Here is a 144,179-nt window from a genome sequence, read left to right as displayed (position 1 = left end):
TCTTTCTGCCTAATCTTATAGATCTGTCTGTTTGTGTGGTGTGACTCAGTCACTGTTCTTATATTAAACCTCACTGTCTGATGATCACTGGATCCTAAACTTTCACCTACAGTAATATCTGATTCCAAATCTCCATTTGTTAACACTAAATCTAGTATGGCCTCTTTACGAGTTGGCTCCTCCCCAGTGTAAATACATCCTATCAAAACCTCTGAACTGCTCACTGAGAACATTTCTTCCCTTTTGAGAAAGATAAAAAACATCTTTTTTGTACAGTTTATTTCCATTCCAAACAGAGCTACCATGAGAAATAAAGCCAAATCCTTGCTCCCGACACCATTCACCAAGCAATAAGTTAAAGTCCCTAATACGCATCCGCCTGTCGTTCTGAGTGTTATGCACAGGCAGAACTTCAGAGAATGACAATGTGGAAGCAACCTGCCGTATATCATTGGCAAAAACACAAAAGCCTTCCTCTGAAACCTCATTGATTCCCTTTCCTGCTTTGCTCGCTTAACAATATTACAAATACGTCTCCTGTCTCTGTGAGCAGTAGCTCTGGAAAGACACCTCACAAGACCACCATTGACCAGCTCCACACCTCTTATGATAGAATCCCCCAACAACAACTGCTTTCTACTAGGCCTCGCCATAATCTCCAAGCTTGTCTTCATAATACCACTACACTCGGTACCTGAGAATGTCTCCACAACAGCACTATACTCGGTGCCTGAGCCTGTCTCCAGGCACCAAATTTAATGTACTTGTCCATCTAGGTACAAATGATTTGGCTTGCAATGAGGTTTCAGAGGTAAAGGAAGCTTTATTGTCATTATTGCCACAAGTTCATTGTTTACATGCTTATCTATTTCTTATTTCTGTATCTCTAATTACTCTTGGAAAAAACGAACCAATAAAGATTGACAAAAAAAAAAGTAGAATTGGTATTTAGGAGGGAAAGTCTCATTATAATATCAAAATAAATAACACAGTAAGTGTGTTATTCATTCTTCTGCAGCACACCTACCTTGGTAAACACTTCACATGTACTTACTGGATGAGGCAAACAGAGAATCTTACCACCTCGAAAGTAGTTTAGCTCCCATACCACCATGTCATACCACCATACCACCATGTCAATAAGACAGATTTATATAATGTATCTTTAATCACTGATGTGATTCCCATGGGGTCTATAGCTCTAACTCTGTCTATGAGGGGGCCCTCCCTGTGTATCCTCACTTTATAGAGGGAGCTTTGTAGTCTGCACCTCTATCAGGCACTTTAAGAGTTTCTCCGGAAACTGTATGGGAGCTTTTAAAATGATCATCTCCCAATAGAGACTATTAATATTTTTAACATTTAAAGCTTTATGGGATACATTACTACAACTTTCTGTTTGACACAGGTTATCTTGTGTCCTACCTTTTGGCTGGGGGTGGGGTGGGGTGGGGTGGAGGAGAGCATAAAGAAAAAAATACACTTCCCCACACTTAGCCTCCTTAACCCACAACATTCTGACCCTCCTTGTCCATAACACACTCAACACTCAGCCACCACATACAACACTCAGCCACACTCACAGGCATACTCAGCCTACACCCCACACACAACACTTATTCTCCCACAAACACATACAACACTCAGCCACCACATAGCCCTTTGGCATCCTGCTTAGGGCAATTTTAATCCGGCTCAGTTTGTATGAAAGATTGTCCTACCAAGATTTTCTTTGGTTCCTCCGCCAATGACTGGCAGTGTAGAGGAGTCATGGTAAGATTGGGAACTCTCTGCCTACCGCCATATGCAATGTCAGTTCATAAATTAATGAACAAGGGATTCACTATTATTTGTTTTTCTAAGTTGTTTTACCCTTGCCAACCCTACTGTTAAACCTCTAAAACAGCAACATAGCAGGCAAGAATGACATGTTCTGCGTGAAGCAGACCTCACCAAATGTCACTGAGCAGAAATAAACTTTGTAAATCATTCCTGTCTTCTATCTCAGGCTTACCCGTGTCTGAATGTACAATGTCAATGCAGGATGCGGATGAAATGTGTTGCTCAGAAATCCGCTACAGTCACCAATCACCACTTGCTACAAAGTAAAACTAAGATGAAGAGGATTCTACATAATCCAAACTGCATCATTTGTACGTAACAGAAAGTAATTAAACAGTCAGGATCAAACACTGATATGAAAATCTATTATGACCAACTAAAAAACTTTTTAGATTCATTTGCCACAGACTATTTGAGGAACTAAGCAGTCTCATTGTTAAAGAATTCGTGAATGTATAAAATAAACACGGTACAAACCTGATAATTTAAAAATATGCTCGAATTGTGTAAATATATATAGAGAAATAAGAGCTGATTCTTTTATAACAACACGACACAGAGTCTTTTGGTGCCTTAGAATCTTGTAGTCGAGACTTTCCCGCATTTCAAACTCATTCCTTAACCCCTTAAGGACCAACCTTCTGGAATAAAAGGGAATCATGACATGTCACACATGTCATGTGTCCTTAAGGGGTTAAAGGCTACAAGCATTCCAAACACAGATATCAAGGTATAACGGCACTCCCAACCTAGTACAAAAAGAATACCAGCAGTACAAACCCAGTCCTCAAGGCACTCCAGCATTCCTCACCAAGTCCTCAATACACCTCAGCTTTACCAAGCCCTTAAGGCATTCCTGTGTTAGTGATCAAAAGCACTCCAGTATTGTGGGACTGGTCCTTAAAGGAGTACTATAGTGTCAGGAATACAAATATATATTCCTGACACTATAGTGCTGGTGTGGCTATTTAGATCCCCGTCCCCCTGTCTGTGGAGTGAAAAGGTGATTTTATTCACCTTTTCTTCCACACCGTGCCATTCTAGCCGTAACTGGCCCTGTCTAGCTCTGCCTCCATTGCTGATATAATCAATCTTCATGATCTCAACCAATCTAATGTTTTTTCCATAAGAAAATGCCGTGTTGCACCTGTTATCATCTCCTCAAAGAGATGCATTGAATCAATGGATCTCTACAGGGAGCGTTCAGGGTCTCCATGCAGAGTGTATAGAGACACTGAATGCCAGTGCTGCACATTGTGCATCACTGACACAAGAAGCACCTCTAGCGGCCATCAGAGTGACTGCGACTAGAGGTGTAATAAGGCACCTCTCTGAAAAGGCAGCACTTACATCGAAAAATCTGCAGGGACAGGCTATAGACACCAGAACCACTACATTAAGCAGTTGTTGCTCTGATGACTATAGTGTCCCACTGTCCAGATTTTGTCCAAATTCCCAGTGGAAGAGAGATTGAGAGATGCCTTAATTCACGACTGTTGGTGTAACTTGAAAACTGAGTGGTACTGGTACATGGACCCCATGGGGTACTTCTAAAATGGACAGTTGGAATCTAATTTAGTGTATATTAAATGTATGAGTGCATGTAAGAAATATCATTAGGGAGAGGAGGTTTTCACTGTTAATGATCACTTTGATTCGGTTGTGTGAAAGTATCAGTCCGTAGAATATTACCAGTGGTTATAAAGACAAACATAGGATATTTGCACAAAATCCCACCGTATGACATTATTCAGCAATTAGAGCTGGGGACATTTTAAAATATTGCTGTTAGATTGAACAAATAAACAAAAATGTGAATACAATTGTGTACATTTATATTATTTGTGTTATGTTTTGTTTCTATTTGGCTTATTATATCCTAAGAGTTACAAATAAAAATTGAAATTCCGTGCTTAGCAGATACGACTCATTGCAAAGAGACACAGAACGTGGAAGATAATCCCTGTTTATGGTATCTTCAGCACCACATCGGAATGTTTAGTACTGGATTGTTAGAAACAGAAACCGTTTCCTAGATCCATAACATATATACAACGCCAAGTGTACATTGTGTCATTATTAAGCGTCTCAGACACCATGTGAATGTGTAAAAAATGTAAACACATTTAAAAAAAAAAAAAAAAATCAAAATGCTTGGCAAAGGCATCCCTTTACCTTACTGAAATATGTAGACTTGCATTCCAAAACGGAGAGATATGCCACCCTGTGACATCACTTTTCCGCTTTATGTTTATGTCTGGTCACACATTGACAGGAAATTATTGTTCAGGGTAGCTTAACCCAACATTAATCCCCTTAACAATCAAATGCTCCTATCATTTATCTAAAGCATGGAAATTATAACTAATATAAAGATATATGATGAAACAGCAATGCTATGTACAGATTCAAAAAAAATGTAGTAAGTATGTGAGGGTAGTGGATGCATGGAATAACCTTCCAGCTGAAGTGGTAGAGGTTAACACAGTATTTAGAAAACTGGGCAGACTAGATGGGCCGAATGGTTCTTATCTGCCGTCACATTCTGTTTCTATGTTTCTATGTCATTTTATGAAACTTGAATTTTTCACCAACGTATTTGTTCATTGTAGAAATATTCAGGAGAGGAAAAGTACTGCAAAGCATATGGTATTGCAATTGTTTTGACAATTCTAAAATATTACCTTTCATGGAGAATTGCAACTTGTTACATAGTAAGTGTAAAAAAAAAAAAAACCAGACAAAAAGATTAAACCGGTTTATCTATATTTATCTGAAGCACATGGCAATTACAGGAATTCAGATTCTTAAAAACGCCACCAGGTAATTCGCACATAATTGTAACCTACAGAGTCCTACAAGGACAGTCAGATCATTAATCATTTGGATTTGGTGTCTATCTGCTGCATGAAGGAGTTGTTGACTTTCGAAAGATCAAGATAGCTTGTCCACATATCTCACATTCTGTGTCTTTGGAATCTAAACCTTAGTAGTAGTTTTTGTCCTGGATCAAGGCATAGCAAAGTTTATGGATTAAGGCATAGCGTACTAGACCAAACTGGAAATGGGCCTGCTACAATTTACATTTTTTATTTTTTATTTTTAAACCAAGTCTTATAATGTTTTAGTCATATTACACAATTACAACACTCAAAAACTGTGTTTTGAACAGCATATGTAGTGTAGCTAGCACAGCAACCATTAATTTATAAAACCAATAAAAACACAACACTATTCATTCAATCAGCATATCTGAGTAAGAGTAAAGAGGGGGTGGAAGCGGAGGGTGAAGGGAAAATAAGTCAAAGGGGAAGATGGTAGACAATTCCTTTGTACTACTATAAGATAACATAACATAATATGGTTGTGCAGTCTACCAGACTGGATGGTTTCAGGAGTTAATATGATAAATATAAAAAAAGTGTGCAAATACTTTACATCTAATTATCAAGAGACAAAAAAGTATCATATTCAAGAAAGTGGTCCCAATGGACCCATGTGCATTGCTATCTTTATAATTCAAAGAGAAAGCCATGAGTTCCATGGTCCAGTACTCTTCTATGCAATGTATCCACTCTCAGAAGCTATGAGTTCCGGATCTTTCCAATGCTGGGCGTGATCATTAACTTTTGAATCCCTTTTTAATTACAAGTCCAGTAGGAGTAGAATTTCAGGAAACAGAGTGGAGTACATTCCCAAGCCCTCTCCATATTGCCAACACTACCCTAGGAGTTCAGGGGAAATTTGGTGCAAGTGAGCTAAGGCCCTGTACCAATTGCTTAGTAATTTCTAGACATTTGGTACTTGGTGTTTATGGAGCTACCATGAACTTTTAGGAAGACATGATGGATCAACAAGATTCCCAGGCCCTTCTCCAACTGCTCCATAAAGAGGTGAAGTGTTGGCAGTGAAGTCAAGAATAGGGAGTAGAGTGTATTTTGGTAGGTTAGTACTCTATAGTGTCAGAATTCAGTATCTCCAACCCACAGAAAATAAGACAGAACTTCATAACAGCAGCAGGGACAAGAGACCCATGAGGACTATAACACACCTGAATGTAGGTGAAGCAAAGTCAGAAACTGTGGCATGTGATTACCTCCTGCCGCACGGCATAGTGAAGGGTACTCACCTCATTCAAGCCGCGCAGCCCTCCTCCTGCCTGCACTCACCTCCTCCTGATGCTCAGTCCAACCAATCCACACTGCTGTGCAGCATGACTAGTTCACGTCATCTTTGCGATTCTAATCTATTTTGAGTCGCAATGATGATGTGGACCAATCAGTACACAGGTAAGGCTTGATGTGGCCCATATTCTTTGCCCTATCATGGTTTCTGTATAGATCCTCGCTTTGTGCTCCTAGTGATTTTCTGTGTTTGACCTCGGCTTCGTATTACACCTTGTGATCTCGGGTTTCCTGACCCGGCTTTGTATTGACCTTTTGATTTCTGGTATCCTGACCTCGGCTTTGTATTTGACTTGTATTTTCTGGTATCCTGACCTCGGCTTTGTCTTGACTTTGTGTAATTCTGTATCCTTGACCTTGATTCTCGCTATATTAATACGTTAAGTCTGGCCACTGTAAGGATCGGTAATATGCCTTTTGGATCCACATTTTGTGGGTTTCCTTTTTCCTACGTGTTGGGGTACAGCTCCTGTAACAGAAACAGGTCGAGGTCTAAGAGTATAGAAGACAGATATAACAGTAAGGCAAGCAGAGGTCAAAGGGTACAGTAATTATAGTAGTCGAACAGAGCTGGGTCAGAACCAATATAAGCAACACAAGGATTACAACACACTCTCATGTAACAAGAACCATGACATGGCAGAAGTAAAATAGAACCACCAGAATATATAGTTGGACCTAAAACACTACTGGCCTGTGTCACTTCCACAACACCAAAATGTATGTATGGGGTATCACTAAAAAGGTGTAAGGGTATATTAATGTAAGATGACCTTAAAATTGATGCCAGAATGATGCATTGTGTTAATATGAGATGGGACAGTGCCAAAATGGTTCTAGGCATCAGAAGAACACACAGTATCCACAGGTAACCTGACATATAGTACACAAAGTTTCAAACAGTGTAAGAAAGTGCATAAGATAGTGGGGTTTAGCAAGGCTCTTTATGTAATGTTTCAGTTCGTGACATCACAGAATGTCAGACCACACTGGGAGGTTCCCTATGGTCTACTACAAATTTAATTTGGGAATTAACTTCAAGTGTGTGGTACAGATATGACTAATATGGACATTTTATAGATTTGTGGCCACAGAAGACAAAGTTTTTATGAAAATCCTTGGAGCTGATAATAGACTGGGTTACACAAAATGTAGTTCACTAGATTTGTAAAAATAATGTAATATGGAGGAAACATTGGGGGCACTAAGCCTCAATTCTAGGTCAGCCCAAAACATAAAATTTCAATAAATATGCTACTAGCAAGGTCTTAAGAATTACTCGCCACTGTAAGCCTGGAGGGTCCATGGCACTCCTCGGAGTCCTCGGAGGAATTTTCATTTGCCAATGGCTAGTGGTGAGTGAAAATGTTGAGCCCGGATCATATCGTGAACTAATAATTCCATGGCAGATTAGATCATCTCTATTTAGAATGGGCCTTCTATTACAAACTTGAAAAATGAGTCAAAACCTTTCATTGGTCTTTGTCATCAATCTGAATATTATGAGCCTCCTGCCTCTTCTGTATCATGATTTTATATGTGTGTATATATATATATATATATATATATGTGTGTGTGTATATACACACACACAGTGTTATATTATGATGTCCATTTACTTAAAATACCAGACATATGTTAGGATGGATTTAGTAAAAATTATACCATAATCTTGTTCAATATCTGCCACAATCCTTTTTTATGATGGCATTAATGCAAATTGTTAAGTACAATTTGGAGTCTGCTTCATAGACCTGGCTTTACAAATGGGCAAACGGGGCTCTCAGCACCAACCCTTATAATAACATATTTTGTATTGTTTTTTAATCTTAGCTTTGTGTCTTCAGAACTTTCTTGTTGATGATCAGATGCCTTTAATGACCTTGAATATATTTAACTCATTATATCAGGCCAGTGGGGGAGGGTGGCAAAGATGCATTAGGGACATGGTGAGGGTGGCAGAGACACATTTAGACTAATAAGGAGCATATGTTAAACCATGTAATTTTGTATAGGTAAAATGTTACACTGGGAAGGCTATTATTAGAATGGAGTATAGATCTGTGTAAGCTGCCAGACTTTACAGTTTAATATTTATAAATATACAATTTCTCACAAAAAACAAACAAAAAAATTATTCAATAAGTGTCTTTCCAATTATATTTGTGCATATAGTTAAAATATAATTGTTCTAAAAGCTATGTGGACTAAAAGATAACCAACTCCATTGTTTATTCTTGATTTTTTTTTAAACAGTAAAACATCTCACTAGATTTTCTGGGGCAATATTCGCCCTGTAAACTAAATAAGTAAAGTTTAGAGGGGCTCCATAGCAAACTAACTAAAAGTTGACCTCTCCAAGCCAAACAGCGGCACCACCTGCGACAGACCTAGGCTTCTGTTTTCAAGCATTCCAACAAGTGGTTGTAGGGGGCAGAGCGATCCTGCACTGGAGAGGAGACTTTGGGGTTAAACCCATTTGTGAACTCTTTAACCTCTAAAGGAAAGCCAGAGTCATAGACCTCCTGGCACCAAACAAAACTTCATTTAGAAAACTGTTGTTATGGTGCCCAGAGTGTCCCTAACAAATCTGCAAAATAAAATTGCTGATTAAAGGGGAGCTCTCTTTTTTTTAATTCTTTTTTTTGCAAATTATTGCTGAGATACAACATGGCATGAGAGCCATACAGGAACGGGCATGATACAATGGCAAAGACATTAAGATCTCCTAGCATAAATCCACTCATTTTAAGTGTTTGTGGCTAGTCTTCCCTTCCTTGTCAATGCCCGATTAAATGGTCTATATCAAAAAGGTTGCTGGTATGGGTCTGCAAGTGCAGACTTCAGGAGGGTAAAGTGGTTGTCTCACGCCCACCCCCTCTGAGTACAAATGGAGTAATTCCTGCAACAGTCCAGGATGGGCGAGCCGTGTGTAGAGTCTTCTCTGCCGGTATGCCTAGGGACTGGAGAAAAACTAGTGCTTCAGAAAGGTGTGACATGAGATGTGTCTTGTCTGCCTTATCAGCCAGGATTTAGCGTTGGCCCCATTTGTAGGGGATGGAGTGCTCCTGCAGACAATAGCTCGGTAACTTGCTTGAGGGATCTTTGCCATACCAGGGTATGTCTGGAAAAATACCAGCTGTGCCCCCTCAAACGACAGTGGGAGAGCCTGTCGGGGCCCCCAGGATTGCCCCATGGTCGGAGTCCTGAGTTAATTTCAGCAGAACATCCCTGGGTACATCTTGGGCTATGTTGGAAGCCTTCGTAATTAGGAAACAGGAGTCTACCACTAGTTGTTTTGCCTGCTTGGGCATTAGCAGTGTGCCATAAGCCTCCGACAGTATTAGGGGAGTTCGGTTCCTGCAATCGTTTCTGATACTCCCCAGAATCTCAAATTTTGTTCTGTGGCCCTGTCCTCCATGGTGGCTATCTACGCCTGTTGGTCTGTGCATTGCTTCTGTAGCGCTCCTATAGTAGCATCAGTGGCTGATTGTGCTAGCTTGGTGCCCTCCATGCCTTCCTCCACTTCGTCAGCTAGCTTAGATACTGCCTCGCGGATCGGTGCCATATCCGCTTTGAACATGATCTTGATTTCTGTCATTAGTGCCCTGATATCTGCTTTAGTAGATGGATTAGAGTCCTCCAACTCTGAAGTTGTCTGTGGTACTGAGCGTGGTCGAGATGGAGGGAAGATGTCATCATCAGACGATATTGAGGTGTAGGCCTCGGCAGGTGCCATCTTGGCTGATTAAGGCCGCTGGGTCGTGCGTAGGAAGACCCCTATATCTTGGGATCCTGAGCCCGGGTTCACTCATTGCTTCTTGTTCTTTTTCCCTATATCGCTGGGCATCTGGCTGGTGTACTCTGAGCGATATAGCGGTATCGATGACGGTTATTAGCCTGGAATATTGGGGTAAGCTCGCAGAGATGTCCATAATTACTTATTCACTTTTTTTTTCCCAGAAAAGCAAAATAGCATTGAATGTTAAAATCCAAGCCACTGTATTTAAATCTATCCTGAAATTTGGCACCTCCATCTTGGCTCCCTGTATATCATTGCTATAAATTTAAAAAAAAGTTTAACACAAGTTATAAGTGATTTCTAATGGTGCAATTTCCAGAGCAGTAACAGTTATCATTTAAGAAAATGATTTGTGGTTAAAATGTTATGCAAGAGCTCTCTTAGTGGGCATCATATTAAATACACAGCGTATGTATTTAATATATACTATTTTGACATGAAATCAGCTGAAAAAGTCTTCTGAATTAGATGGGCTGTCAGAGAAAATTGTAAAAGGACTGATTCATAATAAATGTGTAATTTTACGCTATGGAAGTCCCACAGCAGGCAGACATTATGAACTATGAATGATTATCTTTGGTTTATATTTGGATAGTTACAGCTATTTGTCTTTGAATACTTATGGCAGTGTTCCTATTCCGAAAAAAAACCATTTAAAACAATTAGGTTATAACTAACTGATCATTCTGAAATAAAAAATAAAATGAAAATATAAAAAACAAATAGAATAATTTTCTGTGTAAGATTTTACATGTTTACGTACAAACTGTATTAATAGATATCCATTAAAGGATAAAATCCCAGGCCATTTACTGTGCCCATTTACCTTATAAGGTTACAGTGATGTCATCATGCATCTTACATCATAAACAGCTGAGGGCAGGTAACAAAGGCTTGCACCTTCTGAAGCCAGTCAGTGTATAGCTGGGACTACATCGTAAACAGGTACTCATCAGATCTTATATCTATTATCAGAACAAACTGAACATTTCAGGTTAATATGGACAATGCTAATATTTCAATGTCTTTGATTTCCTAGCATGAAGTCTGCCAAGCAATATTACTGCCGCATGGACCTAAACAGGATCTGGAGGAGGATGGTAATGTATAAAAGGATGGAGTGATGATAAAGTAGTTAAATAATAGATCAATTTAATACAGATCCAGGGACAGATTTGCAGCCGATCGCCTTATTATGGGGTCAGGAAGGAATTTTTTGCTTGGACATATTTAATATTACTAATTGTATGTCCAAGTTTTTTCGCCTTCCTCTGGATCACTTATTCACTAAACTTTGAATTGTAGCAAATTAAAAATCTGACAGGGTTGTTCACTAAACATCACATTTTATCTGGAAGTCTTTTGTATTCTTGAAACTCCTCACGGTATAATTATAAAATGTAAAAATGTTTAAAATGTATGTAAGCTAAATACAAATTTATTAAAGATAAATTCACTAAATAAAATTAGAAAACTTTATTAGTTACTTTTATATTACTATGGTTTACAATAATAAAAAGACAAAGGACCTCTTACAAATATAAATCCTTAAAAATACATTTAAAACAATAATAATAATTTGCGATTTTTGTAGCACTTTTCTCCCTGAGACTCAAAGCACTTTACAAATATATAAAGCAGACATAAAAGTTAAGCGTTTCTGACAGTCAGAAGAGCTGACTGAATGCCTATCAAAAGGCCAATGTTAAAATATGTTTGCCATTTAATTGGAAGCCAATGCACGGAGTGGAGAACAGGTGTTATGTGACATGATCGAGTTTGGTTGGTTAGTAGTCTGGCTGCTGCATTTTGTACTGTCTGTAGGCAAGGCATTAAAAACTCCTTCTGTCACTTACCTAATTCCAGCGCCGATGCCCCTCCGCTTCTCCCCCGCCAAAATAAGCCGACATTAGGACCTACTGCACATGAGCAGAAATCTCGGTGCTTGCATTGGGACTTCCCCCATACAAAAGTGTTGCATAATACGTTCCTATGAGGTCTTGGGTGGCACTGGATGTCCTCATGCATAGTGTTAGGATATCCAGTGCCAGTTAGGCAACCAAAAGTCGCCTAACGACCGGAAGTTTCTCTAGTGGTTGTCTGGTGGACCGCTACTCGAGGTGGGTTTAACCCTGGCAGGTACGTATTGCAGATTTTGCAGGGTTAAGGGATCTCGGACACTGTACCCAGACCACTTAAAGGGAAAATCCAGTGCCAGGAAAACGATCCGTTTTCCTGGCACTGGAGGGTCCCTCTCCCTCCCACCCCCCAATCCCCGGTTACTGAAGGGGTGAAAACCCCTTCAGTGACTTACCTGAGGCAGCGGCGATGTCCCTCGTCGCTGTCTCCGCGACGCTCCTCCTCTTCATTGCGTCGGCCGGTGGGCGAGACTGATCTCGCCCACCGGCCGAGGGGACCTAATGCGCATGCGCGGCAATGCCGCGCATGCGCATTACGTCTCCCCATAGGAAAGCATTGAAAAATCATTTCAATGCTTTCCTATGGGGTTTTGAGCGACGCTGGAGGTCCTCACACAGCGTGAGGACGTCCAGCGACGCTCTAGCACAGGTTTCCTGTGCTAGAACCCAGGAAGTGACCTCTAGTGACTGTCTAATAGACAGCCACTAGAGGTGGAGTTAACCCTGCAATGTAATTATTGCAGTTTATGAAAAAACTGCAATAATTACAGTTGCAGGGTTAAGAGTAGTGGGAGTTGGCACCCAGACCACTCCAATGAGCAGAAGTGGTCTGGGTGCCTAGAGTGTCCCTTTAAATGAACTGAAGTGGTATGGGTACCTATAGTGTCCCTTTAAGGTAGTTGTTCCGGTGAGTATAGTCAGTGCCTACTGGCTTTTTGTGTAAACACTGTCTTTTTAGAGAAAATGCAGTGTACATCTCTAGTGGCCACTCCTCAGAGGTTCAGCTTCTACATGCTCTGCACTGCATTCGAAAGTTCACATAGAAAGTTCAATCCTTAACTTCATATGCGCCTAATGTTTCTCCACTGCTGTGGCAGATAGTGTGCAGAACTGTGTTGGAGTGGCAGGTGGACTGCAATTCTCCGCTGTTGCGGTTGATGAAGTGCAGATCTCCATCGTCTTGGCTGATGGAACATACTGATGCAGCAGTGGAGTGCCGCTCTCTGCCATCGTGGCAGATGGAGAAGGGTCAAGCTCCTGTTGTTCTGCATCTTGGGTAAGTGTGTGAGTAGAGGAGCAGGATCCTCTTGGTGCATGTCACCACGAAGTAGTCTGCCACATATTTGATATAGTCCTCGTTGGATTTGCTTTTGAGGCAGCATCGAGGCAGTCACCAAGTGCCTCTCCAATGGAGCCCAAAAGTCCTGAAATATTGCCAGTGAGGCTGTGTGCATCAACAAAGGTCTGTGTCAGGACCTGTGCCGTCGGTGAAGACTTTTCCGCCATCTTGGGAAGCTTAGGCGTTCACAAGTTAGTGGCAACAGCTGTCTGCTATGGAATGGGTAGCAGTGTAGGTCAGTCCAGCAGGACCCAGAATAACTCCCACCAGTCCAAAGAGGGGGATAGAAGTCAAGGTGGCCCGCACAACAAGCTTGAGAGCGTGGAACTCTTCTGTCTTTCCCCAGCACAGCAGCCTGTAGGCCACGGCAAGTCTCAACAGGATCGGTGGATCGGTTAGGTATCGGTGGGTTAATCACAGCTACCCCACTTCAGTTTGCGTGGAATCGCCCAGATTTTATTGCAGTGGCTAAAAATATCCCCCAAAATTCAGTAAGCAAAGCGGGAGCTCGCCCAGTACACGTCTGATCAGCACGTATCTCAGGCTCCGCTCACCCTAGTTATTTTAACACTGTAGGATCAGGAATACACGTTTGTGTTTCTGACCCTATATTGTTCCTTCAATAAAAGGCCACATATAATTGATACTCCTCATTCCCCTATAAGTATGTATTCATAAATATAATTCCAAGACCCAATTGCAGGGCAATTTAAAAATAATAATAATAATAATAATATGGAAAAGATATATGAATGAAAAAAAAAGAAAAAAATGGAAAAGAAAAGAATGAAAGAAAAACCAAAATTAACAAAAAAAATAAAAATATGAGACTAGCAAAAAAAAAAAAAGAAAAAAGTTAATGAAAAAAATCTAAAAATTCAACAACAACAAAAAAATACATATATATATATATATATATATATATATCCTGATATGGAAAAGATAGCTGAATGAAAAAAAAAGAAGAAAAGAATAATAGAAAGAAAACTTTAAAAAGAGCAAGAATAAAGATATGAGAAAATAAATAAAAAATCATTGAATAAAACTGAAAATATAAATAAAAAAGAAAAAATATATAAAACAAATATGAGAATAAAAAAGTAGAAATTGAAAATGATTTATTTAATATCTAAAAGAGCAATAATTTATTGAAAAATATATTAATGAATACATCTCAGAGGAATAATTGTTGATTAAAAAAAAAAAAAGCCTGAAGTCAATGTCTATATTTAATTCCGTGGCTGAAGGTTTTTTTTTATTATTTGTTTGTTTTTGTTTTTTAAAGGAACACTAAAACATTTGGATACAAACCTGTATTCCTAAATTGTTAGTGTTCCTGACCTTAGTTATATGGGTCAGGTCAGGTTTTTGCTCTTCTGGAACCGATTACCTCTCTTCCTCCGTAATTTTATAGCCTCCTCTGACGTAGTCCAATCCAATGCTCCTCGTAGGGGAACACTTGCACAGCGAACATCATACGCGTATCCAAGCTTCCCCATTTCCTATGGGGGCTTCCATATCACGTGACCGATCAGCGCAGTGGAGACTCCTCCAGTGGCTGTTTAACCCTTTCAGGTAAACATTGCTATTTCTGCAAAATGGCAGTGTTTTACCTTGTAGGGTTAAATTGACAGAACCACTGCACCCAGGCCACTTCACTGAGATTAAGGTTAAATACCTAATAATGTGAGAGAGATATATATACACATATATATCTTCTTATTTATTTACTTTATTTGCAAAAGGTTACAATGTAAATTAACTACATGTTTCTAATTTATTTAATTCATGCTCAAATGACCTTGTTTTTTTAATCTCCAATATGCAGGTTCCAATGCATTGTTTGCCCAAGAGCTAACAAGGTCACATCCTGTAAATTATTGGGAGAGTCTTTCACCCTCAGGAAGTGGATATTGTCCAACTCCCAAAGAGGGTGCCATCCCCCAATAACCCAAGATATCTAGGGGTACCAAGCCTATTAAATAGATATTAGATATATATAACCATCAGTGAGGGCTAGTAAATAAATTAGGGGTGGTTAACAGGTCATGGGCTTTGGGTGGGGTGTGTTAACTAAATAAAGAGCTGTAAACATGACATTGTTCACCCCCACAAATGAGAGTACAATGCCCTGCATTAACCCCAGGTGTCCTATTGTCCACACGCCCCTTGCAATGCCCTCAGTTATGAAATTTCTATCTGCCTCTTCACCCTAATAACAGTGAGGGTAGGCACAGTATATCTAATACCTGTAAATACTTACCTCATTTAGGAGAATGGACAATGGTGTGTCCACTCCATACTTCATGTATAAATACCCTGGTCATAGCCATGTGTAGGGGGTGATAAATGGCATGTCCATTTATTTATTTATTTGAACACTATGCCCAAAGGCATCTAGTGCTGCCAGCGGGCAAATAGTTGTATAGTCCCTGTTGGCTTTTTGCTGTAAACGCGGTCTTTTCAGAGAAAAGGCAGTGTTTACATTACAGCCTAGGAACACTTCTAGTGGCCACTCCTCAGACTGCCACTAGAGGTGTTTCCTGTGTCAGTGCTCTACATTGAGACACTGAAATCTCCGCACAGAGATGCATTGATTCAATGAATTTCTATGAGGAGATGCTAAATGGCCAGGGCGGTGTTTGGCTCCGCTCCCACCCCTTCTCCTTGGATGAGATCACTAAAATTGACAATCTAAGCCAATCCAATGCTTTACTATGGGAAAGCATGGTGATTGTCTGAGATAATCAATTCTGATGATGTCAGCCAAGGAGATTCAGGGTTGGAACGAGTGCCGTCGGATCTACCCGGCACTGCCATAAAGTGGCATTTTTCAATGTTTAAGGGAGTCAAGGGGGGGGGGGGGCAGGGGACCTAAATAGTTATTTTAACACTATAGTATCAGGTATACACGTTTGTGTTCCAGACCCTCTAGTGTTCCCTTAATAAACTGCAGTATATAAAATTGACACTAAAATATATACTTCTCATTCCCCTGTAAGTATGTATTCATAAATATAATGCCAAGACCCAACTGCAGAGCAATTTCTAAATAAAAAATAAAACAAAACAAAAAATAATATGGAAAAGATATCTGAATGGAAAAAAAAAGGAAAAACAAAAGAATGAAATAAAAACAAAAATTAACAAAAAAAATTAAAATATGAGGATAACAAAAAAAATGAAAAAGTTTATGAAAAAATATGAAAATACAAGAAAATAAAAAAATATATATACTGATATGGAAAAGATAGCTGGATGAAAAAAAGAAAAAAGAAAGAAAACATAAAAAAGAGCAAAAAATAAAAAAGTGAGAACTAAATATTTGAAAAATACAATAAAAAAATAAAAAAATCATTGAATAAAACTGAAAATATAAATAAAAGAAGAAATAAAAAATATAAAACAAATATGAGAATAACAAAAATAGAAATTGAAAATGATTTGTTGAATATCTAAAAGAGCAATAAATTATTGAAAAATATATTAATAGATACATCTCAGAGGAATGATTGTTGATTTAAAAAAATAAAAGCCTGAAGTCAATGTCTATATTTAATTCCATGACTGAAGGTTTTTTTTTGTTGTTGTTTTTTTAAAGGAACACTAAAACAATTGGATACAAACCTGTATCCATAAATTGTTAGTGTTTCTGACCTTAATTATGTAGGTCAGTTCGGGTTTTTGCTATTCTGGCAACGATTACTTTGAGATTAAGTGGCCTGGGTGACACTATTGATCCTTTCATTTATTAATCCAAAAGGTTTCCATTTGATCTAGTTTATTATTATTATTAGTAGTAGTAGTAGTATAATTATTATTAAGTGTTCTTGCATAGCAAGACCACTTAATGTTATCTCACATATATATTATTATTATTAAGTGTTCTTGCATAGCAAGACCACTTACTGTTATCTCACATATATATTATTAAGTGTTCTTGCATAGCAAGACCACTTACTGTTATCTCACATATATATTATTATTATTATTATTCTTATTATTCTTATTATAACCAAATTTGCCACCCTAACTCCTCCCACAGTTTTTACACAACATAGACAAAAATTTACCAAAACGTGCAGATTGTTCCCGATCGGATTGCTATTACTTTGTGGAATGTTTCGCCGAATGGTTCACGGAATATCGTCGTTCTTGTGGCGAAATTTGTCCCATAGGAATGAATGGCAAAGCTAGAGTGGGAGCTGGCAAAAGCTGAAAAATCAGGACATGATTTCTAAACTGCCACCACTCCCTCATTTTCAGGCCCACCGACACAAATCTTATATCAAAACGTTCAGCTATCCCTGCTGCCACTAAAAATGTCCACAGCTAAGCCATAGTCCTGATAGTTTTCACAATATGACCATTTGTTTGCAACTCATGCAGTCCATTGACATTCATTGAAACTCCACTCTGCAAAGCTCACATTTGAAGGGCAATTTCTAAACTGCGACTGTGCCTTCATTGTTAATATCTCAGAGACATACTATACATCAAAATGTAGGTCTGGGTCTTGTGATTCTCAGAATGTGAAGCACTTCGCTGTAGGATTTATAGTTTTTAAAATATGACCGTTTGAAGATGGCAACCGCCAAAATACTCTGACCTGTGCAAGGCTGCAGCAGCAAGTGATGTCATAGACAAAGCCTTTTGCACCTGCTAATGGTGTGTATAACTGTATGTTTTAATGTAACTGTGAAGCACTTTGGGCAACAATGTTGCAATTAAATGTGCTATATAAATAATAACAGTTACTCCGCCCACTCCAGTTGTAGACTACTGGTGGAGGCAAGAACACTTCACACAATTTCCCCAGAAATTTTAGCTTTTCTAGTTATTAAGTGTTCTTGCATAGCAAGACCACTTAATGTTATCTCACATATATATTATTATTATTATTCTTATTATAGCCAAATTTGCCACCCTAACTCCTCCCACAGTTTTTACACTACATAGACAAAAATGTACCAAAACGTGCAGATTGTTCCCGATCGCGTTGCTATTACTTTGTGGAACATTTCGCTGAATGGTTCTCGGAATATCGTCATTCTTGTGGCGAAATTTGTCCCATAGGAATGAATGGCAAAGCTAGAGTGGGAGCTGGCAAAAGCTGAAAAATCAGGACATGATTTCTAAACTGCCACTACTCCCTCATTTTCAAGCCCACCTACACAAATCTTATATCAAAACGTTCAGCTATCCCTGCTGCCACTAAAAATGTCCACAGCTAAGCCATAGTCCTTATAGTTTTCACAATATGACCATTTGTTTGCAACTCACGCCGTCCATTGACATTCATTGAAACTCCACTCTGCAAAGCTCACATTTGAAGGGCAATTTCTAAACTGCGACTGTGCCTTCCTTGTTAATATCTCAGAGACATACTATACATCAAAATGTAGGTCTGGGTCTTGTGATTCTCACAATATAAAGCTCTTCACTGTAGGGTTTATAGTTTTTAAAATACGTCCGTTTGAAGATGGCAACCGCCAAAAAACTCTGACCTGTGCAAGGCTGCAGCAGCAAGTGATGTCATAGACAAAGCCTTTTGTACACCTGCTAGAGTTTTTATAAATGTATGGTTTAATGTAACTGTGCAACAAAGTTGCAATTAAATGTGTTATATAAATGATAACAGTTACTGCGCCCACTCCAGTTGTAGACTACTGGTGGAGGCAAGAACACTTCACAATTTCCCCAGAAATTGTAGCTTTTCTAGTTATTATTATTCTTATTATAGCCAAATTTGCCACCCTAACTCCTCCCACAGTTTTTACACTACATAGACAAAAATATACCAAAACGTGCAGATTGTTCCCGATCGGATTGCTATTACTTTGTGGAACGTTTCGGCGAATGGTTCTCGGAATATCGTCGTTCTTGTGGCGAAATTTGTCCCATAGGAATGAATGGCAAAGCTAGAGTGGGAGCTGGCAAAAGCTGAAAAATCAGGACATGATTTCTAAACTGCCACCACTCCCTCATTTTCAGGCCCACCTACACAAATCTTATATCAAAACGTTCAGCTATCCCTGCTGCCACTAGAAATGTCCACGGCTAAGCCATAGTCCTGATAGTTTTCACAATATTACCATTTGTTTGCAACTCACGCCTTCCATTGACATTCATTGAAACTCCACTCTGCAAAGCTCACATTTGAAGGGCAATTTCTAAACTGCGACTGTGCCTTCATTGTTAATATCTCAGAGACATACTATACATCAAAATGTAGGTCTGGGTCTTGTGATTCTCACAATATAAAGCTCTTCACTGTAGGAATTATAGTTTTTAAAATACGACCGTTTGAAGATGGCAACCGCCAAAATACTCTGACCTGTGCAAGGCTGCAGCAGCAAGTGATGTCATAGACAAAGCCTTTTACACCTGCTAATTTTTTATAACTGTATGTTTTAATGTAACTGTGAAGCACTTTGGGCAACAACATTGCAATTAAATGTGCTATATAAATAAATACTAACAGTTACTCCGCCCACTCTAGTTGTAGACTACTGATGGAGGCAAGAACACTTCACACAATTTCCCCAGAAATTGTAGCTTTTCTAGTTCTTATTATTCTTATTATAGCCAAATTTGCCACCCTAACTCCTCCCACAGTTTTTACACTACATAGACAAAAATATACCAAAACGTGCAGATTGTTCCCGATCGGATTGCTATTACTTTGTGGAACGTTTCGCCGAATGGTTCACGGAATATCGTCGTTCTTGTGGCGAAATTTGTCCCATAGGAATGAATGGCAAAGCTAGAGTGGGAGCTGGCAAAAGCTGAAAAATCAGGACATGATTTCTAAACTGCCACCACTCCCTCATTTTCAGGCCCACCTACACAAATCTTATATCAAAACGTTCAGCTATCCCTGCTTCCACTAGAAATGTCCACGGCTAAGCCATAGTCCTGATAGTTTTCACAATATGACCATTTGTTTGCAACTCACGCCTTCCATTGACATTCATTGAAACTCCACTCTGCAAAGCTCACATTTGAAGGGCAATTTCTAAACTGCGACTGTGCCTTCATTGTTAATATCTCAGAGACATACTATACATCAAAATGTAGGTCTGGGTCTTGTGATTCTCACAATATAAAGCTCTTCACTGTAGGAATTATAGTTTTTAAAATACGACCGTTTGAAGATGGCAACCGCCAAAATACTCTGACCTGTGCAAGGCTGCAGCAGCAAGTGATGTCATAGACAAAGCCTTTTACACCTGCTAATTTTTTATAACTGTATGTTTTAATGTAACTGTGAAGCACTTTGGGCAACAACATTGCAATTAAATGTGCTATATAAATAAATACTAACAGTTACTCCGCCCACTCTAGTTGTAGACTACTGATGGAGGCAAGAACACTTCACACAATTTCCCCAGAAATTGTAGCTTTTCTAGTTATTATTATTCTTATTATAGCCAAATTTGCCACCCTAACTCCTCCCACAGTTTTTACACTACATAGACAAAAATTTACCAAAACGTGCAGATTGTTCCCGATCGCGTTGCTATTACTTTGTGGAACGTTTCGCTGAATGGTTCTCGGAATATCGTCATTCTTGTGGCGAAATTTGTCCCATAGGAATGAATGGCAAAGCTAGAGTGGGAGCTGGCAAAAGCTGAAAAATCAGGACATGATTTCTAAACTGCCACTACTCCCTCATTTTTCAAGCCCACCTACACAAATCTTATATCAAAACGTTCAGCTATCCCTGCTGCCACTAAAAATGTCCACGGCTAAGCCATAGTCCTGATTGTTCTCGCAATATGACCATTTGTTTGCAACTCACGCAGTCCATTGACATTCATTGAAACGCCACTCTGCAAAGCTCACATTTGAAGGGCAATTTCTAAACTGCGACTGTGCCTTCCTTGTTAATATCTCAGAGACATACTATACATCAAAATGTAGGTCTAGGTCTTGTGATTATCACAATATAAAGCTCTTCACTGTAGGATTTATAGTTTTTAAAATACGACCGTTTGAAGATGGCAACCGCAAAAATACTCTGACCTGTGCAAGGCTGCAGCAGCAAGTGATGTCATAGACAGGGCCATTTGCACCTGCTAATGTTTTTATAACTGTATGTTTTAATGTAACTGTGCAACAACGTTGCAATTAAATGTGCTATATAAATAAATAATAACAGTTACTCCGCCCACTCCAGTTGTATACTACTGGTGGAGGCAAGAACACTTCACAATTTCCCCAGAAATTGTAGCTTTTCTAGTTATTATTATTATTTCCTCCTCTTTATTGTGCTTGAACTTGTTAAATACCCAATAATGTGAGATATATATACACATATATATCTTCTTATTTATTTACTTTATTTGCAAAAGGTTACAATGTAAATTAACTACATGTTTCTAATTTATGCTCAAATTACCTTGTTTTTTTAATCTCCAATATGCAGGTTCCAATGCATTGTTTGCCCAAGGGCTAACAAGGTCACATCCTGTAAATTATTGGGAGAGTCTTTCACCCTCAGGAAGTGGATATTGTCCAACTCCCAAAGAGGGTGCCATCCCCCAATAACCCAAAATATCTAGGGGTTCCAAGCCTATTAAATAGATATTATATATATATATATATATATATATATATATATATATATATATATATAAATAAAACCGTCAGTGAGGGCTAGTAAATAAATCAGGGGTGGTTGACAGGTCATGGGCTTTGGGTGGGGTGTGTTAACTAAATAAAGAGATGTAAACATGACATTATTCACCCCCACAAATGAGAGTGCAATGCCCTGCATTAACCCCAGGTGTTTTACTGTCCACCCGCCCCTAGCCATCCCCTCAGTTATGAAATCCCTACCTGCCTCCTAATAACAGTAAGGGTAGGCACAATAAATCTAATACCTGTAAATACTTACCTCATTTAGGAGAATGGACAATGGTGTGTCCACTCCATATTTTATGTATAAATACCCTGGTAAAAGCCATGTGTAGGGGTGGAAAATGCAATGTCGAATTTTATTTTTTTTAAATGTATTTATTTATGTTTTATGTCTGCCTAGCGGGGAAATAGTTCACAGATTTAAAATATGAGCCTGGATTTTAAAGGAGCGCTATAGGGTTAGGAATGCAAATGTGTATTCCTGACCCTATAGTGTTAAAATCCTCATTTAGGTCACCAGCCCTCACTTGCCCCCTTAAATAAGGGGATTTCTTTTATTTTTATTTAAAAATAAAGAAATAAATAAATTTACCTTTACTCCAGTACTACAAAGGGGCTGCTGGCATTGGCTCCGTCCCCAATATGCCTCCCTGCCTGAGATCATCAGAACTGACAATCTCAGCCAATCCAATGCTTTCCTACAGGTGGGGTGAAGCCAAACGCCGTGCTGGCAAATCAGCATCTCCTCATAGAGATGCATTGAATCAAGATATCTATATGAGGAAAGTTCAGTGACTTCCTGCTGAGCATTGTGCAGCACTAATCCAGGAAACACCTCTAGTGACTGCCACTGGAGGTGTTCCCAGGCAACTGGAGGTGTTCTGAAAAGGCAGTTTTTACAGCAAAAAGCCTGAAGGTACGGACTATACTTACCAGAACAGCTACATTAAGCTGTAGTTCTTCTGGTGAATATAGTGTCCTTTTACGTGTCCGATGTCCACATTTTATGCATTTTAGCTTTCTGGCTGAAATCCAGACAAACTTCGGACTTCTTATGAAGTCTTTATTTTGCAGTCAGAATATACACAGAATATACACAGTCATATGGTATTGTAAGGGGCTAATGAGACTTTAATGAATAACCCTTTCAATAGTCAAATTCAGCCAAGTTATGACTGACATCGAATGACTATAATTACTTTTGCCTACATTTTGCCATCAGATTTTAATTTGCTACGATTTAGAGTTTAGCGAATAAACTGTTCATGAAGATTTTTTCCTTTTTGTATAAAAGGTTTTTTTTCTTCATTATAAATAAATAAATAAAAACATTTTAAAATATTTTCTTCTGTCATGCTCTTTTATTGCAACACAACTCCAGGGCTGATTTACTAAATATTTAAAGGAAGACCTCAAAACATCAGCATTCTGTAGAAGCTTTGGTGCCAGGAGTGCCGTGACTTCAACCTAACCTAAGAACGGTTTTAGAACGGGTTGACTTCCCATCTGGGGTCCTCTGGTCACTGTCCCTCACCAATAGTACAGCTGACAGAGAGGCTGGAAGTTCTCTGTCTGTTCTAATCCTGGCAGTGCAGAGCTCAGCTGATTGGCTGACAGTGATCAGCTTACTCTCTCAGCCAATGAGCTAGCCATGCAGCAGAAGTTCTGTCTCTCTGTTGAATGTAGTGATTGAATGCAGCATGCACAGGGGCGGACTGACCGGTCGGGCACTTCGGACATGGTCCGAGGGCCCGGCCGGGAGGGGGGCCCGCCATCAGGGGGCCCGGCCGTCCCTTTAAATGCTGCAGCCACCTGAGCGCTCAGGCGGCTGCAGCTTCTCACCTCCCCTCCCCGTAGCGTGGCCGAGCTGCTCTGCGTCCGCGGTGCCCGGCCGGAGTGATAGGAAGGTGTACATACACTGAGTGTGCACCTTCCTGTCAGTCCGGCCGGGTACAGGAAACAGAAACTCCTGTTCCGCGCGGAACAGGAGTTTCTGTTTCCTGTACCCGGCCGGACTGACAGGAAGGTGCACACTCAGTGTGTGTACACCTTCCTATCACTCCGGCCGGCACCGCGGACGCAGAGCAGCTCGGCCACGCTACGGGGAGGGGGTAAAAAGAGAGAGGGAGGGAGGGGGGAGTTAAAAGAGAGAGGGGGGAGGGGGGGTTAAAAGAGAGAGGGAGGGGGGGCTAAAGAGAGAGAGAGGGGGGGTTAAAAGGGAGAGGGGGGTTAAAAACATTCACACACTACACCCCCTCACACACACTGAACCTTTCACACACACACTGCACCCCTTACACATTGCACCACTGCTCCTATACCCTACTACAGCCTCATATCCCAGCAGACCCCAGGTAAGTTGTCAAACTGTTCTTAAACGGTTTGACTACTTACTCTGGGAGGGGGGCAGGCTCTCCTGGCACCATAACGACTACACAGAGTAGTAGTGGTTATTGTGCATGGATTATTTCTTTAAATAATCTACGAGTGCCCCAGTAGCCAGCAAGCCAGCCAACCCACAGGCCAGCCAGCCCACAGACTGGCCAGTAGACAGCCAGCCAGCCTACAGGCCACCAGTTAGGCTTAAAGCCAGCAAACCCACAGCCTGCCAACCGCAGCCAGCAAGCCACAGCCTGCCAGCCAGCAAGCCGCAGCCAGCAAGCCACAGCCTGCCAGCCGCAGCCAGCAAGCCCACAGCCTGCCAGCCGCAGCCAGCAAGCCCACAGCCTGCCAGCAGTAGCCAGCAAGCCCACAGCCTGCCAGCAAGCCCACAGCCTGCCAGCCGCAGCCAGTAAGCCCACAGCCTTCCAGCAAGCCCACAGCCTGCCAGCCGCAGCCAGCAAGCCCACAGCCTGCCGGCAGTAGCCAGCAAACCCACAGCCTGCCAGCAAGCCCACAGCCTGCCAGCCGCAGCCAGTAAGCCCACAGCCTTCCAGCAAGCCCACAGACTGCCAGCCAGCAACAGTAATTAAGGTAAGAGGAGCCAACTTGGCCTAGGTATCAGCTATGTCTTGTTGCTATATTGTGAATAGGAACCAGAGTGTTGGAGAGACCCCCCTCCAGGCCCCATTAGACTCCATTGTAGTCTCTAATGGGACCTGGAGGAAATTCTTTCTAACACACTCTCTAAAGGACACTGAGATAGCCTCTGCTCGAATGCTCCCCCCCTCCATGGCCCATTAGCCCTCAATTGTAGTCTCTACTGGGGCCTGGAGGCGACTGTTTCCAGCAGGGACACTGAGATGGCCTCTGTTAGAAAGACCCCCTTCCAAGCCTATTAGACTCCATTGTAGTCTCTAATAGGGCCTGGAGGGGATTCTTTCTAACACACTCTCTAAAGGACACTGAGATAGCCTCTGCTAGAAAGACCCCCCTCCATGGCCCATTAGCCCTCAATTGTAGTCTCTACTGGGGCCTTGAAGGGATTATTGCACTTTTGTTCCTTGTGTCTAAAGATTGGGTAGGGTGTGGCTGGAGGCGGTGCATGGAGGCGGGACATGGGTGGCGCTTGCTGCGGAGTATGGGTGGGGCCTGTAAGGGGGCCCTTGATTTATTTTGCCCGGGGGCCCTGAGGGTTCTCAGTCCGCCCCTGAGCATGCAGTAGTGGTTATGGTTGAACATATGAGTTTTAAACATAGCTATTAAATAGGGGGCAACTATACAAACCATGTCAGTTACACAGGACCCTTGCTAATCACAGATTTTTTATTATTATAGCTTGGCTATATGAGAACAGTATACAACTGGGAATATTGATGGAATTGTCTAATGTAAAGATGTTGAGAGGTGACAGAGTTAATTAAAGGGTTACTGAAAACATCATAACCACTTTATCCCAATGTAGTGGTTATGATGTATGGAGTTCCCTGGTCCACATACAGACTCCAGGCTCCATGGTGCTTTAAGTCCGTTGCTGGTAGTCATAAATGGACGGTCCTTTATTTAAAGGTAGAATGTGGAGGCCACAAAGTGTGCTTTATGTTTTTTAAAGTAATGTGCAGAATATGAGGCACAGGATAGGACCAGCACAGGAAGCAAATAGCAACACAGACTTGTTGGTACAGATACAAAGAGGCAAATAAAAAGTAAAAAATGCCAAAGTCTAATTCCTCCCTCAATTCCCATTTCCTTTTTCCAGTTGTAACACTTCTCTTCTCACTAATAACTTCAGTGATTAATATCCCACCTGATGACCAGCTATACCTTACTGGATATTCCATTGACTATCAGGAATAGAACGCACTCACACTCACACTCACACACACACACAAGTCTTATATTTGTGTATTATCCTATACATAGCTCTGGTGCCCAGTCCATTATCTGCAACCCATTTATGTAAATTACTTGGACAGTGCATCCTGCAAGCTTTGTACATCAATAAAGGGAAATACTAAATATATAAGGGTGACTAAATATATAAGGGCAACTCATGCAGCAACCCACAAAACTGAGCGTCTTGTATATGAAAATCAAAATATCACTGTGTGTGCGCTCCAAATATTCTCAAACTCAGCTAGAGTTAAATAATAAAAAGCTTTATACAAATAAACACAGTAAAGGTAACTGTACACGGTCTCCAGTCTAAAACTAATAAAGCCGTGAATTGATTGAAAACATGTAGAAAAACATAATATCAATGCATGGAAAAATCTACTTACAAAATAAAAAAACAGTATCAAATCCAATAAATCAGCAAATAGCAACTCAAACTGAAGTGTTATCAGAAGAATGAATGCGCAGTAGGAATCTAATTTGAATGTAGGTGGCATTCAAGTGGTGAATGTAAATATCTCTTTCAGTTTGACACCCCCATTCGCATACTATCCGCAGGCAGATAAAGGTAATTTTATACAGATCTTTTGTGATCTGGTGTTGAAAGATTTGAAAATAAGAATAAGGAATTTGTATGTAACAGCTTGGACAAAAAGGGAATTAAATGCCATAAAAGGTTTTAAGAATAATATACATATCATCATTAATGGGGGCTAATATGGGAGGTGGTATCATACTTGATAGGCTTGAATTGAGTAGCCAATAAAATCTTGGGAAATAGGGAATATTACCAGGTGCTGAGTTTTGACCCTACTACTAAATTTGTGAAAGAGCTATGTGAATTGGTAGACTATGTTTATTTTAGAAATACATTACGAAAATGGTTGTTTTTTTGTCAGCTCCTGGTGATATCCCTATATTCTATTATCTAGCCAAAATCCACAAGTCACTTCAAAACCCACCTGGGCGTCCTACAGTTTTCTCAGTTGGGTCCCTTATGGCTCCAATGTTAAGAGGGTGTATTCCCATTTACAGTGATATGTCATTCATTTACCTTCCTTTATTAGGGATATCGGACATGTGTTATATTTGATTAATGAGATTGCATGGTTAGAGAATTATGGTTTGGTGTCAATTGATGTGGCTGTCCTATATTCTAATACTGACTATCGGTTGGGATTACAGGCTCTTGAACACTACCTCTCCTCTGATCCTATATTGCCAGAAAAACAAGCTTATTCCATGTCCCCTGCATGGAGCCGCTGAACTTTCCTCATATAGATGCGCTGATTCAATACATCTCTATGAGGAGGTGCTGATTGGCCAGCACAGCATTTGGATCCACCCCATGTCCCCTCTCATGTTGTTCATTCTAGATATCTTGAGGATACTTTACAGCTATTGGTATCGTCATGAGAAGTGAATAAGAGAAAGACTTCCAAATACTATATTAGCGCACTCTTCTCTACAGTATTCAGTCCAGCTTTTGACAAGATTATTAGTGTATTTTATAAGCATTGGCCGATCTTTAAGTTGGACCCATGTCTGTAATTTTGTATTTTAGATAACCCTAGGGTTACATTTAGGAAGAATCAAAATCTGAATGCATTAGTTCCTTCCAAACTTAAGTCATTAAATCATCCTTCTAATATTGAAGAACTGACGGTAGGACATTTTTGCTGTGGTCATGTTAGGTGCACTACCTGTGGATACATGTGCCATAGATCAGCCTATTTTGGATCGAACATAGGTGGGGAGAACATCGTCTGACCATCTTGCACAAAGTAAGGAGGTCTTTGGTGGTACGGCATATTGAATCTGCGCATAGTGACCCTTCTTTTATTTCAGTAATTGGGATCGAATTAATACCCGCTAGGGGTGATACAGAAAACGAAATGAACTCTCATTGTGACCCAATCCAAATGGATATTTAAACTTAACATTCTGAGACCTAACAGTGTTAATAAAGAGTTAAATCAGACCCAAGTTTGAGTTCGGGTAGGATTATGTATGTAGGTGTATTCTTTCTTTCCCTTCACTCAAAAGGTTTACATTGGAGGAGGGTTATAGATTATGCCCACATATCGATCTATATATATTGCTAATTCTTCAGGTTAGTAATCGAATGTTGGATTAGGTCAGGTCTTAACCATTAAGTACATATTTGTTTCATCCTTATTAGTTTTTTTCCTTTTTATTTTAAGTGGCTATTGATTTATGTATTAAACTTTTTTTAAAAGCACTTCTGCGTGTTAAAGCAAATAGATATATTTGATTACCTTATATTAACTTCTTTTAATTTTAATTTATGAATTAAATGTCGGTTCAGGTCAGGTTTTATTTGTTTACTTTTTATTGTTTCTTTTCCTCATGGGGTTTGGTTTTGGATACGCCAGGTGTAATTTCTTTTTAAGATGAATTAATAAAGTTTATGATTTGTGTGTTTTATGTGAATCCATGTCGGGAATTACTAGAGCCCAAGTGTGCCCGAGGAACTGGGTATGAATAACCTTTACGAGGGCTCTTTAAACATATAGATGTTTGGATTCTCCAATATCAGGATTTGGTCAGTGTGTACTGTCCTCTTAATGGAAAACAAATACAAATATAAATGTAGGTTAGATGGTAGGATAGCGGGGGATTAGACCAGTGGCGTCTCCAGGATTCATACTTAGGGGGGGCACATAAGGGGCCAGAGCCAAAATAAGGGGGGCACATACATACACACACAGAGGGCTCGTCAAATTCCAGGCGCCAGGTCGCCATGACGACTAGACATTTCACCCTGGCACCTTGCATTTGTCAGCCCTTTGCTAAGCCGCGCAGGAAACATTAGAGCCGGCCGCCGCAGGGAGCATGGAGATGGTGCGTGAGGGAGCAGAAACCTTCCTGAAGTTCCTCTCTGCTCCCTTGTGCGCTGTTTAGTAACATGACATCACTCCGCCCCCAGCATCACTTCAGAGAGCGCGCAGAGGAGCAGAGAGAAACTGCAGGAAGACTGGGAGTAGACACACTGGACGCCAGGGAAAGATCCACTCAGCTCTCCCAAAGGCTGGGTGGATTTAAATTGAAACAAAAATATTAAATTGTGATTGTGTGAGAAAATATGTGTGTGTGTGTGTGCTGGAAGGGCCTGTAAAGTGTGTGCGTGTGTGCATTATATGTGTATTGGGGTTGCACTGTGTTCTTATTAAGGAGTTTTTGTAGTTGTTGTTATATATATATATATATATATATATATATATATTTAAAGGACCACTATAGTGCCAGGAAAACAAACTCGTGTGTTGGTGGGAGTGTACTGTATGTGGGGAGGGGGGGGGGGTCACTGTCTGTGAGGGTGTTCTGTGTTCAGGGGGTGTAGAGAGTGGGACAGTGAACAGCTTTACAATTTTTACTTTAATAATTGTTTACAAAAAAAAAAAAAAGAATACTGTATTCCCCTTTCCCTCATCTTACCTTGCAGGGAGGGGTGTCACAATCAGATCCATGGTGGTTGAGAAGGCTGCCTATCCATCGGGTACAGGGGGGGTCACGAGATGAGAGTTCTGTCTCTTGGAGCTCAAGCACTTACAGAGACTGACCCATACACATAAACAGACAGACCCATACACAGACATACCCATACGCACACACTCTGCCCCCCACACCCATACACAGACGGACCCATACACTCACAGACTGACCCATACATACACAGACTGACCCCCCCCCCCACACCCATACACTCACTGGCTGACCCATACACTCACAGACTGCCCCCCCACACACACACAGACTGACCCCCACTACACACAGACTGACCCATACATACACAGACTTACCACCCCCCCACACATACACTAACTGACTGTCAGGATCGGGACAGGGATCCAACACGCAGAGTACAAACAGGTGGTAGGTACGTATACCGGACCTTAGAATGGCCGGACTTAACGTAAGGAGTAAGTAGAGAATGGTCTAGGAACAAGCCGAGGTCGAGGGAACGAGAGGACAGGTAAGCGAGAGACAAGCCGAGTCAAAGGGTAACAGAGATAACAGGGTAGAACAAACAAGCCGGGTCAGAACCAAAGAGACAACTAGAATACAAGAGCACTGAGTGACTAGACAGGCTAGAACCACGACAGGGCAATGAGCAGATGCCGAAAGCCTTACTTTATACCTTGATTCTAGAGGGTAATCACGCCCCCGACGAGTCCTGATTAGTGCTCGGGACTTGACTGACAGGTCGACCCGGGTTGGCGTCATGACGTCGACTACTGAGCGTCGAGTCATATAAGGAAGTGGATCCCTCGCGGTCGGCTTGTAAATGGCCGAGAGAACCGCGAGGAACGGAAGAAACAACCCCTCTGGGAGGATAAACGTCTAAGTCTCTCACCTCCTCTGAGGTAGAGACTACAGGTACCCTGACACTGACCCATACACTCACAGGATGACCCCCCTACACACAGACTGACCCATACATACACAGACTGATCCATACACACACTGACCCATACATACAAAGACTGATCCATACACACTGACTGATCCATACATACACAGACTGACCCCCCTACACACAGACTGACCTATACACACACAGACTGACCCCCCCTACACACAGACTGACCCATACATACACAGACTGATCCATACACACACAGACTGACCCATACACACACAAACTGATCCATACATACACAGACTGACCCCCCTACACACAGACTGACCCATACACACACAGACTGATCCATACACACACAGACTGATCCATACACACACAGACTGATCCATACACACACAGACTGATCAAACATACACACACAGACTGATCCATACACACACAGACTGATCATCCATACACACACCGACTGATCATCCATACACACACAGACTGATCCATACACACATAGACTGATCCATACACACAGACTGATCCATACACACACAGACTGATCCATACACACACAGACTGATCCATACATACACAGACTGATCCATACACACACAGAGTGATCATCCATACACACACAGAGTGATCATCCATACACACACAGACTGATCCATACATACACAGACTGATCCATACACACACAGAGTGATCATCCATACATACACAGACTGATCCATACACACACGGAGTGATCATCCATACACACACAGACTGATCCATACATACACAGACTGATCCATACATACACAGACTGATCCATACATACACAGACTGATCCATACATAGACAGACTGATCCATACATAGACAGACTGATCCATACACACAGAGACTGATCATCCATACACACACAGAATGATCATCCATACACACACAGACTGATCCATACACACAGACTGATTCATACACACACAGACTGATCCATACATAGACAGACTGATCCATACATAGACAGACTGATCCATACACACAGAGACTGATCATCCATACACACACAGAATGATCATCCATACACACACGGAGTGATCATCCATACACACACAGACTGATCCATACATACACAGACTGATCCATACATACACAGACTGATCCATACATACACAGACTGATCCATACATAGACAGACTGATCCATACATAGACAGACTGATCCATACACACAGAGACTGATCATCCATACACACACAGAATGATCATCCATACACACACAGACTGATCCATACATACAGACTGATCCATACACACACAGACTGATCCATACATAGACAGACTGATCCATACATAGACAGACTGATCCATACACACAGAGACTGATCATCCATACACACACAGAATGATCATCCATACACACACAGACTGATCCATACACACAGACTGATTCATACACATAGACTGATCCATACACATAGACTGATCCATACACACACAGACTGATCCATACACACACAGATTGATCCATACATACACAGACTGATCCATACACGCACACAGACTGATCCATACACACACACAGACTGATCCATACACACACACAGACTGTAATACAAAAAAGGGGGCAGTAAGTGGGAAAAAAAGTGCAATAAACAGTGCAGGCTAATCACCCCGAAATAGGGATCACTCCCAATCCCAATAACAATGCAGAACAAAAGTATAGTTATACAACATATACCACCAGGGGCGCCACAATCACAAAGTGTGAACATATTTACCACATAGTAGTCATGGGTGTACATGTAAAGCAGGCCCGGACTGGCCATCGGGCACACCGGGCAAATGCCCGGTGGGCCGCGGTGGGCAGGGGCCGAGGCCGGCAGGGGAGGTCCCAGGACTTCCCCCGCCGGTCTATGCAGGGCCGGCACTATGCGAGCGCCGGCCCCGCTGTTTGCCATGATGGGCCGGTGGGAGATCAAAGATCTCCCTCACCGGCCCATTTAAATAGACCTGCGGCACATGCGGCTGGGGAGGGAGAGGACCCGGCGGAGCTCTATCTTGCAGCTCCGCCGGGTTCCTCTCGCGAGATCCGGTCGTTGCCATGGCGACCGGATCTCGCGAGAGTGAACTCTAGCCCACAGGCTAGAGTTCACTCACCCACTGGACCACCAGGGAAGGTGTCACCGTGCCGGTCCCCCCTCCCACTCACCACCGTGCCGGACCCCCCCTCCCACTCACCACCGTGCCGGACCCCCCCTCCCCTCCCAGGCTAAAGGTAAGAAGGGAGAGGGGGGGGGGATATAATGCATGCTTCTTAGATTTTTTTTTCCCTTTTAACATTCACCCTCAGCACCCTCACACACATCACACTCAGCACACTCACACACATCACACTCAGCACCCTCACACACATCACTCTCAGCACCCTCACACACATCACTCTCAGCACCCTCACGCACATCACACTCAGCACCCTCACACACATCACTCTCACACGCATCACTCGCAGCACTATCACTCGCAGCACTATCACACTCAGTACTCTCACACACAGCACTCTCACACACATCACACTCAGCACCCTCACACACATGACACTCAGCACCCTCACACACATCACACTCAGCACCCTCACACACATCACACTCAGCACCCTCACACACATCACTCTCACACACATCACTCTCACACACATCACTCTCACACACATCACTCGCAGCACTATCACACTCAGTACTCTCACACTCAGCACTCTCACACACATCACACTCAGCACCCTCACCCACATCACACTCAGCACCCTCACACACATCACTCTCACACACATCACTCACAGCACTATCACACTCAGTACTCTCACACACAGCACTCTCACACACAGCACTCTCACACACATCACACTCAGCACCCTCACCCACATCACACTCAGCACCCTCACACACATCACTCTCACACACATCACTCACAGCACTATCACACTCAGTACTCTCACACACAGCACTCTCACACACATCACACTCAGCACCGTCACACACATCACACTCAGCACCCTCACACACATCACACTCAGCACCCTCACACTCATCACTCTCAGCACTCTCATCCACATCACACTCAGCACCCTCACACACATCACTCGCAGCACTATCACACTCAGTACTCTCACACTCAGCACTCTTACACACATCACACTCAGCACCATCACACAAATCACACACAGCACCCACACACACCTCACACACAGCACACTCTCACACAGCACACTCTCACACAGCACACTCTCACACAGCACCCACACACACAAATCATCTCACTCTCACACACATCACTCGCAGCACTATCACAATCAGGAATCTCACACTCAGCACTCTCACACACATCACACTCAGCACCCTCACACACATCACATTCAACACCCTCACACACATCACACTCAGCACCCTCACACATCACACTCAGCACCCTCACACACATCACACTCAGCACCCTCACACACATCACTCTCACACACATCACTCGCAGCACTATCACACTCAGTACTCTCACACTCAGCACTCTCACACACATCACACTCAGCACCCTCACCCACATCACACTCAGCACCCTCACACACATCACTCTCACACACATCACTCACAGCACTATCACACTCAGTACTCTCACACACAGCACTCTCACACACATCACACTCAGCACCGTCACACACATCACACTCAGCACCCTCACACACATCACACTCAGCACCCTCACACACATCACACTCAGCACCCTCACACACATCACACTCAGCACCCTCAAACACATCACTCTCAGCACTCTCATCCAAATCACACTCAGCACCCTCACACACATCACTCGCAGCACTATCACACTCAGTACTCTCACACACATCACTCTTACACACATCACACTCAGCACCGTCACACAAATCACACACAGCACCCACACACACCTCACACACAGCACACTCTCACACAGCACACTCTCACACAGCACACTCTCACACAGCACCCACACACACAAATCACACACAGCACCCCCACAAATCACACAGCACCCTCACACACAGCACCCTTAAACACAACACCCTCACACACAGCACCCTTAAACACATCACACACAGCACCCCCACACACATACACGGCACCCTCACACACATACACAGCATCATCACACACAGCACCCTCAAACACAGCATCCATCACAAACACATACTGCACCCTTCACGTACACACCACACCCCTCACAGACACTCACTGCACCTCACACACATACACACAGAACCCCAACACACTGCACCAAACACACACACAATACTTTCAAACATATTTATATAATATATATATATATATATATACATACACACACTACAGCACCCCTTTCACACACTGAACCCCTCACACACATATTGCACCCCTAAACACATTACATTCCAGACACACACTAGATCCCTTACCCAACTCTGGATCATATACACACACTAGATCCCTATATACACTCTGATTCCGTTATATACACACAGATCTCCTACACATTCTGGGTCCTACAAACACACACTAGATTCCTGTATACACACACACACTGCACCACCTACACACACACTAGATTCCTAACATACACACTCTGGATCCCTTATACACACACTAGATTCCTTGTAAACAAACACATGCTACACCCCTAAACACACACTCTACAACCACTACATCACCTATATACACACACACACACACACACACACACTATAGCCTGTAGGCACACACTTAATACATCCCCTATACACACATTCTCTACAGCCCCTTAGCCACATATGCATTACATTACACCACAAACACAACACGACTAAAACCGACCTTATTACACAATACCACACCACAATCAACTCACTCTACACACACACAATCCCACAAGCAGGCTCCAAACACATGCACAATGCTCTTTCCTGGCCCTTTTATCTCCTGGTATCGATTTATAGAGACACCAGAGACAAGTTGCAAGGAAACACAGTGCAAGCATGCTATTAAGTTTGCTTGCACTGTGCAGAACAAATACAGTTTTTTTTTTTCTCGTGCTAGAGCTCTTTAGCAGAGCTCTGCCCTGGAAGATGATTGACCCAACACTCACTTTGAGAGGGGGCGTGTTTGTCATTGGTGATGACGAAAAACACCCTCTCTGCCCCACCCCCTTCTTAGTGGGCCACTGTGCTAAAAAAATGCCCGGGCCTAATTTTTCTCCCAGTCCGGCCCTGATGTAAAGAGATAAAAGCAAAAGTATATAGTGAAGTATTTAATAGCATATAAAACAAAAATAATAAAAACAATTGCACTCACAAATGTAGTTGCACAATAAAACATATGTCTTAATTGTGCTTAGAAAGCTTGTCAGCCCCTTCTTGGGCTAAATGTCCTCTCTGTATGTTAGGATCCCAGTTCCACAGACTTCAGGTTAAGTAGTAGTTCAAAGCTGGCTGGATATGATCCACAAATTGCAGGGACACTGACAGGCTCTTGGTCGCTCGACGCGTTTCGTCTCTCGGACTTTCTCAGGAGCTATGTGCACTTTTCTTCCGGCTTGTTTAAATATTGCAAGTTCGCGCGGTTTTCGTTGTTGCGCGCATGCGCACCACGGCAGACCCCTACCGCGCATGCGTGCATATCGTAGTTGCACGCATGCGTGCTACGGCAGAACTCTACCGCGCATGCGCGCATATCCAACCTGAACCGCAAACAACTTTATTAGTATTCTATGCCGGTTAACACATTTCCGTACCCGACCACCTGATCTTACGGAATATTGTGTCGGCACTTCGATCTTTCAATACACATTCGTAAATACTGGAAAAAATGTACAATTCGTCTAATACAATTCATCTAATACATATATACCAATTGTTATATTACAATAATGAAAAAATTATTATATTACAATAAGAATTAATAAAAAAGAATTAATTAAAAGAAGTTGCTTATTCCAAGCCAGCTTCCTAATACATATAAAGCATTACATATTTCAATTTGTATCAGTTTAAATTAATAGGCTAGAGTTCAAAGATTTAAAATACAGTAGAGAGAGAGAAAAACAGTACATAATGGTGTATCTCATAGATAATTCAACATACTATACAAAAGATTTAACATATTGTGTAGAAAAAAGAAAGGAAAAGGGGGAGACATAATAACACACACAGACTGACCCCCGCTACACACAGACTGATTCATACATACACAGACTGACCCACTCCCCACCCCACAGTCTGAGTAACACTTACCAGCAGCTGCCTGGATGCCTCTGTGCAGAGCTGATCTTCCTCTCCCTGTCTCTCCCCTGCGCTGCTCTCTGTGATCCTGGAGGAAGTCCTCCCAGCACACAGCGCCCCCTCCGGCCGCAGGCAGGAAAAGTCCACCAGTTACAGTGCTGCTGCAGCTGAGAAAGGAGACGCAGAGCTCCCGACTTTAATTTGAATTGGGGGGGGGGGGCACAAGGGGGGGCACTGCATAATGTAGGGGGGGCCATGGCCCCCTCTGGCCCCCCCCCCCCTAGTGACGCCACTGAATTTGTTCAATAATAACAAAGGACACAGAAAAACCAACAGTAAATAGCAGAGAGTCATACATAGGCCCACTGGTATCATTCCATACCATGTGGAAACACATTGAACTATTTTTCTCACATTATGTGCCATTACTTTGCTTCACAGAAGGTTCTGTCAAACAGATTTTACTGGGATTGATTATATGGCTGACGGAAGGTTATTAAGCAATGTTCGGAAAACCTTTTGTAGCAAAAACAAAAACACTTCTGGATGCCCAAGAGCTCTTATAGAGAGTAGGATAAGTAAGAAGAGAGATAAAAGAGCCCTGAAGAAGGAAAATCAAAGAGAAAAAAAAGAAAAAAAGAAAGTGAGTGAAGGGGAAGAATTGAGGGGGGAGGGGAACTAGAAGGATCTCCCCCTATACTCCTAGGGTAAGGACTACCCGACCACCCCGTCACTTATGTCCGAACAAACAGACAGAAAATCCAGCCAATAGAACTATCTATGTGAGTATCTTTCCTGAGTCTTGAGGTTGCTTACTCCTAAGCTGTCCATCTGCCTCTCTTCTTCAACTCTATAATGCTAGAGGTATGGAGATCACCGCTACCAAAACAATGGAATCAGTTCCTTAACTGTGTTGAGCAAACTTGGGAATATAGACTTTCTGTTCCCCTAAAGACAACCTGGAAGTGTGGTGCAACAGAAGAAACCCTGGTTTGAAGGGAAGACATTATATGCCATGTGCTTATAAATTTCTCCCCATAAACCCTGTATCCAGTCCACCAGTTGTTTAGCAGGACTCCCCCATCCTCCACAAAAGCACCACCAGCAAAGCAAATCATCTACTTAGTGTGCTTGGAGTATAGTACCAATGTGTTAAGAGTTTGTAGGATAATTTCTGCTTCTTAGCTGTAGGGGAGCATTTATGAGTGAGCTAATTCATAGAATTCCATGCTCTCTCTGTAAATGTCCCCCTCTAGAGTTTCCTCCCACTTAGCCATAAACGGGGAAAGAGGGTAACTCACCTAGATCAACATATTATATAGCAGCAAGGCAACCATTTGCAGGGGACACATCTTCACGGCACTCTGTCTCAAAATCCATCAGGGCTCTTTTCAGACAGGGCTTCTGGTAGATATAGAAAACTTAATGGGTTGTCTGGTGATATCTCAAGTCCGCTCAGATAGTAGCGCCTGTAACGTTTTTAACTATATGCTGAACTTTGGGGCCTTCATAGAGTCTACTGACCCCATTAGAAATTTTGGTTTAGCACAGAGCAGGAGGATTGAACCAGGATGTGTAGTTAAGATAAACCCGTAGGGAATAATGGGCGTCTGAATTTTGACATTTAGCAAAATATTTAGGTTAATTTTGTTTCATCTGAATGATATTTTGAAAATGAACGAATTAACAAAATGAAACAAAACAAATGTACTTATTATTTATTTTATTTTTTTAATTCTTTATTTTTCTTGTGCATGCAGTTTCCAAACAAGCTTATAGCGCCACGACAGCGAGTACAAGCTACATATTGGTTTACAATATCATGGCAGAGTTATCAGCACATTTTAAGTTTTGTAAAAGGACACGCTTAAGGTACATGAAGTGAGATAGTGGCACATTGTATACAGTTTAAAAGTCAAGAGTAATACAGATGTGTGCTTAGGTCTGCCCACCCCTCTCGATTTAGTTGCTCATAGCTATGCTGCTTTAGTGTAGTAGGCTAAATAAAGCATCACTTTAACAACGCTGGTTACTTGTGTTACATATTATGCATCATTCAGGCGGTCATCACTTAGCGGAAGATATAACTTATTCTAACAACATGACTAGTCTGGATAATACCACATCTATCTGGTCTAAGGCTGTATACCTTCATATGACTAGTTTGCATGAGTATGTCTATGGTTAAACGTCTATTCTTAAGGCTGTAACTAAGAACGTTTTTGTTTATAGTGATATCTATTGCTATAGCTTAGAATAAGTGTACAGGTAATAATAGAGTACATGCTGGAGTGAGGTATGTTGCTTCTTTAAGAATATCACCCTGGTTGATCGAGGCTTCTGGCGTTGCCATGGCAGGTAGGGGCCGGCACCATGGTAGACTCGAGGCCGCACGGGAGGGAGCTGTCTGTTGCTGAGTCGATGCCCGATCTGCTGTATTGTTGTAGCAGGGGGTTGCCTGTGAAGGCTTGTCGCTTTTCTCCACGCTGGGTTACTCCGTGAGTGTAGCTGAGTGGAAGGTGGGTATGGGGTTAACTTGGTGCAGCAGTGCCTTGTTTACCAACAGAAGCGGTGTAGTGTGATGGAAATGTCCTCCGTGTCATGCTCCTCGGTGTAGCAATTTTCGGCAGTGTGGATGGAGCACCCCCATAGTCCACTGCCGGTCAGATAGCTGTCAGGATAAGTGAGGTCGGGAGGTTGTGGGTCCACTGAGCTTAAGCCCGGGAGCTGCGCTGGTTACCGTTGCCGTGTGAGGGGAGATGGCCGTCCCTCTACCTCTTGCGCACATGGCGGCCGCCATCTTAAGTGCTGAGCTCGGCCCACCATCCACAGTAATGTTGTCGCAGGGTTTTGGTTGCGGTGTTGTGGTTGGGGCCGTCGGGTGAGGACCGGGATCACCCCCACCGGTCCATAGGGGGGGGGAACGGTGCCTGAGCCACTCAGAGCTGGGACCCTGACTGGGCTCCGTTTGGTAGGATAGGAGGGCAGCGTCCGTCTGCCCCACTCACCACCAGGGAAGGCCCCGTCTGAGCCATCCATGGTTTCTTCTCCAGGGGACTGTAGCTCGGTGAGCCAGCCTCTCCCTGGATCCAATGTGCCCCATGCGTTAAGGTCCGTCGCTGCCATTCTGTTTCCAGGCTGTAGGCCATGATTCAATGCCTTAAATTATAAAGGTTTTGCAGGAGCTCAGCCTGCATGCGACTATCCAGCTCGGCGGTTCGGCCCCGCCCCCAAATGTACTTATTATTTTGACAATTAAAAGCATATAATTGATCATGTAAATTTTGCTTTAAATCTCGAAATATAGTTATTTTTAACACTACATCAAGCTACATTTAAAATTGTGCTTGTTCATATGATGGAAGGTATATTGTATTAGGTCACTCACATGCTTTGAATTCCAGTATTCGTCCTTGAAGACATCAAGAGGTAAATATTATAGTAATTACAATGGCAGCTATAGTTTTGTCTAACCATTACAGGGGAATCCTAACATTTTGGTTCTGAATGTTTAGTCTGATACATAGAAATGCTCTGTAATACCATAATAAATTCTTTAGAACGTTTAATAACCTTCAGTTGTTTCCTAAGATATTGCCCTCAGTTGTACAATGATCTCATTTAAAGTGTTAATATTTGCAGTGTTCGTCATCTCGTTATTATGGCAACTAATGATTTACTGTTTTTAATGCTACTCCAAATGCTGCTGTGTTTGGGTTTCTCCTAAGTTCATATTTCTCTTTTTAACACATCATTTGCTGACACAATTGTAATCTTTTACTTTTCAGTTGAATGGGAAAACAGTAAATAGTTCAAACCCCTTGACTGGCAGACAGGTTGCTTGACAAAGCTTATCACACTGACGTTCTTTTTAATAAAAATAAACATTTTGGTGGAAGTTTAATAAATAAGTAAACCATACCTCCAACTCCAGCATCCTGTGAAACAGGACACCGGTGTGAGGGGGGGAATCTGTGACAAGATTGTGTGTCTGGGTAGGAGGGTCTGCCAAAGGATTGACAGGTCAGCCTGGCATTAATGAACACCAGGCTACTTATCCATCATCCAAATTGGCCCACTGAGGGCAGGCCTTGCAGGGAGCGATGTGTCAGTGCTCCCTGAATGGCCCTAGTGCCCAAGATTGAGAGCGTTTAATGATGTGCTTGCTCTATCCTTGTTGAGGACAGTTGCCTGGCGTGCCCAAAAGTGGCCAGGACAGCGGGACAAGACCTAATAACTGTGTCTGTCCACCTGGCCAGATCTTCCATTAGGCAGAGTAAGCGCCTGTCTAAAGGTGCCTGTCCACTAGGAGGCATCTGTTTCCAGCACTACATAATGTGTCTTTTTGAGCAGTGATCTTTTTAGGTATACACATAGAATATTAAAAGAAAGCCATTTCTGTCCTCTATCAAACAATATATGTATGGGTGCATTTAAAAAGAAATCCTGAACTTACAGTGGAACAAACACAGCACAAATTCTAGGCTGGCTCAGAAGTTGCACGATTCCCTCTGTCCTTAAGGATTAAATAAAATAATTTCCCGGCCAGGCCATGACAGCACTACTCTTGGGTCAGCTCGGCCCACCACTCTCACTGGACAGGAAACTAAAAGATTTTCTATAAATACCTCCCCTCTCGGCCCCAGACCCCAGTTCTTTTTCCTGTTCACACTCCCTAGATAGATTTTTCAATGTACTCTTTTGCATATTTTTTTTTCTTTATGAAAATTTTTTTTAAGCAACTGTGGATATATATGCTGCAGTGACGGCCAGGTAGCAGCGCAGAGCTTAAGGTCCAGTATGAAACCTATTTAGGTATCTGACGACCTGGAGGGAAAAGCTCTAATAATACCTTAGTTATGGGAAGCTGGTAGTGAACTTGCAACCTGGAATAATATAGAGATATCTATGTTGGCATTCAGCTAAAAATCAACTAAGTTCAGTCGGAATCCGGTCGAAATTAGAATTTATTTAGGTATGAATTTGACCCTTGCGATTCTGGTGCACTTTTTCAATTCTTGTTGCCCTGACACTCTGAACAGGTCCTTAGAGGTTTTTAAAAGTTTTCTCAACCACCTATTTCAGATCTGGCGATCATGTTTTGACCGTTTTATTTTTGTCGGTTAATCTCTTTTTTATACCTCCTATTTTTACTCATACTAAGTAACAGTTAATCCGCTTGTTTTCACAGCTGCTCTGGGATTTTCTGTTATGGCTTCCCTGACACATAAGAGAAATAGATCGCACTCTAGACAATCAAGGTAAGCCATTTTTCTATTCATTCTTTAAACAAAAAAATTGCTTTATGATTTCAAACCTTACATATGGATCATTCATATTTTCATATCTTACAGTTCCCTCCGGTCCCCAAGGAGATCCCCGGCTTTATCCGTGGATAAAAAAAACTAGTCCTGTCCGCTGTGAATCCTGCAACGATCTGCCAATACAGGGGGGAAAGCTGTGCTTGTGCTGTATCCCGCTTGTCATCTGATACTATTCCTCATGGTCTAACCATTAGGATGTGATTGCCTATTATACAGGCCGTGGCAGAGGGAGTCAAAGAGGCGACTCATAGTTCCAAGAGGGCTAGATCCAGCACCAGATATGATTCTAAATATGGTTCTTTGAAGAGGGTTAATGCAATTTGGAGAGGACTATTTCTTCTAAGAAGGTAAAGAGATTCCTCATTCAGGAGAGAAATCTCTTCATCTCATTAAGAAGAAAATATAGGCCCTCATTGACTCGGTTCGTAAAACACTCAACCTTGAAGAATCCTCTACACAGGAACCTTAATATAGCAAACATTTTGCCAGCCTAAAGAAAAAAAAAAGAGACTGCTTTAACTCTCTATGATATGATCAAGTGTTGCTACTCCCTTGTTTGTGTCTCTCCAAGTCAATGGCACTACCATCAGCTCTACCTCTAAGGCTCGTTGCCTAGGTGTTCTCTTTGACTCCGACCTCTCCTTCACCCCTCATGTCCAATCAATCACCAAATCCTGCCGCTTCCATCTCAAAAACATTGCGCGCATCCGACCCTATTTAACAACTGATACGGTAAAGGTGCTTGTCCATGCTGCTGTCCTCTCTCCCCTTGACTACTTTAATCAGCTTCTAAGTGGTCTTATGTGTTCCCAATTTGCCCTGTTACAGTCTATAATGAATGCGGCAGCGAAGCTCATCTTCCTGTCCGCCCGCACCTCCCACGCCTCCCCTCTTTGTCAGTCCTTCCATTGGCTTCCTGTAAGATATAGGGCTCAATTTAAGATCCTGACACTATCCTCACTAATACACAAATATGTCCCGTCTAACCTCTGTTCGTACTCCTACCTCTGATGCTCACCTTAAAGACTTCTCTAGGGCTGCACCGTTCCTATGGAACGCCCTTCCCCTCTGTTAGAGTCAAGATGGCATTATGCTGGTGGGGAAAGGATGCATATCTGTTTCTAGAATTTCCTCTGGGAGAAATAGACTGGAAGATGATAACATCAGGCGCCTCTCAGGTTGAGGAGCCCATTCAGGCCAATCCTTTGTACAATGCACACGGCCATCAGACATGAAGGACAGTTCCTCCAATGTTTTGGAATTGATGGCAGTCTTTAAAGCCCTTACATGTCTTCAGAAGCAGATACAGGATCACTGGGTGAAACTTCAAGTGGACAACACCTCAGTGTTAGCCTACATTAACAACCAAAGGGGAACCCCCAGTGTGATTATGATGTGATGAGTTGGTGAGCTCCTCGGCAGACAGCAGTTACAACCAGGGGAATGGTGCATGGCCCAATGGGAATTTTATATGATTGTAGAGAAGTGGGGAGTTCTGGAAATAGACATCATGGCAACCTTCAACAACAGAAAAGTCAACAGGTTCCTCTCAAGGAATCCTCATCCTCAAGCAGAGGGATGGGATGCTCTCACTTTCAATTAAAACTTGAAAAACTTTATGTCTTCACTGCTATCACCCTGATCTTCAGGCTGCTCAAGAGAATACAGAAAAAACATGTGGAAGTGATTGCGGTGATTCCATTTTGGCCGAGGAGGCCCTGGTCCCACTTCTGTGGAGTCTCTCAATGGATATATAATGGACACCTCCATTATCTCTCCCAGCCAAGCTGTACATTCTGTCCCAAGCACCTCTGTTGAATCCAGCTCCAAAGACTCAACATAGATTTGAGAGTAAACAACTAAAGGAGAAATATTTCTCGGATACAGTTGTTTTACCCTACTGCAGGCCAGAAAAAAAAAATACCTGAGCAGCTTACTAAAGCATCTGGAATGCTAAGAATAATGTCTCACCAGTGGTCTTCTTAGCAGCAGACATTACATTTTCTGCATGAAGGAATGGACAAGGGGCTTAGCTTTAATAACCTTAAGGTCCAAGCATCTACCCTGTCAGCTCTTTCGGAATTCAGATGTGCACTACATCTAGATGTAGTCATACTTAAGAAGAAATGCTTCAGATAAGACCTCCCTTGAAATCCATATTCTCTTTCATTGGTCCTGTTGGCATTTCAGTCTCTCCCATTTGAGCCTCTGTAGGACATTCCTATTTCTTTGTTAACTCTTAATACAGTAGTAACAAAGAGCCCTTTCTGCGGACAAGAGGTACACGTCCTTTTTCCAGGATAAGATCATTCTCAGAACATTTCCGGAATGCAAACCGAAAGTTTTATCATCATGTCATCTAAACTAAGAGAGAGTGCTTCTGGCCTTTTCCCCTTCCTCTTCTTTCTCACCTGGACGTGGTTAGATGCTTATCAGTCTACATCAGCAGAACTGAGAATAGGAGAAAATCACAAAGGCTCTGCATTATTCCAGAGGAAGAGAATAAAGGTGAATGGGCATTAATTAAAACTACAGAAAACGGTATAGATGCGGCGCTCAAGGGTCAAATAGGTGGATGGTGCAGCCAAAACCAAGTATATCACCACTATATATACTTAAAGAAACATGTACAACCAAAAAGAGGTAAAAGCGCACACACACACCAGCCGGGAGTGATTACCTTAAATCGGACAGATAGGTATCTCCTCCTTTCTATACAATAATTAGATTCTCTATTGGAAAATCCCTATACAAAAAATATAAACACAGAGAAGGACATAGTGCAACCTGTATATTATATATAAAACAAAGGGAAATTCTGAGATGAAATCACTCACACTTTTATGAGCCGTTTAGAAGTAGGCTCAGGACTTATGCAGCTTTCATGTCACTTAAATGGGACATGTGCATTTCCTTGAATCCTCAGGCCAGTTCCCCTTAGGTCTCAATGATCATCAAGTTTGGAGTCAGGAGTCAGGAGCCAGGAGCCAGGAGCCAGGAGTATCAGGATAAGTAGTTTATTTTAACAAATAGTTAAAAGATAAATAATAAGAAGCAATATTGCAACACACAACGCGTTTCAACCAACTGTTTGTGGTCTTCCTCAGGTGCTCTTCCAAATCACAATGGATGTATCACAGTTTATATAGGGGGTAGTATTACATACTTAATTGTTAAATTGGTAACATATGTATAGGTAATTACCCATATATGGTCCGGACCGGATGTGGTCTGCCACCTCCAATATGGCTACACATCCGGTTCGGAAGGACACACAAAATAAAATGCAATAATACATAAATAACAATAAAGCACAGTATTCATGGTAAAAACCATCTCCCATCGTAATCAACATCCATGATATAATAAAATCGTGTGTGACTACGAAGAAGGGAGGTATTTGAAGTCATGTCGGTATTCCGTTGCATCACTTCCGGTCACGTGTTCCAAAATGAAAATGGACGTGACCGGAAGTGATGCAACGGAATACCGACATGACTTCAAATACCTCCCTTCTTCGTAGTCACACACGATTTTATTATATCATGGATGTTGATTACGATGGGAGATGGTTTTTACCATGAATACTGTGCTTTATTGTTATTTATGTATTATTGCATTTTATTTTGTGTGTCCTTCCGAACCGGATGTGTAGCCATATTGGAGGTGGCAGACCACATCCGGTCCGGACCATATATGGGTAATTACCTATACATATGTTACCAATTTAACAATTAAGTATGTAATACTACCCCCTATATAAACTGTGATACATCCATTGTGATTTGGAAGAGCACCTGAGGAAGACCACAAACAGTTGGTTGAAACGCGTTGTGTGTTGCAATATTGCTTCTTATTATTTATCTTTTAACTATTTGTTAAAATAAACTACTTATCCTGATACTCCTGGCTCCTGGCTCCTGACTCCTGACTCCAAACTTGATGATCATTGAGACCTAAGGGGAACTGGCCTGAGGATTCAAGGAAATGCACATGTCCCATTTAAGTGACATGAAAGCTGCATAAGTCCTGAGCCTACTTCTAAACGGCTCATAAAAGTGTGAGTGATTTCATCTCAGAATTTCCCTTTGTTTTATATATAATATACAGGTTGCACTATGTCCTTCTCTGTGTTTATATTTTTTGTATAGGGATTTTCCAATAGAGAATCTAATTATTGTATATAAAGGAGGAGATACCTATCTGTCCGATTTAAGGTAATCACTCCCGGCTGGTGTGTGTGTGCGCTTTTACCTCTTTTTGGTTGTACATATTAATTAAAACTATCTCCAGATGGATTATCACAGTTTATGAGACTAAGGAGACTAGAGGATTGAAATGGTCCCACCCTGATTTGTGTGGCTTTATACGAACTGGGATCTGGGGCCTAGAGTGGAGGTATTTATAGAACATCTTTTATTTCCCTGTTCAATTTAAGTCTTGTACTGCTGCCATGGGCTATTACCGGGAAAGAAAAATATTGGTAAGTATGAGTAAATTTTCTCTTTTATTTAAGTTCTGCACACTAAATCTTACCAAAGCACACACAATGGGTTTTAATTCAGCAACAAAAAAGGCTCAAGATCATTATTTAGTCCTCTAATGTTGTATTCCTCCCACAAAGTAACCTCTTCTCACTGCCCCCCACTCACCCCAAAGGTCTTATAGCATCTGTTGTTTAACTGGTCTCTTCTACAACAACAACAACAAAAAAACACAGGATTAGTTGAACTTACACAATGATGAGGGAAACACTCCTCTCTTCAAACAACACATAGTGACAAAGAAAAAAAGCTTACAAAGCAAAACTATAAAAGAGGGAATGTACCTACAAAAATAATCTCGCACTTGATTCTGTGGTTCAAAAATGACCATTTTGTGGACCACTAGATGACACCCAATACAAATTAAAATGCAACACTGTTTTTTTTTTTTTTTTTTTTTTTTTTTATTGACAATTTATAAAAACAAAGGAATTACATTCTTAGTAATACAGGGTAAACAGGTACAGCCATTTTTTTCATTTCTTGGTTATAACATAATCTGCATATTGCACTGCCAATGAACATGTTCACCTTGCATGACACATGACAAATCTAAACAGATTATTACTCTCATATTCACGTGTTACAATACAGAATAACATAGTTCTTACAAGCTTTGTCAGACATTATGTTTGTGCGAACGTTTCTTATAAATGTGCTATTGTTAAATTGATCAGGAGAAACTTTGGCCCTTAAGTAGTTCCCATTGCCCTGATGCTTAATAACCTTTAACTTGGGGGGTGTGACAACTTGGGTAAGATAAAGAGGGGATCTCCAGAGGAGGAGAGAAGGGGGGGAGGATGGGGGTGGGGGGGGAGGATAGTCCCTTAATATACTTCTTTTTGTAGGCCTGCTCCACGGCCTTTGAGGAACCCTCTTGAATGTTCTCCTAATTTTTTTTTTAGGGAATGAGTGTGCACGTTATCATATATACAAGTTCAATTACAACATTAGTTGTAACTACCAGAAGATTCAGTCTTACATTGCCTTGTGCAATGGGTTGTGGTATGGTGCGATCAGGGGGGGAGATGAGCTATTTGTTGTCGCTGTTGGAACCTATCCCAGGTTTCCCATGCCTCTACCCAAAATTTTTGCGGAAGGTTATTGGATCTGGCCATCTTCTCAAATTTTTTTGTGTCTTCAATTTGTGTTATGCAGCTCTGGATATGGGGGACAGTTTGTTTTTGCCAATGTCTGCTGATGTGCATCAGAACTGCTATTATTATGTGATATATTAGATATCTTACGGATTTCTCAAGACCGGGTGGCATATACTGTAGGAGGTAATGCTCCGGGGCGTTTGTCAGAGTCACTCCTGTCGTGTCTTTAATTAGATTCTTCGTGGCTATCCACAATGAGCTCAGGGCACCGCACTCCCACCATACATGTAACATAGTACCCCTAGTTGAATTGCACCTCCAACACATCCCCGTGTGTTGGGGTTTTATACGTTGTAGACGGGACGGTACTAGGTACCAACGGTATAGAAGTTTCTTGGTCAGTTCTATATGGGCTGTGTTGAGTGTAAGTTTCTTGTTTGCGTTCATAATGTAAGACCACTGCTCGCTGGTTAGCTGTTTACCTAAGTCCAATTCCCATGCTTTCACAAAGTGTAGTGTGCGTGGATCCTGCTTCTGGTGGTGGTAACTATACAGTGTGGATATAAGCTTAGTTGGTCTGTTTGTCTGTGTGCTAAGGCGTTCCAGTGTTGTTAGATTCACCCATCTGTCGCCCGTCGGTAAGTTGGTTTTATGTTTTTGTAACCAGGAGCAGACCTGTCTGTGTGCAAACCCTGCTGCATTGGGTAAGTTAAAGACATTTTGCAGTCGTTGGAATGGGATTACTTCTCCCTGGTCAAACAATTGGTGTAAGTGTTTTAGTCCCCTACCGTTCCAGGATGATATGTTTAATGAAGGTATTAGTCCATAAAAGGTGTCTAGAGGTAAAGCGGGGGAGAGAGTCTCGCTGAGTCCCTGTTCTCTGTGAAATCTATCCCATTCCCGTAATGTTGTTTTCGTAAGTGGTGACATATCTTTGAATTTTTTTCGAAGGTATGGTGGTGTCCAGGCTAAATGCGTAATGTGTTGGCCTCCAGTGAATTCTGCTTCCACTGTTACCCAGGGAGTTGGATGGTCATGTTGTTGCATCTCAGTTAACAGTGGGGCCAGAATGGCTGATCTATAATAGGTAAGTATGTTTGGTAGGCTCATTCCCCCATGTTTATTTGCTAGGTGCATAGTTTTGGCTGCTATTCTGGGTTTCTTATTGGACCAGACAAAGGCATTAATTAATCTCTGTGCGTCTTGAAGGAATTTCCTAGATAAACTTATTTGTAAAGTGCGAAATAAATATTGCAGCCTCGGGAGCGTTTTCATTTTCACTACAGCTATTCTACCTATCCATGATATGTATTTTCCTTTCCAGCTCATTAATTGTTGTTTGATGGATGTGAGAAGTTTGCCATAGTTTTCCCGATGTAAATTCCTCTCTAACTTGGTGAATTTTATGCCTAAAAAGGTCAAATAATCCTGTCTCCATTCATATGTGTATTTCTGTTTTAAAGTTGTGTGTAGTGCCGTGGATGCGTGCAAGCACATTGCTTGTGTTTTGGCTTCATTTAATTTATAATAAGAGCACTTACTGTATTGCTGTAAGGTGGTCTGTAATGCAGGGATGGATGTGATTGGGTCCGTTAAGGAGAGCATAACATCATCCGCAAACATCGTAATTTTGTGTGTCCGACGTCCAAGTGACACCCCACAGATATGACTGTTGTCCCTTATGGCCTGGGCTAGTGGTTCTAGTGCTAAAATATAGAGGGCGGGGGATAACGGGCATCCTTGCCTCATTCCGTTCGTGATATGGAACGACTTAGATACAAAGCCTCCATTCGCTACCTGCGCTGATGGGTTGGAGTATAATGCCGAGATTAGGGATAGGAATTGATGTGGAAATTCAAATTTTTGGAGGACTGTTCTCAGAAAATTCCAGTGCAGCCTGTCGAACGCCTTCTCGGCGTCCAGAGACATAAAGACTCTGGGTTCGCCGGGAGGCGCCCGACTGTAGAGAAGGCTGTGAAGTTTCCTGGTGCCATCTGATCCTTGCCGCCCACGCACGAACCCCACTTGATCTGGATTTGTGATGAAGGGGATAAGGTTCGCTACTCGATTAGCGTAAATTTTGGCTAAAATTTTCGTATCCGTATTTAACAGCGAGATGGGTCTGAGATTTTTGGGTTGGGTGGGTGGTTTTCCCGGTTTTGGTAGCGTGGCAATATGGGCTAAGAGCATCTCTGGCGGCATCACACCTGTGTCTATAATATGGTTCAGTGTGCGTAGTAGGTGGGGGCAAAGGGCGTGCGAGAAGACTTTATAGTATTGGTTCGTGAAGCCGTCCGGTCCGGGTGATTTCCCAGTAGGGAGTGAACGGATAGTTTGTTGTAGCTCTTGCAGTGTAATTGGTGCTATCAGGGAGTCTTTCTGTTGTTGTGTTAGCTTCGACAGCTGTATCTGTGAGAGGAAATTATCGATTTCGTTTTGCGTCGGTTGATGTGTATGCGGATCCTCTGCCAGATTATATAGATTTTGGTAATAGGACGCTGTTTCAGCGTTTATGTCTAGGGGATTATATACTCTCCCTCCCGCATTAGTAATTAAGTATGGGATTTTTGAGTGTGCTGCTTGCTGCCTTAAAAGCGATGCTAGTTTTTTCCCTGCTTTATTTCCTTGAGTATAGTGTTTTAGCTTAAGTGCTTGTAGAATACGTGCTGTTTTATGGAGCAGGAGGTCATTTAATGATTTGGTAACTTGTACAATTTCCGCGTTTATTGCTTCACTAGGTTTCAAGAGCTGTGCGGAGTTTAGGTCACGTAGTTTAGTCAGTAATGTGAGATGTAACTTCTGGGAAGTTCGGTTAAGATAGGACGCTTTACTTATAAGGTGGCCTCTAAGGACTGCTTTATGGGCTTGCCAAGATGTGGTGGGTGAGATTTCGGGTTGGTTATTTAGTTTGAAATATTCTTCTATTTCGGCTTCCAGTTCTTTCTTAAAGGAATTTGTGTATAGGAGTGTATCGTTTAATCGCCATGGGGCTTTCCCCCTGTGTTTGTAAGTGTCCCGGGTCGTGAGAGTCATTGGGGCGTGGTCCGACCACACTATGTCACCTATGCTACTGTGTACTGAGGAGGACAACATATCCCTAGATACTAAGATTAGATCTATTCGAGAGTACGTTCCGTGTACTTTGGAGTGGAAAGTGTAGTTTTTTTCATTTGGGTGTGTCGTTCGCCATATGTCGTAGAGATTATGTTCTGATAGCAGCTTAGTAATGGCTTTACATTGTGTTACTAGAGATCTATACCTAGGGGTGTTAGGGGATACTGTTGTGTCCATAGTCGGCTGGAGGATGTGATTCATATCCCCACATATTATGGTAGCAGCTGTAGCTTGTTGGGGTAGTTTGCTCAACACCCTATATAGGAAATTGCGTTGGTTGGAGTTAGGGCTGTATATGCCCACTAGGATGTATGTGGCATTATTGATGTGACAATGTATTATTAAGTAACGGCCTTGGGCATCTGTTTTTACACTTAGTAACTCAAAGGTGAGCGATTTGTGAAATAAGAGTGACACTCCTCTTGTTTTGGATGAGTAAGTAGTGTGATATTGTATTGGATAGTCCTGTTTCCCAAACTCTGGCACTCTCCCACGTACAAAATGAGTCTCCTGAAGGCACACTATATCCACTTTAGCTTTCTTGACTTCCTCCAGAAGGACCCTACGCTTATGAGGGGTATTCAAGCCCCTTACGTTATGAGAATATATTTTCATAATGAGCTAATGTATAACATGTTTGATTGATACTGGGCTGATTTCTTTTCCCCATTTTCTCGCAGTCGTACTTGCTAGCGACCCTAAAATGACGGAGGACCACTTCTGCAGGAATGACGGCATTCCAAACTGATATAAACAGTAGCTTGGGCTGTCGCGCCCATTTGGGACTAGGAGTGGGGGTATAGGGTAACCTAAACTGGGGGGTAAACAAAACCAAATATATACAAAGATAAAACTTGGTACTGGAGGGGAGTACCATGGGGGTGGAATTGGAAACTGCCATGTTTCCGTATCGTGGCTATGGGTCTTTCCCTATCTCTTAAACGTATAGACGGTAAGACATACTTGAGTAAGGCATACATCTATAAACAACAGTTTTGCAGTGTGTCTAGTTAGTGTCGATCAATACCAATGTGAAGGGAACTATCATCTGGTTAGACGAGATTAGACAAGGTTACACACAATTACAAGCATCTATGATTGTACTTTCACAATGTCACGCCCCAGTATGTAGGATAAACCCTTGTGTAAGTGTTGTCCTGTTTTTTTTTTTTTTTTTTTTGTTTGTTTGTTTGTTTGTTTTTGGGTACCAGAGGCCCTCCTTTGAACAGTGTTAAATTATATATCCCCTTAAGAGTGATGTGTACCTGGTTAGGCAGGTAATATCTGGGGTTATCAGGCGATTGCAAAATCCTACGTAACACTTTTACCTAGGTATTAGTTATAAGACTGTGTGACGTAATGTACTTAAGAAGCGCTCACAATTACAACATCTATACGTGTTCTGTCACATTTCCATGCCATATGATACATGATAATACCTTGTGCAAGAGTTTTTCAGGTGCCAGAAGGCCCTTCTGTGAACAATATTAAACCATATGGCCCCTCAAGATTGGTGTGTACTTGGATAGACCAGCTAGGTAATGTCTGGGAACATCAGGCAGTCACAGGAGCCTGTTTAACACATGTACTTAGGTACTATATGCAAGACTGTGTAACTGAACATGCTAAGTACTGCCACACATAATTACAAACACTTATGAATGCACTATCACAAGTTCTCGCCTTGTTATACATGACAATATTTTGTATAATCATTGTCTTGTTCTCTGGGTGCCAGAGGGCCCCCTGTAACCATTATTACACTATAGGGCCCCTTAAGATTGATGTGTCCCTGAATAGACAGGCCAGGCAATGTCTGGGGATGTCAGGCACTTACAGGAGCATATTTAACACATTCACTTAGATACTGTATGCAAAACTGTTTAACTTAACGTGTTAAAGGAAACCAAACACGTGTGATCAATTGGAGACCTAATGTCAGTCCTTGGTGACTGTGCAAGTGCGTACGTGTGACAATCAATATACTTGCGAGTGTCTAGTAGCCTATGCCTTTTGCCAGTCCAGCTGAAGTCGCTTGGAAGGTGAGGAGCCACAGTCTTGTCCGCGGTCCATGAGTCCCCATGCTTGCAGTTTACGCAGTCCGTCTTCAGGTGAAGTTATGATTTGAGTGGTGCTGTCCTTTGTCACCAACATTTTAGTGGGGAAACCCCATCTAAATCTGAGGCCATGCGCTCTTAAGGAATTAGCCACTTGTGCAAACTCTTTTCTTCGTCGTAAGGTCGATGCAGAGAGGTCAGCAAAAATCTGCAGATTGGGGTAATTTTCCAGTGGTGTCGCCTTATTCCTGCTCGCTCTCAGGATATGCTCTTTAATGTGAAAATAGTGCATTCTCAGTAGCACGTCGCGTGGGGCAGTTTCTGGCAGGAACCTGGGTCTGGGCAAACGGTGTATCCTGTCTAGAAGTAACATGTCAGCAGGTATGTCTGGGGCATATGCGTGAAACACACCTCTTACATACGTTTGCAGATTCTCCGGGACAACGTCTTCAGGAATCCCTCTTATGCGCAGGTTGTTCCTGCGAGCGCGATCTTCCAGATCTGTGATTTTGTTTTCTGTAATTAGCAGTTTTTGCTCCAGTTGTTCCACATGTGAGGCTATATCATTATGTGCTGTAGCAAATTCCGCCATTTTGTTCTCCATGTGAGAGGTGCGTTTACCAAGTTCCTGCATGTCTTTCCTCAGTGAATCCGCTGTGTGTTGCCAGGATGATAGGAGTTTGCTTGACAGGGTGTCCAGGGCTTGTTGTAGGTAGCTCTTTGTGAGCTTATCAGAATCCCCTGCAGCGTTTGTCTCCCCTTCCTCTGGGCTCTCCGTGATGCGGCCGCCATTTTGAGACAAGGCCTGAGCCTCCTCCGTCTCATGGTGCGTCTTAGTGCCGAAAAAATTAAGTTTTTCTGCCTTAGAGGCAGCCTTCTTCCCTCTCTGCTGTGCCATCGGTTAAATTTGGCTGCTTTTACCGTCTGATTGCGGTGGATGGAGTCGGATTGCGACCCGTGATGCCGGAGCGAAGGGATCACACGTCCATTCCTCTCGGCGGTTAGCCACGCCCCCCAAAATGCAACACTGTTAACCATGCTCATCTTCACTTGTTAGATTACGAAAACAACAGCGTTAAAAGCAATCAAATAAGATTTAGAGTTAGCGGAGGCTCCAAACCTGATCAAGTCAACTATTATAGGGTCCTTAATGGTTTTCTGCTCCAGCTGAACAAAACCGCAGCATAGAGAATACTGGTAGGATTCAAGCACTGTCCGATCGAAGAAGCATATACATAGGGCTATCTAGCTAAGCACTTTGTATAAAAGAGCTTCAGTGGCTAGTTATCAGCTGACGGGCAGGGCTCTCTCTACCTCTTGTATTTGTCTGTGTATATTGTACGTTCTCCACTAATTGTACAGCGCTGCGGAATCTGTTGTATAAAATACCAGTAATAAATAAAATATAGAATCCAGACATATCGTAAAGCTTTGGATATCCATGCAAAGGGATAGCACCACCAACAAATAGGCATTATGGCTCAAGTGAACTTTCCGAGGAACCTAAAGAGTAGATCTTACACACTGGACTGTTTCCAGATTCCAGAACTGCAGCACATCGCAGTAGAAACAGCAGCAGGATCCGTGTAAAAAGCAAGTTTTCATTCTGCTCCACTGTGTGGATTTATTGCTCAAGGAACCTTGGCTGCTTAGCAGCAATTTATCAACATTGGGTAACTTTTATTAGTATGATCTCTTTCAGTTACAAGCATAGAACTTTTGGGATCAATACATTTTATATCTTTATATATTTTTACTGCCATTCTCTAGTGTTACTTGCTACTATTCTTATTCTCAGTAGCCCATTGTGGTATTAGTATTGATAGTGGGTATCCAATTAACAAAATGTAGCAACTTAGATTTTAAGTGACAAGGGGTTGCTTACACACTTTTTTTCTATATCCATTCTTTTCACCAAGCAACTTCCTTATTTGACATTATTTGTGAGTATGTGCTCTAATTGGACAATGAGTGACAGTGTGCTCTAAATTGTTGACATCACTCCGGCCCAGAGCCAATCACTGTTGTTTTTTCTTTTGTTCATCGTCCCCTTTTTCCTTAGCATGGCTTTGAAATACTATACATATAAGAACAAGTCAACAGCTTAGCTCATACTGATATTTTTCATTTCCCAAGTTAGACTATTTACCTTCCATGATGTCTTGTGAAATGTGTGCTAAGGGGACGAAGTTGCAAAAAGAAGCAAAACATTTGTTTTTCTTAATCAAAAATAGAAACAGACAATATGAATATCAAGCCATAACTTACATACACTAAAGTTGTGTTGGTGACCAGAGTGTTCCTTTAAGTATGTGTATATACACACTTTGAAGTAACGTCGGACGATGCGCACAACTTCATGAGTGACCATGTGAATACGCCAGAAGATGGCAGAGAAACGGTGGAGGAAGGTCCTACACAATCTTCTTTCTGGGGGAGGTAGTTACTTTAATGGACTAACTATATTTAATTTATATATATATTGGTGAGTGTGCTTGTGTCTTGTAAGGACATCATGCGTTGACAAAGGGGCAGCCCGAATCTTCTATGTCCTTCAAATAAAACCTGCTGTAGCACTGGCTGTGCACCTTGCATCAAGTAGCACTCTCCTTATATTTGGTCTCAGAATTCTGCAATAACTCTCCCCCCCACTTGAGCAACAGTGGAAGGTCCACGCTGCATAGAGTGATTAGTGTTTTTGCGGAAATCATTTGATTTTAAAGTACTGCGGTAACATTACTTCTGACTTTTATTTGGCCAGTATTGTGAATATACTCAGCAATTATCCATTGGGAAAAATAGACCTTTATTTATGGCTAACTCCCCTCTAACTTGGAAAGTTATTTGAGCAAAGGAATCACATTTTATTTTTTAATCAAACTAAACAGTGCTAGTAGATATGTAGCAGAATGAATATTTCACTTCAACGGTTAGTGAAAGATAAAGACACACTGACACTTGTTTTGTGTTGCTTACACTTTCATTTATTTCTTTAGAACAGGAAATCATAACACAACAGGTTATTTCAAGCAAGCCCTTTAATACCCCGCCAAACATCTATAAATCTGTATCAAAAGTGCAACGTTTTATAATTTATATGTTGTTTAATACATCTAGTATGTTAACAAATAACATACATTATTTAATAAAATTCTTGTTTCCAATATACAAAATAATGGACTGAGGTCCAAATTAACAATTATATAGTTACACAGCAATCAGTTCCACTATTTACAACTGAAAACTCCCTGCCTTTTCTACCCCTAAAAAATATTTCTATAATGCTTCATATGTTGGTCATTTTGCCTGGTTAATATATATATATATTTTTTTAATAAATTGCTAAATTTTGACATTAACATTTGAAACAATTTAAATTCATTTTCAGCTGCACTAGAAGTAAAAATTAACTTGTTTTGAACCACCACCTCAAAATTCAATAAAAATTAAAAAAAAAAAAAAAAAAACACAAAAACTATTAAACGGGCTGCAGTTGTGAAAATGACAAAAAATATAATAAAAATGAATCCTATACACACTCATTATTAAAACTGAAAAGAAATCTTGGCTTTCCTTCAAATTAAAAATATCAACGTGTCAGTTTTTGGAGGAAAAAAAATATATATATATATTCTGGAACAGAATAATCATGGAGGCCCGATGCACCGCAAAGGTTTGTGAACTTTATTTAGCCTGATACAACCGCAGTCTCCAGGCTGACAAAGCTCAAAGATATTTGCACAAACAAGGTTGCCCATTACGGTAAGAAAATGTGATCTCATATAGTGTCATACTTTGAACAACGATGGAACATCCAAACTATGGCCACAGCTCTAACCAAGCTTGGATATATTCTGTAGAGCAGAAGAACATGTTATGTTGCTTACATGCCTTCAGGATTAAAAAAAATATATTAATTTATTAAAAAAAAAAAAAGGGTTCTAGATGGATTAAAAATTACAAAAAGTAATTCAGTACAACATTTAGGTGGGAGATGAACAAAGGCATAAGTATTGTAGTAAGGAAAAAGGAGTGATTTAAAAATAACTTACAATTACTCCAAAAAAAACAACCTTATTTTTCTCCTGCAAAAAATGTTTTTAAAAATGTCTGAGGACATTTCTGCGCATTAAATGTTGGAAGGGTCCGTCTGCCAGTAGACTTGCCCTTATAGTAGTCTATTACACTGTTTGCATGGCAGATAAGGGCGAATTACATTATATGCTTAATAAATAATCTCTATGGGTGTTCCAATATGTATTTAGCATGCGAGACAGCATGCTGAAATGAACATGCAATGCCAAATGAAGTTCTGGAAAGTAGCACTTGTCTGTTTAAATGATAATCCGACAGACCACGAAGAGAACACGTGTTAAAGCTCAGTTAGTTTTATCAGCTTTAAACTGGGAAAAACAAAATATAGCCGCCAAAAAAATGACAAGAGTCTTAATTTAAGGAGAGCCGAGACTTACAAAATGATGACATGCCTGTGGAAAATTATTCTCACTTCTAAATTACAGATTGTCTCGTCCCTTTCCTAACTGGAAAGGGAGCAATCGACAGCAGAGTCACACTAACAGCAGTGCTTAGGATAACTATTCAGCATTATAAAGTTGACTTTCAGGCCAGAAAATGAGTTTCCTGAGCCAATATAAGTGTTTACAAGTAGTAAAGCATGGTTCTGAGATTAGCAGCAGAAGACAATTGTAACATACATTAACTAAATTGTCAATGGCTGACACTGCATACCTTTTAAGTTTACTGAACATAAAAAAAAACAAAAAACCCACTAATATGGCCCATTTTAATTTGAAATAGGTCACAAATGTGTATAAAACAATCTTGGAAATATATCTTTTTTTTTTTTTTTTCATACCACACCATGAAAATGAGAATGGCAACACATGGGTCGAAGCCTGACTGTCAACATTTTAGTTACACATTCATTCCATTTCCCAGGCATTACATTCATGCTCTGTCATACACCATACAAATGGTACAAACCACAAAAGAATACATAAAACTTTACATTATACATATTGCGTGGTGCTGCCATGATTGAAATCTCAAAGTCCAACTAGAACATATTTTTTCGAGGAAAAAGAAAACAAAAAACTAATTTTTGTTTAAAAAGGTAACCACTCACTATGGGGTTGGAAAATCTTTAGAACCTAATCTTTTTCATATTTGTTGTAACAAATGTTTTACGAAAATGTCCATTGGAAAAATATTGGAGCTATTATAAAATGATGTCTAGGGGACATATTGTACAATAGTAACATTCCCAACATCCTAGTATTATCACCAATAAAGTCCATTAATTCCAACACATCAACCCCTTTCTACCAGGCTAGATAAATTCTTGTACTGAAACGTTGTCTCATTACTACACGGTAAATGACGTGGTCGAAAGGTGTCCATCTGTCGACAGGCATTAATTTACTAGCACCTGCAAGAAAGTCACTGAAATGAACCCTGACAAGTGAGTGTGAACTGTTAGTTTGCATATGTAGTATCATATGCAATAAAAGGACATAAATTTAAAAAAAAAAAAGCAGAATGCGGTGATGGTCTGAAACACAGAGTGGCATTTCACAACAACAATTGATGATATTGTGGAACATATTACAAATCCAAGGACTTAGGAGTGTGAGGAAGAAAAAAAAGTTTCGGATCGCTGTCTTTTTACACATTGCAGCAAGTCACATCCTACGAATTCCAAAACCCATATATATATATTTTTACTGTGTTGCAGATTATGACTGTTCCTCTGAATTACAGTAAACGGCAGCCTCTGACCAATAAATTAATTCCTCTACAAACAGAAAACATGACAATCTTAAATTAACTTAGTGAATTACATAATTGTATTAAAGTAATGATTATATATCTGGGGTACGAGCTACAAGATAAGCCAGCATATGTGACACCTCCAATAAATAGAAGATAATGGTTGTTCCCCAAACAATAGGGGAATAAAGGACACCGTTCAGAGTCACTGTTCCCGACCTCACAACGTCACAACACTGCAGTTTTTATCAGACGTTCAAATACACAATATTGATTCTAAGAAACGCAAATGCAATTTCAACGTGGTGTCGTCTTTAAGAAAGGCAATTGCGGTTGCTGGGCGCAAACATCTGTTTTTCTTCATAGCATAATCTGTTTCTTTGTTTGAAAACTATATATTTTTTTTCTTTTGTGGCATAGAATGGTCATTACAAAAAGTGCAGGCTGCTCTACCTTCCATTAAACTACTACACTCCAAACTGTTGTTGTGATGGTTAGCTGTAGGGAAGAGAGAAGGGAGAGAAACAGCCATTTCTGTTTAAGCTTAGTAGTACGGATGGAATTTTATGGTAAGCATGATACCTGAGCAAATGAAATCAACTATGATATGAACTGCTTTGTTTTCCTTATCCATATTCTTTGCTTCGCCATGTGCAAACTACGCTAATGCCCCCCTGAGCTCCCGGTGTCAATTGTTTTTTCTCCGTTCCTTTTTATGTATTATATATATTTATTTCAGTGCTTGCTTCTTCTTATCAGATGATCCAGAGAAGAAATGAGGCAGAATGTATCTTATTGTCACAGTTCTCATTTAATCTCGAGACTGGTAAAAGAGGATGTAACCAGATTCAGAGTTCTTTGAGATGTCCGATGTCAACCCGTAGAATTCTTCTATAGCTTGTGCATCTATTTTCTGGACAATATAAGCACATCAAACATGAAGAATTAATAATAATAAAAAATAAAAAAAGGACTTGAAAAGTTACAAGCAATACTCAAGATCAATACATTAAAAATCTTAAAAATTGATTCCCTACAGACTCAAAGTAAAGTTCTTGCTCTATAAATAAAACCAGATTATTTGTACACGTTTGTCTTCCTGACCCTATAGCATTCCTTTAACCCCTTAAGGACACATGACGTGTGACATGTCATGATTCCCTTTTATTCCAGAAGTTTTGTCCTTAAGGGGATAAAGGCAAAAAAGATACTGCATGAAATACATTTTTGTAACTGAAGTATAAAATGATGTGAAAACTGTACTTTGTGAGTTACAATAATGTGGTTTCATTTTCTCTTACTGCTAAGGAAATGCTGTAAAAAAACATTAAGGTAACTCAGAAGAAATGTAGCACACCTGTTAGATTAGCAAGATACTAACATATGACCATTCAAATAAGCAATATTTTTTTCTTTACTGTGGCTTTATGCTGTATGGATATGCTAATAACACAAAGAAACTATTGCTTTCAGCAAACAACTAAAGGCCCACTTTTAATTCATGATTTATGTGAATGACCAAGTTAATAATGAATTTTAGAAAAATTGGAACTACAACTACAATTAGTCCACACCAATCCTTTTAACCTTTTTTTTGTTTCCTCTCCATATTTAAAAAAGGAATGGTGACCCATTAAAGAGACATTACGGCAAGATTTTATTAAAATGCCAATTTGCACATATAAAGTCCATCTCTGGTTAAGTGGTTGAGGATCCTGAACTAAAACATTTGAGTAGGCAGTTTCATATGTGGATTGTCGCAGCCAAATTAAACATCATCTATAAAATGTGGGATGGTGTAGGTGTTGTTAATTGACAGGTAGCTAAAGCCCAGCACCTGGCAAGAATGTGTGTTACGATCTTGGAAAAGGAAAACTCAATCATAAGGTATGCATATATATCATAAGTATTACTTCACAGTTTTATAAAACAGTATAAACATAAAGTGTGTGTGTGTGTATGACTGAGTTCATTTAAAGATTACTGTATTTGTGTTTCTATTATTCAATCATGCTGCCACTTACCTCTACAATATCATCATCAAACAGCAGCCAGAAATCATGACTCTTTACTATTGCAATATAATGTCCTCTGTTCGGGCCACTATTAAGACAGAAAAACAAAAAAAAAACAAAGCCATTTTATTTTTGTTAATTTAAGCAATGCCATAACGACTGAAGGTTAAGGGATACCATTTTTTGAGAAGATGACAAAGAAAATGGCATGTAGCATTAACATTACATTTTAATGATATTAATAACAAGTTAAAAATGTAGGCAAAAGTGCTAATATGGAAAAAATGGCCAATTCCCATATAGTCACAGTTTAGCTATTTTAGAGTAAAGATTGCATTTCAAAACAGGCACAGAGTGATTGTAGCTTACTGCTAAAACGATCATTTCCCAATTTACTATAAAAACATAATCTAGTTAATCAAGCCATCCTTGACAAACATGCGTAAATTTGTGTTAGCCAAAGTACTATTAAAAAAACAAAGTCGTAGGATTAGAAGCAGTTGTTTGCCCTCAAATGGAAAGAGGATTCATACAACAATTAATGGCATAGCTATGAATTAATGAACTAATTGTGGGATGGTAATTGTGTCATTTGCCAACAGGGCAACTTCATGTGCCTGCATGTATCCAATCCATTTGTGAATGTCATCGAGGTGGTGAAAGAACAAGATTTACTTGTGTACTGGTGTAATTTCTAGCACAGTTAATCTATACCCATCTGAATATAAAATTTTATAACACATATTCCCTTTAACTGGGCAGAAAGTCATGATGGCAATGTTATCTCATTTAAGCAGCTCATGATGAGAACTGTATCAGGTTTTAATAATAACATCTATTTTTTTTGTGACGCACAATGTTCCATTCAATAAACTAGGATTTGATTTTCTTTTTTTTTTTTTAATGAAGATGACGACACAAATACGTCAACAGATTCATTTGAGAGCATGAAAAAAAAAATACCCAACACTTAAAGTAACAAAAAAGTAATTTTATTACAGTGAGTTTCTGAAATGTTCTGAAAAAAATGAATTATCACTTTTTTGAGGCACAGCTTGTTCTTTCAGCTGTTTGTAAGTCACAGCATTGACATGGCACAGGAAGCAGCAATTTTGAGAATTTAATGTAAACCTAAATGCCCATGGGAGTGGGGACTGTGGAAGAAAAAAATCATGCCTTTAAACCATGGTAGTGGACACACCATATTGTACATATATCATTTTAAATATTGTAGGGGGGTGTCCAATTGGACAAATGACCATACTGTACGAGTTAATTAAAACGGAACCCCACATCTATTTATAAAGATCATTCGTCTTACTGAATACATAAGCTATTATTTTCCTGCGTGTATCTTTGTAATTGATACAATTTGTTTGGATCAATTGTAAATGTTCTGGAGTTGAGTAAATTGCTGTTCGTTTCATGGGATATTCTCCATAAAAGTTAAATTAAATATATTAGTTTCTATAAGAGCAAAATTATTTTAACACGTGATTCCATTAATTACAGTACAGTTACTGTTATTAAGACTAGACCCCTTTTTTAAAAATGCCACCAGTAAAATCCCACACAAACAATTAAAATAAATTACCTTCCACAGTGGACCACCACAGCTACAAGGTCATACATTCTGTCAGGGTTCGTGGCATCTCCCGATGTATTAAAAAGTCGAAGCTCTAAAGGAAAAACTACCCTATATGAGAGTTTTGTATATCGATGTAGTTGATCCATATACTTGAACCTCTTTAGGTGGAGAGCTAAAATCATAGGCAGCTTTTTTACCTTCATCCTGGAAGGAGAACAAGATAAAGATGAAATTAACTAAAACCAGCAAAAGGGCACGTTACTTTTACAAAGGAGAGTTCTATCTGGAGGTGTGATATTGTAAAGCTCTATGTGACAAACGTTCTTGATACATTTGCTGAACACTATGTCCCTATTCTGTTCTTTTGTTATCTTATGGGTAATATAACCCAAGAACCAGTCCCTCTCAAAATATTCACTAATGGTGGTTCATGATATTCTAGCACAGGATAATAGGAACTGCACAACATCAAAAAATAGCTTTATAGGAGGTTAGCTTCCATTGCATAAAAAAAAAATCCACAACAGTTAATATAACTATATTTTACTGGAATAAAAGGCTGTTAAAAGGGATGTCAAAAACTCCTGTAAAAAGGGAGTAGCAAGAAAGAATTCCTCCCAAAAGAGACAAAAATTCTGCAATTTTTTTTACTTTCAGTGTAAAACTTGTAAAATTTGGCCACTGGATATAGGCTAATTTTCCTTATTGCCCTAGTTTCTTTTAACTGCATCTTGGCAACCATGGATCAGTAGGTCTTCCCATATGGTTCTACACCAAGTTAAACACGGGATATGCCTCGACTACCAGGTTGTCCCACAGACTATGCTCTCCTTTCAGCTACCTCACCACAATACACTGAAAAACATGCCTTCATTAGTTATAAACTACTGGTCCTATTTTCCCCAACATCAGGAGGATGTATCATATCTGGTTTGCTACTCTCAAACAAATACCCGTCACCCCAGGGCTTGAAGGACATAATAGTTTTACAGTGAATCACTAACTAGCACCCAATCATGCGTTGTCCTTTTTGTTCTCTACCCGACCCATTATTCATGTTTGATATGACATGTTTCATATAACATAATAACCATCACACTGTGTTCCCTTGCCAAGAGAAAAGCTAAAAATATTTTCTAGAATAAGATTACGATACATGCCAGTTTTTGTTATATGTGTAACTCGTGAACCTTTGTGACAGCAACTTGTGAGCATTAACAGGTTCATTTAAAAGATTTGTATTGCGTACATTCTAATGATATAAAAGTATGTAGTGTATTCTGGGGCTTAAGCCTCCTGAAAATTACTTTAGCGAGAGGGTCCTTGGACTTGCTACATTTAACCTGCTAAATATAGGACTTGTAGTTACACTAATTTACACTTGCAGTCGGCGAGGGTGATGAAAGCATAATGGTTACAAGATTTCATGTTCATACCCAAAATAGACCATAATCACATGACTTGACTCTGCTATACAATTAAGAGTTTCTTAAAAGCCAATCTTTAAATTTGTTTCCATTACCCCTCACCCGCTGGGACTATCAATCAGGTTTTTAGTGTGTGTTACACTTACTGCAAGACACATCTCTTCAACACAGGCCTGTTTGGGAAGAATAGACTTGCTTTCCATAGCATGTTAAAACGGGGATAGACAAATCCGGAGTATTTTGTCAGGCCTAAGGAGGGTGGATGTGGCTGGCTTAGGGAGAGTGGAGCGGCGAGGGAGCAGAAATCTTCCTGCAGTCCTTGCTCTGCAGAGCAAGAAGAGTTTGAAGATTACAGAATCCTCACTGGACCCCAGGGAAAGGATCCACTCCAGCTCTCCCAAAGGCACGGAGGCTGGGGGCCATAAATTTAAATAAAAATGATTTGTCAGTGAGAAAAATTGTGTGTTTGTCTGAATGCGTCTGCGCCCTCAGGTAGAGTGTAGAGACGGTGAACGTAGGTGCTGCTCACCATGCAGAACTGGACTAGGAATCATCTCTAGTGGCCATCTGATTGACTGTCACTAGAGGTGTTACTAGGCAGCAAAGTAAACACTGCCTTTTCTCTGTAAAAGCAGTGTTTACATTTAAAAGACTACATACACAGGATACATTGAGCTGTAGTGGTTCTGATGACTATGGTGTCCTTTAAGTATTGTATTTTTGACATTGAAAAATAAACTTTGTTAGTTTAAAAAAAACCTGGCTCCTATTTTTTTTTTTTAGCTGGTTCCTAGATTTTATGCAGGTTTGTCAAGCCCTGACTTAAAACTCCCCAATATTTTCATAAAAACGTATGTTATATCTCACCATTCTCAGATTAACTGTTCAAACCTCCAGCAATAAATCATTTTGTCTTTCACTCTTCTTGCTACTGCCCTTTCACACACAGTCTGCCCCTCCTTGCTACTTTCCCCTTCCAGGCATTGCTTTTCCTTAGGGTAACATTTCCAAATTGGTGTTCCGCGGAACACTAATTGGGATTCCGACAAAATTTTTTAAAATAATATGGCCACAGGCTGCGAGTGAGCAGTGATCAGTAATCTCCCTGCTCAGCACCCTCGCGCGCACAGCAGTGATGCTGGAGCCGGAATATGACGTCAGAGACTCCATGCCAGCCGCCCAGCAGGACCCAAGGGACTCCATGCCAGCCGCCCATGCAGCCCCACTCCATGCCAGCATTCCTAAAGGCTGGGTGGAGTAAAATGTAAAAATGTTTTTTACAAATTGTATGTGTGTGTTAGGGAGTTTGTATGTGTTTGTGTGTCTATCAAAGGATGTATGTGTGTTTGTCAGTGAGTGTGCGAGAGTGTATATGTTTGTATGTGTGTGTATGTGCCAGTGTGTATCTGTGTGTGTGTTTGTATGTGCCAGTGTGTATCTGAGTGTGTGTATTTGTGTGTCAAGGTGTGTGTCAGTGTGTATCTGTGTGCCACTATGTGCCAGTGTGTGTGTGTATATCTTTGTGTCAGATGCACACACACACACACAGATACACACACTGGCGCATACAAACACAGATATACACACCTTGACACACAACGGCACATACAAACACAGATACACACACTTTGAAACATAGATACACACACCTAGACACACAGATACAGATAAACACTGTGTGTCTGTGTGCCACTATCTGCCAGTGTGTGTGTGTATCTGTGTGTCAGATTCATACACACTAGCACATACAAACACAGATACACACACCTTGATACACATACAAACACAGATACATACATACACACACAGATACACACTGTGAGTGCATCTGTGTGCCACTATGTGCCAGTGAGTCTCTGTGTGTCAAATATACACACACACACACACACAGATACACACACCTGCACATACAACAGACTCCCAAGCTCTCTCTGTGTATGCAGCCCACTCTACACAGGTTTGATTGGATCAGGAACCCTAAAGGATGATGCATGGTGACGGCAAATTCAAGGAAATTTTAAGCTATTTTTCCAGGGTTTTATTTACTAAAAAGTGGGGGAGGGGATGATGGCGGGACACACACTCCTACAAAGCTCCTACAAAGTCTGTTTAAATGAGAATCAGCAAGTTGAGCAGAAAAAAAAATGAAAATAACTGTCCCTGCCATTTTAGTTCTCTAAACATTTAACATTTCTCAGTCATACCCTGTCATCTACTTTCTCTTGCTTTGCCTGGTCAAAGAACTATTTTGAATACAGTTTGGACATACTCAGAATATACAAATTGTTTCCTAATGCTACTACATCTAACCATCATTCAAAAGCATTTAATAAACTGTATAATAGTCTGTCACTCTGGATAGAGGGTTTTCTGTAACAAGTAGAGCATATCATGGAATTCATAGCTAAGAACCCTTTGTGTACAGCAGCATAACACATGACTGATATACAGACAGCTCTATCTATGCCGATCGTCCAATTTCACTCTTTGTGAGTATAGACCCTGCAGCATGTGTGTTTTTTTTTTTTTTTTTTTTTACTGCTGAGAAGAAGTAGGAAGACCAAAGTGTACAGCATTGTGTATCAATACTTTTTTGGACCAGGTAACCCTCCCAATGTTTATAGCCAAGATTTAGCAAAAATTATCCACTTGTGCAAGTACAGCTAATAGGGTGTTATGGGTTAAACTGTTCCAAGGTGTTTTACACATTGGTACCAAAAGGGTTACTATAACCTTTTTCTGACCAACTCCCATTTTAAAATAAAAAGCCAGCAAAATAAGCTCTAAACTTACCTCGAATCCAGCACCAGGCGAAGCTCCCACCACTGGTTTCCACTCCCAGTCCACGTCACCACCGCCCTTTGGTGGTCCAATCAAAAGCTTCTCATAAAGAAGTATTTAATTGGACCATTTTACCTACTCAGAGCATGTTCCGAGGTGGGTAAGGGAGGGAATATATCAACACCAAAGAACTAGTAAAGAAGGCAGTAAGGTGAAGATAGCATGTAAGGCTCCGATACATAAAGAAGCGAGGGCAGATCAAGGCTTTCCCTTGCAGTTGCACTCACAACACTGTCTACAAGCATAGAAGTTCACTATATCCGGCGACAATGTGCACGGTGACAATTTGCTTGGAATCTAGGAGCCAGCTATAAAAGTTAGGAGCCAGAGAAATCAACGCCAAAAATACAATTCTTAAAGGGACACTATAGAAAGAACAGTGCTGCACTTGGATAGTTGCAAAAACAGTCCCTATAGTGACACCCCTACCATGGGAGTCCCTTATAAGGAAACGGAATGCTGGGAAACACTGGGCTGTCACCCTCATTCCATTTAAAATGGGCACATTACAACTATGAAGGCAACCAACGTCTAACTGACACCAATTAAGACAGAGAAGCTTTGGTATAAGTACAGTCACAGTCCTCATTCCTCAGAATTCTCCACCCGACTCCATTCTTTAAAACAAATATCATGATCCAAAAACTACATACATAAGCCAAGCATCCAATCTTCAAATTTTACATTCTATATACACATGTCCAGAACCTGGCCCAATAATTTCACACAAAAAACTGTCACAGGTAAACACGAAGAACATTTCTGTATTTGGGGAACAGAATATTTACTGCAGTAGAATAAATAAAGTTTACAAAATTCACAGCAAAAAAAATAAAATATGAAAAATGTTGTATATGATTATAAAATGGTTAGATGGAAAGTTTAACAGGTAGTTACTCTGAGGTGCTTTGTGTAGTGAACTGATTAAGCTCCCATAACAATGATGAAGTTTAAAGGGACACACTAAGCATCAACACAAGTTTAGTTTAATGAAGAAGTTTTGGTGTATAGATCGTGCCTTTGAAGTCAATTCTCTGCCATTTAGCAGTTAAATAATTTTGTTTATGCAGTCTTTCATAAAGCCGTGTGAGTCACAGCAAGGGGAGGTATGGCTAGAGCTTTGTAAAACAAACAAAAAATTATTTAACTCCTAAATGGCAGAGAATTGAGCAGTGAGACAGCAAGGAAACTATATTTCAAAACTGCCTTATCAAGTTAAAGTTGGGCCTCTAAAGGGGTACTCAAAGCACCAAAACAAACATTATAAAGCTGATAATTAACACACTCCTTGGTGTTTACATGTAACCAGGGCTTAAAATGTCATGTCAAACTATGCTAGCCAGTACCTAATAGTTACTCCACAATGCATGGAGTAAAAACACTCACTGGGGATCACTGGGGATCAATTTTCAATCACCAATGGTTAGTAGCAAGTAAAAACTTTGAACCCTAATATAGTGAGAATTGTGAAAATGACCGTTTAAGACGGAGCCTTTAAAAGCCAATGCCTTTTGATCTGCGCCCTAACGAATCGATCCGTCTGGGATTTACCTCCGAGTCTTTTTCAATTTTAAAAAAAATAAATAAATTTGAAATGGAATGGAAATGGAAAAATCGTCTCAACCAAATTTTTGCACAAGTCTATTGTCAATCAAAAAACAGCTGAAAGCACCAGCCACATGGGGTACTCCACAAATCAGAAACACAAATGAATCTGCTGTATTCTAACTGTGTATAAAATATAATAGGCAAACTTTAAATTTTTTTGTTTTTCAATAGTTTTTTTACTGTTTAAAGATTTGACTAATGCATACTGACAGGTATGGTAACAAAAACAATCTCCATGTGACTCTAAAATGATGCACAATATTTGGATTTACTAAATCAGAAAGAGGGAAAATTAACACATACAGAATGTTGTGAGCACACTAACATTGCATTCTAGAGCAAGTACCCAGTTACATTTTAATAAGATTATGGATAAGAGCATTGGTATAAAGTACACATACATTAACATTTTGGTCTGCTTGCATTACCTTTTGTGTGCTTCCTGTTTACTGCGACATTCTTCACAGTAATATTTATATTCACTACAAAGGGTTTCTGTGTTGCTAAACCCCCTGTGGGAAAAAAATAAATGAACAAAATGTAAAACAAATGTATCGCACTTGTTCCATTCGAAAATAACCAAAAGAACATTTGCACAATGTAAATTCAATTTTTACTTTACTGATAATAGCTACCACAGTATACAGAGATGTCTGGGAAATGTAGTAGTTATTCGTGTATGTAGGCATAATGCTTAAAGGGACACTATAGTCACCAGGACAACTTCAGTTTATTGTAGTTGTTCTGATGAGTATGGCCTGTCCCTGCAGGCTTTTTAATGTAAACACTGCCTTTTCATAGAAAAGGCAGTGTTTACATTACAGCCTAGGGACATCTCTAGTGGCCACTCCTCAGACAGTCACTAAAGGTGCTTCCTGAGGCAGTGCTTGGAGAAGATTAACTTTTCTCATAGAGATGATTTGAATCAATGCATCTCTATAAGGAGATGCTGATTGGCCTGGGCTGTGTTTTGCCTCACATGTGCAATAGCCTCCCAACGCTTGCCTGTGGGAAAGCAAATTATAATGATGACAGCCAAGGAGGCGGACCAGACACAAGTATTTACCTATGGGTATTTTTACACTTTTTTCGTAGCCATTTATCTTCCAATGTCTACTAAATATTCAATCTGTTTCTTTTTGCATTCACACATAAGGTTTTTAATGTGCATTTTGTAAACCTGATGTGTACTACTCGTGTACAAGACACCAAATTATGTTCAGCTACAGTGCACTCAAAGCATTCAGACCCCTTCATTTTTGCACATTTTTATGTTGCCGCCTTGTGCTATAATAGATAAATTAATTTATTGCTCTACACAAACCTTCACAGAATACCCCATGATGACAAAGCAAAAAACAGATTGTTGAAAATGTAAATGTTATTTATAAAAATAAAAAAAAAGACACCTTACTGTAACTCGGAACACTAATTAACCTCAATTACTAAATAACCTTTTACTTACTTCTGCTGCTTTATTCATCCCAGTAAACACTGCACTAGCATTTACAGATGGGCTTTGGAAGCCCATGACATCATGCGGAATGCACAATTCATAATAAATACTTCTTTCATTATTTTTATATATTATAAACTAGAATGAAGCCCAACCATATTTCTCTCTTTCAGGATGCTTTAAAGGACCACTACAGGCACCCAAGATCACTTCAGCTTAATGAAGTGGTCTAGGTGCCAGGTCCAGCTAGGTTTAACCCTTTTTGCTGTAAACATAGCAGTTTCAGAGAAACTGCTATGTTTACTTTAGGGTTAATTGAGAATGCTTTCCTATGGACTGGCTGAATGCGCGCACAGCTCTTGCCGCGCATGCAGCCAGGGACGTCAGAAGAGGGAGGAGAGTACCAGCGCCGAGGGAGCCCAGCGCTGGAAAAAAGTGGTCCTTTAAGGTGCCAAAATGAATTTTCCAGGGGTATTTCGGTTAGGCAAAGTTAGGTGATATTCCTGTTGCTACAAGGAATTACTTGTTGCCATGGTAATATGCATACACGCAAAACACTTTTGTGTTTTACAATGAAAGTATTCACTCTTGAAGCAACATTGTATAAAATTCAGACCACACATTGTACAGCGCGATGGAATTTGCTGGCACTATATAAATAAAATAACAACAACACAGCAAGCTGCCTAATAATGACCAACACGGATATTAATGACCAATTTATTTCCAATTAAAATAAAATAAAAAATAAATAAAAAACATTTCAATTTTTACAGTCTAGAAAGATATTAGGGTATCTACAAATATCGGCGATTCTGAAAATGTGCGTACGGCACACACAAAAACAACAGTTCTACCAAGTCTGGATAATGAAAGAAAACCCTGCAACTTCATTTATGATTTACTGGAGATCAGCAAACAGCGTTGCTGTGAAAAAATGCTGTTAATAAGTGTGAAAGAAAAGACTGATTTGTTTACCTTAAACAATGAGTGATCGAAGTATTTTGTTCCACATCAACAGAAAGATCTAAAAAATCTTCATCTTTGCTGCTTATCTGAAGAAAGAAAAAAAAAATCCACATCAAAACCGTGAAATGTAACTGCTTTAGCCAAGTGCTATTTCTGGCTGCTAATCTTCCAGGGTTTATGGCCCTGTGTATTTTTACCTATGATGGCCTGCTTACAATCATGAGAAGGCCACTTCTGGCACCATAACCACTGCAGCATGCTGTACTTGTTATGGAGCTTAGACTCAAGTGTTCCTAGTAATTTTAATAATAAATATTTATAAAATTAACAGGATTACATCACTACTGTAATAACAAAATACAATAGACTTGGATATTACAGAACCATGCATAACTATAACTAAATTAGCATTGTGCACGTAGCTACAGCAACTAAACCTATGGATTAAAAATGTATCATTTGCACGTAACATCCTATGATCTTTCATAAAATATGGGATTTGGGGGCAGAACGTACAATAAGGAGAAATCACTATGGGCACTTTCAACATTTAGCACTTTGCACCACAATAAGCACGTTTTCCCTTTATAAAGCTACCGGTATACTATCAAACACTTTCACAAAACTAATCTGGAAGTAAAAGTCCTTCCACTAGTACAAGCTTCCATATGCAACTGATGGCTGTCTCCAAGTATTGTCATTTTTCCCCCTAACTTATTAACTTAGTCCTCCTGTTGGACAACATACCCAACAAATCGTAATTGGCAATAGCTTTTTACCGACTGAACTTATCAACCTGCAACGAACCTACTTTTAAATTTACGTTTAGAGCCACCATTATTAATTTTTAGTATCCAACACTGCACGAAATGGAAAGACCAATTTCAAACCACTCTTACAAGCCTCATAGTGGAGACGTTTCCAAGCCAGATTCTGTTCTATCACAAATTATATTTCTCTCTCACAAATGTGTTTAAAAAGTTACTGCAACCACCATGACCACTTCGGCTTTTTGAAGTGGTCACGGAGGTAGGAGTCTGGATGTGCAGTGTTTCAGCTTGAAACGCTGCCCATCTAAAGATATTTTTAATTGTGTGCTGGAAGCAAGTCACACTCCCAGAACTCTGTTCCGGGCTGCCTAATGTTAATTCTGTGCAAAGCCTGCAACAGAGAAGCTCTTGTGTTCCCCCCCCACCAAGAAAGAGAAAAGCCCTTTCTCCACCTAATCACATCATATATATATATATATATATATATTTTCTTTTATTATTATTTTTTTAAATCCTCACCCTCCCTCCAAGCTCTATGCCCTCCATTTCCCTCTCCCCTTGAAGGCGCAGAGCGCATCTACGCTCAGCCCTTTAAACTCTCAATCAAAGGCTTCATTGGTCTTTGATATGGATCCAGTGATATCAAACGGGGTGCACCAAGCAGAGATGAGGAGTTTTGCCTGGCACTGGGTTGAGGCAGGTAATGCTGCTTTTAAAACACTCTTTGAGCATTTATTCTACGGGGCATACAGAATAATGGCAATATGGCCAATTCTTACCAAAAAGGTTTGGAGAAACACTTCAACTGTGTCTGTCTCAAGTAAGTTTGCTGGCAACTATGGAAACATGTATGAAAAGGACAAGCCTATATATAATATATATATTTAATTTGTTTTTCCGTTTCAGGATTACACCAACTCAAAAGTAACTTTCCAATATCCCTACTACTTTGATCTTAGCTCATGACACAAAAATAATTATTGGAATATCATATACAGTTATATCATAAAACACAATTTCCCCCTGGAAACTCAAATGTTTTGCTATTTAAAAAAAAGCACAATCACTTACAGTCAACCAGTTCTAAGTATATGAAGCACAAAACAGACTCATTCCTAAGTAAATATTTAATGGTTGGTGTCACCATTTATTACAGAGGAACAGCGAATTTGAAACTGATACAAGAGTTTCTATAGTGCTTCTACATACAAACTGTAGCAATACAACATGAATCCATTTTTTTCTATGAACTTTTGACTGAAATCTCATATTTACAGCTGTTTAAGAGTATAAAATATATGAACTTTATCCACTAAAGGAATAGATTATATGGTACTAAAACTATAATACAAACACTATAAAATGTGTTCCTCACTATTTGATGAAATCTTATTTGATTGATGTCATTGTCCAATGAGAGTAAAACAAAAATGTTTAATCTTATTAATAATATCAAATTCAATCTGCAAAGAAATATGTTTGTTGCCACATAATTAAAGGAACATTATAGTGTTCTATGGTTTCAAACTATGTATTTAGGTGTCACACTTCCCTGTGAGGGTTTGAAATGTGAGATTTACTTATCTACCATCTCTCAACGCTCTCTATCCTGTCGCTCTGAGCTATTGGCTGAAGTAATCAGTCTCGATGATCTCAGCCAATCCAATGTTTTCCCATAGGGAAACATTGGGAGGCCAGCGCACATGTGTGGCAAAATGCAGTGCTGTCCCAATCAAATGCTGCATTAACAGCAGCATTCGATGGAGAACAGAGTATGACTTTGCTCTCAACAAGGAAGTGTCTCTAATGGAAGTCAGCCACTAGATGTGCTTTAAACGGAAACTCCAGTGCCAGGAAAACAATCCGTTTTCCTGGCACTGCAGGTCCCCTCTCCCTCCCACCCCCCCAATCCCCGGTTGCTGAAGGGGTGAAAACCCCTTCAGTAACTTACCAGAGGCAGCGACGATGTCCCACGACGCTGCTTCTTCCCCCGCCGCCGCTCCTCCTCTGTATTAAGTCGGCCGGTGGCGGACGAGACTGAACCCGCCCACCGGCCGGGGAGACCTAATGTGCATGCGCGGCAATGCCGGGCATGCGCATTAGAGCTCCCCATAGGAAAGCATTGAAAATGCTTTTCAATGCTTTCCTATGGGGAATTGAGTGACGCTGGAGGTACTCACACAGCGTGAGGACGTCCAGCGACGCTCTAGCACAGGTTTCTAGTAGACAGCCACTAGAGGTGGAGTTAACCCTGCAAGGTAATTATTGTAGTTTATAAAAAACTCCAATAATTACACTTGCAGGGTTAGGAGTAGTGGGAGTTGGCACCCAGACCACTCCAATGGGCAGAAGTGGTCTGAGTGCCTGGAGTGTCCCTTTAACTCTGCAATGGAACCATTACAATTTATATAAAACTATAATATATTACACTGCAGGATTAAAACTACATGGACACCGATGAAGTGGTCTGGGTGGCCTTGAGTGGTCCTTTAAAGGAAACTGCAATCTAAAGATGACCCTGTTTGTTTAAAAAAATAAAATAAAAAGAAATGTATAAATGGTGCATTAAAATGTATCCCATAATTACAAAGAATAAATAAATTTTAAAAAGATACATAGAGGCAGGGTTTGGAGGGACATTTGAATGGACACCGTGTTCTCAGAATTCAAGGTGCTGCCACAGCACTTCTTAATATCTTTATATTGTCTTTTTTCACAAGTTGCAATGATCCATCTGGTCATTGCCCTACTCAGTGCCCTGGACTTGCCTGAGTGACTCCGCTCTTGCTGCCTCTGCAATAGTTTGCACCTTTGCTGGATTCAAGGCAAGAAGCACCAATAGCGTTACACACTTTACACTGCCCCAGAGATTGTTTTGTTTCAGATTTGGCATACCTTTAATGTGGTCTAACCCAAATATAATGAGGTGGCTGCTCCTACATTTGCATATTGTGCACCCAAATTAATGGGAGTGGGAGTTATCTTGGCCATAAAGCTATTTTCTGTTGGGGGTGGGATGGGGGAGGGGAGCCTTCTGCTCATCACAATAAATGTTGCCTGCATATAAATTCTGGATGACTGGGTTAATATCCCATAATAAAGGGTTACCTGTTAAGTATCCTATAGCTCCCATCCTGGCCTGTTTATCTGGAAATGCCAGCACACGTTAAATCTGTGCACCAGCTGGGTGCAACACAAGTTATTTTCTAGATGGGCCCTATGCCAGGGTGGAACATGTTTCTGGGTAGACATCAATTACATCCAGAAATTATATATTTTTTATAAATTGACAAAAGGAAGCAAAAAAGGGGAACATACAAAAGGGTGTTCCAAAATCACAGAGAGGAACATGAGAAATGAGAGTAAAAGAGGGAAGCATGAAAAGAACACTTCAATGCAAATTAATCTCAAATTTAGGTTTTACCTTAACCCACATTTCGCCTAATCGAGTATATATGCAAAGGTGGATTGGGCTACTCCTTATAGAAGATAGACACTACATTCCTTTACCGACACATCCTATCATTTAAGGATCACTATAGGGTCAGGAACACACACATGTATTCCGGACCCTATAGTGTTAAAACCACCATCTAGCCCACCTGGGCCCCTCATGCCTCCATAAATATAGTAAAATCTTACTGTATTCAAGCCTGAAGCTGTAACTCTGCATGCTGTTTGACTCAGAAAAACAAGCAGTCTGCTGACATCATCAGAAGTGGTAGCCTGATCCAATCACAGTGCTTCCCCATAGGATTGGCTGAGACTGACAAGGAGGCAGATCAGGGGCAGAGCTAGCATGATTCAAACACAACCCTGGCCAATCAGCATCTCCTCATAGAGATGAAGTGAATCAATTAATCTCTATGAGGAAAGTTCAGTGTCTGCATGAAGAGGGAGGAGATACTAAATGTTTGGATGCATTTTAGGCAGCCATGACCCAGGAAGGATCTCTAACAGCTATCTGAGGAGTGGCCAGTGAAGTTATCACTAGGCTGTGATGTAAACACTACATTTTCTCTGAAAAGACAGTGTTTAAATCAAAAAGCCTGAAGGCAATGATTCTACTCACCAGAACAAATTCGATAAGCTGTAGTTGTTCTAGTGACTATAGTGTCCGTTTCAGAAAGCTGGTGTACACTATTATAAACTTACAAAATAGGTTAAATGCAGCATTTACACCATTATTTCCATGGACACACATACATAAAAAAGAAATAATATAGCACATAAAATTCCATTACACTGTGACCTATGCTATATGAAATATTCCATTGACACAATTTTGTATTTCTCTATTATTAAACAGAACGGACAGAGCCACGCTGCAGAATTACTTTTTCTCGCTTTCCCCCTGTGTGTATCACAATGACTTCTCCAGAAAAGGATTCCACTATAGACGTGAATAAAGAGGTGCATAATCTGCATAATACAAGTTATTTATAGATTGGAAGTCACTTCATTTTGCAATCAAAAAGCTTTAGTAAATATTTCTCTTTTAGCAAAATTACATATTTGGGTGTAAAAAAATAATTAAAAAATTGCACTTTTGTGCATGAGGGTGGGGTTGCAACCCGGTCTCATGTCAATTCTGTGCAAGAAATAAGTCCGTCGCCAGTGAGCACTGCATGTATGCGACAGACGTTCACAGCTCATCTATGTCTCTTGCCTCAATTGTTTTAGTCCTCCAGCCATACTTACCTCCCTATAATCTTAAATCGCTGTGTTTTTTTTCTCCCCCATCCCCTCCCTTCGGAGGCATAGAAATCAGCAAGGGGAGTGTAGTGCTGCATTCCAGGTAAGTTTTAGAACTTTTATGATTTATGTATTAAGCCTTTTCTTTGTTCTCTGAAAAGGCAGCGTTTAAATTGAAATGCCTGCAGGGACATGCTAAAGACACCAGAACTACAACATTAAGCTGTTGAATGACTACAATGTCCCTTTTAAAATAAGCCATACATAAAGAAAGTCACAAATCTGTGGTATTTCATTTTTTGCAAAACTGTTCTGCATGCAAATAATTTACAGATACATTGATTATTGTACATGTTATCTATTTATTTGATGCAATCAATGTAAAAGCATACGTTAAAGAGGCTCTGACACTGACTGGGGTCTTTGCATAATTTGCAAAGACCCCCAATAGTTACTGCTCCGCTCGCCGAAGGGTGCAGTGAAAGACGCGTTATACTTACCTGAAACTGTCCCTCGCGGCTGACGCTGTCTTCTTCAACTTCTGCCGCTGCAGCTGCCAGAAGCAGATGTCAGCTTTGTACTTTTGTGCATGATTACAAAATTGATTCTATTAAGGATCCCGCAAGACCACGGGATACTACATAGAAATAGCCTTTGTCCCGCTCAGTCATCACTTCAATGTGGCTGTTTACACCTTCACAGAAAGATAAAACAACTGAAATGCTATAAAATGCTAAAGGTTTTCATTTGTGAACATACTACAAATTAAACAGTATTATTTATCCATATCCTTGAATCATGACTTTTTGTAGGGGATTTTACATCTAGACATGTAATAACAAAAATAGGGCCTCACCGTTTCACAAGTAAGACATCTGGTTTCATTAGTTAATGTTCCCTGAAAGATCTCATGAACCCAGGTGGGATCTGGTGTGCTGTTGTTGTTCTCGTTGTCAATATTACCATTGGGTATTCTCCCATTTTGCTTTTCTTGTTTTCTCTCTTCTTGCAAAATGTCAGCTATCGTGTTGAGCAGATAGTTTAAAAATTCATGAGCATCTTGCTGCATATAATTGTCAAAAAGCTCTGAAATAAAAATATAGTTTTCAATTTTATAGTCTACGTACTGTTTCACAGCTCCGATAATATAGTGAATAAACCGTCACATCAAACATTCCATGCATGAAGCTCGAGGGGAACAAAACCATGGTGAGCAAGTCTCTACATTACACATACATATATTCATTTGCAATCCATTTACCACTTTGTTGCAATTCTCCACAATGTGTTTTTCACACGTACTTCAGAAAAAAAGCAATATGAAAATGGGTTATTTCTGTAAGCATAATTTATCAGTCATCTTCTGCTGTCCCACAGATGAATTTTGCTTTTTTGAGCATAAATTACTTTAACCATATGATTTATGGCAAACCAGAGACTAGGTGAGTTGTCACTAAATGAAGACACTATTGAATTTACAGGGACTGAACTCAGGAGAAAGCTGTTCATATAGATCACAAAAACTAGTTCCCATCTCTGTGCAACAATTTGTAGTGTAAGATGTCGAGGGGCACTCAGCAAAGTTTCACTGTGAGATAGAATGAGTCACAGCTGTGGGATCGAGACTGTACCAAACTCGCAATGAAAGTTTAATCATTGTTTCGTTTTAGGTCTACACACAGTTCCACCAGGTCAGACAGAGTCCAAAGACAAGAAATATATATTATTTTTTTTAATAAAAACAAAAACCTGCATTTTGCCTGTTTACGATTTCCAAATAATAAAGCTTGACTTAAAGGATCATTATGGGGTCAGGAACACAAACATGTATTCCTGACCCTATAGTGTTAAAGCCACCATCTAGCCCCTCTGGGCCCCTCAAATCTTACTGTATTCAAGCCAGAAGCTGTAGATCTGCATGCTGTTTGCCTAAAAAAAAAAAAAAAACAAGCTGTCTGCTATCATCATCAGAAGTGGTAGCCTGATCCAATCACAGTGCTTCCCTATAGGATTGACTGAGACTGACAAAGAGGCAGATCAGGGGCAGAGCCAGCATGATTCAAACACAGCCCTGGCCAATCAGCATCTGCTCATAGAGATGAATTGAATCAATGAATCTCTATGAGGAAAGTTCAGTGTCTGCATGCAGAGGGAGGAGATACTGAATGTTTGCATGCATTTTAGGCAGCCATGACCCAGGAAGGATCTCTAACAGCCATCTGAGGAGTGGCCAGTGAAGTTATCACTAGGCTGTAATGTAAACACTGCATTTTCTCTGAAAAGACAGTGTTTACAGCAAAAAGCATGAAGGTAATTATTCTACTCACCAGAACAAATTCAATAAGCTGTAAAAAAAAAAAAACATCTCTTTTCTAGAATTTAAAATATAATTTGTAAGGTTGCATTTACTAAGGGGAAACAAATGCTATTTTGAGGCAAAACGCAAGTGAAGGTTACATTTACTTAAAGGGACACTATAGTCACCTTTACAACTTTAGCGTAAAGGGAAACTTCAGTGCCAGGAAAACAATCAGTTTAGTAGACAGCCACTAGAGGTGGAGTTATTAACCCTGCAATGTAATTATTGCAGTTTATAAAAAAACTGAAATAATTACAGTTGCAGGGTTAGGAGTAGTGGGAGTTGGCACCCAGACCACTCCAATGGGCAGAAGTGGTCTGGGTGCCTGGAGTGTCCCTTTAACAAAGCAGTTTTGGTGTATAGAACATGCCCCTGCAGCCTCACTGCTCAATCCTCTGCCATTTAGGAGTTAAATCCCTTTGTTTATGAACCCTAGTCACACCTCCCTGCATGTGACTTGCACAGCCTTCCATAAACACTTCCTGTAAAGAGAGCTCTATTTAGGCTTTCTTTATTGCAAGTTCTGTTTAATTGAGATTTTCTTATCCCCAGCTATGTTAATAGCTTGCTAGACCCTGCAAGAGCCTCCTGTATGTGATTAAAGTTCAATTTAGAGAGAAAGAGATACGATTGTTTAAAGTAAATTACATCTGTTTGAAAGTGAAACCAGTTTTTTTTTTTTCATGCAGGCTCTGTCAATCATAGCCAGGGGAGGTGTGGCTAGGGCTGCATAAACAGAAACAAAGTGATTTAACTCCTAAAATGACAGTGAATTGAGCAGTGAAATTGCAGGAGAATGATCTATACACTAAAACTGCTTTATTTAGCTAAAGTAATTTAAGTGACTATAGTGTTCCTTTAAGGTGGGTCGCACAATTCATCTTTGATCTTATTTTTATTAAATTGTGGTGTTCCGTGAGCCCGCCATTTTGGTGCCTCTCAACATGTAGGGTAAGGACATAAAGGGAATAACCCAAAATGTTTGTACCTTATGTCCTTGCAAATGAATCTTTTTATAGCACTTGGTGTGCACATTTGCAATTGTTTGCGCTGCCCTCATTTTTTCTATTTTTTGGATTAATTTACCCTGCCTGGACTTGCAGGGGGTGTCAGCAGCACAATAGGAAAAGTTTGTAATTTGATTTTCTCTGGGTACTGCAGTAACTCCTACCTCAGCTATATACTGGTCATGGAGTATCTCCTTTTACCCACAAAGTACAGACATATCAAACTCATTTAACTTAGACAGCAGACTAGACACAATAACCATTACATGCCAATGTAGTGATTGTGAAGCCATTAGGTTGTGTGTGCAGTACCTGGTTCTTGGTCAAACCATTTTTGAGGTGCTTGACCAAAATTGGGGTGTCCTTGAGGCATCCTGAAGCTGTCTAATAATGGCTGACATTGCAAAAGTGGAAGTTCAACTTCTACATTAACGCACAGTACCAATTTCATTCATATGTTAATACCATTCATTAGCTGAAACATGGAGTTAAAATATCAATATAATATGATGTGGGACTCCTCCATTAGCAACTTCAGGTTGTCAGGCTGTGAGTGCTTCACATTTCTTGAGTTTGGTCATTCTGCTTGAAAACCATTTGACCACAAACTCAAGGATGGTGTTCACATCCTAATGCCACCATCACCTTAACATCAATGGTGCTTTAACCACTACATCAGCAGGCAGTGTTTGCAGAACCTAAAATTCACCCAATAAAAATAAATAATAATACTATTTCCTACCTTGGTACTACAAGAACCTCTTCACTTGTAGTGCACAGCACACTGCATTGTGATCCAACCACAAACAGGAATATATTCCAATGTTTATTTTAAATTAATCTCTGCTACCATTTTGACCCATACATAATAAACTTACAGCAAGATTTTAGGCTTGGAAGCAGAGAACTTCTTTACATTTGAACTGATTAATCATATTTTATGAAACTGTTAGCCCTTATCTGTTGTTTATTTTTAATCTATTCAACATAAATTAGTGACTAAAAAGTGCACATTCTAAGAGTTAGGCCCATAGCAAGCTGTATATATGTTTAACCTTTATTATATTGAAGCAAACAAGGGGCAAAACACAGAAATACTATCAGATTCATCTTCGTGTTTCGATGATGCAAAGTATGAAAAAGTACACCGTAAACAGCACACTGCGAAAATAAACTGCAAACTGACAGATAATTCTGTCCTTGTAAGTTATATTTGCACACGCTTACCATAGATCTCAGATTCTATAAGTGGTTTATAATTTGTTTACACTTTGAGCAAATATGATCTGCCGTTTTGATTTCGTTATACAGGAAATACTGAATGTGAGTATGGAAGAATAATTTAATGGAAGTTGTACGTCAGAGAACGTGGAAAACATGTCAAATAAAAAAAAAACCTTGTGATTTCAATAAACAGCAAAAGTCTTAGCTGTTTTTTTTAACTTATGTCAGATTCCAGTGGCAAACAAACATGTCTTTTCTGCTACTTAGAAACATAGAATGTGACGGCAGATAAGAACCATTCTTGTCTGACAATTTTCTAAATACTTTCATTAGTCCCTGGCCTTATCTTATAGCTAGGATAGCCTTATGCCTATCTCACGCATGCTTTAACTCCTTCACGGTGTTAACCTCTACCATTTCAGCTGGAAGGCTATTCCATGCATCCACTACCCTCTCAGTAAAGTAATACTTCCTGATATAATTTTTAAACCTTTAACCCTCTAATTTAATGTCCTCTTGTTGTGGTAGTTTTTCTTCTTTTAAACATAGCCTCCTCCTTTACTGTGTTGATTCACTTTAAGTACGTAAATGTTTCTATCATATTCCCTCTGTCTTGTCTTTCCTCCAAACTATACATTTTAAGATCCTTGAACCTTTCCTTGTAAGTTGCAATCCATGAACCAGTTTAGTAGCCCTTTCTGAATGCTCTCCAAAGTATCAATATCCTTCTGAAGATACGGTCTCCAGTACTGTGTAGAATACTCCAAGTGAGGTCTCACCAGTGTTCTGAACCACGGCATGAGCACTTCCCTCTTTCTACTGCTAATACCTCTCCCTATACAACCAATCATTCTGCTATGATTTTCTGCTGCTCTATTACATTGCCTGCCTACCTGTATGTCATCTGAAATAATTACCCCTAAATCCCTTTCCTCAGATGTTGAGGTTAGGACTATCAACTATTCTATACTCTGCCCTTGGGTTTTTACGTCCAAGATGCATTATCTTGCACTTACCCACATTAAATGTCAGCTGCCACAACTCTGACCATTTTTCTAGTTTACCTAAATCATTTGCCATTTGGCATATGCCTCCTGGAACATCAACCATGTTACATATCTTAGTATCAACAGCAAAAAGACATACCATATCAAGATCTTCTGCAATATCACTAATAAAAGTAAAGAGAATGGGTCGAAGTACAGATGCCTGAGGTACCCTGCTGGTAACAAGGCCATGCTTTAAATGTACTCCATTGACTACAACCCTCTGTTGCCTGTCACTCAGTCACTGCCTTACCCATTCAACAATATTGGAATCCAAACTCAAAGATTGCAGTTTATTGATAAGCCTTCTATGTGCAACAGTGTCAAAAGCCTTACTGAAACCTAGGTAAGCAATGTCTACTGCACCACCCTGATCTATTATTTTAGTTACCCAATAAGATTAGTTTGGCATGATCTCCCTGAAGTAAACCAATGTTGTCTCTGATCTTGAAATCTATGTCATTTTAGATGCTCAACAAGTTGCCTGACTCCTCCCTACTACCTTTCTTGTGAATGGGTAGAATATTTGCTAACTTTCTATCTTCCAGTTTTCTGGGACTTCCTGTTAACATTGGTTAAATAAATCTGTTAATGCTAGTACACCACTAAGAACTTTGGGTGTGTTCCATCAGGCCCCATCGACTTATTTGTCTTTACTTTTGACAGCTGAAATAGAACTTTCACCTATAGTAAGATCTCATACCAAATCTCCAACAATAACTTTAGTATGGCCTCCTTGCGAGTTGGCTCCTCAACAACTTGTTTTAGAGACAATCCCAGTAGGGAGTTTAGAATATATGTGCTCCTGGCACAAGCAGCTATTTTGATTTTCCAGTTCACATCAGAAAGATTGAAGTCACCCATTATGATAACTTCCCCCTTCATGGTCATTTTAGCTATTTCTTCAACTAGTAGATTAACACTTTTGTTTGTCCTGGGGGCCTATAAATCACACCTACACTATCAAATTCTAACATAACACAAACGGACTCTACGAACATAGATAAAAGGGTTTATTCACTAAACAGTGGTCAATAATTAAACATTTCAGAATTAAATGCATTAGGTGCTCTAGGGATCGTGGTTAATATTCGCAGGAACTGCTTGTCAGCTACAATTTATATTTTAATGCTTATATTTTTAGAATTGTGGATTGGTTTCCCCATCAAAAGAAATACCATGCTTCCGCCAGAATTCCCTTATTCTCACCAAGGGTTTAAACAGTTCGGAATGCTTTTTAATGTTTTACTATTAAAGGGACACTATAGGGTCAGGAATACAAACATGTATTCCTGACCCTATAATGTTAAAACCACCATCTAGCGACCCTGCCCCTCTCCCCCCCCCCCCCCCCGCCTTCCTAAATATAGTAAAATCATACTTGTATTCAAGTCTGCAGCTGCTGGCTCTGCACCCCAGATGTTACCACTTACATAATTAAATGACATTTATTTCATATAGGCAAATAGTAAAAACAAATTCCGAATAACTGGGAAATAAGCGCAAACAGTAAATACCATTTTCCTTGCGTAATCTGGTAATGAACTTCTTTGGTGGTATCACACCAACTTTTTTCTTCTGTGTGGCTATGCTGTGGAAGAGGTCTGATAAGCACGTTAGAAGATTCTCCTTCTTTCTGGGTTGACTTTTATAAGCAAGTACTTTCTCCCGAAACGGACGGCAAAAATAAAGTGCTTGAAGAACTGAATTGCAGTAGCAGGTGTTCCCAAACTGAAAAAAAAGACACCAAAAACAAAATGGATAAAAATACAAAGTATCAAAACACCAGTTCTAGAGACTAACAACTGAGAATATTTACACTGTATCGAATGTGTGATATACTTAGTTATATTAGTTTACCATTGGTGAATTCTACATGACTTATAAAAGGGGGCCTGGCTTGAACGGGGATATTCCAAGAACGCACATTAATACATACATAGATATTCACTACACCATGAAATGTCCAGAATTGGTCTATAGATCACGAACCTACTGTCTGCTGCTCAATTCTCTACCATTTAAAAATTAAATCAGCTTGATTACAAGCCTGGTCATACCTCCCTGCCTGTGACTTGCACAGCTGTCCTAAACACTTCCTGTAAAGGGAGATGTAATGTTTACATTCTGTTTAATTTAGAATTGCTTAGCTCCTGTTCTGTTAATAGCCTTGAAGACCCTGCAGAAGTCTCCTGTGTGTGATTAAAGTTCAATTTACAAGGCAGGAGATAAAAACTTCTAATGCAAGTTAACAGCCGACTGAAAATGAAACGTTTTTTTATTTTTATTTTATGAAGGCTGTGGGAGTCACAGCCAGGGGAAGTGTGGACAGAAACAAAAGTGATTTAACTTGGACAGAAACAAAAGTGATTTAACTTATAAATTGCAGAGAATTGAGCAGTGAGACTGTATGGGGCATGATCTATACAGCCAAACTGCTACATTAAGATACATGTATTTTGATGCCTTTAACCCCTTAAGGACACATGACGGAAATATTCCGTCATGATTCCATGTTATTCCAGAAGTTGTGTCCATAAGGATACCCCTTAAGGACCAAACTTCTGGAATAAAAGGGAATCATGACATGTCATGTGTCCTTCAGGGGTTAAGACCAAAACAGCAGAGATGAAAACACAGCTGACTTGACATGTTTTCCACAAATAGAAATCCACAGGCATCACAATGTAGGGTGAAGAATAAGACAATTTATTGTGGTCCAAATGACAAAATCAATATACAAAGTTTTGGACGTAATGCCCATGATTGATATTGGTGGTTTGCAGACCTCCACCACAGTACACCACTATTAATCCCTTAAGGACACAACTTCTGGAATAAAAGGGAATCATGGCGGAATATATCCGTCATCTGTCCTTAAGGGGTTAAAATTAAATTTTTTCCAGTTTGACTATTTTGCCATGCAATTTTGAAATCGCTGTGTCAATTTCTGACAATTCACTATTTATTAAACAGCTAATATAGAATATATAAAACATCCACAATGATGGTATTAAGGATTGATATACATAAAATCAAAGCAATCTGTGTGTGACACTCCACTGCCCAAATAAATTATTTAGTAGATATTTCTCCAATGAAAACATGCATGCATTTATCTATATGATATATTTAAACTGAATGCAAAAGCTGCAGTTCTTTTGTCTTTTCCAGACCTTCCCTTATACACAGGGAGACTCTGCGGCTGTCCAACCAAAGACCAAATACAGCTCAACGAGAAGTCTTTGCAAGGAAGGTACTCTGGGCAATTGCTGCCTCTTGAGTTTAAATCCACTGAGCTAAAAAGACAGGTTTTCGGAATGACAGCCATTGGGGTATAAAAAGGTTACTTCATAAAAGTGACACTTTCTGTTAAAATCTGTACTTTTTGGTAAAATGCACCTGAGCAAGCTGCAGTGTCCTTTTAAGTTTAAATGGTCTATAATTCAAAGTGAATGTTAAATTGTAGGCCAAAATAGTTTAATGTAAAACATATAATATATAGCTACAGCTTTTTTACGAAAGGCCAGAGGATAAACCGTATAAACCTGTACTAACATATTAATGTCAAATATCTCTTAGCTGTCAAACTGCTGAATTACCGGTATATGATGCTTGGCCATGCAGAAAAGAAAACAAATCTTGCAAACAACACTTCACTTACTGCCATTTCCTTCACAGCAGGTGTGAAACAAGCTTTACTCATTAACATGAGAGAGTTGATCCTTTGGGATTACACCCACTTGGGAGACTCACTCGTGCCATTACTGAAGAAAAATGTCCATGTATATATCAGACTGATTAGTCACTTTCTTTCTCGGAATATGTTGTTGCATCACGCATAACCTGGGGTTGTCATATACCAAATCAAAATGGACTCTTTGGAGTGGCTTTTAAAGCAGGGTATGCATTGATAATGCATCATTTTGGATCTCAATTTGTTGCCAAACAAGTAGGAAGAGTGCAAAAAAAAAAAAAAAAGAATTTAAAAAAAATAAAAAAAAAAGCATGTGTCTAAAAACAACTTTAGCTTCTTAAAGGGACACTCCAGGCACCCAGACCACTTCTGCCCATTGGAGTGGTCTGGGTGCCAACTCCCACTACCCTTAACCCTGCAAGTGTAATTATTGCAGTTTTTTATAAACTGCAATAATTACCTTGCAGGGTTAACTCCACCTCTAGTGGCTGTCCACTAGACAGCCACTAGAGGTCACTTCCTGGGAAACCTGTGCTAGAGCGTCGCTGGACGTCCTCACGCTGTGTGAGGACCTCCAGCGTCGCTCGAAACCCCATAGAAAAGCATTGAAATGATGACATCGCCGCTGCCTCAGGTAAGTCACTGAAGGGGTTTTCACCCCTTCAGTAACTGGGGATTGGTGGGTGGGAGGGAGAGGGACCCTCCAGTGCCAGGAAAACTGATCGTTTTCCTGGCACTGGAGTTTCCCTTTAAAGCGGTTTTGGTGTATAGATCATGCCCCCATGCAGCCTCACTGCTCAATTCTCTGCCATTTTTTTTTTGTATTCTATCTTTTAAAAAACATTTTTTTATTATTCTTTGTTTTTATTTAGATGACAGCATTTGGTATACATTGAGTTGGACCATCAAACAGTAACAAATCAACATACGATGTACATAGCAGGTGGTAAGACAAAAGGAGGTACGAGAGCTGAACTGAACATCTCCATTTTAAGTTTCAAAACAAAGCAGTAAGCCTAAACAGTGGCAATATAACAACCCTTCATCCGCCCGGACCCGTGTTTTTTAGGGTGCTTATTCCAAAATGGGTAATGGTAAATATCTGGTATAATGCCCTGGATTGATAGGCTGCCATACAGGCAATATAAGGCAGGGTAGGTAGTGGAGGTGCATCAACTCTATACCATAACGTTGCTCATTTGTAAAAAAAATAAATAAAAAAAATACAAAAAAAATAAATAAAGCATAATATACACAAGAAAGAAATAAAAAATAAAAGAAATTAACCTTTCAGCCTTAGTAGGGGCGACAGGCAGACCCAGAGGTGAGTTGTAAGTAATTTCCGTCGCTGTTTCATCTTTGCCACGCTGATCTCTCAATGTCCGCATATAAGTGCAAGACTATGAGTATGTATAGGCAGCATTGCACCTATGAGAGTCATTAGCCAATACCTAACATCTTATGTCATTAAATTGGTCAGGAAACCTCTAATGTGGTTTATACATGGTGGTGCAGGCAGCAGAGAATCACCCACTCTATATCAAACAATGGTTAGATATAAAAGATAATAAAAACAACATATAAAAAGGAACTAAAACATCTTAGCTCGAGCTAAGGAAACGCAAGTGGACCTCCGGGTGAACAGATTGTGACTGCAGCCGCTGTCTGCTTATGCTGAATGGTATTCACTATCAAAAGTGGCACTGTAATTCCCCACAAATATGCAAACAATATCACAACTTTAATGAGCAGAATGTCATTGGAAACTTCTTATCATGATATTTGCTAGTTCAAGAAAAGCTTTTGTGGGTAGTAATTGGCGAACCAAGCAGTGGAGTCTCTATCGTACCTCATCAAATCATGCTTAATAAAACAAAAAAAACCATACAATAATAAAATAAAATCAACTTAAACAGACTGAAACATAAGCATCTTAGCTTGCGCCAAAAAGGCATGGAATACAGGTGAATAAGGGAACAAAGTCTTGTAACAAAGTGGGAGTCCCATGAACAGGAGTCAGCCCTCACCCTGGTGTACTGCCAAAGTCTCAGCAATCATCCCCATCTCCGGTTGTGTTAGTTGGCTGTAGGCCCAATAAGTTGAAGAATTCTTTAGGGGAGGAAAGGTAGCAGTGGTTGCCGGCATGAGTAGCAGTGAGGCCTCTGCGAGGTCTCCATTTATAGGGTACACTTCTAGCTCGGAGCACCGCAGTAACTATGGAGTAGCGCTTGCGCCATTGTAGGATTTGATAAGGTTGGTCCCTACATATTAGAAGTTTAATATTATTGTAGTCAATGTGGTCATGAGCTCAAGCGCCCTTTCGCTTGCTCAGTCGGCTTTGCCCCCAATTCTCTGCCATGTAAGAAGTTAAATCACCATTGTTTCTGTTTACGCAGCTCTAGCTACACCTACTCCCACAGGCTCCATGAAGAAGTTTTTTATAAAGCCGGTTCCGGTGAACTTTTATAAAAAATTTTTTTTTAAAAAAATCACACAGATGTCACTGCAAATCACTGCAAACTACTAACAAAAAAAGGACAAAAGAACTATGGGCAAGAGGCTACATCTGTGTGAGTGTCAGTTAGCGACGGTGTGGCTGCATAAACATTATTTTCAATCTAAGTGTTACAGAATTGAGCAATGAGACTGTAGGAGCATGGTCTATACAAAAAAACTGTTTCATTGTGCCAGGTTGGTTTAGTGCCTCGAGTGTCCCTTTAGGATTTCTAAGCAAACTAGGAAACAATTCTGAAAAAAAATCTCAGGGTTCTGATCTTCATATTCTATGAAACCAGGAATTGCTTACAGAATACTGGGGAATATCTAGTATTTTATTCAGAAAACAAGTCAATGCCATGTAATCGGTACAGATTTCCTCAGCTTAATTCATTCACCAAGGTTTGGCAGAATAATGAGGGCTAGATCTTAGCATCTGGGATCATTATTGCAGTGTCAATAATAGCCCTCTTTCCGATGAGAAATCTAGGAGCATGCACAGTAACTAAAGGAATTAATTTAAACGTTCAACAACCTTAAAATAAATTCAGAGGTAGTGGGGAAGGTATGACAACATTGTTTACGGTGATAAAACATATGCAATGGTAATTATCAGAATCACCCATTCATTTATGGGGGCATCTGGCAATTTATCTTAAGGGGACACTATAGGCACTACACCAACTCTAGCTTAATTTTGGTGCGCACAGCATGCACCTGCAGTCTCACTGCACAATTATATGCCATTTAAGGGTTAAATCACTTTGTTTATGCAGCCCTAGTCACACCTCCCTGTGGTTTAACTCCTAAATGGCAGAGAATTGAGGTGTGAAACTGCAGTGACACAATCTATACACTAAACCTGCTTAATTAACCCCAAGTTGTTTTGATGCCTATAGTATTCCTTTAAAGGAACACTATAGTCACCTAAACAACTTTAGCTTAATGAAGCAGTTTTAGTGTATAGATCATGCCTCTCAGGTTTTACTGCTCAATTCACTGCCATTTAGGAGTTATATCACTTTGTTTCTGTTTATGCAGCCCTGGCCACACCTCCCCTGGCTATGATTGACACAGCCTGCATTAAAAAAAACTGGTTTCACTTTCAATCAGATGTAATTTACCTTAAACAATTTGATCTCTTGCTATGCAAATTGAACTTTAATCACATACAGGAGGCTCTTGCTGGGTGTAGCAAGCCATTAACATAGCAGGGGATAAGAAATTCTTAATTAAACAGAACATGCAATAAAGAAAGGATAAACTTTAGATGACTTTTTACAGGAAGTGTTTAGGAAGGCTGTGCAAGTCACATGCAGGGATGTGTGACTATGGTTCATAAACAAAGTGATTTTCCTCCTAAATGGCATAGAATTGAGCAGTGAGGCTGCAGGGGCATGTTCTATACATCAAAACGGCTTCAATAAGCTAAAGTTGTTTTGGTGACTATAGTGTCCCTTTAATTGATGTAGAAAGTTTAACCTTTAAACTTTCTACAGGGTGAACTTCTAAAAAAAAAAAAAAAAAGAGTAGAACGCAGCAACTGAAAGTAATCAGGATAACGTATAACCACACTTTCCAAGAAGTGTTTGAAAGAATACCAAGACTAAATATTTCAATATATTTTTCAAAGTTCCTTTACCACCAGCTTTACCACAAGTGGTTTCAGATGTTTCCTTGGAAGAAATTAAGTTACTTAATAACATTTCCGAGTTTCAAACCATGTACAGCTTAAAATGTTAACAGGTAGCTTCAAACCATATTAGTCATTTTACTGGTATACAACCAAGACCTACAAAGGTTTTACCAATGTGATCACATAGCTTGTTTCTTTTTATGTCAATTTACAATGACTTTAATGACTCAAAGGCTGCTTGGTGTCAGTTGAAAAATCAACAAAAGTTGTGTGATTTGACAAAGGAACAACAATCTGCTTAAGTAAACCACGATGAAAAGGTTCAGTGCACTGAAAGGAGGACCTTGTACAATCAAAAACCTTCAATGGGATCGATTGCATATGAGCAGCAACAAGAACTGTGGCAAAGAAAAGGAAGAATTGTCTCTCCACTCCTCAGCATATGTTATGTCTTAGAAAGACACCCAGAGTGTCAAAACGTTCTCTTTCTGGGATGACTGAGTAAAACCACTATTACACCAATAATTGCTGTGGTTTGCCTTATTTACAACTGTATGCCGTACAGTCCTGCGCGCTCTGAAGCTTACCAGCGGCACATGCAGCCAAGATTGGTGTTTACTTTTAAACCATTCATTTATTTGCTCTCCAAGTAAGTCATCAACATTAACAAACTAGGATCTCACATACCCAAGTTGTCATTGCTTCAAAAGGCAAATGTTTTTTAAGCGGATGAGAAACAGATAAATCTAGTTTTGCGAACACAAACTAGGTGGTTCTGAATATTGGCTTACATGGCTCAAGACTTCCAAAAATCCCCCAACTAAACCAGTTCACTTAGATACTGGTATGCAATATTTAAATATTTTGGGTTGATGGTGCAAACAAATTATATTGTCAAAAAATAAATAAAAGGCTAATAAATAACAATCCTTTATCCTCAGCATAAAAGAACATTCTATTCTTAAATATAAAGTACTGTGCAAGGTAACTGAAGCTGCAAGCAGAATAATGATGAATACATAGCAGCTCCCCTTAGCAGATCATTCTGACAACCAGTTAATTTACTGGACCAATGATCAGAGAAACACTGTGAGCAGGTTAGCAATGATTTCACAGTCAAACTGTGCTCAGAACCCCTAAATAGTGGCAGAAATCATTACTTACCCACTAATCCCTGGTAGGCATTCATTTTGCCTACACTGTGCCTTTTAAATTGGTTGACATGGGAGTAAAAACAGAAATAAAGAGAGACTGGGCAACATGAAAACATAACACATTCAAGAAGAAAAACACTGCAGATACAGTTTTAGAAATAGGTTTTATACCAGCGAGTGTGTTTAAAAATATCAAACACTGCAAAAAGACACAGTCAATAGTTCAGAGTTTTAAGTTTTTTTTCTCACTTGCAAAGCTGCAGAACGTACGATAAAAGGACACTCCAAACAACATAACAAGCTATGCTCAGATATCCATGACAAGGGGAGAAGCATAGATATATAGGGAAAGAAATTGAGAGGTGCAGACGGGAATGACTGGGACACTGCAAGAAGGTGATCTTTGAGACAGACAAACTTGAGCTAAGACACAGTGGAGAATATTACAAGTTATTGTTTATATGAGGGATTGATATCTAATGGCTTAAAAAGAACAGATGGTAAATTCACATTCTGTACCATGAGAAGTCTGGTATGTGGGTGTATAAGAAAAATATTGAGGATCTTCGTAAGTCCTTATACAGCCAGAATTTAAGCTAAAAGTTCTGAAGTCATTATGGTCATTATATGTGTCTATAATAAAACAGTAGACAAAGGACCACATTCTATTCCTTTCTCCATTGAAGATCTCGCTCTGTAACAACATTAAGCTGTACCATCTGTCAAGTTTTGGGTTTTTGTTTAGTTTTGATTTATGTACTGCCGTTTGCACTGTGAGTAGAATAAATGTATGTATGTATGTATGTATGTATGTATGTATGTATGTATGTATGTATGTATGTATGTATGTATATATATATATATATATATATATATTTAATTGTGAAAGGTCACATTGCATATTAATACTTTTGGGTGATATTTAAGACTATTATGGCGAGCCATTTAAAGAACATATAAAGACATATTACAACATATTACAGACAGCGATAAAGGGAGAAAAGACAAGAAGAGATAAAGGGGCAGATAAACCAATAGTTCAAGAATACATGGTAAAATAGTAAGAGTATCTGTAAAAGTCAAATTAATGGAGTGGAAGAATTATTCTTATGTATTCTGACCTGTTCTGCTGATATTTTCTGTTGATGTTTTTGACCAATTATTTGCTTCTGTAGGAATGCTACAGTTTTACATGTCTTATTGAAAATCTCAAGAAAAATCTTTTGGCAGGGATTCTGTGGGCCTTCCAGATCCAGGCAGACAAGCAAGTAGTGGCCAATCAACCTAACATCGTGGTGGTAGACAAGGAACGGAAGACTGCAGTCATGGTGGATGTGGCACTACTCAGTGACAATAACATCAGGAAGAAAGAACACGAGAAGAGGGACAAATAAAAGAAGAGCTAGAAAGATTGTGATAGCAGCACTTGGATCTGTGACTCCCAAGGCTTCAACAGATTCCAGGTGAATCATCTGAGATCGCTATCCAGAGGAGTGCAGTTCTAGAAACAGCTAAGATACTGCGCAGAACCCTAAGACTCCCAGACCTCTGATGGAGGACCTGAGAATGAGGAATTAATATACCACCCATATATCGTCTCTTTTCCAAGAACTGCACTATATAATATACATATATGCACACTTCTGGAGAACTGCACACTTATGGAGATATTTATATATGTGTGTAGAGTATTACAGTAATGGTAACATACTTACATTGACCAATCCAAAATAGTGCTCATTTACTGGAAACTGTTCCGGACCAATCTCTTTCTCTAAAGCGGAGGCATTGGCGCCCTAGAAAAGCATAAAGGGAAGAAGCTTTAATCCCATGCAATGTCTTGTTCAAATAAAGCACATTTAACAGTCCTGTAACTATCTAGAAATCTAGAGTATGAAACAGGCTTCTTCTGTAAGATAAATCTTCTCCAACTACATTTTTTTTTTAAAAAAAGAATTTGGCGGGGATTGGGTAAGGACAGGCTTCCCCAAACTCTGGCCTTCCAGATGTTGCTGAACTACAACTCCTATGATTCTATGAATGAAATAGGAGAATGTAAGCTCGTTTGAGCAGGGTCCTCTTCAACCTATTGTTCCTGTAAGTTTATTTGTAATTGTCCTATTTATAGTTAAATCCCCCTCTCATAATATTGTAAAGCGCTACGGAATCTGTTGGCGCTATATAAATGGCAATAATAAATAAATAAAAATAAATAATAGGCTGAGAATCATGGGAGTTGTAGTACAGCAACATCTGGAGGGCCGGAGTTTGGGGAAGCCTGGGTTAGGATATGGAAGCTGTAAGCAACAGAAACTTTGTCATCCAATCCCTTCTATGCTCAGCAAGAGCCTGCATGCACGAGAGTTAAGACATGATTTGATGTGGAGCTCTCCTGGAGACAGGAAAGATATTCTTTCATTTCAAGAGTATATTTTTTGGAATCATAACTTACTCGAGCACATAGATTGTTAAGGGGTTACAAAACACAAAACAGTGTGAAAACATTTTTTGTACAGTTTTGTACACTGCTGCTGGGCTGTCTAGACATATCACAATTATTTTTGTCAAGGTTAGTAGCAGAGAGGAGAAAGAAAGGTTGTGGTAAATGTGTGCATTTCTCATTATATAATGAATACCATTTTAACTGTTTGTACTATCTTTCGTCTGTGGTTTGAATTCTAATCACCATAAGAACTTTCTGTTTCGCTGCAATACTTGTATTGCTGAGAGTAACCTAAACCCATTCTCCCTACTGAAAGCATGGCTGCTATCTGCTCACTTAGTACTCTTACTATTCCTATGTGATGGGTGATATTGAGGCTGGGGAGAACCTACTTATGACATATTCCCAGGACATCCAGCATCAGTGAAAACCCTGTAGGAAAGCATTGAGTCATGCCACCACTGTGCATTAGGTCCTCCCATAAGAGATTGTTGGAGGAGGTATTGCACCTACCCAGCGCTGAAGGACATCAGTGCTGGAATTGGGTGGGTAAATAACCGGTTTTCCAGCCTTTTATATGCCTGAGGGATGTCCAGAGGGCACTATAGTGTTAGGAATACAGATTTGTACATCTAACACAATAGATTCCTTTTAAGCCCTGGCTAGTAGCATAGGACTTTACATTTTAAACCTTGATACATACACAGACACACACAATAATCCCTCATGTTTCCACTTTATGCATTTATTTTTTTGTTTCCCTTCACATCTATTTCTTTCACTGGCTCTCATCTTACTAATTTCAACACCAGTGATCTCCTATAATCTAAAAATGATTAGAAAAGTTACCTATCAATCCGGTTATTATGTTTGTTTTCACTGTTAACACAGTGTCCTGAGCTGCAAACACATTTTTTCCCCCTCTTTAATTTATTTTCCAACTCAACGCACTAGTAATGTTACATTCAACAGCTTTATTGTTCTGACAAATGTAACTCAATGATAGAACGTTACAACAAATATTTTAAAAAGGAACAATTTTGTGAGCTATTTAGGAGCGCTTCGTTTTTTGTTTTGTTATGTCCACAAAGGAACAATGCCTACGACTGCCCTGTCATTTTATCATATGACAATTAGCCTGTATTACATTAACTTGACAAAAAAATAAAAATACGTTGCAAAATGTGATAGTATGGAATTTTACCTCTGTTAAAGGGACACTAGTCACCCGAACAACTTTAGCTTAATGAAGCAGTTTTGGTGTATAGAACATGCCCCTGCAGCCTCACTGCTCAATCCTCTGCCATTTAGGAGTTAAATCCCTTTGTTTATGAACCCTAGTCACACCTCCCTGCATGTGACTTGCACAGCCTTCCATAAACACTTCCTGTAAAGAGAGCCCTATTTAGGCTTTCTTTATTGCAAATTCTGTTTAATTAAGATTTTCTTATCCCCTGCTATGTTAGTAGCTTGCTAGACCCTGCAAGAGCCTCCTGTATGTGATTAAAGTTCAATTTAGAGATTGAGATACAATTATTTAAGGTACATTACATCTGTTTGAAAGGGAAACCAGTTTTTTTCTTCATGCAGGCTCTGTCAATCATAGCCAGGGGAGGTGTGGCTAGGGCTGCATAAACAGAAACAAAGTGATTTAACTCCTAAATGGCAGTGAATTGAGCAGTGAAATTGCAGGGGGATACACTAAAACTGCTTTATTTAGCTAAAGTAATTTAGGTGACTATAGTGTTCCTTTAAGGTTTTTAGAATTGGAAAAAAGGAAACTTGTAATGTCCACAGCAAGATATTTAATTTTAAAATGACATTCAGCACAGTATTTGAAAAATACATTTCGTAATCCATAGAAAGAGCATTTTTTTCAGTGAGTAGGTTAACTATAAAAGCCATTTTAAATTCCTTTTTGAAGATATTTTACAATTACGAGTAATCATTTAACTAGTTTAACTCCCCTCCCCCACCCCCACACACCCATTAAAAAAACCAAAAAAAGATCAAAATTTTAGCTATGTATAAAATGCAACCAGGCAATTCTTATTTTAACACAACAAACAAATGCAGAAACATGGAAAATTACAGCTACTGAGTAAACAGGACTCATTAAACCAACAAGTTTTTGGGGTTTTTTTCTCAGCACAATTTACAGCCTACTAATCTCTGATGGCAAGGTAATGAGATCCCTGCAGATATACCATAATTACAAACCGCCTGTTTACCACAAGGTAAGCTGTGGATTGTCTGCATATGAAAAATTAAAGACTGTTCTAGTATATGATATTAAATATAAAGGATGTCATGCTTTCGTTGAACCTATACAAATCATCATACTCTTGTTGGATTATATCTACTATAACTTTCATCTGCAAAAAACTACAACAAAAGGACAAATTCTGTGCAGTTTGAATTTAATGTTATTTGTTTTACTAAGCAAGCCATGACATCTCTACATTTAACCAGATTTCTAAACTATGGGGTCCTAGAATTAAACCCCTCGGGCCATAGATTAGCAAATTGAAGTTTTAAAGACTGGCACTGAGAATACTTTTTACTTCTACTCACAAGATAGTCATGCCATGCTTGGGACTTCAAATGCATGTAGGAAAGCTGGACTATAACATACTGCTTAATACAGGACTGCTTTAAACAGATGGATAATTCAGAAGATCACGTCAGCATTATCGAAACACTAAACACTATTCACTGTGACATGCTGCACCTGCAGAGCTTAACCACTTCGCTGCCAGACATATAAATCTACCTCCAACAGTGTCATGCAACTCTTGTCTGGTTAATGCTAATTCAGTACATAGAAACATAGAATGTGACGGCAGATAAGAACCATTAGGCCCATCTAGTCTGCCCAGTTTTCTAAATACTTTCATTAGTCCCTGGCCTTATCTTATAGTTAGGATAGCCTTATACCTATCCCACGCATGCTTAAACTCCTTTACTGTGTTAACCTCTACCACTTCAGCTGGAAGGCTATTCCATGCATCCACTACCCTCTCAGTAAAGTAATACTTCCTGATATTATTGGTAAACCTTTGCCCCTCTAATTTAAGACTATGTCCTCTTGTTGTGATAGTTTTTCTTCTTTTAAATATAGTCTCCTCCTTTACTGTGTTGATTTCCTTTATGTATTTAAATGTTTCTATCATATCACCCTGTCTCGTATTTCCTCCAAGCTATACATGTTAAGATATGTAAGTTTTATCCTGCAATCCATGAACCAGTTTAGTAGCCCTTCTCTGAACTCTCTCCAAAGTATCAATATCGTTCCGGAGATACGGTCTCCAGTACTGCGTACAATACTCTGCATAAGGTCTCACCAGTGTTCTGTACAATGGCATGAGCACTTTCCTCTTTCTACTGCTAATACCTCTCTCCCTATGCAACCAAGCATTCTGCTAGCATTTCCTGCTGCTCTATTACATTGTCTGCCTACCTTTAAGTCATCTGAAATAATTACCCCTAAATCCCTTTCCTCAGATGTTGAGGTAGGACTATCAAATATTCTGTACTCTGCCCTTGGGTTTTTACGTCCAAGATGCATTATTTTTTAACTGACTGCTATTTTTCTTATGTGTCTGATTTGGAAGCTCTTATAACTTGCTTAGCCTCTTTCTGTCTAATCTTATAGATCATTCTGTCTTCCTCAATCTGGGTTTTTTATAATTACTAAATTAAAACTTTTATTTTTTCTATTTTGGCCACATCTGTGGAGTACCAGTGGTTTCTTGCATTTTTTGCTTTTACTGACAAGCCTAATGCAATTTTCTGTTGCCTTCAGTAGTGCAGCTTTTAAATAATCCCATTTCTCTTGGACTCCATTTAAATTGCTCCAGTCTGATAATGACTCCTTTACACATATTCTAATTTTAGAAAATGTTTTTCTAAAGTCTAACACTTTTGTTTTTGTGTGGTGTGACTCAGTCACTGTTCTTATATTAAACCACAGTGACTGGTGATCAATGGATCCTAAACTTCCACCTACACTTTCTATGCACATTCATTGGCTGAAGCCATTCAGCCAACTCTCTAGGCCTGACCGCAAGATCAGCATGGGGTTTCTGTACTACTGCAGAAGCTGGGTGACATGAATCCTGCTTCAAGGATCTTGCGCTGGCAAAGATGCATATTAGCAGTCCAAAGTGCACATGAACATTGCAATGATGGCCCTATGCCTCATTGTATAGACTATCTTCATTCAGATGTTTACAGAGAACTAATGAGGCCAATACCTCCAATCTCTCTGAACTAAAACTAAATTAGATATCTCTGTCCACAAATGGTACCAATGATACTGCTGTGAAACAAACATCCACTTGAATTTCTGTAATGTTTACTTCAGTCAGTTACAGGAACACTATCATTGGGGATAAACCTGTATTTCTAATACTGTAGTGTAGGGATGCACCGAAATTCTGGCTGCCGAAATGTTTGTCCGAAAATGGGCCAAATGTGCTGAAAATTTTTATTTATCTTTCCAGAACAGAGGCTCCCTAAATGCTAATTACCTTTCCTCCTCCCATTACATAGACGATGGTCCAATCCAATGCTCCTGATTGGAAAATGATGCGCATGCGTGGCGAATGGCGCTAGTGCATTCAAGCTTCCTCAAAGGAGTGCATGTAATCAATGCTTTCCTATGGGGAATTCCACATCACATCACATAGTTTTAACTCTGCCAGTGCCACAGAAGCATCTCTAGTGGCTGTCAGGAAGACAACCACTAGTGGAGGATTTAACCATGCAATTTAAACATTGCAATTCTTCTAAAAAGATTTTACATCACAGGGTTAAAATGACAGGACCACTGCATCCACACCCCTTCGTTAAGAAGAAGAGGCCTGGGTGACATTAATGGCCCTTTAAAGAAAAAGAATTTAAAGAGAAAATGCATCCATAGTCAGATTATAGCCATCTAAAAAATCTTTAGTTATGCCACACTTGATGAAGCCTAAAGCAGGCTAAAACAATTATCTGGGATTGCTGTACCTCAAATGCAGAGGAGGCTTGCTTAGCCTTTCTGATATGAAAATGGCATACCTTCCCTCTGTTATGGCAAAAGTAAAATTATACTTGTTTGACACTGAAACGTTAAAGGAATCTTTTCCTCCCCAGTGTTCTCATTTGGAATAACTAAGTTTCAATTCTAAGTCAGTGGCATAAAAGTAAAAGTCAAATGCATCAGATAAACAAAATGTAACACCAATCTACCGGCCTTTAAGAACCTGGCGTTAAAATATGCATGGTTCCTTAGCAAAATATATAACTACAATAAATGTAGAGAAGAAGAAGAAAAAAAAAAAAAAGAAACAATACCTTGTAAACTCCCTAACCCCTAGCAAAAAAAAAAAAATTAACTACAATATAGCGAAGAAAAAATAAAAACAATACAAACTTGTAAACATAGTTAAAGTGTTGAATGAACACCATTTCAAAATTGCATCGATAACAATGTTTAATGGAGGTGAGAGCATACACTTTGTTTTCTTAATGGCTAAGTATTACATCTCTGACATTACATTCTTACTATTAATAGCTTTCATTTGTGGTGACATACTAAAGAAACAGATCATCTACCCTTGTTTTTCCTGAGCTGAGCAATTTGGTAATGTTCGGTTAATGTGCAATTTGTCTCAGTATGAAGTATAGGCCAGTAGATCGGATGATCGCTACACTATAATATAAGTGAATTACACAGAGAGAGAGTGACAGATTACCATAATAACCCTCTAAGGAAGCTGTTAGAATATCTGGATAACTGCAGAAATAGTCCCTTCATTCTAAGCACACAGAATCGGCATTATTTATTATACACACAAACACTGAATGCAAAGATTGGAAAAACACATTTAAATCTGCTTGTTGCTCTTTTCCCCGTCATATATTTTAACCAGCACATAAAATCACTGTGCATACATGGTTGTAAATATTCACCAATATTTAAATAGCAGTAAGCAAATAGATTTCTGATTCCTTCTATCTACAGGTATTGGAAACGGCGATGGGGACCAGGTTCGCGCCCAGCTATGCCAACCTCTTTATGCCATTCTGGGAGGAGACGTATATATATGGAGAGCATGGCTGGGCTCCTAATCTGGTCACCAATCACCGTTTTATTGACGATTTATTCTTTATTTGGAGGGGTTCTGTGCAGGAACTTCAGCTGTTTGTTGAGTTTCTTAACTCCAATACTTGGGGTGTCAGTCTGACCATGGACCATAGTGACAGCGAAGTACATTTTTTAGATCTTCATATTTTTATATCTGCCATGAGGATCCAGACTAAAACCTTCTTTAAGAAGGTGGATGTCAACAGTTTTATTTTTTTGAATAGCTGTCGCGATGGCCCCTGGTTGGATGGCATACCCAAAGGCCAACTTATGCGAGTTAGACGCAAATGTACTAATGAGGATGATTATACTATCCAAGCAACAAAATTGCTAGAAGATTTTAGGATGAAAAATTATCAAGAAAAAACACTAGAGAAAGCATCTCAAGCTGTCCAAAGGATTGACAGACAGTGGTGTATCCTGGTTTTGTGCTGCCCTAGGCAGGACAAAACTCAGGTGCCCCCCTCCCGCCCGCGCCACCCCCATCCAACCCTTCCCCCCGCCCGCACCACCCCCACCCTTCCCCCGCCTTCTAAATACACACACACACATTCACTTACAGATACGCATACACTAGCTAACAGAAACACACACTTACAGACACACTCACAATCACTAACAGACACACACTCACACTAACAGACACACACTAACAGACATACATACACACACACACACACTGACATACACACACACTAACAGACATTCACACACACTAACAGACATACACACACACACACACTAACAGACATACATACACACACACACACACTGACATACACACACACACACTAACAGACATTCACACACACTAACAGACATACACACACACACTAACAGACATACACACACACACTAACAGACATACACACAGACACACTAACAGACATACACACAGACACACTAACAGACATACACAGACACACTAACAGACATACACAGACACACTAACAGACATACACAGACACACTAACAGACATACACACACACTAACAGACATACACACACACTAACAGACATACACACAGACACTAACAGACATACACACAGACACTAACAGACATTCACACACACACACACTAACAGACATTCACAGTAACAGACATACACACAGACATTCACACACACACACTAACAGACATTCACACACACACTAACAGACAGACATTCACACACACACACACTAACAGACATTCACACATACTCACATATTTGACACATTTTATATTTATTTTTAATTTACCCCCCCCCCCCCCCAGCCTCCTTACCTTTGGGAATGCTGGGGGGGGGTCCTATTTATCCCTGGTGGTCCAGTGGGTGCTGGGCAGTGCTGGCGGGCGGCCGGCGGGCGAGGGAGCACTTCCTCTGAGCTGTCTGCTCAGCTCCCTCGCGCGCCGCACAGTGAGGCTGGGAGGCGGAGCCGGAATATGACGTCATATTCCGGCTCCCAGCTTCACTCTGCGGCGCGCGAGGGAGCTGAGCAGACAGCTCAGAGGAAGTGCTCCCTCGCCGCCCGCCCGCCAGCACTGCCCAGCAGACCGCCCAGACGGCATGTCAGTTAGCCGCAAGGCTAACAAGGCATTTGCCCTGGGCGTTTGGGGGCAGCTTTTTTTGCCGCCCCCTGGAAAATGCCGCCCAAGGCAAATGCCTTGTTTGCCTCGCGGCTAATACGCCCCTGTTGACAGAAAAGACCTTTTAAAAGAGAAAAAAACCTGAGGAGAAAACTGGAAAAACTGGAAGAAATGGCCTAAGAAGTATAGAAACCCAAGGAGTGCCATTAATATTCAATTACTCAGGAAATAGTAAGGAGTTAAGAAAGATTGTAAATAAATATTGGTTTATTCTCTCTGGAGATCCCCTGCTAGAAGAAATAATCCCTAAAAGGTTATTTATAGAGGAGTACCTAGCTTTAGGAATCAATTAGTGAAAACAATATTTTTTTCACAAAGTGATCTTTTGGGCAATATCAGCCTGCAGTTTTGTAATCTTTATTATAGGCAGTATGAACAGATTTCATAAACAGCCCTAGAAAAGACATGAATTGAGTGCACATGCCCACAAAGAGTGGTAGCACTAGAAATAAATCCTAGTCTGATTGACTGCCCCCTCAACCAATGGTGAAACAGAAGGGGAGTGTCTGGACACTTAAAATACAGGGCTGAACAGGAATGATGTAGTCAGAAGAAGCCCAGGAGGCGGGCGAAACGCGCCACGTATGACATCAGAGAGAGGCGGTCCCAGCGGTCACGTGACCAGAACCAGGAAGTGTCTAAGCTGTATCATTTTCTGTGTGTAAATTCCTGCTTATCTAGTTGTGGGTTTATTGCTGGCAAACCCACTACTTCAAGTAAGAGTTTTTAACCTTTTGTTTAAATAAATACTGTGTTTGATACTATTCAATTTGGGCTCCTGCCTCTCTATTTGTTTATACTGCCTAGATATAACATCTGATTCAGAAGAGTATCCTGTTTTGCTATACTGTGGGTTTATCCCTCTCCATTGGAGCAATTCAAACCCAGAGCCAGGGGTGAAAGGGCTCTGGTCCATGTGAGTTGATCCCCAGATATACTTTTAATCTTGTATACCCCTGTATATACAGATAGTCTGCACTATATACTGTATATTTTTTCAGAGTACTCAGAGAAGATCCTGACTCCAGTGCAGTTGCTAGCGCACTCCAACTTTCTGGTATCTAAAGCAAATAGATAGGAACATTTTATTTTTCTCATCACTACAATTAGTAGTTTACACAACAAAAGCAATAGTGTTTTCAATTTACGGATTAAATGGGCAGTCCGATGGGTTTTAATATCCATTGTAATGACAATGCATAATAAAGCCTATATTAAAGAAACACTCCGGGCACCAGAACAACTTCATCTCCATTAATTTGTTTAGTGCCTGGAGGTCCTCAGCACCAATTTACCTTAAGTGGTTAAACCATTTACAAATGGTTTAACCCCAAGATGGTCCACATGTTTGAAAAAGCTATATAAAAAAAAAAAAAATGTGTAAAAAAAAAACCCCTGAATTCTAGGTAGCAGGCAGACTCCAAAAGATGCTGATCTAGAAAATTTGTATCTGCAAATCTGCTGAATGTATTAATTTTTGTACTGCCACTGAACGTCACAAATTCTCTTTTAATCCAAGACTGAATTAAACAGTCATACTGTGAAAAATGTTACTACCAAATACTTTTTGCCAAAATGTCAATTTAAGAATTGCTTCCAAATGAATGCCAGAATTTTAATTTTTTTTTTTTTTTTTTTTTTTTAATTCTTTATTTTTGCAGTGCATTTGAGGGTAACATACAGGCATGTGGTACCCTAAAGGCAATCCACTTGCATATTTCAAAACAAGGAGTACATAACATTAAGAGCATCAGGGTATGGTTATACAGTGCACTATTTTTATATATATATATGAACAAGCTGAAATCATGCTGTGTAGACATTTATAGATCGAGATTCTGTCAAACATCAGGTTAAAATACAGGAAGATAGCTTTTCAATAGTTATCAGTTGCTGCCAGCGTTGGGTTAAACAACACAATTTTTTTCCCCCTTTTGAAAAGGACAGGAAAACAACCTTGTGTGTATCATTAGCATTTCACGTTAGGCGTGCTAGGCTAGTATTGAATATTTCAGGTTTAGTTACGCTTAAGTGTGTGTCAAGCTGCATAGTATTCTGTATGGACAGGCACACAGGCCAAATGTAGAGAGGTCGCTTTAAATATACTCTCTCTTACAGTAGTACAGATCCGCTTTGGTGCATATAAACAGAAAGCGTGTGTCATGAAAAAATAGGTGGAGGAGAGACAAAGGAGAATACATGGCTTATGCATAGATTATAGGAACAAGATTAGGCTATTAGACTATTCCCCTCTTGCTAGTCTGGTTACATTTCCTTTGTCTGTCTGTGGTTAAATGGTTACACATTATAATATACAGTGGCTCTAGCGTGTATAGTTGTGGTTGGATATGATTATACATTGCCTAACTAGCTAAGGACATCGTATTAAGTACTGCATCTTTGCTGTAATTCGCAGGCCTGGCATTAAAGCAGAAGCACACTTCTGTTTACTCATAGCTTCAGTAAGAGAAAACTTAAGATAGTGCTAAATAATAATAATGAACTTTCTGACCATGCTTGGTTAGTTTAAAGTCGCTTATGTTGCGGCAGAAGCCGACATGATATATGCATCACTGATTAGGCAGGTATTTCTCTCTCTACCCCATTTTCTGATTTTCCTAAAACGGCACCCACATGAGATAACAAATGAGGGACAGAAAAGAAGAACTAAAAGAAAAAAAGGAACACATAGTCCTACCCCACAGACTGTGAAATAGGGGGTACAGAGAATAGGCATAATGAGCTTATTTGGGCAAGATGATATCATCTTAGCCCGTAGAGACCGCCATACAGTGTCACCCAATACCACATGCGGGCCACAGGCGAGAGTCCAAGTCCAATCTGGGTTTCTCTGCTCCATTTCTCCCTGCGCTGCTTACACTGGTGCGCAGGTTACAAGGGCCTAGCCACGCTTCTCTCCTGCCACTGGCCTGCGTTGGAGCCGGCGCCAAGATGCCACGACCTCGGGTTCCGTTGTAGGCCAAATCCTTCCCAGCCGGGTGAATGTAGAAGGCACTGTACGGCATGCGTTTCTGCCTTTGTTGCTTAGGGGTCGGTCGCCTGGTAGCCTTAGTCCCTAGAAGGCGTGGAGTGAGGTGCGCTTTCTGTTTCAGCATCGGTTCGCTTGTGAGGGGCGGGCTTCTCCGATCTCACCTTGCACCTTCGTTCTGTTTCCGCCTGGGGAACCACGTCGGGAGTCGCTTGGTTTGTCCTCTTCTCCAGGACAGCCCACCAGCGGTTGAAAACTGCCTCCAGACGGTCTGAGAGGGTGTTGCTCGTGTCAGGTGAGTCAATTTGGCGTGGTGCCTGGCCTCGCGTCTCCGAGACCCTTACATCCGCCATCTTGCTCCCCACCTTGAGGCAATCGCTGTGTGATAGTGGAGAAGAATTCCTGTGGTAGGAAGCTGGTGAGTTTCGGCAGCAGTAGAGGTGGGGACCGGGATAACCCCCACCGGTCCAAAGGGGGGGGGGGGGTACAGGGTTCCGCCGCAGCTCAGCCTGCACAGCTCTGCTAAGGAGGTCGGCCGTCACTCCCAGCCGAGACCGCGCTAGGCCTCAAGTTTGCTGGATCAGATCTCTGCGTCAGAGTGTCTCTAAGTTGCCCCCATCAATGCTCAGGGTATCCATGACACCCCTCGGTGTGCTCCAGAGTCGTATTTTCTTGTTTTCTTGTAATTTACACCGATTATGTCGAGATTCATGAGGAGCTCTTGTCCCATGCGTCCGCTCAGTTAGACGGTCAGGCCCCGCCCCCCAGAATTTTAATTTTAAACCATAATGAATACCTCTAATTAGGCCAGAAATACATATGTGCTATGTTAAAGTATCTAATCATTTTGAGACTTTTGTCCCAGTACATTTATGATGAAGATATAAGTACACATTATTAGACATGTGCATGGGAAGAATTTTCAGTGTATCGGTGTTGGGTTTGGCTGAAATGCTGGAGAATAGAAAAAAAAAGTACATTTAAAAATCAGCACTTTTAGAAATTATCCTAGTAATGGGTTTCCTGACTCACTCAAAACAGAGGTGGGTGATTCTCATAGAAAAGTATTGGATTCATGGTTTCCCTTCCGTTCTATTTCATTTCCCAACCATCTTTCCATATTATTATGTCACACACTTTTTAATCCTGGCTGCCTGTTTGTGCCATAGCCCTTCACCTTCCTTTGCCGGGAGGCAAAAGTTATCTCAATTCCCGTAATATAGGTCTCACTCAGATTATAATATGACATATTGTAGCACTGGGAAATAAATCCCCACATTGCACAGCAACAAAATGCGGTATGTCAAACATTTATTTTGATAAAGAGAGATACTGACTAAAAACAAAGAGAAAATCTGTTTTGAACACTATTCCTGGAAAAAGCAGCCAGCAGTAATTAACAAAAGGTATTGTTCCACATTAACGCAAGATCTACCATATAATAATAGCAGGCAAAGAAAATTAAAACATCTGTCAATCTATTCTTTTTAGTTTTAAAAACAAACAATAGATATTCTGCTGCTACAGCAACAAAGTCATTAACCCATCATTGCCCTTCTGCTTATGTCACACAGTTACCTGCAAGGATTAATACAGCCCGCAAAAAAACACGAATAAAAGTGACATTAATTATCAATAGAAAATATACATATAAAGATATATTATAGGTTGATAGGATCCTTCTTTCATTAGTTGTGGTTTATTGATTCAATTAATCTCTATGAGGAGATGCTGATTCTGTGTTTGATTTGCGCTGGCTCTGCCCCTGATCTACCTCCTGGACAGTCACAGCCTATCCTATGGGGAAGCCTTGTAATTGGCTCAGACCACCACTTCTGATGAGGTCAGCAGGCAGATCAGGGGCAGAGGCAGTAGCTGGAGACTTGAATACACGTAAGATTTTACTATATTTAGGGAGGCTAGATGGTTATTTTAACAATATAGGGTCTGGATTACGTGTTTATAGTGTTCTCACCTGTGGCATTACAGAGAGAACCTATACCAATTTGCATATCAAAATGACGCTGTCCAGAACAGTCCTTATCCGAAATGCAGCAAATTTCCTCTGCATGAGAGATTTCTCGTATAGAGGGAACTTGCTATGGATCGACCGATTATCGGTTTTACCAATATTCGTTATTTTCGGCAATATCGGTATCGGACAATAGGGATACCGATATTGCCGATAATACCTCCCAGGACCACCAGGCTCATTACAAGCCCGGCGGTCCTGGGGGTGGGCAGCAAGCATTTACTCACCTCCCACCCGCGGCCCGCTCTGACACACACTGCATCCACTACACACACACACTAAACAAACACTGCATCCCCTACACACACACTACACAAACGTACACAGCTCCCCTGTCTAAACACACTGCATCCACTACACGTGGCATGTATATTTTGTGCATTTACCTTTAGAAATAGTTTTTATTTTCCAAAATGGTAAATGTACAGAATATCGGCAAATTATATCGGCTATCGGCCTGAAAGTTCACAGAATATCGGTATCGGCTCTAAAAAATCAATATCGGTCGATCCCTAGAACTTGCCGGCATTTTGGATCTGGATTGCCTTTGTGGGCAGGATCAGTCTGATATGTAAATAGTATAGGTTCTCTTTGTACAAGAAATACATCTTACCTGTTGCGTCACTCTACCCATCTCCCTCTAGAATGTAAGCTCATTTAAGGCAGGGACATCAACACCTTCTGTTCCTGGGCATACAACTCATCTTGTTGCAAAATAATTGTCTGTTAGTCCACCTATTGTACAGCGCTACAGAATTTTATGGCACTTTATAAACAAGAATGATGGCACAAATAAGCAAAAACACTTTTGTGAGCTTTGCAAGGATTAAAACGAAGGGCACACTGCCAAGTTTGTCTGAACTTTAGCCCGTTCTCAGAGCGCTCATATGGTCTGTTTGTGTTTAAATTTTCCTCGATTTTACATTTTATATTAATGTTCACTTTTATAAAAATACAATCGCTTTAAAAAAAAAAAATTTTTTTTTTAAAAGTTAAGAAAAATACCCATTATCCTCCTGACCCTTGCATAATTATGGTAACTGCAGTTAACAATCTACCTCTTCCTTGTAGATATTTAGTTACAAACTAGCAATGGGGAAGAGTAGATGTGATTTAGTTTTATACAAGCAGACAGATTTGATACTTATGACTCAACAGAAGATCATGAGATTATAAAGCAGAACTAGGAAAGGAAAAAAAGGACTTGTTTCCCTAATCTTGAAATAGATTTTAAAAAAATCAGAGGATTTTAGGCACTTTACAGAAAAGCCATGAAGAAGTGATGCTAGTTAACTAAATATATTTCAGACAGAATAAGATTTACATAGAAAAATAATTCAAGCAGCTCTATCACCAACCCCCCATCTATATATGCCTCCATTAAAGGGATACTATAGTTCCAGAAATACAAAGCTGTATTCCTGGCACTATAGCTTCCCTCTGCATCCCTCCCCCACCGCCGCAAATAAAGGGTTAAAAAAAAAAACTTATTTACTCACCTGATCCCAGTGCTGAAATCCCTCGGCGCTTAATTGCGGCATGCCTCCTGGTGCTGTGCACACATTATGCCGCCCCATAGGAAAGCACTGCATCAATGCTTTCCTATAGAGAAACAGCCGCTGCTAGATGTCCTCATGCACGTCCAGCGTCAGTTAATGAACCAAAAGTCCGGTAACATTCTGGAAGTGCCTCTAGTTGCTATCTGGTAGGCAGCCACTAGAGGCTGTCATAGTGCTGCAATTGTAAACACTGCAGTTTCTCCAAAACTGCAATGTTTAAAATTGCAGCTCTACGTGCAATAGGGACACTACCCAGACCTCTTCAATGAGCTGAAGTGGTCTGGGAGCCTATAGTGTCCCTTTAAGAAACAAAAAAAAACCTGAGCTGTCAGGGACTGGGTTTTGGGCATGTCGATACAGGGGGGGAGGGGGTGGGGGGGGCGACAGAGCCGGTTTAAATACAACTGCTATGATACTTTATCAGCCTTAAGAATGGCAAAGCATCATGGAAGCTGCAGTTCAACAATATCTTTTTATCTACCTTTTGTTCACCACAGAACACAGAATGTGTATGAATAAGACAGCACTAATGCATGAATATAAACATGTGTTCCTGACACTATAGTGCTGGAATGCAGCATTAGCTCCCTGGTCCCCCCCCCCCTCTCCGGAGGTTAAATAAGATTTGACTCAGCTTTTTTTCCCCAAGCCTCAGCTGGCCCCGCAAAGGCTCAACCTGCGAGGCTGAGATCATTAATTTTGACTTTCTCCGTCAATCCAATGCTTTTCCATAGTAAAGTATTGGGAAGCTACTGTGCATGTGCAGCAAAACACTGTACTGCATCAATCAGCCTCTCCACATACAGATGCATTAGTTCAATGCATCTCTATGGGGAACGCTCAGCATATCCATGCAGAGCGTGGCGATGCTGAACACTGCAGAACTGGAATAGGAAGCACCTCTTTAGGCATCAGAGACACTACATTAAGTTGTAGTGGTTCTGGTGACTATAGTGTTCCTTTAAGTGGTTTTGGTGCACAGACCATGTCCCTTTTCTCAAAAACTGCAATGTTTTCATCTTGCCTAAACTACACCTCTAGTGACTGTCAGACCAAAAGCCACCAGAGGTAATTCCTCATTGAAGACTTTAATTTACGTTTTCACATTCATCAACAACACAACAGCATTCTACCGCTGAATGCTGTGATTGTTTTTTCTATGAGTAGCATCCAACTTCTGGACTATGGCAATAGGCAAACATAGGTCCACAATGCTATTTTATAAGAAACATTGGATTGCACTAAAATCACCACAAACAATGAATTCAGAAGATAAACGGCTACCCAGCGGGTCCCAGGACAAAGCTGTATTACAGGCGTGTAAACATAGCATTATTTTAATTGTTTCATTTTACATGGGAGGAGGGGGACTTTGATGTACACATTAAATAAAACATAAAAACCACATGGAAATTAAAAAAAAAAATAACTTTAGAGTGTCTGTAACGGATCCCAGTACTCCAGATGAGTACATACGGATCCCAATCGGGATAGTGATTAGTTGTGAATATAGCTCCCAATCCCCCAAACATTAGCCTAGACTTAATGAAGGGGTAAAACGATCTGTTTAATCCAGGCTCAATGGCCTGCTTTTATACATTACAGGGACACAAAACATGTCCATGACATTCCCACAAACTAGTTTCAACAGTGTTCACACCATCGAGTGTCCACCTTGGAGTTCCAGACACTCAACAACCAAGTCCCACTGCCTGCTTTTGTACGACAAGAAAGAGCACTTAATTCTAGCGGTTTCTTTGTACTTAATGAGCACGGGGGTGATCTGTGTTCGGTAATTTAGAATACTGAATGCGAGGAAGACAGAAAACAAAGTTTAAAGGACCACTATAGGCACCCAGACCACTTCAGCTTAATTAAGTGGTCAGGGTGCCTGGTCCAGCTAGGGTTAACCCTTTTTTCTATAAACATAGCAGTTTCAGAGAAACTGCTATGTTTATATTAGGGTTAATCCAGCCTCTAGTGGCTGTCTCATTGACAGCCGCTAGAGGGCTTCCGCGCTTCTCACAGTGAGAAGACGCCAGTGTCCATAGGAAAGCATTGAGAATGCTTTCCTATGAGACTGGCTGAATGCACGCGCGGCTCTTGCCGCGCATGCGCATTCAGCCGAGGAGGAGAGTCCCCTGCCCGGCGCCGGAGAAAGAGGTAAGTTTAACCCCTTCCACCCCTAGTGCACCCTCAGGGCACTATAGTGCCAGGAAAACGAGTATGTTTTCCTGGCACTATATTGGTCCTTTAAAATGGGTTCCCGGACTGAGAAGGAAAACAGCTCCTGGGAAGGCAAAAATCTGGGTTTTGTCACAGTGTCCATTTAACATGCATTGTTTTTCCCTCTATAATCATCATTACGTTTATATGTAAAAAAATAAATAAAATAAAAAAAAACTTGCTGCCTTTCCTGTGAAATGATTTCCATTTATCTTCCAGGATATTGTGCATTAAGCATATTTCTTCCTTGCGAGAGTTTGTGGAATTTTTAAGGATCATTGGGATTTAAAAAGGGTATCTGAGCTTTGGGCTGCAATGAAGTTCTTTCCTGGGAGCAAATGGATCATATGAAAACTTTTCTTCTTATTTTTTTGGGGGGGGACTTACACTGCCTCTGAGCATTCACAAAGTAATCAATAATTTTTAGATTTCTGCATTTATTTACAAAATAAGTTTTCTGTTGCAGAGATCGTCATGCTCTTTTTTCCCCTGGTAAATACACCATTGAATAAAACAGAGCCGATTTAACTACAACTGCTATGATACTTTACCAGCCTACACAACCTACAACTTGCATTAGTAGGGTTTCATGTAATGCAGTTTCCATGAATGTATATTAAATAATTAGCAAATACATAACAATCCAGTTCATTCCAGGCACAGCCAGAGAACACACTGCAAAGGAGGATGAGAAACAAACAATGTTGCATTGCTCCTCTTCTCTGTATAGTTTATCTAGTCTATGCAGACTGTCCGGTGCAAAGGACCTGACAGAGTTTACAGCAATGAGTAATAGAGTCAATATGTAGGCACAGAGTTGAGATGGAGATGAAGTGGTCTGAATGCTTTTAACTTTTTTACAATATCAATTTTTAGTACCAGAGATCGATCAAGTTATGGGTGATTTTTAATTGTGTGAGAAGTGATTTGAATTTTAGAGAAGTGATTATTTTGCTTAGTAAGAGTTACTATATAAATTAGTGTACTATGTCAATATAAGAATAAGGGTATTCTGGTGCCCAAAAGCTACGGATTACAGTCAGAAATGGTCAGCCAGAAAATGTCAGGCATCAAGATTCTGGGGTTTTGGGCAAAATGTAGAGGGATTCTATCGGCACCCAGACCACTTTATCTTAAAGGAACACAAAAGGGTCAGGAACACAATATAGTGTTTAATCCACCTTTTAAGTGGTTTTCCACCCTTTGAAGGGGTTAAAACTAACCTTCTTTCCAGTGCTGGCCCCGCCCCTGATCCACCTCCTTGGTGACATAAGAATTTTTAGCCAATCCAATGCTTTCGCATAGAGAATTTTCCCATATGAGGAAAATTCAGTGTGTTCATGCAGAGCATGGAGACGCTGAATGGCAATGCTGCCTACGGTGCAACAGTGCCCCAGGAAGCGCCTCCAGTGGCCATCTGGGGAGTGGGGCCACAGGAGGTATCCCTAGGGGGCAATGCAAACACTGCCTTTTCTCTGAAAATGCAGTGTTTGCATGAAAATGCCTGCAGGTAATGATTATACTCACCAGAACAACTACATTAATTGTTCTGGTGACTATAGTGTCCCTTTAATGAAGTGGTCTAGATGTCATGCTCCTGTCTTTGACCCTGCAAACTGAAAACAATGCTGTTTAGAAGATAACCCTGCAATGTAAACATTGCCCTAAAGTGCCTCTTGTGACTGTCAGGCAGATAGCGATTTGCCCTAACGTGCCTCTTGTGACTGTCAGGCAGATAGCGATTTGCCCTAACGTGTCTCTTGTGACTGTCAGGCAGATAGCGATTATAGGCTCTTCTGCTCCAACAGCCTATTCAATCAGATGGTCTTATAGAGACCTTTTAGTTGGCACAGCGCTGTACTTGCGGCACATGCGCACTATCCTTCCAATGTTTTCTTATAGGAAAATATCGGATTGGCTGAGATCATCAACACTGATAAGCTGAGCCAAAGAGGCAGAGTAGCATTGTGGAGTCAGGCACTCAAAAGGCTGAAAGGCAAGTAAATCTCACCTTTCAAACACTCACATGGTATGGGGGATACCACAAAACGTAGATTAAAACTACAGTGTTTGGAATACATGTATGTATACCGAGCGCTATAGTGTTCCTTTAAAAAGAACATAGGATTAGTCAGGCATGACAATTACCCAGGTAAGGGCTTTGTAGTAGATTTGAGTTTAAAACATGGTTGGACAAACCCAGGTCACCAGGGACAGACCAAAAAGGGACCCGGATACAGATAATTTATTTCCTGCTAGTCAGGGGTGATACAAAATTAAGCATTGTGAGTTGTAAATCTGGCCGTACTATTCCATCATGCAAAAAAAAAAATTTTTTTTTTTTAAAAACAGGAGCCGTTTTATTAAAGGGGTAGACAACTATGTGGTGACCTGGCTTTGCAGAAGAAGATAAAGTATAAAGAGGAATTTTCATACTGAATTGAGTAAAGCAACTGCTGCAGAGGGAGAAACCCTGCCAATCTGCACTGGTCGTGGTTATCTTTTCTGTACAATATACAATGACACTAAACTAGTGATTATTCCAGTGACTATTCACTATAAAGTGTCTCTAATCAACTAATTACTATAATGCTTAAGCGTTCAACTGGCTGCCAAGGAATTACGTGAAAAATACAGCCAATAACCAAAATATAAGGTTAACCTACAAGTTAGATCTTTTGCGGACATAATTTCTCCCGAACAACAGCAATTCGTTAAGCTGATTGGCTGTGCACCATGTGATACAAAGTCCATAATGGCACAGTGAGGTTTACTGTAACATAAAATTACTTTGGTGGGAATACGGTTATATACAGGTTTAGCTATGTTGTACAGGAAAAAAAGTTATTTTTGCTAGAGACTGAGAGGAGGTTCCAGTTTTGTCTTACAGCACCCACATTGATACCCTGTATTTGGAACTTGGCTGGCAATAGACAGGGCAAAGATTGTGCTGGACCAGGAATTTTGCAGCATTGGAGCAGGAACCCAGCAAGTACTTGGCAGCACTGAATCAGGAACTTGGCAACGTTGAAGCAGGAATACAACCTGGCAGCACAAGGCAAGAGATATCCTGAGGTAGGTGAGGTCAGGGTGGAGATAATGTCATATCAAAGATGACACTAGCGTGATTCACTTGTATGCAGCTGGTTCTCACAGAATTAGATACAAGCCACCAGTAACTATGAAATAGATAAATATACATCATGGTGACTGTCACCTGGGATACGTCTTTCTATAATTTAACAGAGCATAAATATTAACTATAATAATATTTAAACATTTTAACAGGAATTCTAGATTTAGATTTTATTATTTTTTTTTAAAGCAAAGATGTTCTATTGTTATTATATTATGGCATTTGTGAATTCTGGTTTACTGGTATTTTTACATTCACTAATTTCACAGATCTATCATCCATCCAAGATTAAAAAAGGCATATATTAACCCACACACACATATAATCCTTGCCCATTCCTTTCTGTACCACAGAAACATGACAGAAAAATGAAAGTTGTAGTAAATGCACTAATTTTATGGATAAATGAATCAATCCAAGAATTGTTTCTCTGTGCATGCATTCTAGGTCTATGCACCATCTCCAAGGAAACCGCTCCTATAGTAGTATCCTCGTCCCATCCCATATTGACGTCACACGTTCAGTCACTGATGTGCCCTTTGTCAAAGTCAGCTGTGAGCCTGAGTGTGTAAATACACTCCCAAAGCCTGGACTTTTAAACCAGCAAGCCCCCGGGCAAGCATAACAAGTGAGCCTGTAAAACAGTCTTAAGGGCCAAAACTATGATAAAAGTAGCAGAATTGGGGGAGTAAATAAAGTCCTTTCAATGCCTTACACATAGAAACTTTGAAATAATGCTAAATTAAACACTATTTTATAAACCTTTAACACTCTAAGAATCAGCCGTTGGAATTGCAAATATTAATTGGAGAAATTCTCCAACCTGGCTGTTCTGACACAAACATTGCCGCTGGCAAATAAAGGTTTAGTGAATAACGTTTAAAATATTATTTTATTCACTTTTCCATCATACTACATCTTTTAGATCAATACAAGAGTAGTGGGTCACTAAATGAATGTACAGAGTTTGCGTCCTTGTAAAACAGGTTTAGAACGGCTGTTGTACGCACAAGAGATTTAAAATTGGAGGGTGCAAGGGGGCTGTTAAAACATAAATACTGATGTAACTAAATGCTGTAAATAATCCATATGATTCTAAACTCAGCTACAACAAAACATTAGATCAGATCACTGATGCATTCAATTTAACTTCTTAATACTAACACAGCAAACTTAGGAAATTCAACCAAATTGCATATGTGCAAAAATAGCTAAAGTGATCGGTTAGAGTTCTTATGTTGCACTATTATCGATAGCGCTTTACAATTCATGCAAAAGGAACATTGGTAATTATACAATCAGGGGATAAATAATTTGACACCCTGAAACAAAAGGAAAAACAGAACTGCCTGCAAAAAGGAACATGCTATAGTCATTTATTTTAATCTAGAGGTGCCCCGCTACACATATGGGACAATTGGATAAAACAAATTTTCATATCCGATTCTGGTTACTTTTTTTTTTTCCCTCTCTCTTTCTCCATTTCCCTCTTTGTTTAATCCCTGTAAGACATCAAATTTTTATATCTGGATACGATATCCATGCTTTACAGTGCTCATCCCACCTTGAGTCTTGCGTAGATTTTGAATGACAACATTTGTCTAATGTGTTGTGTGTCTATTTATTTTTGTATTTATGCTGTTCTTGTCTTGTTTTAAATGTATATTATATTTTATTTGAAATTGGGAAGAAAAAAAAAGTATGATGAAAATTGAAATGAAAAGTAATGCTTTACAATCACTCTGAATTGAATGTGGAGAAAATAGAAGACAATGAACATAATGTGACTAAAGAATAGAGACAATTAGGATAAAATGCAGCAAGACGTTAGGAGGGATTCTTGCTCAAGTGGACGTGCAAAGACAGTTAGTTGATGGTTTAGTAAAGTGTGTTCACTACAATTGACCAGGTGTATAGTCTGCATACCAAGCTAGTCATGGTCTTTGTCTTCTTCCGAGATCTTATGAACTGGGAAGGCAGATGCTGTAGGATGCATATTAGACTGAAGGGAGCGAGTGTTTATATGTGGGCCTAGTGATGACATGAGACCAGATAAGGGAAAGTAGTGTCATTCAGACTTCTGCACAAATCCTTTTCACCTGTGACGAACAAATCAAATGCCTGTTAATCTACGCCAGAATGAATAGATCTGTCCAGTCTTATAAAACTCCATGAGTGAATCCCGGACATATCAATTTGTTTACAATCCAAAAAGGTGCGCTATACCTTTAAAACACTTAGTATGTGTAAAACATAAAATATCATTCCATATGATATATCAATATTATAAAGTGCATGTACAATACGTGAGAATATAAATCCAAAAAAGAGATACACACTTACAAATAGTGGCTGGAAAACGCAACAATGGCGCTGGTTACCCCTTGGGGTGATATATAAAGCAAACACAAGAAAAAAAACATAGGGTAGTATGTAATTAAAGGGAAACTACAGTGCCAGGAAAACTATCAGTTTTCCTGGCACTGGAGGGTCCCTCTCCCTCCCACCCACCAATCCCCAGGTACTGAAGGGGTGAAAACCCCTTCAGTCACTTACCTCAGGCAGCGACATGTCCCACGTCGCTGCCTGCTCCTCCCCCGCCGCTCCACCTTCTTCCTCCGTCGGCCGGTGGGCGAGACTGATCCCGCCCACCGGCCGAGGAGACCTAATGCGCATGCGCGCGTACCCCATAGGAAAGCATTGAAAATGAATTTCAATGCTTCCCTATGGGGAATAGAGCGACACTGGAGGTCCTCACACAGCGTGAGGACGTCCAGCGACGCTCTAGCACAGATAATCTGTGCTATGATGCAGGAAGTGACCTCTAGTGGCTGTCTAGTAAACAGCCACTAGAGGTGGAGTTAACCCTGCAAGGTAATTATTGCAGTTTATAAAAAACTGCAATAATTACACTTGCAGGGTTAAGGGTAGTGGGAGTTGGCACCCAGACCACTCCAATGAGCAGAAGTGGTCTGGGTGCCTGCAGTGTCCCTTTAAATGTATAAAGTAAAATAAGGATGAATAACACTCACAATGGTAGAGCAGTGAAAGTCTACTCTAACTATGCTGGCATAAGTCCTCTTTTCTCAGGACTTAGAGACCTTTCAGAATCAGGACAGCAGCTGGATCCTTCAGAAATAATTTATTTGTAAGTACACATATAAAAAGTCACTCAAAGTGATTAAGCTCTTGTCGCCCGTGCAGGAGATATCCCCAAAAAAGCGGTCGCAAGGAATTTAGCGGAAACTCAACGGTTTTCAAACTGAGCCACCGCAGGCAGATACTTCCGGGTTTCGGAGCGATCACGTGGTAACAGGCAGATCACGTGGTAACCAGCGCCATTGTTGCGTTTTCCAGCCACTATTTGTAAGTGTGTATCTCTTTTTTGGATTTATATTCTCACGTGTTGCACATTGCACATATTTTATGTTTTACACATACTAAGTGTTTTAAAGGTTTAGCGCACCTTATTTTTGGATTGTATACCGAGTGGTGTTTTGAGCTATTTCTCACTCTAAGGTGCAGCTTTATAATTAAGAATATTGCTCCACTTGTTAAATTTACTATCACTATAATCACATAGCGCCTTCCTTTTGCTTGTATATAATTTTTTCTATTATATAAATTTGTTTGTCCGTCGATTAACAGGCATTTGATTCGTTTGTTGCAGGTGAAAAGGATTTGTGCATAAATCTATTATTTATTTCTTATTTAGCATTACGTGAAGCTGTGCAACAGTCTGCAAGTGATCTGGGAAAGTTGTCGAGTCAGCTGTTGTGATAAACAATGAATTAGCTAGATGCAGCCAAAAAATAAATTAAAAAAATGGGTTAAACAGAGTTTGGTCACATGGTGTTATTAACTATAATTCAAAACAGACCTTAGGGTTAGGGTGATAAAAATGTTTCAAATGTGTTCTGCAGGGCAATCCTATGTTATGATGTCCTATAACGATGTTCTAATCATGAAATAAAAAGACAAGTCTAGAAACATAAAACAGGTAAATACTTAGTGGTTGAAAAATTGGTAAGAACAAGCGCAAAAACCTGGATCTCATTTATATATACACTTTCAAACAGTCAGCCCAATTCCATTATACTAGATGTCAACCTTACAACAATTATGACCGTCAGTGGTGTCCTATTTAAGTCATGTCTGACTATGGATTGTGCGTGCAAACACCAATTTCCTGTGACAGGGCAAAAACAAAACCGAAAACATTTATTTCAGCATTTTTTTCTTGAGAAAACACACGTTTAAAAGGTACAAATCATGTAATTCGGATATGGTAGCAACTTAATTCAGTTTTATCCTTATAAAGTGCTAGTCAAATGCTCTGACTGTATAAATAAAATTTAAGAGTATGACTCAGTGGAGGTAAAAATGACAAGTTATAGTGCATGCGGTCTGTGCCTGGCCCCATGCAAAGTCTGGCAGGATGCCACATTCAGTAAGAAATGTTGGTCAAGTAGAAGCTTTTTTTACTAGTAAAAAGAACAGGTAATATTTTACTATTCACGTAAAGCAGACATTGTGTGGAGGACAGGTACACTTTAGCAGCATGGTGATACTATGCAGGGGAGAAGCTTGTATTTATCTACATAAAAAAGGTTCATGCTTAATGACCTCTGAAATACAAGGAAACCACAAGAGTAACCAGGTATTTTTTGTTAGAATTTGATGATGCAAGAGCAGCTCACTGAGATTTCACAAATATTCCCTAGTGTAGTTTCATCTGTTTAGCAGTATAAAATTACAATGATTATTATGCAAAAACAACTGGATTCTTTGATTTGAAAGAAAATAAGGAAAAAAAAAAGTATAAATAAAAAGGTAATAACATTGTTACTATACTGTGGAAAAATACTACCACAGGTTATTACATCTATTGCAGGCCCTAAATTGTTACTATATTGTGGAAAAATACTACCACAGGTTATTACATTACAGGCCCTAGATTGTTACTATACTGTGGAAAAATACCACCACAGGTTATTACATCTATTACAGGCCCTAGATTGTTACTATACTGTGGAAAAATACTACCACAGGTTATTACATCTATTGCAGGCCCTAAATTGTTACTATACTGTGGAAGAATACCACCACAGGTTATTACATCTATTACAGGCCCTAGATTGTTACTATACTGTGGAAAAATACCACCACAGGTTATTACATCTATTACAGGCCCTAGATTGTTACTATACTGTGGAAAAATACTACCACAGGTTATTACATCTATTACAGGCCCTAGATTGTTACTATACTGTGGAAAAATACTACCACAGGTTATTACATCTATTGCAGGCCCTAAATTGTTACTATATTGTGGAAAAATACTACATCTATTACATGCCCTAGATTGTTACTATACTGTGGAAAAATACCACCACAGGTTATTACATCTATTACAGGCCCTAGATTGTTACTATACTGTGGAAAAATACCACCACAGGTTATTACATCTATTACAGGCCCTAGATTGTTACTATACTGTGGAAAAATACCACCACAGGTTATTACATCTATTACAGGCCCTAGATTGTTACTATACTGTGGAAAAATACCACCACAGGTTATTACATTACAGGCCCTAGATTGTTACTATACTGTGGAAAAATACTACCACAGGTTATTACATCTATTGCAGGCCCTAAATTGTTACTATATTGTGGAAAAATACTACCACAGGTTATTACATCTATTACATGCCCTAGATTGTTACTATACTGTGGAAGAATACCACCACAGGTTATTACATCTATTACAGGGCCTAGATTGTTACTATACTGTGGAAAAATACCACCACAGGTTATTACATCTATTACAGGCCCTAGATTGTTACTATACTGTGGAAAAATACCACCACAGGTTATTACATCTATTACAGGCCCTAGATTGTTACTATACTGTGGAAAAATACCACCACAGGTTATTACATCTATTACAGGCCCTAGATTGTTACTATACTGTGGAAAAATACCACCACAGGTTATTACATCTATTACAGGCCCTAGATTGTTACTATACTGTGGAAAAATACTACCACAGGTTATTACATCTATTACAGGCCCCAGATTGTTACTATACTGTGGAAAAATGCCACCACAGGTTATTACATCTATTACAGGCCCTAGATTGTAACTATACTGTGGAAAAATACTACCACAGGTTATTACATCTATTACAGGCCCTAGATTGTAACTATACTGTGGAGAAATACCACCACAGGTTATTACATCTATTACAGGCCTACATTGTTACTATACTGTGGGGAAAATACTACCACAGGTTATTACATCTATTACAGGCCCTAGATTGTTACTATACTGTGGAAAAATACCACCACAGGTTATTACATCTATTACAGGCCTACATTGTTACTATACTGTGGAAAAATACTACCACAGGTTATTACATCTATTACAGGCCCTAGATTGTTACTATACTGTGGAAAAATACTACCACAGGTTATTACATCTATTACAGGCCCTAGATTGTTACTATACTGTGGAAAAATACCACCACAGGTTATTACATCTATTACAGGCCCTAGATTGTTACTATACTGTGGAAAAATACTACCACAGGTTATTACATCTATTACAGGCCCTAGATTGTAACTATACTGTGGAGAAATACCACCACAGGTTATTACATCTATTACAGGCCTACATTGTTACTATACTGTGGGGAAAATACTACCACAGGTTATTACATCTATTACAGGCCCTAGATTGTTACTATACTGTGGAAAAATACCACCACAGGTTATTACATCTATTACAGGCCTACATTGTTACTATACTGTGGAAAAATACTACCACAGGTTATTACATCTATTACAGGCCCTAGATTGTTACTATACTGTGGAAAAATACTACCACAGGTTATTACATCTATTACAGGCCCTAGATTGTTACTATACTGTGGAAAAATACCACCACAGGTTATTACATCTATTACAGGCCCTAGATTGTAACTATACTGTGGAAAAATACTACCACAGGTTATTACATCTATTATAGGCCCTAGAAGGACGAGGAATTAGTGAAGACCTTTTCAAGAATTTTAAAGGAAAACCATAGACACCCAGTCCACTTCATCACAATATAGTGGTCTGGGTGCTATGTGCCCTCTGTTTTAATACTGCAGATTAAATCATTGCTGTTCTGCAGGAACGGCACTGTTTTCATTATTATTTTTGCCATTTATAAAGCGCCAACAGATTCCATTCCACAATATTAAGAGAGGGGGGGATTTAATTATAAATAGGACAATTACGAGAAAACTTACAGGAACCATAGGTTGAAGAGGATCCTGCTCAAACAAGCTTACAGTCTATAGGAGGTGGAGTATAAAACACATTAGGACAAGATTTTGGAGGGTTAACATGCTGGTTGTCATACTGAGAGCCACAAAATAACAGCGTAAAACTGCACTATTTCTGATAGTCTCATATGATTGGCGCAGTGGGAGCGCTTTGCCATGTACACGCACTAGCTTCCTAATGCTTTCTAACAGGAAAGCACTGGATTGACTGAGATTATCACTTTCTATGATCTCAGCGAAAGAGGAGGAGCTGCACGCCAGAGACCAGCACTGTGAGGGAGGAAAGGTAAGTTAATTTACCTTTTTAACCCTTGCAGCCAGGGCCTGGTCACCAAATAAATAACTAAGGCACTTAAGCGTTAGTAATACACATTCGTATTCATAACACTATATTGTTTCTTTAAGTGAAACATCTTAAGTTAGTGATGCAACAGTTTTCAATAACAGTCCATATTATTACTCAATGGATTACTCCAAATACCATGACTACTTTGATGATTTGATGTTGGCATGTTACTTGCAGTCTGTATGTGCAGAGTTTGAAACACTGCACATTCCAAGATATTCAGGATAGCTGTTAAAAGTGTAACTACACCTCCAGCAGAGTCATAAATCCAGAAGGAGAGTTAAAGGGTGGCTAATATCAGTTCTGTGCGTATTCATTGCACAGACACTGTTTCATTGGCAGTAAGTGCTCAGCTGCATTGGCATCCAACTTCTGCAGCTTTTCAGAAGCCACATGCACGTCACCCAGCATGTTAGGAGGCTAAGCACTTGCCGAGACTCAGGTAATGGGGGCGAACCCATTACAGGAGGACGGGACCAGGGTACACCTAGCATCATATTCACTACAGTAGGCTGTAATTGTCACAATTATAATTGTAAAGAAATAAGATCCCTGATAAAACAGGGTCTTATTGTGTGTCCATAGAATCTTGTATAGGGGATAACCCTTAATATCGAAATGAATGTAGGAACTGCTGGTGGACCCAAGCCCAATACGAAAAAGGGGGCTCAGGGGCACCAAGGAAGATTCTATGAGTTTACTTATGTTTGAAAATAAAAACACCTTTATTATAGGGTACACATTCCCCAAAAAAAGAGAAATAAAGGAAACTTATAAATGAAGCTAACACATCTAGAAAAATATAAATCGAGGGAGGTAGTAATATATACAAATGAGACAGGAGTGAGTGATCGAGTACCTAAGACCCTTTAACCAGGGGTAACTTATGTATCTGAGAGGTCTGTGTAAAATACAGACACAGCTTGTTGAGGGCTAGAAAAAAGCCCTTAAAAGAAATAGTATATAAAACTATATCGTTATCAACAATGGATACATTTAGGTAATAAGACTTAGAACATTGTATCAATTGTGTCCAGGACTAGAAAAGTCTTGTTGGATTTATTGCTCAATGTTTTAGTTGTAGGTATCTAGCTCGACTAGCGTGTAACCCCACTGTAGTGCCTATTAGAGATAATAAGTCTTTACACTAGTGCCAAAAATACACCATAAAGTGGCTAATATCAGTTCTGTGCGTATTCATTGCACAGACACTGTTTCATTGGCAGTAAGTGCTCAGCTGCATTGGCATCCAACTTCTGCAGCTTTTCAGAAGCCACATGCACATCACCCAGCATGTTAGGAGGCTAAGCACTTGCCGAGACTCAGGTAATGGGGGCGAACCCATTACAGGAGGACGGGACCAGGGTACACCTAGCATCATATTCACTACAGTAGGCTGTAATTGTCACAATGCTTGGAGTAACTCATTAAATTATTTAATCACTAAACACTGAGAAATCAACCATTATGCAACATAATTGGGGTATATTTAATAAACAGTTGCAGTTTAGCTATTTTAAACTTAAATATTGCAATTAGATTTTTCAAAATTCTTTACTATTGACTAATAATTATTTAGAATAATTGCTGAATTCAAGAAATTAGATTTCTCAATCAAACACTGCTCTCTTTTTGGGTGTTAGCACAAGTAAAATGTCATACAGATGCATAATACTATCTCACAGAATAAACCACTGTCAACTTGAACAAGCATAATGTAGCCGTAAGTGGTATCTCACAAACTTATCCCATGAGGGACACCAATAAAGGTAAACTCCAAGCATCATCATAGCTACAGCCCTTTGTAGTGGGTATGGTGCCAGGAGTGTACTGTAGCCATTCCACAATAAGTAGTCAATCAGTTCACGCATGACAACCTTACTTCGGTCCTATTGTGTACCTGTGATCACATCCCCTTTTTCAGGTCTTGTCCTTCGGGAGAATTCTGTTAGACTGGATTTAGAAAGGTAGCTTAGAGACCCGGGTAAGTTGCCACACCATACTAAAAATAGTTTAACTACTTACAGTAGGATGGAGCCCGGGTGCTCCTGACACCATAATCACTACAACAGGCTGTAGTGGTTATGATGCTTGGAGTGTTCCTTTAATTACTGTGGGAAAACCAAGAAAAATGGGGTTTGTGAAAAATATCAGATCAACTTCCACAAGTCCTATTCATAACACTTCCTCTTGTATGGTGTGTAGACCATGAAGATGGAGCCGACTACAAACGTTTTGGAACACCAATTAACCCCTTAAGACCGGAGGGCGTACTATTACGCCCTATTTTTACCCGGTCACCGGTGATCCCACGCCGGCGATCGCGGTTGGGGGGACTCCCAGGGAGCCCCCCCGCGGCACGTCCGTCCTCTTCCGACCCCCCCCGGCCATGTGTGAGTGAGGTCCTTGCGAGGACCTCACAATCACATGGCCGGGATAGGTGGCTCAGGCATTGCCAGCAGGGGGACTAACTGTATATATATATATACATACACATACATTTATGTAATATATATTTACATAATTAGGTATCTTAATTAATTACAATTAGCGGGACCTGCCTGATAACCCATGCCGAAAGTAAAGGGAATTTAATTTGCTAGCACTATATTTAACCCTATAACTTTCCAAAACACCATAAAACCTGTACATGTGGGGTACTGTTCTACTCAGGAGACTTCGCTGAACAGTACAGTAAAATGTATTACAACAATGAAATCGCCAGTAAAAGTGACTTTTTTTGCGCACAAACAGCACTTACACGGACGACATTATTGCTGCGATACTTTTTACTGTTTTGAAACACAAATATTTGTGTTCAGCGAAGTCTCCCGAGTACAACAGTACCCCTCATGTACAGGTTTTATGGTGTTTTCAAAAATTACAGCGTCAAATATAAGGCTTCTGTTTCATTTGTTTCACATTAAAATTCGCCAGACTGGTTATGTTGCCTTTGAGACCCTATGGTAGCCCAAGAATGAAAATTACCACTATGATGGCATACCATTTGCAATAGTAGACAACACAAGGTATTGCAAACGGGGTATGTCCATTCTTTTTTAGTAGCCACTTAGTCACAAACACTTGCCAAAATTGGCGTTTTTTGCATTTTTCACACAAACAAATACGAACGCTAACTTTGGCCAGTGTTTGTGACGAAATGGCTACTACAAAAGACTGGACATACCCCGTTTGCAATACCTTGGGTTGTCTACTATTGCAAATGGTATGCCATTATGGGTGTAAATTTTATTCCTGGGCTACAATACAGTCTCAAAGGCAACGTAACCAATCTGGTGAATTTCAATTTCAAATGTAACGTGCTATATTTGACCCTGTGACTTCCCAAAACACAATAAAACCTGTACATAGGGGGTACTGTTTTACACGTGAGACTTTGCTGAATACAAATATGTGTATTTTATTGCAGTAAAAGCAAACAGTATTATGACATATACAGTTAAAATGTCATGTAGAACTAAAAAAAAATAACATTTCTTATTTTCTCCTATTTTTTCATATTAAATTATGTTTCATAGCTAAATATTTGATATTAAATGAAAGCCCTGTTTCCCCTGAATAAAATGATATATAATAAGGGGGGGGTGCATTTAATATGAAAGAGGTGAATTACGGTTGAACAGACATATAGTGCAAATGCCAGGTTTTGTTTACAACGTGTAAATTTGGCTCAGTCCTTAAGGGGTTAATTTCTCATCGTAAAAATAAACAATAGAGAAATGCATATCTCCCTAATCTATCTCTCCTTGAAAAATTTATTTTTTATTACTATTTTGATCTGTTCTCTTTCTTATAATATGATGCAATCCATTGTATCTCAAAACCTTGACACTCTAAGAATGAGTATTCTCACTTATTTAGCTCAAACATGCCCTTCCGTGTGTTACAAATGAGACATAAAACAAATGTTAACAATCAATATGTACAGAAAAGAGAGGTGAAGAGGTGAAATCTAAGAGAAAGTGGGATTTTAAAACACAAAAAGAAAGAAACGCATGTCAGAGGGGAGGGAAAGATGGCCAGGTATCTGGTTTAATTTGGGAGAGCTATGGAGTGAAAAGATGGGAGACTGAATTGAACTTTGGAGCCACTAAGTGATTAAAGACAAGAAGACTGGTATAAAGAGAGAAATTATCCAGCAAGGCGTTCTGCTTTTCTAAAGAGAGGAATTGAAAAGACTGGAAATCTCTGATGATAAGGTAGGACACTCCAAAGGAATGGTGCTGTCCTTGAAGTTCTGCAAATGAAAATGTGGGTGCATGTGCTGCATTGTGTTCTGTAAGAAGCACTGTACGCGTTCAGTGTCATCATGCTGTGTAAGATGACGCAAAACGTTAAAGGGACACTATAGTCACCTGAACAACTTTAGCTTAATGAAGCAGTTTTGGTGTATAGAACATGCCCCTACAGCCTCACTGCTCAATCCTCTGCCATTTAGGAGGTAAATGCCTTTGTTTATGAATCCTAGTCACACCTCCCTGCATGTGACTTGCACAGCCTTCCATAAACACTTCCTGTAAAGAGAGCCCTATTTAGGCTTTCTTTATTGCAAGTTCTGTTTAATTAAGATTTTCTTATCCCCTGCTATGTTAATAGCTTGCTAGACCCTGCAAGAGCATCCTGTATGTGATTAAAGTTAAATTTAGAGATTGAGATACAATTATTTAAGGTAAATTACATCTGTCAATCATAGCCAGGGGGAGGTGTGGCTAGGGCTGCACCTGAGTGACACAGCCTGCATTAAAAAAACTGGTTTCACTTTCAAACAGATGTAATTTACCTTAAATAATTGTATCTCAATCTCTAAATTGAACTTTAATCACATACAGGAGGCTCTTGCAGGGTCTAGCAAGCTATTAACATAGCAGGGGATAAGAAAATCTTAATTAAACAGAACTTGCAATAAAGAAAGGATAAATAGGGCTCTCTCTACAGGAAGTGTTTATGGAAGCTGTGCAAGTCACATGCAGGGAGGTGAGACTAGGGCTGCATAAACAAAGTGATTTAACTCCTAAATGGCAGAGAATTGAGCAGTGAGGCTGCAGGGGCATGTTCTATACACCAAAACTGCTTCATTAACTAAAGTTGTTTTGGTGACTATAGTGTCCCTTTAAGATGGTTTAAAATGAATGGTCTTTAATGAGGAAGATCCCCTAGTGGCTTTCGGGCACTAGGGGCGTGGTTTAGGCCAAATGTAAACATAGCTGTTTCTCCGAAAAACAACAATGGTTTACATTTCCATAGAAAAGGAACATGGTATTTGGAACAAAGCCACTTAATTAAAACGAAGTGATTCTGATCCTTAGAATATTGCTTTAATGAAAATTCCAATGCGGATTTAATCGTTATGGAAATATTAAAAGGGACAAAACATTAAAAATAAGAGTCTACAAACCTTAAGCGGTTGTTCCTTTATTTCAATTCTATCCATACACGTTTTTACGTGAACTAAGTAAAATATTAATTCAATTTATATTTAAAAAGTCAGCTTATCGTTTAAAAGTATGATGCATGTCCAACCCCTGGACAATAGATGGACAATAGATGGACTACAACTAGTCTTGTCTGAACCTAAGAATCAGCATTAGAATGTACCTTTCTGTCAATATCAACAGTTTTCTTAATTTGCGGACCCACTTCATAATTTGTGCAGTTTTACATTTTGGTAAATCTTTATACTCACATCCCTCTCAATAACTTTTGCAGGTAAAATGAATAATGTAATGGCTGACAGGTGCTGTTAGGTACACTAAACACCATTTCAATTGTTCTACATGAAATCAATCCAATCTACATGCCCTTCATACACAATTTGTGCAAAAAAAAAAAAAAAAAAGACACTTTACTTCAGTTGTCCAAAAAAACTAAACAAAAAACAGAATGTATAAACATTACTGTGGCAAACAAATTTGTAACACTTCTGTTAATTGTAGCCCTCGCACACAATACTGTATTATCTGTCACCTAGAAAAGGCAATAATTGTAATCTCGAATGGCATTATATGTCTAAATGATAAAAGTCATACATTTTAATTATGTCAAAACTGGAAGACAAGTGTTTACCCAAAGTTATTACACTGCCACACCTTACCAGAACAACCAGAAAATATTCCTTTAGTTTTCTAATCAGAAAGGAGAGGTGGGAGACAGATTGAGTAGCATTGTTTTTCTAACAGACACAGAATGTCCATAGATCATGGTGCTAAAACTGTTGTGGTCAATGTTTTCCATGATACTCTATCGGCTAAGTAGGCTAAACCAGTACTCACCCATGTGCTCTAGTCCCGTAGTGCTTGCTATAATGAGCAACATCTTGGATATGCCCCAGCTCTGCAGTTTGTATTTTAATTGGGCATTACACTGCTCTTAACCCCTTAAGGACCAAACTTCTGGAATAAAAGGGAATAATGACATGTCACACGTCATGTGTCCTTAAGGGGTTAAGCTGGTGCAATCATGACCCAGGATATGCCAAGCACATGCCCTTGCTCTGCAGCTAGAGCTACAGTGACTTATGTAATAGATACACCCGTGCCTATTGCATACCCCCTGTCTTACAGCTAGTGCTCTTAAGACCCATGCTTTGCCTTGAAACAAGTGCTTTAATGACCTGTTCCTTATATGTGCCTATGCAGCCTGCTGTGCAACTAGTGCTCTGAGACATGCCCATGATATTCGTCAGCCCTGCAAAGGTTAGTGCTCTAATGACCTGTTCCCAAGATGTGACCCCCTCCTCTGCAACTAGTGCTCTAACGGCCTGTGCCCAGGATATGACCCCTGCTCTGCAACTAGTGATCTAGGCCCAGAATATGACTCCTACCCTACTAGTGCTGTAATGACATGTGCTGAGGATATGCTCCCTGCTCTGCAACTAGTGCTCTAATGACCTGTGCCCAGGATGACACCTGCTCTGCATCTAATGACCTTTGCCGATTATATACCCCCTGCCCTGCAAATAGTGCTCTAATCACCTGCACCCAGGATATATCCCCTGCCCAGCAACTAGTGATCTGAACTCAGGATATACCCCCTGCCCAGCAACTAGTGATCTGCACCCAGGATATACCCCCTGCCCAGAAACTAGTGACCTGCACCCAGGATATACCCCCTGCCCAGCAACTAGTGACCTGCACCCAGGATATACCCCCTGCCCAGCAACTAGTGACCTGCACCCAGGATATACCCCCTGCTCAGCAACTAGTGACCTGCACCCAGGATATACTCCCTGCTCAGCAACTAGTGATCTGAACCCAGGATACACCCCCTGCTCAGCAACTAGTGACCTGCACCCAGGATATACCCCCTGCTCAGCAACTAGTGATCTGCACCCAGGATATACCCCCTGCCCAGCAACTAGTGATCTGAACCCAGGATTTACCCCCTGCCCAGCAACCAATGACCTGCACCCAGGATTTACCCCCTGCCCAGCAACTAGTGATCTGAACCCAGGATTTACCCCCTGCCCAGCAACTAGTGATCTGAACCCAGGATTTACCCCCTGCCCAGCAACTAGTGATCTGCACCCAGGATTTACCCCTACCCTTCCAGTGCTGTAATGACCTGTGTTGACGATGTGCTCCCTGCTCTGCAACTAGTGCATGTTAAGTGCTGCTGACTAGTTCCAGGATTATGACCCCTGCCCTGCAGCTGGTGGGCAGTGCCCGGGTTATGGCCCGGTGTGTGGCTCTCACTGTCCCCGGTATGAGTGGGGCACCCAGCTGGTGGGCAGTGCCCAGTGAGTGCCCGTACCCCGGGGGAGTGGTACCCGCCGTGCACACGGTCAGTACCCGGCAGCCAGGCCCTGGATACTGCACCCGCCGGCCGCGGTCTCTGGCTGAGCAGCAGGTTCTCCCAGCCGGCAAACAGGCCGCAGCGCATCCCCGGCCTTTCCTGCCCGGAGCAGCCGCAGTCAGAGCGCCCTGGCCGGAAGCAGTCCGTGTCCCCAGCGTGCAGCACGGAGCGAGCGGAGCACACCGCCAGCCCTCCCCGGCACACGGCCAGCCCCGGCACCTACCATGGTACAGATAGAAGCGATTCTGGAGACTGTCATTAGGATTTCCATCCGCCCGGCGCCATCTTCACCCGATCTCACCGCCAGCAGACAGGCCGGAGCCGCGCGCTCCCGCCCCGCGGACACTCTCCTCGCCGGGCTCAGCGCGCTCCCGCGGAACACGAACACCGCGCGCGCGCGACCCGGACCGGACCCCAGGGAACCTGCAGCGGGTCACGCGGGTCACGCGGAGCAAGGGCGGTGGGGGGAGTGCGAGCTACGGGGGGCGCTGGAGGAGGGTGTGAGCTGTCCCCACCGGGAGGGGCTAGGCATCAACACGGCGTGACACAAGCCCACCCTCCATACACAGCCCATGTGTCAGGGGCCAGACTGGACAGCTCCATCACTCCCCCTGTACTGCAATCACACAGTGGGATATCAGTAATTAGAAAATCACTCATAATGGCTTAGTATTAGTAGTAGTATGTTTTAATTTTTGTTAACTGGATGTAAGAATGGAAATATCAGATTCATGTGCATAGTTTATTTTTGGAGTATCCACATGCTCTATTTACACAATCATTATCCACCTATACTACATGTCATACCATCCCCACAAACAATGCAGACCCCATCCCCCATATAATAATAACATCATAATATAATACACCCCTATCCCCCATATAATAATATCATAATATAATGCATCCCCTATTCCCCATATACTAATAACATAATAATATAATGCAGCCCCTCTCCCCAATATTGATACCGGAGAAACTGACGGAAGCCAAGCACAGAGAGATGGACACAGGTTTCTTCAGGAAGGAAGAGATTCTTTATTGGATCACCGATCGGGACTCAGAGGGACTAGCGTCACCAAAATACCACAAGTTCTGAGCCCCGGACAATAGTGCAGGCTCCTTATATAGGCATATAACTCCTCCCATATTAAGCTCCACCCGCACATTCTCTTAACCAATCAACACAAATAAGAATTAACTTCCTGTTTGACCGCATGGCTTGTCCAGCACAATGGAGGAGGGGAATACTATATCCGGTATTCTTGCACATGCTCCGTACACTACTGATCGTATCTTGCCTCGTGCAACCAACTGATCGATACGTCAGCATATGCACGTACACATGCCACGTGGTAATCTCGGCCTACTAAATTTATTTTTACCAAGATTCCACCACATTCCCCCCTTTGATGCCTCTTGATATTTTACAATTACTTGAGGCATCACATAACCTTAGTTTTGCTTACACCGCAAGTTACCTTGAACCAGACCAGACTTATCTTATGATGTGAATCTTCAACATTCATCTTCTTGCATTGGTTCTCCCTGATCTAGAGCCTTATACTTATATATCGCCATTATCTGTGCAGCAGCCTTCCTCTCTGCTATACTTCCTATCAGGCTTTGCACAGACCTAACTACTAAGGGTATAAGACACGGTAGGAGTAGACACAACAGTAAAATCAGTAGGACTCCACCTACCACTGCCTTAAGCCCTCCAACCCACTCATACCAGCTACCAAACCAACTACTTGGATTGTACCCTTTCCATACCTGAGTAGGCACATGTGCTAGTTTAACCATATGGCTAGTAAGCTCCGCTATTGCTTGCCCTTCGTCGTCTATTTGAAGACAGCAATTGCTTAGGTTAAACTTCCCACATACACCTCCCTCTACTGCCAAAAGGTAATCCAAGGCTAATCTATTCTGGTATACTGCTGTCCTCATCCTGGTATTATGTTTCACTAGGAGATTGAGCGCTTGTGATGTTTCATTAGTGATAATCTCAACCACCGCCTGTAACCTTATAATACGGTTGAGCATATAAATAGGGGTTCTATAACCAAAGGTACCATCTTCTGCCCACGTGGCTGGCCCATAATAATCTATGATACGCTGGGGAGGCCATTCATTATCTTCCCAGGTGCCTATCTCTAAGGGTCCCCTTTTCTTCCTATGATTCACATCATACACTTTAACACCTAAAGTCTCACCTGTTTCAATCGGTAACAAGAAGAAGGATGGTTTGAGCATACCCAACACACATGCCCCTTCCCAGTCCTGTGGCAACTCCGAATAGGCTTTCTTACCACAGATCCAGTACAAATTTGCTGGGTCTCTCCAGGTAGATGTGATGGATAAATCAAACCACACATCCTTTAAACTGGCATATCTAGCAAACGGGTTAGATGGTTCTGAGACATTTGAAGCCGACCACCAAGTTGTATTCTTTGTATCATCATCATAAGCTTTTTGCCCTAGACAAGTTAATTCTCCTACAGAAGTATTATACATTATTCCTTTCCTTGCTATGCAAACATAACCTATGATGGAGGTCTTTAATCTCCACTCAGATTTACCTCTAACACTCAAATGATAATCGGCTTGTGCAGATATTAGTTGGTCAACTGCCTCAGAACCGGACATTACCTCCTTTGCTTCCCAAGGCCATTGGTCTCCCATGTTAGTACCTCCACACACATAGCAGTTGGTAACATTAAGACTACCGGCAATACTTTCAGCTAGGTCAATGAACAGGTTCTTAGCGCTATGGGGGATCTTATTATCTATACTCATCTCTTCATAAAAGGAATGGTATACTTGATGAGTCTGGGAGGATACCGTATCAGTCTCTATTCCTATAAACAATAATGTCCCAGGATCTAAACCCGTCCCGTATATCTGAAACCCAAATAAATTTCCATATTTGTCTAAGAACTTGTCGGGGTTATTTATAAGTATATGGACTGGGTTGCATTCCATAGACTTACAATAAGGGCTAGTTGGTAACTTAGTCACTATCATGTCTTTGTCTACTGTCTGTCCCCAAGTCGCCCACCCCACACAAGACCAATATGGGCAAAAGTTATAGTCTTTATTTGGGCATCTAGGACTCACATATTTACTTTTACTACTGGGACAAATATATTTATCGTTAGATCCATACGTCCTCTCCCATCTAAGATCCCCACATACATTCCACGGCTTTCTACCACTTGATATCGCCTTACATGCATCAAATAGCAGAACACCCGAAGAATATACGGATTCTAACACCGTCTTATTAATTAGGGTCCCCTGAGGATCTCCATTCCTGAGAGTCAACCAAATTGTACGAGGTTGATACTCCGGACTGAAGCACTTAGGTTCTCCTACTCCTAAATGGCACACACTATAGTCTATATTTAGGTATCTACATCTTGATACCTCTCCTTTACATTCGTATTGTGAATGCCAAATTAGGGTTTGGGAAATATGGTTACCTGTTCTCGTAGTCTTAATGCATACCTCACAGCTAGGAGTGTCGGTACCTCTACCTTCCTGAATATAAAAACACATGTAAATAAACACAATCAAAAGCACATCTTTCGCCGTCATCCTCAGTCTTCGTCCGTGCGATGGAACCTCAGCTTCCAGGATGTGAGGGCTGCAGGGAATGGAGTTCTGCTCGTCTTCACAGGTGTCCCTTCGAGACTTTCCTGGCTTATACACTATGTGATGGTAAGCGGACAGGCTTTATTATGGCCTTCTCACTCACACCTGTAACAATAAAATTTGTAATCCACAATAATTCCTCGTTACTCCGACTGAGTAGTGCGTTTCAACCGGATCTTGCAGGGATTCTCTGGATCTGCTGTAACTTGCCAAGAATCGACTGCTGCTGGCTTAACCCTGGAGTGATGTATCCACGGAGTCACTTCGGCTACTTTTATCGCTGTAGGGGTAGACAAAAGAACAACATAAGGACCTCTCCACTTGGGCCCTAACGGTACATTATTCCACTCTTTAATCCACACTTGATCTCCTGGATGATAACTATGAACAGGGGGATAAATATTCACAGGTAATCTATCTTGTACCCATTTCTGTACCTCCTCCATAGTCTTACCCAACTCTACAACCTGCTGCCGGGTAATTCCTTCTCCCAACTGACTCAAATCCCCCCTTAAGTTACCAAGTACGGGAGGTGGTCGCCCATACATGATTTCAAAAGGAGAGAGGCCCATCCTTCTGGTAGGGGTACTGCGGATTCGCAATAAAGCTATGGGTAAGAGAACGTTCCACTTAAGTTGGGTTTCCTGACACATTTTAGCCAACTGGTTCTTAATAGTTCTATTCATTCTCTCTACCTTACCAGAACTCTGGGGTCTATATGCAGTATGAAGCCTCCACTTTATACCAAGCATATGAGTCAGTTGTTGTAGGCACTGGTGAACAAAAGCTGGACCATTGTCCGATCCTATAGAACAGGGTAGTCCATATCGGGGTATTATTTCTCGTAGCAGGAATCTCACAACTTCTCCTGCTTTCTCTGTACGAGTAGGACATGCTTCTACCCAACCTGAATAGGTGCACACAATTACCAACAGGTAACGATGTCCACCCGATTTAGGCATCACTGTAAAGTCTATTTGTAGATCGGACATGGGGAGTCCCCCCATAAACTGGACTCCTGGTGGCTTTACTGGTCCTTGTCTTGCATTATTCTTAGCACACGTTACACACCTGCGTACAATGGCCTGAGTCAAGTTGGACAATCTTGGTATGTAGAAATGTTTCCTGAGAGATTCTTCAGTACTGTCTCTCCCAGAATGTGTCCCGTTATGATAGTTCTGGACAATTTCTACTGCTAGTGATGCTGGTATAACTATTCTTCCATCTTCTAGCTGATACCACTTGTTCTCCAAATACTTTCCCGGTTCAGTCTTTAACCACTCCTCTTCTTGAGCTGTATAAACTGGAGTCCATTGAGACAGTGGGGTTGGTATTAGAGCAGCTATATGCCCCACATACTCCTGTCTTCCTGATTCAGCAGCACGCTTAGCTGCACTATCTGCCATCCGATTTCCCTTGGTTACATCACCATCTCCTCTCAGATGCGCTCGACAATGTATGATACCGACTTCTTTCGGCTCCCACACTGCTTCCAATAGTTGTAGGATTTCAGCTGCGTATTTGATTTCTTTGCCTTCTGAATTCAGTAGTCCTCTTTCTTTATACAAAGCTCCGTGGGCATGAGTGGTTAAAAACGCATACTTAGAGTCCGTATAGATATTCACTCTTAAACCTTCAGCCAATTGTAACGCTCGTGTTAGTGCTATTAATTCTGCCTTTTGTGCTGATGTTCCTTTTGCCACTGGCCGAGCTTCTATCACCTTGTCTATTGTTGTTACTGCATATCCTGCATAGCGGATCCCTTCTTTCACATAACTACTGCCGTCGGTGTAATATTGAACATCGGGGTTCTGGATGGGAAAATCACGAAGATCTGGTCTACTTGAAAATACTTCATCCATTACTTCCAAACAATCATGTTGACTTTCAGTAGGTTGTGGCAAAAGGGTAGCTGGATTTAAGGTGTTTACAGTCTCTAAATGCACTCTTGGGTTTTCACACAACATTGCTTGATATTTGGTCATACGGCTGTTACTAAACCAATGATTTCCTTTGTAATCCAACAACGTCTGTACTGCATGTGGGACTCGTACATAAAGTTCTTGACCCAGAGTGAGTTTATCGGCTTCAGCTACTAGCAAGGCGGCTGCAGCTACGGCTCTTAGACAAGGTGGAAGTCCGCTGGCCACTGCATCCAATTGCTTAGACATGTAGGCAACAGGTCTTTGCCATGATCCCAAGTACTGTGTCAATACTCCCACAGCCATTCTTCTTTGCTCATGTACGTATAAGTAGAATGGTCGTGTGTGATCAGGTAGACCTAATGCTGGGGCACTCATCAAAGCCTTCTTCACATCTTCAAATGCCGTTTGCTGTTCTTGGGTCCATAAGAAGGGGTCATGCTCTGTACCTTTGATGGCTGCGTACAGAGGTTTTGCTAGTATCGCATAGCTGGGAATCCATATCCTACAGAAGCCTGCTGCCCCCAAGAATTCTCGCACTTGTCTTCTATTCTTGGGTGTTGGTATTTGGCAGACAGCTTCTTTTCTCTCTGGCCCCATAATCCTTTGACCTTCAGAGATATGGAATCCCAGATACTTGACAGTTGGCAAACACAACTGAGCCTTCTTTCTAGACACCTTGTATCCTGCCTTCCAGAGAATGTGTAGTAGATCGTGCGTTGCTTGCTGACATTTTTCTTTTGTAACTGCTGCTATCAACAAGTCATCTACATACTGTAACAATACACACTCTCCTGGGATGGACTCGAAATCCAATAGATCTTGACTTAGGGCTGAACCAAATAGGGTAGGTGAATTTCTAAACCCTTGGGGTAGTCTTGTCCAAGTCATTTGGCGTTTTGAGCCCGTTACAGCATTCTCCCATTGGAAAGCGAAAATACATTGACTTTCTGCGGCAATTCGGAGGCAAAAGAAGGCATCTTTGAGATCTAAGACTGTGAAGTAAGTAGCCCCGCCCGGAATTAAAGCAAGCAGGTTATATGGATTGGGTACGACTGGATGTATACTAACAACCGCATCATTGACTGCTCTTAAGTCCTGCACAGGTCGATACTCATCTGTACCGGGCTTTTGAACAGGCAGCAATGGGGTGTTCCAGGGGGAAGTACAGAATTTTAGGATACCATACCGTATGAATTTATCCAGATAGGATTGAATGTTCTTCTTAGCCTTCTGTGGGATGTGGTATTGTCTTAGGCTTACTGGATAAACCCCAAGTTTCAGTTCAATTTTTATAGGTGGAATATTGCGGGCCAGTCCTGGTGGGTTGTTCTCTGCCCAAACTCCTGGTATGTTAAACAATGTCTCATCACTCCTAGGGTTTTGGCTAGTCAACACTGTATAAAGTCGCCACTCTTCTTCCTTTGGTACGGATAAAGTCATAATACCTGAGGGTCCATTAAACTTTAAGGATGTTGTTCCATTTGGTAGGAACGTAATCTGCGCTTGTAATTTTGATAGCATATCACGTCCCAGCAATTGGACTGGACATTCAGGCATATAAAGGAATTGGTGTTTTACTACGTGGCCTCCCAATGTACAGAGTCGACTTTTAAGAACCGATTTTTCAGCACTTCTTCCAGTTGCTCCTATCACAGTAATAGTCCTTCCAGATGGAGGAGCAACTAGATTAGTCACCACTGAATGTTCAGCACCAGTGTCGATCATGAACGCACTCCTTTTCCCCCCTATTGATACATCGACCATAGGCTCCGCTCGACCAAGGGGGATGGAGCCCGGTCGGTATCAATAGTCCTCCATGACCGTGTCAGCCAATCCTACGAAATCCCTACCTTCTCTATCGCGGGACCTTTGCGCTGCTGGAATATACCTGTCTTCCCTAACACTTCCTCTGTTCCCATTACTCCCTCTATAACCATTACTCCCTCCGGGGCCTCCTCTACCTCTCGCTCTGCCTCTAAAGTTTCCGTAACCTGACCTAGGTCTGTCTCTCTCAGACTGTTCTCTTCGCGGACACTCATTTCTCCAATGCCCTTCTTCCCTACAGTAAGCGCACTGATTCCTACTTAGAGGTTCCTCATTCCACTTACTATCGCCTCTATCCGGGCCCCGTCTATCTACGCCTGCGATCGCTACCGCTAGCATATCAGCCTTTTTACGCATCTTGCGCTCTTCCTCTTTCTTACTTTCTGTATCCCTGTTCATATAAACCTTATTTGCTACCTCCATTAGTTGGGTGATGGACATACCTGCAAACCCTTCTAACTTTTGTAGCTTGCGCTTAATATCTCCGTATGCTTGGCTGACAAAGGCAGAGTTAACCATTCGGGAATTGTCTGCGTCTTCCGGATTAAAGGGGGTGTACAAGCGGTACGCCTCCAATAACCGGTCATAAAAGACACTGGGTGCTTCATCGCTTTTCTGGATCACCTCAACTGTCTTCGACATGTTAATGGCTTTCTTTCCTCCTGCTTTCATGCCAGCAATTATAGCGTCTCTATAGGCTCTGAGTTGAACCATATCAGCACCATTTACGTTCCAATCGGGATCAGTATTGGGATAATGTGTTGCGGCCCATGCTGCTGGATTAGCTTGGTTCAAAGCACGGGCTCTATCTTCTAATGCTTTAATGGCTGCTTGATTTATTCTTGTCCTTTCCTCATTGTTAAATAAAGTCATTAGTAACTGCTGGCAATCAGCCCATGTCGGATTATGCGTCTGTACTATTGAGGTGAACAGATCAGTCATGGCTTGTGGTTTCTCAGTATACGAGGAATTATGGGTCTTCCAGTTTAAAAGGTCGGTTGTGGTAAATGGGACATATACGAAGACTGGGTCAGCGTGTGCCATTTGACCTGCGGCATCGATATAAGCTGACCCGGGATTTAGGCGAAGAGGCATCTGATAATGCTTTAATTGTTGGGCACCAGTCAACTGTCGGGTTTGGATGGGGCTACGTAGAGAGGCGTCAGTCATGGGTTCCGGTCGGGGAGAGATAGGGTATGGGGATGTGGGAGGTTGGTTTTGGGAAAAGGTCGTAAATAAAACACTTCGAGCCGAGCTAGATGAAGCTTGACCGGAAGTCTGAAGTGGCGCCAAATCAGGATATTCGTTTTTAATGGGGGTGGGTTCTGGTTCCGGAAGGGGAGATTTAGTACGAGGGGGGGTGGATCCTGTACTGGAGGAGGAAGCGGAAGTGGATGGGGGTAATGAGGGGAGGGGTGCAGGACTTCCTGCGTTTGCGTCACTTCTTCTTAACGGAAAGTAAGGGGGCGGCAAAGGGATCTCGGACTCAGGGGGCGTGTCCAAAATGGGCCTAACACCGGTCCTAGTGGACGAACAAGTCCTAGCTACCATGAGGCGACACTGCTCCTCGTGGCATGTCTGGAGCCATTTTGGCGAGTCATTTACGGCCTGTCTCCAACAATCAATATAAGGAAACTGGCCGTAAAGTTCAGGCCTACCCGATACAGCCACGTGTAAGCGCTGTACCAGAGTTGGATCCAAACTGCCACGTGGCGGCCATGCCGCAACCAAAGTAGGCCACTCCCTAGTGCACAAAGTAACTAAACGTACAGGAGACATCTTAACCCCAAAATCACAAGTTTTGAATCCCTTTTTAAAATTCTTTACCATGCAACCTAAGGGATCCGGAATCGTTGACTGCGACGCACCCATACTTAACAATAGAACGTCGTCGACAACGAATACTATACACGCGTACTATTCAACAGTCACACCCGTTTCCTCTGGCAACAGCACCACGTGGTACGGTTACCAAGTGAAACGTACACAATAACAATAAACACTCAGGGAATTCCCGTACACACACAGCTGTTACACCAGTCACTATATAATCAATATTATGCCCTTTGGCGTAACTATACAGTCACCCACGCTATAATTCTCTATATACGAATTACCCGTCTATAACACACCCCAGTAACATCGTCTTTTACAAATAGCGGTTACAGTACGGTTAGCATAGGTCAAAGCACAAGTTAAGGTCACAATACAATTATTAGTGGTTATGGTGTTAAACATGCAATGGACGACAATGATTAGTACTTATTATACAATGTCAGTAAATATACAGGGTTATGGTACCGTGCACTATAATACAGCAACACACTATTAACACTCTCGCTAGACGGCTGAGCTCGCGCTATCTAACAAGATATACACTTTACTAAAACAATCGTTAACACATTTACAATTCCCAACTAAACTATTGGCCAGTACCTTGAATGGACTACCTAAAAACAATCTACATACGTTTTGGTTAGCCACACTGCCCAATCACCACATATATAGCGAGCTAGAGAACCGAATGTACACAGACGCCTCTTAGTCGCACTATACAACGAGCTAGAGGACCGAATTTACACAGACGCCTCTTAGTCGTACTATCAAAAGTCTAGTGGGTTCCAAATTTACACGCCTTCCCACTTAGCCCAGATAGGATGAGAACTAGCGAACCGAATTTACACAGACGCCGCTTAGTCTCCCGGTCCCTCCGACCTAGCGAACAAAATGTACACCCTAGAACGCTAGTCTAGACAAGACACCGGTGTCCGGCTAGGGCTATTTTACACCAGAGCGCCCCGCCTGACTAACAGAATCAAACGGTCTGACTAAAGAGCGTTCGATCGAGCGGTGCGCCTTCGCTCCTTCCCTCCGACAGAGGGGGCAGATACACAGATTCAAAACCCCTTTGGGCCTACCGCACAATCGGTATACCCCTAGTGGGTCCTGCCGTCTAAAACAGCAGTTGTCTTACCTCCTCGTTCCTGAACCTGAGTTCACACTCATCGACGGGGACACCCCAGCACTTCTCACGTAGAGGCCGATGATCTCCTGGACAACGGCCCAGTGGCGCCGAGACGAAGGGAGGTCCACGCAGAAGTTCAGGGGTGCAGCCGTAGAGAACGTGGGCAAAGATAGACCGTCTCACGCCTCTGCCTCTCAGCTACCGTTGAACGATGAGCTTCCCGGCCAATGCACCAAATGATACCGGAGAAACTGACGGAAGCCAAGCACAGAGAGATGGACACAGGTTTCTTCAGGAAGGAAGAGATTCTTTATTGGATCACCGATCGGGACTCAGAGGGACTAGCGTCACCAAAATACCACAAGTTCTGAGCCCCGGACAATAGTGCAGGCTCCTTATATAGGCATATAACTCCTCCCATATTAAGCTCCACCCGCACATTCTCTTAACCAATCAACACAAATAAGAATTAACTTCCTGTTTGACCGCATGGCTTGTCCAGCACAATGGAGGAGGGGAATACTATATCCGGTATTCTTGCACATGCTCCGTACACTACTGATCGTATCTTGCCTCGTGCAACCAACTGATCGATACGTCAGCATATGCACGTACACATGCCACGTGGTAATCTCGGCCTACTAAATTTATTTTTACCGAGATTCCACCACAATATAATAACATAATAATATAATGCAGCCCATATCCCCCATATAATAATAACAATAATATAATGCATCCCCTATCCCACATATATTAATAACATAATATAATGCATCCCCTGTCCACCATATATTAATAACATAATAATATAATGCATCCCCTACCCCCATATAATAATAACATAATATAATGCATCCCCTACCCCCATATAATAACATAATATAATGCAGCCCCTCTCCCCCATATAATAATAACATAATAATATAATGCAGCCCCTCTCCCCCATATAATAATATCATAATATAATGCATCCCCTATCCCCCATATACTAATAACATAATGCAGCCCCTCTCCCCCATATAATAATAACATAATAATATAATGCAGCCCCTATCCCCCATATAATAATAACATAATAATATAATGCAGCCCCTATCCCCCATATAATAATAACATAATAATATAATACAGCCCCTATCCCCATATAATAATAACATAATAATATAATGCAGCCCCTCTCCCCCATATAATAATATCATAATATAATGCATCCCCTATCCCCCATATACTAATAACATAATGCAGCCCCTCTCCCCCATATAATAATAACATAATAATATAATGCAGCCCCTATCCCCCATATAATAATAACATAATAATATAATGCAGCCCCTATTCCCCATATAATAATAATATAATACAGCCCCTACCCCCATATAATAATAACATAATAATATAATGCAGCCCCTATTCCCCATATAATAATAACATAATAATATAATGCAGCCCCTACCCCCATATAATAATAACATAATATAATGCATCCCCTACCCCCATATAATAACATAATATAATGCAGCCCCTCTCCCCCATATAATAATAACATAATAATATAATGCAGCCCATATCCCCCATATAATAATAACATAATAATATAATGCATCCCCTATCCCCCATATATTAATAACATAAAAATATAATGCATCCCCTACCCCCATATAATAATAACATAATAATATAATGCAGCCCCTCTCCCCCATATAATAATATCATAATATAATGCATCCCCTATCCCCCATATACTAATAACATAATGCAGCCCCTCTCCCCCATATAATAATAACATAATAATATAATGCAGCCCCTATCCCCCATATAATAATAACATAATAATATAATGCAGCCCCTATCCCCCATATAATAATAACATAATAATATAATACAGCCCCTATCCCCATATAATAATAACATAATAATATAATGCAGCCCCTCTCCCCCATATAATAATATCATAATATAATGCATCCCCTATCCCCCATATACTAATAACATAATAATATAATGCAGCCCCTATTCCCCATATAATAATAATATAATACAGCCCCTACCCCCATATAATAATAACATAATAATATAATGCAGCCCCTATCCCCCATATAATAATAACATAATAATATAATGCAGCCCCTATCCCCCATATAATAATAACATAATAATATAATGCAGCCCCTATCCCCCATATAATAATAACATAATAATATAATGCAGCCCCTATCCCCCATATAATAATAACATAATAATATAATGCAGCCCCTATTCCCCATATAATAATAACATAATAATATAATGCAGCCCCTATCCCCCATATAATAATAACATAATAATATAATGCAGCCCCTATCCCCATATAATAACATAATAATATAATGCAGCCCCTATCCCCATATAATAATAATATAATGCAGCCCCTATCCCCCATATAATAATAACATAATAATATAATGCAGCCCCTATCCCCCATATAATAATAACATAATAATATAATACAGCCCCTATCCCCATATAATAATAACAATAATATAATGCAGCCCCTATCCCCCATATAATAATAACATAATATAATACAGCCCCTATCCCCATATAATAATAACATAATAATATAATGCAGCCCATATCCCCCATATAATAATAACATAATAATATAATGCATCCCCTATCCCCCATATATTAATAACATAATAATATAATGCATCCCCTATCCCCCATATATTAATAACATAATAATATAATGCATCCCCTACCCCATATAATAATAACATAATAATATAATGCAGCCCCTCTCCCCCATATAATAATATCATAATATAATGCATCCCCTATCCCCCATATACTAATAACATAATGCAGCCCCTCTCCCCATATAATAATAACAACATAATAATATAATGCAGCCCCTATTCCCCATATAATAATAACAATAATATAATGCAGTCCCAATCCCCCATATACTACAGCCCATACAGTTCTCATATACTACAACCTCCATCCCCCACCCACACACTACAGTCATAATTAACCCCCCACACAGAGAAACACTACAGCCACTTTTAACACACACTACACCACTAACATGCCCCTCCACACACACTACACTGCAAACAGCCTCATTCACAGACACACCCTCACAAGCAGCCTATTCCCACATGCAACTCCTCAAGCAGCCTCCCACCACATCTAAACCCAGATGTGCAGCTCCACAGGCTGAATCGCTACATGCAGCTACCTCTGCACATACAAAATCTCACAAGTAGCTTCCACATATACAGGCATACACAGCATCACAGCTAGTCTACCACAGATAACACCACAAGCAGCCCTACCCCAAACACGCAACCTCACAAGCAGCCTGCAAATGCATACAAATTTACAACCAGCCTCCCTATATACACACGCCGTGACCCTCTTTTGTCCTTTGTTATTCCACTTATGAGGACCAGACAAGGGTCTAGTGGGGGGACTCACCAGGGCACGTGCCCCCATCCCCAAGAAGCCAAGCGAGGTTGTCAGAGTCTACTCCTGCCTGGACTGCACGGCTGGCCGGTGGGGAGATCAAAGATATCCTTCACCTACCAGGCCCCCTGGTAATGGGGGTAGGATGGAGAACTTGGGCTGAAAGACTCTCCCTCCTACAGGAGCAGAGCGTTGCTGTAGGTTACGTAAAGCTTTTGAATGAGACAGCTGTCTCAAAGTGATGTTTTTTGCTCCGTTAATTTATGTTAAAGGGACATGATAACTACATATCCTTCTTTATTATGGTAACAGCTCTAACAGGCCTGTAGAAAGAAAGCTTCTGTTTTCTGTTTGTTATAGGGCACTTCCCCTCCAGCCTTGCCCTCTCAGTTGGATTCAGAATCAGAACCGTTGACTGACAAGGCCAGTCAAGACTGTAACACTATTGGGCCTTGAAAGAGTCCCTGGTTGCTTAGCATATTGTTGATTAACTCACTGAAAGGTGAAGGGCAATGAGATTTGAGTCATTTGGTTGATTCTGAGCAGAAAAAATAAATGTATACGCACTTCAGAACACGCTCTGCTGATGCAGTCAGCCGTCAATCAGTTAGTTAAGGCCAATAGGCCAGGTGTATATTCCCAAGCCTCATTAGCCATCCATCAAGTTTCACAGATAATATAGTATGTGATCATATGCATGTATACACAGGACCGACCGTTTAATTATTTCATTAGAGTTTGCACCACGATAATTTGTTTTTTGTTTGTTTTAATAGGTTTACGTTTGTTAATTACGCCGATAGATATTGGATCAGTAGACTTTGTATTTGGGACTGTAGGCGATTTGTCATTCTACTTCTTGTACACACACACAGTGCTTTCCCAAGCCGCCTTAGTATTATTAAAGGAACACTAAAGCTTTAGTGTCTCTATCCCTAATTAACTCTCCATTATTTGCAATAAAAATTACAATTTACTTACCTTTTTATAACCCCGAGGCTCCCTCGTTGCTACTTACCTCTCCAGACAAAGCAACATCATTGAGGAGACATGACCTCCTTCATAGTTGATCCAACCCAATGGGAACCTATTGCCTATACGCAGTGAGTGCCGGGCGTCCATGCTTCCTCGTAGAAAACCATTAAATTATTGCTTTTTATTGGGGGGGGGGGGGGGTCTGTATCACAAGACTGTATTTTACACTGTCAGTGTGTGGGAGCTCCTCTAGTGACTGGAGTTAACCATGCAATGCAAACATTACAGTTTCTAAAAAACTGTAATGTTTTATTTCATTGCACGGTTAAAACTAAAGGACCACTGGAACCAGGCCACGTCATTAAGATGAAGTGGCCTGTATGACGTTGACATTAGTTGTCCTTTAAAGGGATCCTATAGTGCCAGGAAAACAAACACGTTTTCCTGGCACTATAACCTCTTGGAGTGCTCCCCTCCCTTGGCGCTGAAGGGGTTAAAACCCCTTCAGCCGCTTGCCTTATTCCAGTGCCAAGCTTCCTCGGCGCTGGTGACCTCTCCTCCCCCCGCCCACATCAGCTCCCGAGTGGAGCCGAATGCGCATGCGCAGCCAGAGGCGCCCGCGCATTCAAACCTGCCCATAGGAAAGCATTACTTAATGCTTTTCTATGGGGATCTTATTTGATGCTGGACTCCATAAGGATGTCCAGCATCAAATAAGTGCAATTTACTCAGTGTGAAGCGCAGAAGCGCCTCTAGCGGCTGTCAGGGAGACAGCCACTAGAGGCTGGATTAACCCTGCAATGTAAACATAGCAGTTTCACTGAAACTGCTATGTTTTCAGCTGCAGGGTTAAAACTAGGGGGACCTGGCACCCAGAGCACTTCATTGAGCTGACGTGGTCTGGGTGTCTAGAGTGGTCCTTTAAGTTTTTTGATGACTCATAGCAGTCAGACTATTGGTATGGAAGACCTGCAACTAAATCTTTGGAGGATATATATATATATATATATATATATATATAGGCTCAAATTGTCCACTAGCCATAGGAAAGTGAACATTTAGCCCTGGCAAGCAAAATGTACCCCTGGTATGTATGCTATGGCTTGCAGTGATAAATGCCTTTAAAAGCCTGGCCAGTAATATACAAAGAAATATGCAAACCTGTTCACATTTTTTTTAACAACACAATACTACTGT

The 144,179-nt window shown here is 40.5% G+C and overlaps 1 protein-coding gene across 1 annotated transcript; it reads right to left on the bottom strand.

The window, feature by feature from the left end:
- Positions 1 to 56,675: 56,675 nt before the first annotated feature.
- On the bottom strand, positions 56,676 to 128,545 carry USP12 (ubiquitin specific peptidase 12). Its single transcript, XM_063429566.1, has 9 exons — positions 128,407 to 128,545; positions 92,257 to 92,337; positions 83,076 to 83,289; positions 76,779 to 77,008; positions 70,467 to 70,543; positions 68,461 to 68,544; positions 62,163 to 62,360; positions 60,578 to 60,656; positions 56,676 to 59,466 (listed from the first exon to the last, which is right to left on the bottom strand). The coding sequence occupies exons 1-9, from the start codon at positions 128,452 to 128,454 to the stop codon at positions 59,365 to 59,367; spliced, it is 1,113 nt and encodes a 370-aa protein (XP_063285636.1). The 5' UTR covers positions 128,455 to 128,545; the 3' UTR covers positions 56,676 to 59,364.
- Between the last annotated feature and the right edge of the window lie 15,634 nt (positions 128,546 to 144,179).

The sequence above is a fragment of the Pelobates fuscus genome, chromosome 1 (genome assembly GCF_036172605.1).
Source record: "Pelobates fuscus isolate aPelFus1 chromosome 1, aPelFus1.pri, whole genome shotgun sequence".
NCBI classification, from domain to species: Eukaryota; Metazoa; Chordata; class Amphibia; order Anura; family Pelobatidae; genus Pelobates; species Pelobates fuscus.
This window is presented reverse-complemented; position numbering and strand designations above follow the sequence as displayed.

Excerpts from the sequence above, each read along its gene's own strand:
- USP12 (XM_063429566.1), bottom strand. The coding sequence starts at position 128,454 with ATGGAAATCCTAATGACAGTCTCCAGAATCGCTTCTATCTGTACCATG. Across the intron at positions 83,290-92,256 it reads ACTATTTTGGATTGGTCAAT|TTTGGGAACACCTGCTACTG; the intron begins GTAAGTATGTTA and ends CTTTTTTTTCAG. Across the intron at positions 68,545-70,466 it reads TCGATCACTCATTGTTTAAG|GGGGTTTAGCAACACAGAAA; the intron begins GTAAACAAATCA and ends TTTTTCCCACAG.